The 143317-nt window shown below is 39.7% G+C and overlaps 5 protein-coding genes across 5 annotated transcripts in view; 4 read left to right on the top strand and 1 right to left on the bottom strand.

The window, feature by feature from the left end:
* AGPAT3 (1-acylglycerol-3-phosphate O-acyltransferase 3) overlaps positions 1–51404 on the top strand; it is a 56127-nt gene extending 4723 nt beyond the window's left edge. Inside the window, exons 2-10 of the mRNA XM_065741598.1 lie at positions 4705–4825; positions 36211–36437; positions 41417–41586; positions 41763–41924; positions 44565–44718; positions 45035–45137; positions 47662–47737; positions 49624–49822; positions 50303–51404. Coding sequence (XP_065597670.1) covers positions 36260–36437; positions 41417–41586; positions 41763–41924; positions 44565–44718; positions 45035–45137; positions 47662–47737; positions 49624–49822; positions 50303–50391 — 1131 coding nt within the window. The 5' untranslated portion in view covers positions 4705–4825; positions 36211–36259 and the 3' untranslated portion in view covers positions 50392–51404. The remainder of the gene's footprint in view (positions 1–4704; positions 4826–36210; positions 36438–41416; positions 41587–41762; positions 41925–44564; positions 44719–45034; positions 45138–47661; positions 47738–49623; positions 49823–50302) is intronic.
* A 20210-nt stretch (positions 51405–71614) lies between these two features.
* Positions 71615–109526, top strand: TRAPPC10 (trafficking protein particle complex subunit 10). Its single transcript, XM_065741617.1, has 23 exons — positions 71615–71932; positions 81352–81433; positions 82213–82348; positions 83771–83967; positions 85306–85501; positions 86030–86141; positions 87158–87405; positions 89082–89228; positions 91174–91288; positions 92390–92466; positions 94802–94893; positions 96020–96160; positions 97506–97618; positions 98252–98766; positions 100062–100203; positions 101273–101431; positions 102867–103096; positions 104052–104152; positions 104601–104727; positions 105084–105254; positions 106572–106749; positions 107857–108051; positions 108818–109526. The coding sequence occupies exons 1-23, from the start codon at positions 71842–71844 to the stop codon at positions 109054–109056; spliced, it is 3804 nt and encodes a 1267-aa protein (XP_065597689.1). The 5' UTR covers positions 71615–71841; the 3' UTR covers positions 109057–109526.
* Positions 109527–111296: 1770 nt separating this feature from the next.
* On the top strand, positions 111297–128271 carry PWP2 (PWP2 small subunit processome component). Its single transcript, XM_065741597.1, has 21 exons — positions 111297–111350; positions 111425–111537; positions 112288–112382; positions 112688–112787; positions 113748–113891; positions 114373–114508; positions 114828–115045; positions 116273–116416; positions 117329–117399; positions 118358–118494; positions 119599–119747; positions 120389–120536; positions 121411–121561; positions 121900–122080; positions 123005–123152; positions 124235–124343; positions 124771–124836; positions 125179–125397; positions 126636–126786; positions 127653–127727; positions 127898–128271. The coding sequence occupies exons 1-21, from the start codon at positions 111333–111335 to the stop codon at positions 128049–128051; spliced, it is 2727 nt and encodes a 908-aa protein (XP_065597669.1). The 5' UTR covers positions 111297–111332; the 3' UTR covers positions 128052–128271.
* Positions 128272–129217: 946 nt separating this feature from the next.
* On the top strand, positions 129218–135515 carry GATD3 (glutamine amidotransferase class 1 domain containing 3). Its single transcript, XM_065741629.1, has 7 exons — positions 129218–129369; positions 131633–131685; positions 132466–132579; positions 132888–133007; positions 133741–133833; positions 134158–134314; positions 134866–135515. The coding sequence occupies exons 1-7, from the start codon at positions 129256–129258 to the stop codon at positions 134992–134994; spliced, it is 780 nt and encodes a 259-aa protein (XP_065597701.1). The 5' UTR covers positions 129218–129255; the 3' UTR covers positions 134995–135515.
* A 5701-nt stretch (positions 135516–141216) lies between these two features.
* Positions 141217–143317, bottom strand: part of LOC136051925 (programmed cell death 1 ligand 1-like) — a 4158-nt gene continuing 2057 nt past the window's right edge. Inside the window, exon 3 of the mRNA XM_065741635.1 lies at positions 141217–141509. Coding sequence (XP_065597707.1) covers positions 141409–141509 — 101 coding nt within the window. The 3' untranslated portion in view covers positions 141217–141408. The remainder of the gene's footprint in view (positions 141510–143317) is intronic.

Raw genomic sequence — 143317 nt, 5'->3', positions numbered from 1 at the left:
TAGCAAGAAATCTTATAGTTCAGCTATGCTTTGGGAATGACAATATTCTAACAGTGTGTTTTAAATCCCTTGTACCTTCATTGATATTGCCTTATTTTTTTTTAATTTTTATTTTTACTATGACTGAAGACTTCCTTTCCTGAAAGCAGTTTCAGAATCTCTAATTTCCAATTGTTGCTGTTCAGCAGTTAGTTTTTTTGGGGCATTCTTTCTAAGAGCTGGCGGTCACAGTAGTAGGATGGCAGCAGGAAGTGGTTTCCTGAAGCTCTTCTGTTGATATCTGAGTAGTCATGACGTACTGCCCTTTTTAGATGATGCTGAAGACAAAACTGGATGCATTCAACTCTGTGTGCTGTATATCTTGAATGTTGAAGCGCTGAGAATATTTTCAAAGCTGAGATATCAGCGTAGCTAATGGAGACATGGTTTGGGGGGTTATCATAGTGCATTCAATGGAAGGCATGATGGAAGAGAAACTGCATAAGCGTTTAAGTGCACACACATCCATATTTAACTGAAAGAGGTTTTTCTTTAAATGGAGAAATGTATGTACTCAAATGCAACTTTTTTTGTGCTCAGTGTACTGTATAAATGTGTTTGATGACTCTTGGCAAACATCCAAGCAGTAATTTGATATATTTCCAGTTTCCAGTTCACGGTTATACTAAAAAAAAAAATTAAAAAAATTAGAATAAATTAAATAAAGAAGTGGGAGAAGATAAGGATCTTAAATTGAAAGATTCTCTTATTTTTCTCTTACTTGGGGGCTCAGGTGTTTGTGCAGGCACCAGTACAGTGGAAAGTGTCAGACCAAACTAGTTTCCAAATCCCGCTCTCTTGCATAACACTGCCTTGCTTCAATATCAAACCTGATATTTTTCTTCTACCAGCTGCAGTGTCTCATTATGGGAACTTTGACCTCAGTATTATCAGTTTTAGTAAAAAGTCTGCATGAGAGGAGCTATACACAGTGTAAAGGCAAAGATCCCTCTGAAATGCCATGAAGGTAGTGTTCGAGAATCACTTAGAAAGCAGAATATTTACTTGTTCCAAGGAGTAGCTTGGCTGGAGCAATGCAGTTTGTTGAACTTTACCATGTTTTGTTGCGTTGGTTCTGCTGATTGTTATATTGGAGGCTGCTGGGAAGCAGGACTGGAATGTTTTTATGCTGAGCTTTTATAATGCATGTTATATATCACTGTACTTAGCATGTGAAGGTTTTAGTGTAAATAATTTTGCTAAAATTATTATTTTATATGAGGAGATATTTGTTTGCCTTTTTGGCTTGCAAGGAAGATGAGTTGAGCTGTTTGCAGTCTCCCCTATAAATCAGCTTTATTTATTTATTTTTCTTCTGTAAGCCACACACTGTACTGCTTACCCCACCAGCACTGAGAACCAGCTGCTTTTGGTGATTGTTTTGTAGACCCTTCAATGAATGTTTAGATAGAGTCACCCCATAATAGTGTGAACTGTAAAGAACAGGTCCTGTATCGTAGTGCCCTTCTCACAAATATCACAAGGAACTCCTTAAGCATATGAGTTTGTTGTTATGAAAGCTTCACTCAGAGTATGCTATTCTGGTTTGGTTCCTTCTGACACTCACTCCTGGTCTGTTGATGCCTTTCTGTTCTTGTTATCGGCAGTCTCTCTGGCCCAGATATATCATTCTCCTTCCTGATTTTTATCTTTATCGTCTTACAAGGGCAAGTGCATCAATTCTAAACCATTTTGTTCAGGTTATGTGTGCAGGTCACCATGCATACTCTCAGTGTTGAAGACCTCTGTCACACTCTCCTGTTTCTAGAGCTTCCTTTTTGAACACAAGTGGTCTTTCTTGTGCACTATACCAAATGGGATTTTAGCAGAGCTTCCTATGTATTTCCATCTACTTCCTGTCTCTGTTGGAAATGTTTCTCTGGTTGTATTCTAGGATTGCATGTATATTTTGCCCAGCTGCATCTCAGTGGTGACTCGCAACCTCTTTATTTGCTAGGATCAGCTATTGCATCCCAGCCCTTCTGCTACTGGTGCTCACCAGCTTCCAACATCTGGCTGGGCTTGCTTGTTTTACATGTGAGGTTGTGCACTGTGTATTAGTCACTATCCATCTTGCTTGTGTGGTTCCAGCCTTTAAGACTGCAGTACCTGTTGTACGACAATTCAATTCACATTTCTGTTGAAACTGCTTTCCAACTTTGTCGTGTTCTGCTGTCACTTCTTATGTAAGCCATGATTTGGTGAAAATGAACCAACAAGCTAGCATCACTTCTTGTTTAGTGGTTTGTTAGTAACTCCCAGAAAGTCTGCAGTTTTTTCTCTCCGCGCTACTGTCACCATCTCTCTTGGGCAGGATCCTTACTGATGTCACAGCTCCAAGTGAAAAGTCTCCAACTTGTTTACTTCATGCAACACCACATAGAAGAGTATTATTTAATATTTTCTCAAGGTCCAGATTGCTGAGAATCAATCACAGAATGGTTTGGGTTGGAAGGGACCTCAGAGCCCACACACCCATCCCAACCCCTGCTGTGGGCAGGGCTGCCCCCCAGCAGCTCAGGCTGCCCAGGGCCCCATTCAACCTGGCCTTGAGCACCTCCAGGGATGGGGCACCACAGCTTCTCTGGGCAGCTGTGCCAGTGCTTCACTGCCCTCTGGGGAAATTCCTAAATGTACTTACCTTTATTTTCAGTGATCACCTTTCAGTAAATCTGTCATGTCCTGGTCTCTTTTTAGCTTCACGTTTTAATTTCTGTCAGTCTTACAAAAACCTTGTGTGCTGTTGATGCCACGTTCATGTGGCCCTTTCTATGTAGAAAGCCAAATTACATCATAACAGTACTGATTTTAAAATCTTAAAATTAATCTACAGTTTCCATATTTGGAGAGAATGAGATTTTTCTTGATTTGAAAATAGCTGAGTTTGAAGATTGAGCAGTTGTGTTTTGTTGGACAGCTTTCAAGAGAGAGCTGTAGGAAGTAATGTAATCCTTTAAAATGTTTGCCTGGTCATCTGTTTGCCTTGCCTCTAACAGAAATGGTAGAAGATGCCACCCTTTGCTCCAAAAAACAGCAAACACATATTGACATAAAACTGGCCTTGGGAACTGTGCCAGCCCAGCTGGACTGGCAGTGATGCCATTAACTGTGTACAAACCTAAATCCGAGGTGGAGCATTACCAGCTTGCTGAATGGCTCACTTGCAGTTGTTGTGTTTTGATGTCTAAACTGTGTTTGCATAAAGTTCTCTGAAGTAGGTCGGAGTTAAGCAGTTTTTGAATGGTGTGGGATGCAGGGTAAATACTCAAATTGGTTACTAGGAAATATTTCTTCTCAGAAAGAGTAGTATGGCACTGGAACAGACTGCCCAGGAAGTGATGGAGTCACCATCCCTTTAAATGTTCAAGCACTGATGGACATGGTTAGGGGGTATGGTAGGGATGGGCTGGTGGTTGGATCTAATGATCATAGAGGTCTTTTCCAACTTGAATGATTCTACATTTACAATATGAGCCTATGTGCCTGGTTATCATTTCTGCTTCTTTCATACAGCTGTCACAGAACTCTGCGGGTGTCTAAACAATGCAGTTCTGGTTACTTCCAGTATCGCATGTCTGTTGGGCATTCTCTTTGATACATGCATTTTTCTGGAGGGCCTACATCCTGACTAAAATCAGAACTGATTAAAATATCACCTGGTTTTTGGGTGATCCTACATGGAGCCAGGAGTTGGACTTGATGGTCATTATGGGTTCCTTGCAACTCAAAATATACTACGATTCTATGTCTTTAAACTTTGGTAAAAGTAGTGATGGGCTTGAGAAATGTTTTGTATTCAGTTTTGTGATTACCTGAATTACAGGACAGATGACTGAATGATTTTATTATTGTCATTTATTTTTGAGAAAACAGGTTCGCAATCTGTTAAATCTGATTTTATTGAGGGATATTCTTGTTTTGAAGTTTGATTTGTAGATTTCTACATAAACATTGCGTATAGTTTGTAGGGCTTGTGAAATCAGATAGCATACTTTAAACAAGCCACCTCTGGGTAAAGTGCATCTCTAATTACTGAGACTAAATTATGTGGAAAGTGAGCTTGTGTCTGAAGTAAATCTTCAGTTCAGTAAATCTAAAATTAAATAATGATTAACTTAATTGCTTCAAGATCATAAAAAAACCCTGCTCTTAATAAAATATAGGGATTAAGTGTGTGTTTTGAGAATAGATAATTGCTTCTGCTTCATTTTCAAATAACTTCTATGAAGACAGGGTTTTGTAGGTAGAAGAAATACCCTTTGTTATGCTTATTAGTAAAGCTAGGAAAAGTAGGTTAGTTCTTCAGTATGCAAGCCCCTTCTCATTTCTGAATAGAAGCTGTGATTTCACTACTAAATATAAATAGAGCACATTTGCTTTTAACTTCGTAGATATGTGCCAGCCAGACCTTCTGAAAGCAAAGGTAGTTGATACATGTGGAGCAGAGTGTAACATTAATATGTGGGAAGAGGGATGAAGTTGTTTTTGGGTTTTGTTCTTTTCTTCACCTAAAGAAAAGAAAAAGACAATTAACCTTTATAGGGAGAGTTTGAGCTAAAGAATTTGTGAGCAGGGTTAACAGCTCTGTGTTATTTGCATTGTACTTTGCTTTTAAACAAAATATTTCTACCCTCATTCATTGAAGAATATCTTTTTTGCTTATAGGCAAATGAGAAAGCAAATATCTTGAAACATAAGCAGTGGTACTTTCCTGGAGGGAGGAGATGGGAATTCTCCTGTTAATCTGAGTGTTGCCAGGTGCCAGAAGTGGTCCACAGTGGTGGTGGTAAGAAAGAAATCTTCCCCCCCGTGTCTGTATTTGTGTTTTGTCTGTAGAAGTAAGATGCTTTTAGGAAAAGGGGTGGGGGTGGGGGGGGCACATCCTGTTTTTCCTGTAGAACTCTATGGATTGCCAGGAGAGCCATTAAGCATCCCCCACTCTTTGCATTTAGTTTAGGGAAACCTGTGCTTCAGCTTGGTGCGTGCTGTGGTGTTCACTCATGTGCTTTCATGAATGCTGTACCTGTTAGTAGTAATTGCAGCAAAGACTTAATCACAGATAAACCCTTATGGAAACAACTCCTGAAATGCTAAATTATCTTCTCCCTCCTGAAATGTACCTGAAAGCGTGGCCTTAATGTGCTTTGAAGTGCTTCTTACAGAGTTCTTAGAAATCTCTTGACAGCTCATTCTGAAGTCATCTTAGATTGGGTGCCTTTAAGCCAAACAGCCTTGAAATTTTGTCTGGTAACCAGATATAAAATGTTCAGTTACAGCAACAGACTTTCTTCTTTTTGCCTTTTGGCTTGTTTTGATTTGTTTTGGTTTGATTTGTTTGCAGTCCCTTCCCCATAAAAGGTGGCAGCAAAAGTGAGAAGCTGGTGAGATCCCACTGGCACAGCAACAGGATGGAGATTTCCAGGACAAGATTTAAAAAATGGAGTGGCTACTGTCTGATGTTGACATTTTAATGATGATCTCTGTGATACTCTGCCCCCTTCATGGGCTATTAATGGCTTTTTTATATAGGAAAGTAATTTAACTCTGATGATTTTGCAAACACAGTGTTGCTTGAGTATTTTATAAACTTTCAAGGTCTATTATAGGACAACTTACCCCTCACAAAACTTTCATTTCCACGAGATTCCCTTCAGAGCTCAGTCTCACAAAGCATTGTATACTGTATTAGCCACAGTCTCTATTCAGGACACGTGTTCTGACTCCATGAGAAGATATACCCCATTTGAAGTTGCTATTTTTTTCCTTCAACAAGGAGAGCTAAAACATTTATGCTTGCTTTGGCATGGGAGTTGGACTAGATGATCTCTAGAGGTCCCTTCCAACCCCTATAACTCCATTTCTGTGTTTCTGTGACTTATGCCAGATGATACTGGGTGGGCAGATGCCTCACATGCCTTGGATCAACATTTTGCACAAACATGCACAGTCATCCATTCCACCTGAATTTGGTTAACGTTGACCATCTACAGCTTTGGTAGGTGAGGGTAGGGTCACAGATGAAAACAGCCTTGTTACACTGTGATAGTGACCAATTGCTTTCAAATCTGGTTCTGCAGAGTGTTTTTTCTTGGACTCATTGCTGTGTGAAAGGCAGTACCACAGAAATACATCAAAGCCTGTTTTATGTGTTTGCTGCTTTGTAGCTTATTTTTCAGTTTTTATGGCTGCAATTTTTGCCTTTTATTTTTTCTTTTCTTGTTTAAGGCCGTCAATGTGAATGTTTGTGAAAAGCTAAAATATGTCTGGGGGACAGGACTGTATGAACTGTGCACAGCTGGTGAATTTTTAAGCTCTATTTCTGTTTGGGGAAGAGAGAATTTGGGCTTCTCTTACTTAGCCCTGCACACTGCAAAGCCTGATGCCTCCACGGTGCATGCCTGACTCTGTTATCTCAGGTCGATAGAGTGGAAGATTCACCTGGAAATGAAATGTCCTGAGTGAGGCGAATGGCCATGCTGGAAGCTGCATGGGTTGAATAATCCCCTGAATAATTCCTTCAGCCTTCACCTTCTTGATTGTTCAGATAAATCCTGAGTGGGTCGATAGATATTAATATGGATTAGAGAAATTTTACTGAGAGCTTTTCAGTGTCCCAGTGGACACTTCTGACGCAGAACAAATCTCCATTTCAAGAGCCGGAGCACAGCCGGTACCATCGAGCACACAGTAGAGGTGAGTAGAGGAGGTGAGGGAATAAAGTGCAGGGAGACTGAATTATGTCAGCGCTTCTCCTAATGGCTGCCCTTTCTTCCTCAGGCATAAGTGGAGACCCTGTAGGTATCACCTGCTGGTTGTGTCCTTACAGCGTATCATTCTGGGGGATATATTTTTCTCAGTCTTGCCAGTGTGGTGAATTGCTGGAAGATTTGGTTTTAATAGAAACTAGTTGGGTGAATAAAACAAAACCTTTGCAAAGCAGTTGTGGACTTAAAGATCTAGCAGACTAAGACAAGAAGCGGCTCACAAAAGCAGTAATGGCAGTCACAATTACAAAAGTTTCTTTTATTTCAAGGAAGGAGGGATGTAGAATACATTGGAAGATGTTTACATTCTCTGTTTTCATATTTATTTTATCAGCATAAGAGGCAGCTTCAAAGCCTGTAAAGCAGAAGCCTCTACTCTGGCAAACTCTGAAAAGCTGCTACCAGAGACATATTCCCTACTGTTAGTCTGGTGTAGGATGATATTTAAGCCAAGAGTCTATTTTTCACAACATAAAAAAGCAGTGTTCTTTCCCATCTGTTTTTAATAGATAGCACACTGAGCTGGGACACTGTAAAAATAAGGAAGGAATAGTTTTCCTTGGTAGTCCAGAAACACTTGAGTAGGTTGGGTTGTTTTTCAATGTTGTATTTTTATTTTTTATTGTATGAGTTATTGCATGGAGCATTCTTATGCCAGGTGAGAAGTGTTGCTCTGAGCTATTTCAGTATGGAGAGAATATTGTTATCACATCTTTCACTTGAGTATGTCTACTTTAACTACTGAGTCTGCATATAGGAGAGGGATAACAGAAGATCAGCTCTATTGATTTTCATTTGAAAGAAACAAGTGTACCAGCTGTGTTTCGTGAAGCACTCGGTCCTCTTGATCTTTGAAAACAGTGGGACTACTCTACACTATGTTTTGTTCCTTTGGAGGCTGAGAAGAAGGAACAGCACTGTCAGAAGGTGCTGGCTACGCTTGGGAGCAAAACCCACCACTGTTCAGTCCTACCAGTGTGGTCAAGGACTAATGTGAGAACGGGGGAATTCAGGGGAAATCAAAGATCCGTAAGTTGTCTTTGGACAAGATAGTTTGTTAATTGCTGCTCCTAGGAGAAGGTGTTCAAATGCAACTAAAGTCCTAATTAAGGTTCTTAAAATTTAGTGAATGTGCTCCTTAGCCTATAGACTTCCTTGCAAAGGGCTTAGCATTTAATAAGTTTGCTTTAATGCCCGTTTCATTTAAAATAGATGCAGCACGGACCTGGATTATGCACAGGCAACTTTCTTTATTCAGCCATCCTCTGACTACTGAATGCCTAGTAAGGCTATTTATTTTGAGAGAAAAAATAATCCAAACTAAACATGCTTTATAGGAAGCTATAAAGGCATGTATTTTTTATAATTGCTCTGATAATGTAAACATTGCATTGGAAGCAATTGTTTTCACATGTTCTTTAAGGTGTCTCGAAGGCCACACATTTAGGACATTTTGGCAGTATTTTCCAAAGCAGCAGAGAGTACAGATGGGAATATGAATGCAGTCGGAATAGACATTATTGTTTTTCCACATAAGCAAGGCCAGTTTTGTCTCAGGGCTCTGTACCTTTGTTGTCTCCTTATGAGAGTCTCTGTTGTTGCATGGTTTTGGTGTTCATGTTCATTTGGACCAGTAGCCTGATGCACAATAGTAGCTTGGCTCAAGATTGAGAGGTTGAAGATTGTGCAACTGTATAGATTTGTGATGGAAAATGGCTGGTAAATCATAGAATTGTAGGGACCTCTGGAGATCATAGAGTCCAACTCCCTGCTAAAAGCAGGTTCCCTACAATAGGATGAGGAGGAAAGCATCCAGATGGGTCTTGAGTCTCCTTCGCTAGAGATATTCTATCACTTCTCTGGGCAGCCTGCTCCTGTGCTGTCACTCTGACAGCAAAGAATTTCTTTCATGTGTTTGTATGGAACTTCCTGTGTTCCAGTTTTTGCCCATTGCCCCTTGTCTTCCCACTGCACATCCTGAAAAGAGCCAGGCTCCATCCATACAGCTCCCACACTCTAGATATTTAGAAACACTGCTAAAGTCCCCTCTCAGTCTTCTCTTCCCAGGCTAAACAGTCCCAAGTCTCTCAGCCTTTCCTCATACAAGAGATACTCCAGGTCCCTTGTCATCTCTGTGGCCCTCCACTGGATTCTAGATGATTCCTGGGCTGCTTTAGCAATTTTCCCACCATGATGGAGAACCAATGTGTGTAGGACAGCAGCTCAGGCTGCTAAGCTGCATCACTGGGCCTGTCTGGTAATGGTTTAGCAAGTCATTTCTAGATGAGTGTCAAGGAAGATACTTGTGTTCAGGTTACTCATTCCTCTATGCCTACAGCTATCCATTCCTTGAAATGATTACAGCTTAGCTTAAGGTATGTCTTGTTTTTACAGATCTGAAATGAGTTGTTGATGTAAAATCATTTATGCTGTCATCAGAACGTCCGGAAGAAAACTCCTTAACCCCAGCGAGGTGTTGGAAAGCAGGCATTCCTTTATTCACAATACATACCGGGTGATTTGACAAATCAAGAATGTGCTCTTTTAATTCAGGTTCTACATACATACAGTAAAGGCATACGAATGTGATACATTTCCTGGAAACAGCATACATATTCATTCTTCTCCAAGAACTCATAAATATGTGTTAATATCCTGTGAACAGGCGCAATACAGGCCTTCTGTTGTCATAAGACCACCTACTTCATCCCTTTAATTTAGTCTTCAGCTTCATCACAGTGACCTTTGGCTGACCTTCGATTGTTTTTTCTCATTCTGGTAAATTTCCATTGCTTGTTATGCCACGATGAGCAACTGTTTATCTTGGTACGCTACAACTCAAAGCAATTTATATGAAGCCCAAGAAAAAGTCCTTGGCTCTGGTGGATACAGAGAAGCTCCCAGTATATACTATATAGAAAAAAAGTAGTCTGATGTGGTCTCAGTGCTTCAGTGAAGCAAGGAGTGTGGAAAACAAAATAGTTCATATACCAAGCAAAGCTAAACTGGAACATTTTAGAACTAGCACACATCAATTCCTCTTGCTAAACTCTAATATATTGGTCCTTAAACTAATATGTATTGATCTCTATTGCTCGACCAGCCTATGTCAATACAAGCAAACGTCAAGAAAGACATGCTGATGCTAAGTATGAGTGAGCCTCTAATAGTGCCTGGAGTAGGGACTCTTGAGAAATCAGTCAAAACATGCATCTAAATGAGCTCCCAGTTGCCTGAAAGTACTGATGAACTTAGTTACAGAAAAATACTTTTCTTATTAATCCAGAGAAGTTTCAATCATTAAAAATATTTCGAAAATTTAACTGCTTAAAGTAGAGGTAAGAGGAATATAAATAGAATGAATCAGAATAACTATTTCAGGTTTAATGGGCTTGAAAGTGAACAGTGCAGTCTGCAGACTTAAGAAGCAATTATACACTGCTGAGTAAATAGCACGAAGGTTCTTGTTATATATCTTGATTGGAGAAATATTGATTCTTTTAGATTAGTTTGGTAATTAGAGCAGTTTGTTTGTTTATTTAAAATGCAGCTAGCTTGGTTTGCTAGATTCATTGTCTATAAATGTGTTCTATATGAACACAAAACATTAAACTGCAGGCAGTTTTTAATATCCTTGAATATCTGATTTTTTTTGGCGTATAATTGCAGATAAGCTAAGGATTATTCTAGCGAGTAAAAATGAATCATAAGAGCATGGATGTGGCTTCTCAAACCATTATACTTTCTGACTGAGGAGCTTTTGAAGAGCAGAGCCAAGCTAGAGCAATAGCATTCCAAAATCAAATATGGCACACAGGCTCTTTTAAATGTGAGGCTTTGGTACAATCAACACCTCTGTTCACTAATTAGCTTCTAATTTTTCAGATGTTGGAGGGAAACTTCTGGTTTGGCAGTCCATCTATCCTGAAATACTGCCAGTTCCAAGAGAAATGGATGCCTGATTTCACACTACTGATTTCACCTGACACTTCTTTTTGTGCTTTGTCAGGTAACAGAAAACAGTCTCTGCTCCAATAATGTTGAACAGGAGTGGAAGTGATGGAAATGATCTAGAAATTTTCATGTACGCTGTTGCTCACCTTGCTTGAGTTAGGCTATAGAGAAACCACAGACAGCGAGATCAGAATCAGTGCTATGGCACCTGTGGGGCTGAGAAGGAACTCACGGCCTTTTAAATGATGTTTTGCAAAGATCCAGTCTGAACTAGTATGCATGACAGGATGATAAAGAGAGCAGAGAGCATCTGTGAAAACTCTGGTGCTCTTCCTGTCATTTGGGGAGTAGATGTTGTGCAAAGTATCCCTCTGGCACAACAGAGGCATTAATTTCCAGTGGGCTAGTCATTTCAAGTATCCCTACAGTCTTGGATAGAGAGATATTTAGGTTACCTCCCATTCCAGCATTGCATTAGAAGGCCACTGTTTGGAGAAAGGTAAGCAAACAAGACTGAATCATGAAAACGCTAGCAGGTCCTTGATTTTGGATCTTTGCTGGTGCTCAAAACCTGCGTGTGTTACCATAGAAGGATCCTATGCTCTGAAGAATTCATAATGGCTTGAATTAACAAGGCTTATTTATCAATAGGATGCCAAGCTACCAGGAGATGGAAGATTTTAAGACATGGGGACAGCTATAAATGTTTCTCTTTGGGTCATTCTCTCACATAGGTTTTAAAATAGATTGGCTATTATGCAGAGCAGCTTCTATTGGGTGTCCCAGCTGAATAGCCAACAATAGTCCAACCTTTTTAATAGGATACAAACTGTCCAGTTCCAAGTTAATTTTTTGAATGAGTGGAATACTGTGTGCTGGTTCTAATTCAGAAAGAATTAGATACGCAAAAACACATATTCTTGTTTATGGAGCTCAACTTTACAGCAAAATGAGGTGTTCAAGTACTTTTTTTTTCTGTCTTTTGGTGGGTGAGTTGTTCTTTGGTTGTGGTTTTGGTTCATTTTCTGTTTTCACTTACACCAAAAAGGTACTATGCTCTGTGGCTGCTGACTATTGCTATTCAAGCCAGAATGAGCTGGTGTGATCTTGTCTGAGAACACAGAACAAAAAACTTTGCCCAGTGTGTATTTGCTTTTGCTATCAGTCTTCTTGATAGTGTGCTCTATCTTTTTTGACAGATATCTGTCGTATGTATATGCAAAAAAAGTACTGACCACAGGGATCATTATGAATTCAAACTGATAACAGCATTGTGAAATATTTGTCAATAAAATCACCTGAAAGAGGTGCAGCTGTTGTGTTGGGTTGGAGCGTACTCCTGATGACAGTTGAGGTGCCAGAAAAGAGAACAAAAGTTGGATCCTGGACAAGGAAGAGTGGGGGTGATGTGGCTTCTTGCATTCTCACCACTGGGTTGTAAATGGCAGTCTGTACAAAGTAACATTGTGCTGAACATACTCTTCCATGGAATCAAACTCTGCAATATAATTTAGTGTGCCAACTCAGCTTGCATGGGCTGACAGAAAAGCTGTTTGGGTTCTCTACCTGTTGTTTTTCCAAGCCACATTGTTCACCTATTACCATTTCACCTGTTATTCCTTCATGGCTCTGAACAATAGAGTTTTATCTGAAACCACGTCAGTGACAGTCACTCAGCAGAACACCTACAGTTTCTGTGTTCAGTATTTTTACTCCTTGTCTCTCTTGCTACTTCATCTTCCCTCCCTCTCCTACATGAACCACACCTCCATCCCAGTTTGAACCCCTTAGAAGTTGTGTTACTGTGGCTACAATCATAAAATAAATCATATTGCTCATGTCTTGCAGAAGATAGTGTTCCATGCCTAAAATTTAAAGCAGATCAGCATTTCATGAAATGCACACTTCTAATTTCTTCCTAGTTAGCGTGCTTTACATCAAAGAAAATCTTTGAATGTAAGTAGGGGTGTGTAGACACACACACAGTGTTTGTTGAGATGTTAGCTGCAGTCAGAAGCTTCTTGTTCAGCAAAAGCATATTTGCATGTTGATAGTTATCTCCTGGTTGACCCTTTTTGTATCTTTTGTTTGAGGGTCGATTTTTGTGTAATTTACCATTCAGAAAACAAAGTGTATCCTCCTCTTAATACTTAAATATTGGATGGTAGTGGATGGGTCTTTTTTTGTTCGTCCTTGGTTTTAACAGGTAAAAAAGCATACCACCAAGCACTTTCCAGTTTCACATGAGATATTTATAAGACCCAAATTTATAAACATTTGCCTCTATGCCTATATTCCTTCTCCTATTCTTGTTTACTTACTCATATATTTAAAGCCACCAGCCTTTGTGACTGGAATGGGCTTTTGGATGGGCTCCTAGGTTTTACAGTGTTGTATGCTCTTGAATTTCTTTTGTACTTTAATCTTTATACAAAGGATGAATTCCCACCTGCTTTGAAAATTCAACCACTTGGAGCAGAGGGGAGCATTTTGTGAAGTCTTAAAGATGAGTAGACACTGTTGAGGTTTTTCTTAATCATCAGAGTCTAAGATTGGCAACATTTTTTAATTATATAACATTGATTATTTCACACAATATAAGAGGCTTATTACTCAGAAATCATTTTGTACTAATAGTGCTTCTATTAGATGACTCCTTTTTGTTTGTTATGTAAGGTTGGTATTACAGAAGCACTGTTTGAATACCAGCACTATAATTTTAGAATTGTTTTTATAATAGAAATAACAAGGAAGACTTGTTCCAGATACAGACAATTATTGCAAATTCCTCATCATTTTATGAAATGAAGCTTCTAGATAATTGCTACTTTGGTTTTGCTTTTTATTTACTAAATCCACAGGCTGTCCTTTGCTCAGTCATATTCCGCTATATGTACTTTCTGCAGTGAATACTGTGATCTGGAAAAGTATTGGTCGGCAATCCTGGAAGCTGGAGATTCAGCTTCACCTGCAGCAGCATTGCTAGCAGCAGTTTGCAGATTGTGAATGTTTGAAAACCTTTTCTGAACTATGTGTGTTTGTCTCCAAGGATTTTGTTTCTGTACATACTTTTGTATGTGACCGGTCTCAAAATGAGACTGGGGAATACAACCCATAGAAGTTCCTTTGGATCCCACAAAAGCTTATTATTCCTAAGCAATGGATTTAGGTTCAAGCTGCCTCCTCAACTGACAAAGAAGTGGATAGCAGTAAGACTTAGTGCCTGTGTAATCATGTCAGAAATATGGCCTCATTACAGGTGAGATTGAAGAAGTGTTTGAAATAGCCCTAAAATTTGCTGAAATTTACCTTAAAGTCATGAATGCCGGATTGTTTCTTTCCTGACAGAGAAGCTGATTTCATGCACGACCAGATCCGCAGAATCTTTCTCAACGTACTTTCTAGAATGGGGCAACCTTATCTTGTGCTTGCTTTTAAACTGGGAGGTGGCTTCTTATACCCATTGCTTTTTTCCACCCAGCTCTGCTGATCTTCATATTTAATGAAATCTCCTGTTGGTTGGTGATTTTCAAATCCAGTTTCCTTTTTGGCCATGTTTCTAAATAGTTGCAAGCACTGAGTTTCTCTGATTTGTACTACCTCCTGTTTATTTCTGCTTAAGCACTTCTGCCCTCTCTTCCTATTTCACTACAACCTCTGTGGCCAGATGTGCAGGGCAGACAGGGGTCCAGAGGGGCCAGAAGCACCCCACAGCTTGCTGCAGCACTGGTGCCTGAGTTGGGTCAGAATGCAGAAGTGCTGGGTCTACAGCGAGCGCTTCAATTTTTCTTCAGTGTTTAAGGATTGTGTTTGGATTTTCTTTCTTTTTGTTCTTCCTGGTGGTCTTACCCTTCCCTGATGAGGATCAGTTGCACCAATTGAAACAACCTTCACTGCACTGAGGACAGTGGTACAGTTGTGGGTGAGCAGCGGCCATGCTCTCCTGCCATCCCAGAACTGCATTCTGTCATGGCTGCTGCCTCAAGTCACCATTGGGACTGTTGAGACCATGGTGCAAAGTGGCCCAGTGAGCACCAGGCTCACAGCATGTGACTACAGACTTCTTGCCTCTTGTCCCTGGCCTCCCCTAGCACCTTCTTGTAAACCAGGCTGATGGAGTGGGCCTGATGCAGCTCAGGCCTCCCCAGAGCCCTGAAGTAGAAGAAAGAAAATACCATCCCCTGCAGAGTGGTGGAGCTCCTCCTCTCTTGAGCAGCGGGGAAAGCCTAAAGGCAGCGCAGTCCTAAATCCCCCTCTGCAAAAAGCACCCCGTTGGCTGCAAAACCCCTCTATTCCTATTAAGACCTTCCCTTTTTTGTAGTGCTGAAGCAAATAGCCTTCAGCCCTGGAAAGACTACACTTGCATGCAGACCAATCCATTTCTCTTTAGCCCTGCTTCCTCAAACCTTGTGTTGGCTCCTCACGTGGGAGAGACGTGCCGTGGTGAGAACTTCCTCTTGTTTACCATCTAGGGCCGTCCTTTCTCAGCATTTAAAAAAACCCAGCCTAACACAAAATGTGTCAAACAGCAGTGCTGGGCATACGTACCTCACCACATGAGTGAATCCAGTTGATTGTAGCCTGGTAATTTGCTGTAAGAAGATTATTGGATTAGAACAAAAGCCTGGTTTGTGAGCAACACCACCTGACAGTAATATTTATTGAGAAGTATTACCTATTTCAAATAGGAGTCCACTTATGCCCCCATCACATGTTTGTTCTTGGAGGTAAGAGGGGCTTGCTTAGTGCGGTGCTTTTGGAAGCCAAGCAAAGAAGAGGACACACAGATTTTTCTCCTATTGCTGAGCCAGCAGTTTTAGTAGCTGCAGTGCTTCCAGATTTACCTTGATGTGCTTTTGTCATCATAATCCCTCCTCCATGTCAAGACTGATTTGCTTTCCCAGCAAGGACTCTCATCACTCATTTTTGTCCCTGCATTTTTTTCTTCTCCTTTTTTGGTTTTATTAATCAATAACAGATTGGGAAGATGTTGGTAGGCCAGTCGGGTGCATGCTTGCTAGCTGGAGTCTGTGCTACACTCATTGCGCTGGCTTTAGCCTATTACTTGTACTGGTAAGTTGAATTTTTGTGCTGTGTCTTTGGTGATGGCTTCTTTAAAATGCTTTCTCGAGTGAGCTGAAGGGTGGTGGTCCTTTTGAAATGCTCTTGGAGGCTTACCCGCTTAATAACTTGTTGCTTGCTGTAGATAGCATCCTTCGTTCCTTGCCTACCCATGACAATGTTCATTTAGGTGCAAATGGAATCAGTTTTGTTGCTATTGTTCAAGGTTGCCATATACTCTTATTCCACTGAGAGCATAGTGGTTATTGATGCCGCAGGAAAGATTTATTAAAACTGCAATTGTCTTTCCCATTCATTGTGAAAGCCTTTTAAATTTGTATCTAATTTTCATGCTCTCAGTTTGTGTAGATGCGTCTCTTGGCACAGAACTTGAAAATCAAGCTGTTACAGGCTCACAGTTTGAGGCATGTGTTTCTGTCGTGTTATCTGTGACATCTGTGTCTTCAGCACCCCAAAAGAAATTTCAGGCAGGTGCAAATTAAGGACTCACATCGTTGGGTTATTTTTCCTTCCCATCAAGAGCGCAGGGGATTGCTGCAGCCTGGGGGCAAGCAGCCCTATCTGGGACAGGGCAGGTGGGGCACAGAGCTGCAGGGATAGAGACTGACTCTTCCTGGCTTTTCCAGCACATTGGAGCCCTCAGCAAGGTGTCTGTTTGGGCTTTGGGAAACAGAAGAGCAAGTAGAACAGAGCTACCCTAGATTTCTGGGCTGGCTTCATTTCTGGATGATTCTACATATGCCCAAGACTTCCACCCTTAAGAAATGTTGGAAGTTTGTCAAGCTATATCTGAAGTAAATAACGACTTTTTGAAGCCTGAGTGCAATCTTGATGTTTTAGTGGAAAAATTACATGCCGCTTCAGCTGCAAAATAAAGCCTGCTGGAATTGTAATTAATACGGCTACAATTGGAGGGCTTTCCAAAGGATGTGAATTTGCAGAAGACAGTTCTCCAGAGCATTGTGTGGGTTCTTTTGTTTGTTTTATTAAGCAATGAAGAGACAAATAAATTAAAATCTGTGGGGTGATCTTGTCTTTGTTTCTGCCAAGTATTTCCTCCAGGCAGTTACGCCTGTGCTGTTTACAAGCCTACAGTTCTCTCTGTGTGTGTACACACGCACTTCTAATATTGATGAGCTTATTTATATTTCAGCTTTACAGTGAATTTCTGCAGACATGTAAGCTTGCAGCCGTACAACATAGCAGCACAGATTAAAATGTACATGGTTACTAGCTTCTTCAGTCCTCAAAATATTCAAGAAAACAGGACCTACATAAGTGGTGTTACAGTTTTAATGTTAAAAACAGTGAACAAAGAGCTTACAGGTATTAACAGCTGTAGTTTTTTGGGTTTGCCTTTCTTCTTAACCAAGGAATGTTTCTATAGTAGGTGTGTATGTGAAAAAAAAATGTTGTTTTTGTTAATTCTCCGTGTCTCAACTCAATACTGAAGTGCATGATATCAGTTACGCTTTTGTACTGATAAAAATGTAAAATTGTGTGCATGGTATACACAGGCATAGTGTGTACATCTGTCACGTAATTCCTTTTTTTTTCCTACTTTGTTAACTCAAAAATTCTTGATTTGAATCCAGGTCAGATCTGGTTTGCAGGACAGATTACAATTTTGCGCGCAGTGGGTATTATCTGGTATTAGATCAGATCCTCTTCCTCAACAGCCTTAAGGTGGAAGAGAAAATTAATGACATCATCTGTTTGTGAGAAAGGTTTGAATGTGAGCTGCTTTCTTGTTAGCTATGGGTGAGACCTTAACAAGAATATTTCACTGCTTCCTTGGCTTTGTTGGTTTGAGTTTGCTTAGCTCTTCAATCTGTTGCTGCTTCATTTACTGTTTTTTTTTTTTTACCATAACTGACTCGGGTAGACATTTCTTATTATAAATTTCTAACGCGTCTGCTGTGTAGAAAATACCTAGAAAGACTTTTGGTTATTTGTTAATTACTTTGGCTGCTGCAATTCTCTAACAGTATCCTCAGACAGAGCAGGAGTGATTAGGATCAGAGATCAACAGTTCAGCAGGGAATCGACTTTGCATACTGAGAGATTAACCCGGTTTTTCTGTAATTCCATCTGTGATCTTTTGCTTCTCCTAGATTGGAGCACCCTTATTAGCTTGCTGGATAGGAGCCATTTTGTGCACCTTCTGGGCTGAATGTAGTTCAAACTCTCAAGGAATTCATCTGAGGGTGCAGAGGAAATTTGTTCCTTTACCTGGATCTGGCTCCCTTGCTGTCCACCTGTTGCTTGTTCTGATCTTGGTGTTAACACCTCACAAAACATACTGCAGCAATCCATTGTATCTCCAAGTTGTGTGACCTACTGTCCAAAATCAGAGTTTGCAAACATTTTAAGAATATGAGGCATTGGTTTTTCCTCTTTGACCTGTCATTACTTCCTCAGGGAATTTATTTGGTTAGTCTTCCCACATGAGACCTTGAAATAATTGTCATTCTTTACCAATCAGTGAATTACTTAGCACACAAATAATGGATTTATCATTCTATATGTGCTTGTAATCACTTAATATATAAAATAATTTCATACTCATCTGCTCTATTTTTTTTTTATTTAGGATTGTTTGTTTGTTTGTTTTTTAATTGAACCATTCCAAGCTGCAAAATGAACCAAATGCCTCTTCCTGTATTTATTATGGCAGCTGCTTCTGGATCTGCCCTCAAAGCTCCACCTGTCAGCCAGCAAAAGAATCTGAAATACTAATATGTATTTACTTGCAATCGTTGGTATACTCTGTGTTAGAACTTAATATAATTTAGCTCAGTGATACTTATGTTTCTGGCCCTGCCTTGTAGTTTGCTTGGAAATAAATAGGAGGCATTACTTTTGGAGGAACCTATGTATATTTGAGGTGTTTTAATGAGCAATCTAATTTCACTGGCCACTTGTTTTATTTGCTATATTGATTGTAACTGTGGTTCACTCCCTTGCTCTCAGGTATTTGAAGCAGTAGCTCAGCATGTGATCTCTCGTCTTGTCTCCAGTTTCACTCAAGTTTTATTATTATTTGCTGTTATTGTATGTTTGGATTGAATATTTACATTGTATATTGATTTTGTTGTTGTTGTTGTTGCCATCAGTCTGGTGTCTTAGGTAGAATAACTTGGAGATTTCTACTTTTAGATGTTAGAGTGGTGATTTACACACCATGGGGAAAGGCAGATCCTGCGTCAGTGCAGAATCTGGTGGAGCAGGATGGTGAACACTGGAAATAACTCCAATGTAAATGTTACACTAATCAAATATGAACTTAAAGTTCTGCTTCTGTCAAGTTGGTGTTTGATTTGTGTTTTTGTGAAGAGAATAGCTCAGTGGAGGACTGTATAGTGACTGCTTATTTAAATATTGCTTTAAAGAGGGATTGACTTCTGGGGGAATTAAATAGCCAAAATGGAATAGACAGATTTGTTGTTACTGTTTGTGCACCAGCTGGCAAGCTGTTAGTGGAGCAGCACAGCTGACGAAAATACCCTGCTCCTCTTCTGAGCCCCTGTATTTCCTGCCTGGTTAAAAAGTGGAGAATGCTATTTTCCGGGTGATGGACTTTTAGGATGGAGATTTTAATAACAGAACTCTCGTCTACACAGAGTATATTATTCATGTATGTAAACGCTAGTCTACCTCACCTGCTCTTAAAGGTCTTAAAATTGCGAAGAGTATTGGTTCCATCAAGTACTTCAGAACTTAGGCTTGCATTCCCCTACCAGCAGGTTTGTGATCACCAAAGTAGAGAAAGTGGGATGGAGTGAAATACCTGTATCTCCCAGACCTCTCTGCTCTTGCTCTGCATGTGGAGATCGAGCTGAGAGCCTGGGCTCTAAGTGGTTGCCACTTATAGGTCTCATGAAGCTAGTGACATTGCTGAGAACTTCGCATTTTTTCTCAAAACAGAGCAGTAAGGAGAAGAATTAAGATTTGTCTGGCAAACTCTCTGTTGTACCTGTAGCACACAGTGATAAGAGAAAATAGAATTGTTCAGTTGAAATGGACCAGCAAGCAGTAGCCTAGCACCTCCCTCTTCCCTTCCATAGGAAATTGCAGAGAGGAATGAGGTCATCTCTTGGCCTCTTCTTCTCCAAACTGGATAACCCAAGTGTTTTCAGTTTCTCCTCCCAGGGCATGCCTTCTGTCATTAAAGAAGGCAGAGGAAGTGTGATATGGCAGATACTGTGCCTGTAACCTATGGGCTGCTGTGCTTTAAATATCACCGCATTTGTATAAAACCACTGTATGTTCTGCTGCTTTATTTAGGCAGCTTAAACTATAAAGTACTGAGAAGATAGGTGTCCTCCATTGACTCCGTAATTGTCTATGAGATGAGTGCCTGGAGATTAAACTGCCAGCTTCTTCCTAACACACACTTAGCACCAAGGCAGTCTATTTTAAGAATGTAGACTATTCAAATAAATGGTGAGTTTGCAGAGAAGTTTAATCTTTTTGTGGGATGTGGTTCAGTGGTGAGACTCAGTAGTTCAGGTTGACAGTTGGACTTGATCGTCTGGAAGGTCTTTTGCAACCTAGGTGATTTTATGATTCTGTGACAATTATACTTAATGTAGATTTCAGGGGTTTGTTCCTGGCTGCTGTTCATAGATCTGTGAACATGGAAATCTTGAGTATCTAAAAACTCATTGTCCAAAGAATTTTGTGATTCCTCCCATGTGCACACAAGAGTTCACCCATGCTAACTTAGCATTGCTGTGCATTTAAATTTGGTGACTTGAATGGGTTGAACCTGTCAGATATTCAGCCTGCTTTGCTATGGAACAGCCTAACAGTGTTAACTTTTAATACATTTATCTTTGTCTATCTCTTCTGAAACTACTGAGAGTTCTCCAGCCACTCTTGGCTGGAAAGTGGAGGCAGGGCAAGACATCTTCAAAATATGAATTCCTATGAGATTCAAAGAGGTGATCAGGGAGAGGAAGAAGGTGATGTTGAGTCTTACCTTAGGGAAATGTTATGGCATAAGTTTGTGTTCTTTGATATCCATGTAACTACACAGATAGGAGACTGTAAAAATGTCAGTCAACATTAAAATAGGGATTTGTAGGGAACTACTTGTTAAATTCCTTTCTTTGGCAGGTTGCTTTGTAATGATTAATGGCCGGTTACTCCAGCTCTTCTCAGCAACCAGAGCAATCATTATGCATGAACAAAACGATGATCCTGACATGCTTGTTGGAGCTAAGGAAAAACATGAGATATTAAAGGCTGGAGGAAAGAGTGCAAAAGCAGTTGACAGCACTGCACAGCCTGTTCCTATTCTTGAACACAAACCAGATTGACCTCAGGGACTTGACTGATGGTGCCCATTGCATTGGCTGCTCTGCAGCAGACCTCTATTCTGGAGAGGCTGGCACTGATCGCATTTCACTAGGTATACGCAGCAGTACAGGTCCCCAGGAACTTGGTCCCCAGCAGTAGATATGGGTGCCCTTTGCAAACAAGTCATGTCAGACTGTGACATGCGACAACGCTGAAGTTTGGAAGATACAATGAGACCCATCTTCTCAGTGCTACTGAAGAGATTGAGAGTAATGAAAGAAATGCTCTAAGTAATAAATAACTTACGTCTGTCTTAAGAAAGAAAGTGGATGAATTCGCTTTAAATCAAATCTTAGATTTCAGAGCTGGTAGAGTTAAAACTGAATCTGAGGCTGATTGGGTATGTGTGTACTGGAACTGTGAAATGATTAGTTTTAAAGGTGGGGTGAAATGCTTCTGGAAGTAGCCATGGCAACACAAAGCTCACTGCAGGCTGTGAAAACCACCTGGGAAGTGGTGAAAACTCAGGCAGCTCGGACTTAATTATTATTGCTCAGTGCATTGCCTGCCTTCTTGTAGAATGCGCTTGATGACATTTCAAGGAGGGAAGGGATCTCAGAATGGTTTCCTGTGGTCAAATATGAGGTCTTAACATCTTTTTTTTTTTTTTTCCTATTGAAATGTAACGGAAGGATCATAATTTAACAAGCATTCATTTATTTATTTTAATAAAATTTTAAACATAGCAATTCTAACACCTTACGGAGGTAAAACAAATCAGATAGAATATAAGAGGAACGTGAAACTGTTTGAGCATCCACAGGAGAGCTATGAAGGTGGGGAAGGGTGTGAGGGCAAGGGGTGTGAGGAGCAGCTGAGGCCCCTGGGTGTGCTGAGCACAGAGCAGAGGAGCTGAGGGGAGGCCTGCTGGCGGCTGCAGCTCTCCCAGGGAGCGGAGGGGCAGCGCTGAGCTCTGCTCTGTGTGACAGCGACAGGGCCCGAGGGAACGGCATGGAGCTGTGTCAGGGGAGGGGCGGCTGGGGGTTAGGGACAGTGCTGCACCACAGCGCGGTGGGCATGGCACAGGATGCACAGGGCAGGGGGCACGGCCCCGAGTGCTGGAGTTCAAAGAGCATCTGGACAATGCTCTCAGACATAGGATTTGACTTTGGGTGGTCCTGCGTGGAGCCAGGCTTCCAGCTCAGGGTATACTCTTATGTTCTGTGATGCATAGTGCTGAACCAATGATTGCATATTGTTAAAGCTGTTAGAAGTACTAAGAATCAGTGTCATCATTCATGTCTGAAAAATGAGAAAGGAAATTTTGGCAAGGAGTACACTTGTCTTCAGATAAATTCCTGGGGAGGTGAAGGGATGTCAGTGGTGGGATGTTTTTGATCCCCCACATTTGTGTTTGGGCTCTCTAAGTTAAACACCAGTGAGTTATCACTGGAGTAATGTGTGCAATGGCAGAGCTTGGACCCCTGATGTAGCAGTATGTATGTTAGTGATAGCCTGTATGCACCCAGTATGGTTATGGTGGGACAGTTTGGTGCTGCCTGCCTGTTTCTCGTATTGCTCAGGTGTGCAGTCAGCCAGAAGGTGATAGGGAAAGAGAAGCTGTGTTAGTGGTTGTTCACTGTATTGTTAAGTCCCAAGATGACTCCATACTAAGACCAATAACCATTTCCAAAACTTCATGAACTGATGTGCTTTCTTATTAACATCTGGAAGTGAGCTGTAGGCAGGTGTTCTGGAGGTTGCTTCTCAGGAGTGATCAGTTCAAAATGTAAAACAAACATCTGAAGTCTGGCATTCTTAAAACCAAAGAATACTTGGAAGCAAACCATGGGTTTTTGTTGATGGCAGCCAAGACATAGGCAGGTGTCCACAGTTTGGCCTCAATTATATGAAAGCCTGCATTAGGAATCCATTAGCCAAAAGGTGCTGTCAGCAGCTGGAGTCTTTCTCCTTCTCCCACTCATCCTGTGGTCTGAAGTACACATTCACCTGTAGCTGTTCCAGGATAATTTCCCCCATGTCACTGCCATGTGTACATTCTGTTCGTCTTCGTACAGTCCAATTGATGTAGAAAACTAGAAATTGAAAATAATTGTTGAGTTATGTAGCAAAGATCATCAGGTGCTCACAGGAGCTGTCATACAGGGCAAGATTGAGAAGGCCAATTAGCTGCATATATGGGAGTAAAAAAGAAGACGAAAATGCCATCAGTGTATATATCAAGAATGTATTAACACGGGGGAGAGGAAGAATCTTTACAGAAAGGACTAAATAGAAATGACAGTATGAAAAGAAATGTCAGGAATAAAATGTTGTTCTTAAAATATAATAACCCATGTTCAAAAACTTTTTAGCTGAAAACATGGCTAAGAAAATGACTTGTAGTGACAGAAAATTGATGGGAACTTGAGTTCTTGGGAACTTTCTTTAAAAATAAGACTCAGAAAGCATTAAGGTACTATTTTGTATCTTGTGTTCAGGAATAGCATCAAATGCACTTCACTAAATTGTCTGTTTTTCTACTTAGTACAGGTATTGCTATGACGAGGGGGGAATTAAAAATGAAACCTTTGTTTTTCTCAGGAGACCAGTATTGGAAGCTGCACTCCTGAAAATAGAAGTTTGCGTGGTGAGAAGATGAGAGAAGATAGAGATATTTTAGGTTTACTATCCTCTTGATGTGTCTGAGAAATTTTTGGATTGACCAGTGATTGCTTTGCTAGCCCGTGGGGAGCAAGTGTAGTCAGAGGAAGCTTGAAGAGAGCTGCCACAACGTGAAACATGCACATGAATGGATGTGGCTTCCTTCCTGTACTCAGAGTTAGGAAATGAGTAGACAAATATAGACTTTTTTGTTTCTCTGCCAATTATTAAGTAACTCCTGCCTGATTAAATCAAAGCGTTGCGGTGGTGATATTAATGATGGCTCTGTGACATGGTAGTAGCAATCAGACTGATGTCAGAATGCCAGATTGTCATTTTACTCCACAGATTCAGCAGATAGGGAGAAAAAAATAAAGTGATGAGGATTTCTTCTGACATATAAATAACTCCTGTAGTTGCGTGTAGTGAGGGGAGGGGAATAAATTGCTAAATATATTGACTTGGAGGTGAAAAGTGATAGGCAGAAGACGTGTTCATATTGCAAATTCAGATGCAGTAATCACGGAGGGGAGCATGGTCTGATTGATGGGGTTTCTGCTTTTCTGTCCTGCTCTGTGCCCATATTCCTCTTTAGTCTTCCCTGCTCTCAGATCTAGGCTTGTCTGCATTTCAAGGCTGCTCTCTCCTCGCTCTTCTCAACAACCTGAGCTGCACTTGTGGCAGAAGGCTCAAGAATAGCGTTTGGGCATCCTCTGTGCCTTGGCTCTGAAGGAATCCAAGGAAACTGCAGTTTTGAAGGTTTGCTCTCTCTCTTTGCAGTTCTTGGACTAAACTTACTGCTGACCCCAGCAACAGCACGTATCAGGTCTTCTGTTTTGCAGTTCTATGGCTCACACTGGAAAATGTCCATCCATGTTGGGAGTGATTTCAAAGGACAGCTGGGAGCCATGTATTTTTGATGTGGAGAAAACAATGCACAGATCAGAAAACAGGACATTTATCCAAATGATGCATTTTTATATAGTAAATCCTTGTTCTGTGAGGAGTGCTCATTTGCTGGTGTTACTATTATATATATATATATATATACACACACACACACACACACACACACACACACACACACTGATTCAATGGAAGAAAAAGAATTTAAAACATTTTAAGAAATCCCATGCTGTGGCTACTTACTCTAAAAAGGGACTTGATAAGAAGTGTAAGTTGAGAGTAACATACTATAGAAAGTACAGCAGAAGTCAAGGGAGGGACAGATGTATTGTAGTGTTCTTCAAGTATTTGTCAGCATTTTCTCCATAGCATTCATTTAGTGCTTAAAAAGTGCTATTCCTGGCATGGAGACATCCATCTGACCAAATCCTGATTTTATTTCACCAATCATAATTAGTGTACTTTTTTTTGTATTCATGAGAATGCATTTACACCTGTAAAGACAAGCTATCTGGTTTTATAACGTCAGGAAGAATGAGAGGCTTTGGAATGATATTGAATTGTGTTGAAAATCTACTCTGGACTGTATTATTTCTACTAAGAAAAAGAATAGCCACAGCTCGAACATGTTCACTTGAAGAGCAGAACTCTATTGAAACAACAAAAAATAAGACTTAAGTACCATGGAAATGCACTCCCCATTTAAAACTGAGACCTCATTTTCTCCCAACTGTTTTTTATTCAGATTGTGAGAGACTCTTTACATTTTCAACTCCCAGTTGGGTTTTCAACTTTGAATGAACGAGTCAAAATGGAGAAAATAGTTTCTCTACACCTGCTATCTCTTTCAAAACCAGAAGTAATTAAGGCAAAAAAGTCCTTCTTCGCAAAAGGAATTGAAAGTGCTTGCATTTTAAGGGAAAATGTAAGTATCAGCATTTTTTCCATAAAGACTAAAAATAATAGAGCTGCTAAAAGCAGAATGTGATTTCCTGGTGCTTAAATCTTGCCTTGACCTCCAGTTACGTAGGGCAAAAGTCCTGAGCTCTTCAAAATAATAGAAATGTTGTTTTTCATCTGTTTTGAGAAGAGCTTACAGAGGCAACTTGCAACCTGAGTTATTTCTGTGGTTAATAACATGTTTGTAATACATAGTAAGTTTTGGTCTCAGTCTTCTTCCATTGTTTTCAGCACCCGGAGTGTGCTTAATTATTTTAGAAATCAGACCAAAAGCCCGAGTTTTATTTCTTTCTCACAATATGTGAGTATGTGTGTGATGCTGCTTTTGCCCACCTTCACATGAAGCAGGGCTGGAGTCTACAGCGAGGAAGTTGGAGTTGACAAGAGTACAAGTGCTGTGCTTTGGCACTGATGCTGCTGGTTGGTGTAACAGTGCTCCCCAGTATTAAAGGTATTTATGGCACAGTAACAGTGAGCGCATGGAACAAAAAACCATTACATATGCATTTTCTTTAACATTTGTGAAGTTAAATATTAAGCAAGGATCAGCTCCAAGCCACTTAAGAGTTGGAAAGAACTGCTGCTTTTTGTCAGTCCTATTGGAAAAGAGTATATGTGAAATGAATTCTATCTTTCCCATCACTGTGTTTGATAATCTGTGTCTTGACTGTGTAGGAAAAAATCAAATGGAACCAATTATTTTTTGTGGTGAGGGACGAGTTTTGGTATTCTGGCCACATTGCCTGAAAAAAGGATTTCTGCTTCTGTCAAAGTGCAAGTTTTATCACAGATACTCTAGCATTCACATAGGCATGTAAACTGCACTGTGACAGAATAAATCATGTGCTGACTTAATAAGAACATTTGTTATGGCCAGCCTTGCCTTGCAACATTACTTGTTAATTGTTGCTTCTGCGCTCTCCTGAGTTCCCTCTCTGTCCCTGATTACAATGCTAATTACGTACGGACCATTTCCTTCCAAATACAAGCATAACTCCAGGGCTGAGATGAAATTCTATGAGGCCTTAAACTGCTCTCCTGCAAGTTACTGAAACAACCTCTGCATGTTAAATGTATGTCGTAGCCAAGTGATTTTTAAAAACCCGCTCCTTACACGCCTTGCCCTCAGACCCTTCCCCATCTCTGTAACCCTCCTTTGGGCACTCACTAATAGCTTTATGGCCTTTTTGCACCATGGCACTCCAAACTGCACCCAGTGTGTGAGGTGAGACCACGCCAGTGCCTGAGGAGAAGGTGCTAAGGGGCTGTTAGAGGGGTTTTTATGGATAGCTGTTGTCCCACTCTATACATCTCCCACTTTGACCAGCTGACACCCTGAAACCTTGAAGCCCCATCACTGTGGCAACTGTGCATAAACTGGAAAGACATAGCTTGGGCAGGTTTAGCCCGGCAGCAGCAGGAAATGTGAGCAAAGCAAGCAAGTGGGCAATCAAAGGTGCCTGTGGGGACACGCTTTACATCTACAGCATCCAGCAGCTGTACGTTGGCATTAAGAAAAGGATTTCCTATGGTGTAACTGGGAGCAAGTCAGAAGCATGCAGATACAGTTGTTTTAAGAGGCTTGCTGGCTTGTTTTTCATGGCAAGCATTCAAAACTGCTGGAATGTTTTGTGATGCTTGTGACATTTTTATTTTTAATTTTTTTATCATGAAAGCAGTGGTTAAATGTGCGAGATGCTGCCGAGCTATGCAGTAAGCTCCATCTAACTGTTGGCTCTCACAAATATCTGCTGCCTCATATATAGAGAGTAAAGAGATGAGAAGAGTTTGCAGAAGATGCAGCAGAAGCCCTTCCTGGGATCTCACTGAGGAGTGAACCTGGCTGGGAAGAGAAGGGGAGCATTCAACAGCAAGATCAGGGGAAAAATAAAAGCCCAGTATCCTTGGCAGGTATTGCATCATGGTGCTGCAATTTTAACCATCTACAGTGTTAACTTTAACACCCCAATGTTGCATGTCATGTGCTGCACTTGAGGCCGGACAGAACACCTTGCTGTTGCATTGGGAATGAAATTGCAGGGAGCAGTTAGCAGGATGGAAAATATTTGGCCGTCTGTCAGGGACCTGAAGTGGAACTGTGAGACCTGCTGGAGTGTGCTAAGTTGTCCAAGAGCTTCTCCCTGCCTGCTTTTACTCTCAGAGCCAGTGCAAGCTGGAAACTTGACAACATTGTTCAACATTTGGGGTTGAAGTACCAGCTGAATACCAGATGGGCATGCAGTGCCTGTCGTGCTGGGCACAGTGGTTGAATGGCATAAATCTGCTGTGGCACGCAGCAGGGCTCCTTCACAGACCCAGGAAGCTGCTGGGATGTGTAACAGAAAGGAGAGTTCAGCATGAGAGAAGGAAGAGGAAAGCAGGGAGCAATCAAGGGTAGCACCTTGCATCTCCCTTACTAGGAACATGAGTTGCTGGGCTTTGGCTGAAGTGGCAAAGGGGAGGAATAGTCTCCCACAAACGGGGTGGCCTACAAGTTGCTGAAAGGAGTAAGTCTGGTGAAAGGTGTTTGGCAGCCATTTCTGATAGAGTCACATGCAACTGCCTGTCCGGAGCCATGACGAATATGGAACACTGCTTATAGTTCCCATTTATGTCTTACAATGCGCAGAATACAGTCAGTGCTTTAGCTCAGGCATTTCAGCATCAAATGTCTTGCTGTGTGATGGTGTTTTAACCTGTTTCTTTTTTTCCTTTTTTTTTTTTCTTTAAATTGCGGCATTGCTTTTCTTCCTCTCCCTGTGTAAGAGCTGGAAACACCCCTTCCTGCTGTGCCCTGCCATGCCAAAGGCTGCTGAGAACATGAGCCCCCCTTGCCTTGGGCTCATTTTTACATCTCTTTCTATGTAGCAGAGCCTGCCTGCTCATTTCTTCTAGAGAGGCACTATCTGAGAGGCTGACCTCTGTAGTACTGCAAAGAAAGACAGACCCCATATAGCTGACACTAATAGTTGGAGGGGAGGTGTGGGACCACTGGCACCTTTTAAATGGGAAAGGTCGTGCCTTAAAACATGTACTTGCAGTTTAGCTTCATGCTGTTGCAGTAAGGGTTGCTCAAATACAATTTCTTTTTGGTTCAGACAACTGGAATTGTACAGCTTTTAGTTTTTATCCCTAACCATTGACTTTTTCCCTTCCGTTAAAGATAAAACTAGGAGGAGTGTCTGTACGGTTTTTGAAATCAGACTGGTTGTAGGACACAGTTATAGTTTTGTTTTTCTCTTGATAGCAATCAAGTCACAGGAAGAACTTCAGCTCAAATGTCTGAAGTCCAGTAAATCTCTGTAATTAATGACATTCAAGGTTAGGTTATAGTCTGAGGCCTGCAAGGGCTCTTGCAGGTATCTCTAAGAAAGAATATACCACATGTATCTGTGAGAAATGAAAACAACTTTCAGAATTTGCAAATTATTACCTAGTCTAAATTCACTAAGCAATGAAGGCTTTTGTAATAGTATAGCTTTAGAGAAAAAATGATTGATGATGTCGACAACACTATGGCACTGATGGCCTCAAGTCGTGCCAGGTTCAGTCAGGTGCTGGAATGGGCTCCTAAGGGGGTGGTGGAGTCGCCGACCTTGGAGGTGTTCAAGGAACGTTTGGACGTTGTGTTGAGGAACATGGTTTAGTGAGAGCTGTTGGTGATAGGTGGATGGTTGGACGGGATGATCTTGTTGGTCTTTTCCAACCCTGGTGATTCCGATCCTTTGGTTAGTGGGCATAGTAGTGATAGGTCAGTGGTGTGACTAGATGAGCTTAGTTTTATTTTCCAGTCTTGATGGTCCTATAATTCTATGAACAAAACTTTCGGTACTGTTTATACGGAATTCAAAGCGCCAAACTGAAGACTGAAAGATGACAAATAGTGTTGCACATGCACAAGAGAGTACTAACAGATAAATGCCTACAAGCTGCTCTGAATGACATTGTAGTTGAAACCATCCTAAGTTGGCTAAACCTTCAGACCGTTTGTCTTCCTGAAGTAAAAACAGGATACATACATGCACAGCCAGCCTTGAAACAAGAATCCTGTAGTGTCTTGTGATTGCAGCAAAGCTGTTCTACGGAAATAATGATGTCACCGCAGTTCAGTGATATTCAGCCCAAATACTGAAGTTGCCTGGGCTTGTTTCACCCACTGAACTTGAAACACCGTTGCTCCCATTTTCACGTTGTGAGCACAAACCGCTTGTGAAAATACACATTTTCTTTGTAGGTAGAGATGCCTGCAAGGAGAAGTTCCTCAAGCAGTTCTTCCTCATGGTGGCTGCCTTGCAGTTGGTGCATTTCTAAGCAGGCCAGGATTCATTTCAATTATCTGATCCATTTGTTTAAATAGAGACTGAGCTGACTGAATACATGTGTTAGAAGAAATTGAATCTGTGCACACTTGTGCTCTTTATTGTTTTGTATGTGAAGAGTGCAGTAAAAGGAAGTGGTTGAAATGAAAATTGAAAAATAACCATTTAAATTCTGTTTGTGTTTTTATATGCAGTGTTGGAGCAACAAGTTAGAAAATTAACTATTGCACCTCTAGCAGAGGCAGAAATGCTCGCAGCTAGGCAGGAGGTTTAATCATGTCAGTTCCACTTCATTTAGGGCAGGAAAGGCAGGATAGTCTGCCCCTCCTCTGCAGGAATAGGTATTATCAAGAGCTGTTTAATCCCCTTCTGATTCCATCAAGTCACTTGAATGATTTTCTTTGCTTTGTTCATGTATTATTTCATTTGTATCTCCTAAATACAAGTTAAACAACAGGTAATCTTGTTTGTTTTTATTATTATTATTAATTTGTTTTTCTTGAGCAACTTGATAGGAAGCTGCCCCACATTTAAAAGCAGGCAGGAGTACTGGGGCTGATGTCCCAGAGGGTATAGGCCCTTCTGGACATTCCTTTTAGGGCAGTTTTGGTGTCAGGATGCTCCATAGATGGCATCCAATGCACAGAAAGGCTGCCCTGCAGTGTGGCCATTTCCTGGTGTGGAGTTTGTGGGGTGGAAAGATGGTCTTCTGTGGTCACTCCTGAGTGGCGTTCACTGATACTTGGACGTAAGCACTACTACATTTCAGTTTGTACCCTACTCTCTTCTAAAGTGTCATCAGTAAACTCTGTCTGGTAGTAGCAACATTGAAGAGTCGTAGAAAATGGAGGAGTCAGGAGCAGGGATCAGTGCTTCTGCTGAGGGCGTGTGCTCCTCACATGGCTTGCTTTCTGTTTCTTACATTTACAGAAAGCTTTGTTGCTCTGATTGTCATCATTCTGATTGACCAGCACATTCGCTCCTGCGCTTTACTTTGTGTTCTTCTGCTGCATGTAATTTCCCCAGGTGATTTGTTCAGTCTGTGTGCCTATTAGGGGATGACGAATGTCAGAGCAGTGTGCACAGCTTATTATTGTTATCGTTTTAACCTTGAAGTACCATCATCTCATTAGGACGGTGAGGCAAGCAAAAGTCTTCCTGTTTGTGGGAAATAGACTCACCAAAATCTCTAAAGATACCGAGTCAAACCTACAGAGAATAGCAGAGGTTTCTATGATTTAGTGGGTTGGAGAACCAGACCAGCATAGCGACCATATTCATCACCAGATCTTTTGCTCTTGATCTTTTCTAGAAGCTGGCTGTGGTGCTGTCAAAGTTGAAAATAATTCAAGGAATACGTTCTAATGATGATAACTCTGGGCAGTTTTTTTCCTTATTTGAAATCATGTTCTTAATTCTAACAACTAGGAAAAAATTTCAACTTTGTGACTTGAATTTGGCTTAATGTCTTCTTCCACACTCCTTAATTTTGGAAATTCATGACATGCGGGATTTTTTTTTTAATGAACTCTGAATCAGTCCTGCATTTGGCTGAGGAATGTGCAGAGAAATTAGATCTCTATTGTACTAAAAACTAAGATAATTTTCCTGTCATGCTTAGGTTTCAAAGGCTCGGTCTGTAGTAGACAGTCTGTAATGCTGTGTGGGATGTGATTGAGTAGTTGACTATTATTTTACAGCATATCTGGAGAATCCTTGGTACAGACTGTTCAAATGGATACCAGAACTGTTTTTTACACCTTATTTCCTTTCATACGTGTTTCACTGACTCACTGCTGTTGACCTATGCTATGTTTTCTAGCTGCTTACACAGCTCTTGTTGCCAGTGGTTCTTCTAAAACTGTACTTCTGAAATAACTGAGTCCTGGGGGGACACTACTTTCCCTCACGACTCTGGACTGTTGGATAGATGGTTAGTGCTCTTGGGCTTTCTAATGTTATAAAAGGAGATGAGGGCAAAGATGCTTACTGCACTGATTTTCATTGCTGGCATTAAGAGCAAGTTCATTAGAGGAAACTAGAAGGCTGGAAGTGTACCGAGGGAAGTTTTCATCAGCTCCAGGTGCTGCTGTTCATGCCTGTCCCACTCGCACTCGCAGAGCAGCTCATGGAACAAATAGTTCTCACTTTGAAAATAAGAGAGTTTTGATTTCTCCTTATGTGTTTCTGATAAGCAGAGTTTATAGAGCTTTGAAAAATGGTGGGGAAACTCTTGATGAGACATGACCACCAAAGTGGTCTTTTTTGTGCTGCATTTGACTCACAGTGTTACTGGCCTTTTTTCATAGGTGTGCCAAGTTCATACAGGCAGCAAGGAGGCTCACAAAGCTTGGCTTGAAAAGTACAGTATTTTAAAATACAAGAGCAAGTGACGGAATTCAGTCTCATAAGGCTTTTGCTTAATTTCTCAACTAGCGAAAATGTGGGGGAGGCAAAATACTACTACAAGTCAGGGTGGGGGCAACGTGTTCAGAGCAAAAGTAATTAGTTTCGTAAGTGGAAATAAACATGGTACAGTAGAGCAAAAGCAACTGGAGAACAGAAACAGAGCACGCTCAGAAAACCTGATGACAAAAGGCTAACGATGTCAGGACTGGCTGCAGCAGCTTCGGTTGTTGTTAAGCACATTCATTCTCACTGGGTTGGAATATTAGAACCAGAGGACAAGTTTCTAATTCCATGCTCTTACTCATGCATACCTTATGAGTGTCAGAGGATTGTACATATGTAGCAGCAGTAAATGAGTTAAAACACGGAGTTAGAACTGGAAATACTGTGTGCACAGAATGATTAATGGCTTCATTTTTAGTTTTGAGTTCACGAATAAATATATATTTCACAGAACGGCTGTGACGTGCTCAGTGCTCATGCTGTATCTGTTCTTTTTTAAGCTGATTTCTGAATGAAATGAGAGAGATGCAATATTGCTCTCTGCCATTCTACTTTTTAATGGCTTTTGAATTTGGTAGCAGCTTTACGCCACGTTTAACAGAAATGTAGATGTCTCAAAGCAGGTTAATCATTATGGCTGTGATGAATGCAGAAAGCTGGGTAATGGAGAAAGATGGTGAAACCGAGAGGCACGTAGTATCTTTTCGATACCAGAAAATCCCTGTGAACATGAAGCCCCAGTGCTCAGCTCTCGCCTTTTAATTGAGAATGATGTAAAACGTGGGGGAGAGCTCAGAAGGGTGTAAAGTATTTAGAGGTTTTCTAGTTAAGCATCAGTGTTGTGGAGATATAAGTTGTTCTGGGAAAGGAGGGGAGGAAAAAGAGAAATATTACTAGCGTGCCAATGGATACACTTATGTGTTCAAAATAAATGAGCCATGCTGAGACTTGTTGTCTTAAGCTGAAGCTGATGTTCACTTCCTAAGCACTTCCCTTAGTTGGCTTTCATATATGCCAGTGAGACACAGGAGTGCTGCTTTTCCTCATTCATCAGAATTTATCCACCTTCCTCCCTGCCTGTCTCTGTGATTCAGTAAAGCAGCAGTCCTTTGGCTGTTGGTCTGTCCTGAATTGCATGGCTGTCTTACATGAGCAGTAAGGCAGGAAAAAAAAGAATTCTTGTATTAAGGTGAACTTAAAAAATCAAGAGCAGTGAAGTGAAGGACTGGCAAAAGGGACACTAGCTCTTCTTGGCTGCAGTTCTCTTTACCCTTCTCACGGTCCACATAGAGATGATGCCAGAGTGCAGGGTAGGGCACTGGAGCAAAGGTGATAGATCCTATTTCCACACACAACAAAGCTGGAGAGGGAACATGCCATGTTGTCTCCAGCTTTCCACTGGGTAACATGACATGTCCTTTGATGTCTAATATGGCAATGTCCTTAGCTTAAAGGACAAATACCAGAGTGCTCCAGACTCTGCTCAAAGCAAAGAGTCTATGGAAATTCAACCAAATAATTTTATTTGAGGATAATACTTGAAAATTCGTTTTTCTTCATTCTTTTTGAATGTGCTTTATTAATAATCCTTGTCTGCATGGGGCTGAACTGTGACTTGGGAGGAAGTAAGCACTAGTCTCGTAACTGTGATAGACACAGTCATGCAACTGCCTGCATACAGCAAGTCATGATCTGAGAAATAATCAGAGCGAGTCAGAGGAGGTTTAGTATGGTTGTTAAGAGGAATATCTTCACATAGAGGTGGAGCACCATTGGAGCAGGAGGACTTCCCACCTCTGGAAGTATTTTAAGAGATGTGTGGACATGGCACTAAGGGACCCGGTAGGTCAGGTTGCTGATTGGACCTGGGGATCTTGAAGGTCTTTTCCAACCCAGATGATTCTATGAGAAGAACATGCTAGCTGAAAAGGTAAACGAACTCATTGCTGTTTTAGAGCACCAAACATTGAGTACCATCGTGGTGCTCCTGAATGATATGGTATGTGTCAACAGTTGTGCAGGGTTTGGGCTGTAGGAGATAACCACACCCTGCAGCTCTTCAGCAAGGGAGGGGAAAGGAAGGAGGGCTTTACTTGCTTCTTTTTAAACATGAGTTTCTGTTTCGCAACAGCTGTTCTTGAAATAATTTGTTATTAGAAGAAATCTTTCCTTCGTTCTTATGGGAAAACAGTGGGAAAATTTAGATTATTCATTGGAAGCTTCAATATCAGCTTATTCAACTTGCTCTGCTTTCTGTGGTAGGCACAGTAGTTGCTGCATTGAATCACATTTTTTTCCCCTCTGTAATGTGCTTCTGAAGTGGCTAGATTACTAGTGATGCAAATAGATTTTAATTGTGAAAAAGCTAGACACTCTGTGGCTTGAAAGGCAGTGGCTAAGGTGTAGGAGAGACAGTAAGAGAATAAGCATTCCCAAGTAAAAATGCTGTTGAGTTTTATAAATAGTACCATAATGTAAGCAGGTGGTAATCGGTTCCTTACAGCTGGAGGATGCTTTGTTTTCAGGCATTGGGAACTTCAGCATCACCTTTGGATGCTCATCTTGTCATATGTACTTGTTACTATCTACTGGTGGCTTTGGTTGTTTGCAACACTTGCAGAGAGAGAACATAAATACTTGCAGCAAATTTTGACAGAAATTTTGGGCAATGCTTTTATTTTTTGGGTGAGGCGTTGAATATGTGGTTTGATAACCTGGTTGGCTTCATTGGCTTCTAGTTCACAACTCATCAGAAAGGCCAGTTTTGGAATAAACTCAATCAGGTATCTTCTTTAAAACATTTTGTCGAGTTACATTTGTACTGGCAGGATTTGGGTTGGATTAGACTTGTCTAAGTGTCTATGACTTTATGCAGGTTCACACATCACCCAGCTTCCTGCAACAGGGATAAACCTTGCCCATACCCATTCTGGCTAATTCAGTAGTGGTCATGTTCTGTGGCAAAACCTTTCCCAAATCAAGTCATAACTGCTACATAGCCTAAGAATGTTTTATTATTTTACTTTTTTTCCCTACTAACTGTTTTATTTGATCATGGAACTGTGGCTTGACGAAGTGAGAAGTTATTAAACTTTCTCTAGCACGGTCTTTGAATGTGGAAATATCTAATTTCCATTTCCATGCCTTAGTTTGCCAGGCTGATGCTCTTAATGACCAGCTGTGCTCTTTCTGTCATGAAATCTACTGCAGGGGGAAGAACTTGCTCTGCAGATGGACTGCTGTACTGTTGTAGTCATAGCAAACATATAGCAAGACCTGTGTAACCCCAGTTCCGTGCTTGTTCAGAAGAACTGTGCACTGGGCTTTGAGGGCAGGCCAGAAAGGTATCACTTTGTTTACATAGTCTTGGTGGCTCAGCATGCTGTTTATTGGGGCAGGGAGACTGGAGCTCCTGTTGCAGTTTGTGGACAGCAACCCCAGAAGACACAGCAATTGCATCCCTAGTAAGCTTGCTTACTAGTGAGGGCTTGACTGGTTTGCTGTGAGTGCTTTGGTTCCGTGTTCCTCCCAGTGCTGCCTGATTATATGATCTTTGTCTGAAGAGAGAATAGTGAGGTTTATCTTCAAATCTTCTTGGTGGGCTGTAAATTGCAAATTTCTGTTTTTGGAAGTGATTTGTACCATCAGTGATTTATTGTGTGAAAGCCTGTATGAGGCAGTCAGGGTGAGCAAAGTGTATGGTCACATTACAGTTGTTGAAGTTGCATGAGCTGTTTCAGAACTCCCATATTGCCCTTTCTCAGGATTTGTGAATCCAAACTCAATTGCTTTTCTTTCTCTTTCAGGACAGTTATTCTGAGTGACGGCCCTTGCACACGCTTCTGAGTGGTTATCATGGGCTTCATTGCCTTTCTGAAGACCCAGTTCATTGTTCACCTCCTCATTGGGTTCGTCTTTGTTGTGAGTGGACTGATCATTAACTTCATTCAGCTATGCACACTAGTCCTCTGGCCCATAAACAAGCAGTTTTATCGCCGAGTAAACTGTCGCCTTGCCTATTCACTTTGGAGCCGTGAGTATGCCTGAAGGAGATGCGAGGTCTGGGGGTGGAGAGGGAAGTGGTTTTTGTTTCTTGTTGTTAATTGAAGAAAAAAATATCTATGCATGTGCCTACACACGGAAGAGAGCTGCTACATTGGAAGTAGACTCTTTGCAGAGTAGTTCAAGTCACTGACACATACTGTCCCTCGGTTCCACAAAAGAAGTGGGAAGTAAAGCTCCTCACCGCCACATACCCTTCCTTAGGGAGGAAACTGCTGGTCAGTAACATCTTCATCCTGCTTTGATGCCTCTGCTAAGCAGAGTGAGGAAGTAGAATTCACAGAGACTGCTTCAGGTGTTTAGTATAGGTACCATGTTGACCTCTTGCTTAGTAGCTGTGTAGACTGCAAAGGCAGATGTCTGTCTTAAAGTATCTAGAATAGATACCTTTATAGCTGGACAGTGAGACAACGTCAGAATTCTCACACCCCACCATATCAGTCTATGACACCTGTGTCTCTTCTTGTGAACAGTTTTCTTCTTCTGCCTCTGGGAGAACTTTACACAGTGAGTTCAGCTGCTTTGCTTTCCTCTTTCAAGACTTTGCAAAACTTCCCCCCTTGGATGGTTTCATTTGCCATCGTATAGCTCAACAGGAAATTAGATTTCTGAAATGAACATTCTGAAGGCTCCTTAGTTTGTGAAATGTCACCTCCTATTCCAGTAGTGAATCATCTAATTTACTTCTGTTCTCTATCTCCTCCCAGTAAGTGTGACCGTTCACCTTAGTGCTCAGTATCCAACTCCCACTTTGGGTAAATGAATCAGCTGAACAAGTACTTAATTACCACTCAGCAGTCCACTGACAGTCACACACATTTTTTAATCACCAATATGAGGTACTACCAACAACAATTCTCCAAACTATCTAGTTTGGTTGCATCCTTGTCCTGTGCTTCTTGTCCCACCAACTCAGACTACTGCGTCAGAGGCACAGGAGAAAGGAAATTAAGGGGTGGCAGGCAAACTGCCAGGACAAAGGCATTGTAATGGAAGAAATTATTGACACAGAAACTTCAGGATTGGCTTGGGGGTGAGATGGAGGTGCTGTACGGGATTATTTTGTTTTGCTTGTAAGAATCTCTTAATGCACTTCTTAACCTGGCTCTTCAGAGGATATGAGCTGCTGTTGTCTGTGAGGCTCATAGGTTCACATCCTTGGCCTCTGCAACATAGTGCATTATCAATGCTGTTATCTTTATTCTGTATACACTGAAAATACACTACACTATTGTTATATTGTTAGAATGATTTGGCGAAGATAGGTAAGTGCATTGCACCTAAGATAACACCTTGTGTATAGCCTATTATATATTACATGAGTGAGAAATAAAACCATGAAAATGAATGTAAATGTTACATGGGATTGCACAGTGCTGATGGCCTGCAGTGGAAGAGCTGCAGAATATGCACAGTGGTTGTGATTTATGATAATAATGCTTCATTTTGGTCACACTCTTGAAATGGTTTCATTTGAGGCTGAGATTTTTCATGTAGGATCTCTCCTTAACAGTTGCTACCTTCAGCAGAAGCTGCTCTGCCAGTCTGGTAGAAGAATGGTGTGTAAGGGTAGATATATGGTGCTTGGTGTGTGTGTATGTATTGTAGTCCACTGAAAATGAGACTGCATTGCTACAGCTCTTCTGAAATACACAAAGCATAGCTTCAAAAAGGAAAGGATGTAGACTCTATCTGATGTTCATGGCAAGCATGTTTGGGTAAGGAAGAAGTAAAGGTAGAAGAGAGAGATGGGTTAGACATGTAAGCTTTCATATGGTAAGAGCTAGTGAAATTAAATAATCCAAAGGGGCCGTGAATCAGATATTTAAGGACAAATTAGACCAGTGGGCTCAATCTTCTGTGTTTTCTCCTCACCTCAATAGCAGAGCTCTCTCTGTATCAGACACAAAACACTATCCCCACTCAGTGCTAGTCTAGGAGTAGGGCTAAGCCATACCCCACACACCCTGCTGGAGTGCAGCCCTGCAGATCATATTCCCTCCTGCAATGTCTTTGCGCCACAAACTTTGGTAAACTTGGCACTGCCTTTTTTTCAGCACCTCTCTATCATCTCCTGCCCCAGCTTTCACCTGGGCATGGTGCAGAGATGAGGAGCAGCAGGAGTCAGCTGTCTTAAAGCATTGCTTCCCCGCATCTGTGTGTAATTGTATGCTGGGGTGGATTGCCAGTTGTGAGAGCTGTTGTCTGTGATCAGTGATGGCTTAGAAATGCATTCATTTAGGGTATGGTTCAGATCACTCCTTCATTAGTGAGGTGTCATCTCCTCCTCCCCATCCTTCCTGCCAGCACCTTCTTGGAGTAACTTGGTGCTGAAAATTTCTGTCAGACACCAGGCTGAAAGTAAACACTTCACTGCATATTTAATTCCTGAAGGGTAGCCTATATTCCAAGATTTCCTGTGTCAACTCTTCTGATGACTTACGCTCTTGGAGAGCCGCATGTTTAGTTTAGTCTGATTCCAAAACCAGACTCAAATTTCAGTACGTTAAGCTGCCTCTTGTTTATTTTATTTCTTTGGAATGGTTTCTGAGGTCATAAAACCACTTACTTTAGTGTTTTGGACTCCACACCACAAGAAGGCTTTTGTTGTAGTAAAATATTACATCTCAGTGGCAGCTTCGTGGCGTATCCTAAACAGTGCAAGTTGTACGTTCTTTTGGATTAGAAATACAGGCTTGCTGTAGCACTGTCAGGATCAGTACACACAAAATAGCTGTAACGCACACACCAAAAAAAAGGAAATGAACCCACTCCCAGTTATAATTGCTTCATTTATCAGTACACTTGTAAAGGACAATCTGTTTCCTCATATGAATTCTCTGGCTCATCAACCCTCCTCTTTCAGTGTGAAATCTGGCAAATCTAAGCAAAGATCCCTCCACTGTTTCTGAATCTAGGGATTGCTTTGCAGAAAGTCATCCACACCTGCCTCTGCAGATTTTTTACCTGATGTTGAGAGATAATCTCATTTTATTTTTGGTAAGAAAATGCAGTGAATAGAGCTGTTACTAGAGTTGTTCAAAAAGGAGTGTTGCTTGGAGTGTTACACTGTGTTTGGTACCACTGCTTCATTCTCCCAAACACTGACATGGAAGGACATGGCTCTAAGCTGAGGACATTCTGGTTGCAGGTAGCAACAGGACAAGGGGAAATGGCTTTAAACTGGAAGAGGGTAGATTTAGACTAGATATTGGGAAGAAATTCTTTATTGTGAGGGTGGAGAGATACTGGCACAGGTTGCCAAACGAGGTTGTGGATGTCCCCTCCCTGGAAGTACTCAGGGCCAGGCTGGATGGGGCTGTGAGCAATATGGTCCAGAGGGCGTTGGAACTACATGATCTTAAAGGTCCCTTCCAAACCATGATTCTTGCACTGAGACAGCATAATCAGAACAAGAAAGGAAAGCGATAACATCTTTCCCAAAAGAGATAAAGCTGTAAAGAAATGATGAAAATCTCTAGTTAGGATAAAGTTTTTTTTCCTCTGCTGTAATTCCCATCAGCCAGGGTTATACTCTCTCAGTCAGCAAATTGCATACATTTGACAGGCCTCCAAATGAGTGACTCTTGAAAATTATACAGGAGAACAGCCTGGCAGATAAGCTGAAGAAGCTATGTGTCTTCAGAAGAATAAGATTATTTTTCCTTACTATTCACCCAATGATTGCCTTCTGTCTGATGTGATGCGAAATTGGACTCACTCTTATTCGGCAGCAAAGACAGAATACTGTGAATTGTGATCCCAGTAAGCCCCTGTGCAGGAAGGCACTGCTTCATTTTGCAAAACCAAGGCCTCCTGGCAGAAGGTTGAAATGTGCTGTGGCAGAGTCTGATTTAAAGAACTGAAAGGACTCCTCCTACTTTCAACCCTGCATATTTGTAATGGTAGCGTCATAAGAGTTGGAATTTTTAACTGCCATCGTTGTGCAAACAAATATTGATTGCATCTATAAGTGATTGAAATAAGAAAACACCAATGACTACAGTTTGCATGAAAGGAAATCATCATACTGGGAAAATGAACGATTCTCATACTTTTTATAGTTGTCCCATGATACCAGCAATGCTTTCCATCTGCCTCTGAAAGGACACAAATAGGCAAACCATGGCAACTACGCTAAATGTGTGCTGAATTTAAACGGAAGGTCTTTGTAAGATAAAAAGGATGGAACCTGGAAACAAGAAGAGCAGATAATGAAGGAAATGTACAGAGTGCAGGAAGAGGTTCACTGGAATACTGGAAGTTGGAGAAGACAGAAGGGAAAGGGCTCATTCATTCTTTTGCTCTACACAAAAGAAGCAGTTTACCATTCCTGGCTTTGTGGAAGTATTTTGATAAACTAGCTTGAATCTCTGTTGCTTCTGACTCTGTAGATGGTCGTAATATAGAATGTTAAGAGCCCTGTGTTCTAACATTAAAATCTCTCGCAGAAGATCTATGCACCATATCCCTTTGAAAGCTCTTCCTTGGCCTGTTTACCTCCAAAAAGCTTGTTTCATACTGAGTAAAAGCATTAGGCTGTATCTATGCATAATTTGTGCTCCACCTGGGAGAAAGTGTACTCATTTAGTGGAGCAATCAACGGCTCAGCTGTCTGTTTTCTGGTATGAAGTTTTGGATATTTTTTCTGGTGACGATAAAATTTCACATTTGTTCTACAATGCCTAAACTTTCCACTGTTAAAAATTTGCTGAAGTATCCATAGCACATATATCTAGTTCCCCAAATACTGCTTAAGGATAGCATTGTCATTTGGTCTATAGATTCACAAGCTCTCATTTAATCTCGTTTGGGTTGAATTGGAAGATGACAGGTCTTGTCAGGAGTTAGAAGAGACCAGGGACTGAATGAGGCTGCTTTTGAAACGCTGACTGTTCCCTGTAAGTGAGCATCATCGCTAACTCATATTTCTCTTCTTCATTTTGTCAGAGTTAGTAATGCTGCTGGAGTGGTGGTCAGGCACAGAGTGCACCTTGTTCTCTGATGAGGCTACAGTCAATACCTTTGGGAAAGAGCATGTCATCATAATCTTGAATCACAACTTTGAAATCGACTTCCTGTGTGGCTGGACAATGACGGAGCGCTTTGGAGTGCTGGGGGTATGTGCCATCAGCTTTCCCCTCATCTGGAGGACTAGAGGTCTATCTTGAGGTCTATCTTAAACCCATGCAGATAAAACTCCATCAGTTTTTTATCACCTTATCCTTAACGCTTTTGTTTCATACACATGAAGAAATGACATTTTTGGATTGTTGTTTTTGTTTTTTTCTCCAAGAGTTCCAAAGTTCTTGCTAAGAAAGAGTTACTGTATGTGCCCCTGATTGGATGGACGTGGTACTTCCTTGAGATTGTTTTCTGCAAGAGGAAATGGGAAGAAGACAGAGATACAGTTATTGAGGGATTAAAGCGTTTGGCTGACTATCCTGAATACATGTGGGTAAGTGTCAGTTTCCTCCTCTGCTACTGATTGCTGGAAGTGAAACAGTGGAGTGGTGCTCTTGTGGTGCAGTAGCCTTATGTATGAGGAGAAGGTTTGCTCCTAATTTCTTTGCATGCTGTCATGGAAAACATGCTCTCTTTCAGGATATCTTTTGGGATGTGCTTGCAAAGTATTGCTCTGTTTGCCTGTTCTTAATGACATTCACTTGGAAAGCACTTCAGAAAGTTACATAGATGATTTACAGATAATATATGGACAATATATAAAATCAAACTTGTGTAACCCTTAGAATAAGTTCAGACAAAATTTATACTTTCTCATTTTTTTAATTAACAGCCAATATTTGACAACTAAATCTGCATACTATTGAGTTACATTTCCTGTGGTAGGCTAAAAAAACACAAAAAAAAGTCTCTTCTGGAAAAGGGGGTGCATCTGGGTGTAGAGATGCATACACCATGGATTTTAATAGGATAGGAAGTTCATGAGTTTTGTTCTTCGGTCTGTAAAATTACATACTTCCTTAACATCTCTATGAGAACATACAGTAAGCTTACAATTGCTTTTGCAGTTACGTATTTCCTTATTATTTTGTCATGATTTGAATCCAAGGGTAAACATGTATGTTTCATTACATGCCATGCTGTTAGACTTTACCTTAGCAAAACTATGGAATAGTCAACCTATTAAACTTCTTTTGGCTCTTAACGCAAATATTGAGATAAATTTACTGTTTTGATTTCCTAGTAGTACATTAAATGTACGGTTCCTTGGCTCATAAAATATTTTAAGTGATTGTAAGCACAGTTTAACTCAGTTTTGATGTTATTTAACACAGCTTGGTAAAATGAATGGTGAAATAGTAGGCCTACCTAGTTCATAGTGAGTGCATCATTCAGGATTTTCTATCATTACAAAAATACAAGATTAAGAAAAAGAGGATTCTGGCCAGTGTAGTATTTAATAACTTGAATATGTGAGTATGAACAAAATTTAATCTATCCTTCTCATTAGTGTTTAAAAATAAAAGAAGAAAAAAATACCCATTAAAATATATCAAGACTGCATTATAGTTGCAAATCCATACATTGTAATGATTCTGTATTGAGATCCAAGGACTGGTCTCTGGAGAAAACAATTTGAAAAATATAAATGCAAAATATACATAGCACTGATTACTTAAATCAAGACTTCCTGCTTGGTAATTTAAATCATGATTAAAATTGACTTGAATAAATCAATTCCCTATTTTTTATTTTATTTTATTTTGCATTCCAGGTGTTATAATTAGCACTGCCTGTGCAGCCCTCCTTCATTAGATCTTTTTCACAGTGCAGTCTTGCTTACATACTTGGCTTAGAAAGCTTGTTTCTCTGTTGCATTACAAGAAGATGAGAGTTTGGTGTAGGGAAAAGAGAACTTCAATTCAAGACCAGAAGCTCAGCATTCAGTATTAGCCTCTATACCTTCAGCTGTCCTCAACCACTATGACTGTGGTTGATCTTGTTTTCATAATGGGTATTCCCTCAAGGGCCAAATAAAGATTGCAGGGCCAGCTCCGTGCTGTCACACACTAAGGCGCTTCCAACTACAGTGTGTGTGGCTTTGTAGTTTTAACACTGATTTAACTTACCTTTTATGATGGACATTATGTGTATACACTGCAGAGGAAAAGTTGAGCAGCTGCAGCTCTAACAAACCGCAGGTACACAGTGACTCATTCAACAAGTCTTTTGGATTGCAGTGTTACAGCATTGTATGGTACTGCTGTGAGAAAGAGCAGTAGTAACCTTTGCCTTCCCCCTGTGCCTGCTGCTCGTGTGGTGCAGAGATTTGTGTGTTTCAGTGCTGCAGTGTTTCCAAGGTAAAATGATAATGTGATGGGAATGATATCCACCTTTCAAAATGACTGGGGCAAAACAGGTCCTCATGTCAGGGTGCTCAGATGGGCTTTGATGGTTCTTGGGTTTGGCTTTGCTTTGTTTCTGGTCTCTCTCCCAAGTAGAATAGCAGTAACATAGAGGCTGGAAAAGGACAGATAGATAGTTTTGTGCTGTCTGAAGTCAGCTGGGGAGGATTTCACAGTCAGACTGATGCTTTACTGATGAACAAGGTAAAGGTTTTAGGAAAATACATCACTTTTTATGAACATGACTGGTACAAGTAATAAAAAAAATAATTAGAAAAGCTTTCAGACAAACAGGTCTGTCCTCGGATGAGTATTTCTGCTTGTACAGTACCAATTTTAAATGAGCAAGGTAATGATTAATGTTCTTTTTCCTGAAGTGGTTATGTGCTGATATCTGGATTGCTTTTTCTGATCTGTGGTTTTGTCCATCAGCAACCAGCTAAGGTTTTAAGAGTTTTGATTTTCCTTTTTTTAAAACAAAAAACATTTCAGGTAAAACCGTTTAGATTTTTGTCACCTTGAATTTGCTAGCAGTGTGGTTAAACTTAGATAGCATCTACTCTGACTGAGATGTGAGGTGGTGCTTATTCCCTATACCTGATGATCTTGAATTGAAGTGTGTACACGTGCACAGATATATGCTTACATTACAAAAAATGTTGACGTTCTGCTTGGTTTCTTGTGATCACAAGATATCCTTGTTCTTGCCTTTTGTCTTGCTGTAATAGTTTCTCCTGTATTGTGAAGGAACTCGTTTTACAGAGACCAAGCATCGCATCAGTATGGAGGTAGCTGAATCCAAGGGGCTGCCCAAACTGAAGTACCACCTGTTGCCCAGAACCAAAGGTTTCACCACTGCTGTCCAGTGTCTCAGGGGAACAGGTACTGGCAAGCTTGTTTTCCTTCGTGTTAACTGTAACGTTCATAAGTTCATAAGTTCATAAGTTCGTGTGGCATAGTGTAGCATACTCCATTCATTACATTAATTACAATTAGCAAGTTGGCAGTAATTAACATTCACCACATCAGTTGTTATTTGTTCCACATAACTCTTACCACTTCAACATAGCTGGGAACTCAGGTGGCTGACATTGAGAAATATAACATTGTATAATGTAAGCACAAAGTGGCGAAGGACTCTGCTACCTGCTTGCTAGAATCACTGATATAACAGCTGTTTTTTTCTTCTTTACAACAGTTTCAGCAGTGTATGATGTAACACTAAATTTCAGAGGAAACAAGAACCCGTCTTTATTAGGAATTCTTTATGGGAAGAAGTATGAAGCAGATATGTGTGTAAGGTGAGCATCTCATGATGGAGGTGAGCCTTAAGCTGCATGCTTTGGCATGTTGAAGCATATGCAGATTTTAGAGGGAAATGTCCTTTGCTGTAGTTTTCTTTTCTCTGCGGGCCATTGAAACCTCTGTTTCTCTCCTGTTTCATTTTGCTTTCATGTTTGAGAATCGTGCCCTGGTTTTGCACAGAGCTAGTCACAGCACAGTGGATGGGCTTTTTAAGGGTGGATATGACAGCACTGTCGGCCCAGCTGTGATTTCCCCAAGCATTGTGCAGTGAGGGCTCTTACATGCCACCTTTTTTTCTCTGCTGGAAACAGAAAGCCACTTAACTCTTCTGTCCCCTTTTCAGTCTCCTGTGAGCATACACATAGCATGAACAGCCTGTCCAAAATTAGTTGTTTCTTACAGTAAATGGCGCAAAGCTCCTTATTGTGCCAGTTTCTCTCCTTCTGTCACATGGTTTGATTAACAGATTAGAAGTTAAATAATGCTGAATTTCAAACATCGTATGAATGGGGTGGTACATTCCTCACGTTCTTCTTTAATTTTTTGCCTGAAAGAGGGACTGCTAACACTAATACCACAGCATGTACTTCACGCATGCACATGTGCTTTCTCCTTCTTGCTTTCTCCTCATTGCCTTCTTCTTCCAAGGCCTCCTTATGATCATGGAAACTACCAACACTTTCCTGTTGATTTTCTTCCTTTCTCTTTTATGTCTGGACTTGACAAACCATCTAATTGTTCTCTCCATGGTTCTTCTGAAAGCTCACTTCAACTACTGGAGGTAGCAGGTGGTCTTGCTACTTCTCTCACTCCTTTCACCTCTGCCCTTGGGTTTGTGCATGGCCAATGTGTGGCACTAGCTCTATACCATGTCTTAGTGAAAGCAGGTGTGTCGTGCCAGAGCTTCCAAGGGTGAAAGGCTCAGTAGGAATCACATTGATCATCCACTGTGTCGAGGTACCACAGCGAGGGTTTTGTGGAAGAAATGCAATCTCAGGGAAGGTTGCCAGGTGAAATAACTAATGGAACCCCATTGAAGAAGCTAGTAATGATGTCATTCACTAATTTTGATTTATAATACGGTCATTCTCAACGTGCTTTCCTGTGCTTGAAGCTTTTATTCTTTATCGGGGAGGAAACTATTTTTAAGATCTTTTAGCTGTCCTTGATGTGCCAGCAGACATGGCTTAGATAGAGAAAGAAAGCATGTAAGCTCCTGTTCTTCAGATATGCATATGCAGATACCTGTGCAAAGGTAAGAGGCTTAGCTCTGCAAATGATCCAGTCTTTGTCCTGATCGGCTCCAGAGTTAAACTGGTAAATGTTATTGCCGTGAGTACCCTCTAGTGGCGACATCGCCGCAGTGACAGTTTTGGCAGAGAGCTGTCAGCAAATGACTTTTTACTGAGCTTTTAGTGAGCATTACTTACATTATTTGAGCATCCCCTCCTGTTTGAGCTATTAGAAAGAAATCTGTAAGCCTTAGTTTTTAATTTGTTTATGGGATGCAGAAATTACTAGAAATGTCTTAGAGTATCTTCCTTCTGCTGCTGCAGGCTCGAAGGCTTTACTTTGAGCTGTGGAAACATTCACTGGCTGAACAACAGCAAATGAATTTTATATGCTATCACTGAGTCTGGAGCTCACCCAGAAATAATACTTCTCACTGCCCTGCTGATACTGTTGGAGTGGGTGGTGCCGAAATACATAACGCTTGAGCTGAGAGTAGGAGATATGTGTCCCTGGCCCCCACAAATCAAACAACTTCTTTCTGAATTGATCAAAGACATCAAGATGTGTGCCGCTGAGAAAGGAGACAATACATTTGTGAATGTGTTAACAGCGTATCTCAGAAAACAAAAGACTGCAGGAAATGGGCTGGCTCTTCACTCCTAGAAAGGATTGTAAAAGGCAGCTGTTCTCAGTGAGGTCAAGTCAGTACCCAGAGCTGGGCATAACTTTCACGTGCACCCAGAAGTGTATATTTTCATTTGTATGGCCAGAGAGACAGAGAGCAAAAAAGCAGTTGCTGTAGGAGGTGATTTCCATAGAGTGGGTCCAAAGTGAATTTGTAACCACTCCCCTTCCATACCTTCCAATTGGTTTTTTTTCTCCTTGCTAGCAGAATGTGACAGTTTTGCTGAGTTTTGTCACTTTTGCTTGTCTTCTTGTTTTTTTGTTGTTTGTTTGTTTGATTGATTGTTTCAGTTCTGAGCTCACTGGGAATCAGCAGGTGATGGCTCCAGTGAGCAAGTAACAGCATTTTAATGGGAAACACTGCTTTTACTAATGTGCTCCGAAATTGATTGGAGCTCATACAGTTTGTTTTGTCTTAAGATTCTTGAGTTTTTAGGTGGTGAATCAGAGGTTATCTAGGTCTCAGTTCTTCTCAACTTAAGAACTACACTATCAGTGCTGGTGTTATTTCTAGCCTGTGTCTGTTATTGAATAGAGGTCTAAAGTCAAACACCTGGATCTTAATTCTTTTTTGTTTATTCTTTCATCTCTCTACTAAACTAGGAGATTTCCTCTGGAAGATATCCCTCAAGATGAAAAGGAAGCTGCAAACTGGCTTCATAAGCTTTACCAAGAAAAGGTAAATAGCTTTTCTTTCTTTTCTTTCTCTCAGAATTTTTGCGGGTAGTCTATTAAAGAATTGAGAAATGCACATCATTCCACTAGAGGGAGAGAAGAGATGGAAATACATATAATTTGGTGGCTATTCCTCAGACTGTTGAATGGAGTGGAGTAATGCAGGCATGCTGTTAAGGGAACCCCTCTGCGGCCTTTGAGTAGGTCTCAAATTGATGGGAAGCACAATGGGATTCAGAGTCCCCATTGATCTGTGTTGCAGAAGACTAATAGCAGTCAACTGTCTTTTTATATTCTTCAGCTCTTGGGTCTCTGTCACATGTGTTTCTAGAAGTTCCATATTCCTTGAGAATGCTTTTATGTGCTGAAGAACAGTTATAACTGTATGCCAGGGGCAGCCAGTCCAGGCTCTTAGCAACACTTGTCTTTTGCTTTTCTATATCTTCCACTCTCACTTTCCTTCCTTTAATACCTCCGAAGCTGTATGTGGCATGGTACAGATAGGCCCTGGGATCTGCTGCCAGGGCTCATGTCACGTACATCTAGAGTGCCTTCAGAGGGCTCAAAGCTTTTTTTCACTTCTTATCTTCTCTTTCCAATCAACAGTTAATTTAATGACCAGAGGTTGAACAAGAGGGAGAAAAGAACTGTAACTTACATTGCCCAGCCCTAGTTGGTGGATAGTGGAACTTGAAATGTGTATTGTGTTACTCCTCCCTGGGGGGTGGATGGGGAATGTGGAGCACAAAAATATTAACTATCTTTGCTTTTCTTCAGCTATGTTGGCCTATGCTGCAGCATTTTCTAGCTTAAACTTAGCCTGTGTGTCTGTAATAAGGCAGCAAATTGTAAGGGTCTGGAATACTTTTAGGTGTGAGAATTTCTGCTGAAATTGCCTGGTTTCAGGAGAAAACTTCATGAGATATTTTACAGGGCTTTTCTTTCTCTGTATCTCTGTTAAACAGTCAGTGGCAGGGCTGAGCAGCTGCGGCATGGAGCATCCATTCTGCTTGGCTCCGTTCTTTGGACAGAAATGCTCTGCTCTTCTTGCAAATTGAGGGCTTGGTGTTCCTTGCTGATGCTTGCTCTTCCTCCATTAAAGTTGAGAGATGTGAGAGATGTTGTCAGGGGAGGTATTATTTATATATGTGGGTATTTCATATATTGATCTTATGATTGTAGCAGTGTGTTGTAACTGGAATCCTTAAAATGCTCTTCCTGTACAGCGGATACAGCCTCAAAAGGCTGTGTTGTTGGCAAAGAACAACTTGAGCATCTCAACCCTTCATAAGGGAAGCTAGAAGAAAAATAGCTTAAGCAGGGGAGAAAAATAAGAAATAGCCCAGTGTGAACCATCTTTGGTAGTGGCTTTGGATATTTTACAGAACATTCTTACAAACCAGAATAAGAAGTCTTGCAGTTATGGTTAGTACAGTGCTGTCTCTGCTGATCAGTTTGTGATTTGTCTTCCTCTTTTTAGCTGTATGTATAACATTTTTGTGCTGTGACTTACTCATATCACTCTGACCTTTCTGGAAGAAAAATTAGGAAGAAAAAGCATCCAGAGAAAGGGCAAGTACTGTCTGAACTGTGGCCTTACACTGCCCTAAATTCCTAAGAAATTCGGAGAGCAGATGAAAGTATTAGGTGGTGGAAAGAGTGATACTGTTCCAGTTTCTGATTGTGACCAGCATGGCCTTCAAAGGCCTATATGACTGAAGTGCCTAAACAGCAAAAATGCCACAACAGCAGATGGAAATGGATGCCATGTACTCTTGACAAGTATTTACCACAGGGAATGTCCTCAATATTGTCCTGCCATTGACTAGTATTGGATTGCTTAGTGCAAACATTATGAACGTGTTTTCACCCATCTTCTCTTTCTTCTAGGATGCTTTGCAAGAGATGTATAACCAAGAAGGCACATTTCCTGGCCAGCAGTTTAAACCACCTAGGAGACCATGGACTCTCCTAAACTTTCTTTTCTGGGCCACAATTCTTCTCTCCCCTCTCTTCACGTTTGGCTTTGGAGTTTTTGCAAGTGGGTCACCTCTCCTTATCCTTGCATTCCTGGGATTTGTTGGAGCAGGTAATAAAAGCAGAGAAGCTGCTAAGCCTGGTGATATGTAATAGGATCCATTAGCTCAAATAAGTTCTGTGCATTAGTGAACATGAATGGAACTTGCAGAAGAGCTCATGGTGTAGTCTTTTACCTTGTATAGTATTTTTATTATTTGAAAAGCATTAATCCAGGCATACTTGCCTTCCTATATTAAGCAATAGCTATAGCAATCATTACTAAGTCTTGTAGTCCATGTCTGAAGGAGAAAATACTCAGACTACAGATCTTGTCTGTAATTACGAAGAAAAGAAAACCCAAACAAAAACAGGTGGTCTGCATGCAACTTCATACAGGGCACAGTTGAAAAGCAGCAGTTTGTAGTAGATACTGACTAGAGGCTTGGAATAACTCAGATTTGTATGTTTGTTCTGCTTCTGTGTTTAATGTATCTCCTGAATCCTTGAACTGGCCTTAATATACATCCCATTTCTCTGTTATGTTTTTAAGCTTCCTTTGGAGTTCGTAGACTGATAGGAGTAACTGAAATAGAAAAAGGCTCCAGCTATGGCAACCAAGAATTCAAGAAAAAGGAATAACTGACAGCTGCAGTTCAGCACATATAACCAGACTGTGTTATCCGATTAACTTCAGTTAAAAAACAGAAACAAAACCAACAAACATTTAGAAACTATCTTTTTCTTAATAACTGATGACTAATATTAATGAATAAAACTTGAGCCAAGAATGAAGAATTTGGAGGAATCAGCTGAAGAGAACGCATCAACTGTCTGCCTGTTTAAGGATTACTGTAGTCAAACTATGGGAGAAAATCAGGGTGGGGGGAGGAAGAAACTAAATTTTCTTGCTTTGTTGGGGATTTGGGGGTAGGGGGAGAAAAGATGTCATTGGATATGGGCCATGTGCATCTTCAGATGACTGAATACACTGGTTTCTGTCAAGAGCACTACATTCACTTTTACAAGAGGAGCCACCGAACGTTTCCTCTTGCTAAAGCCAACAGCATATGTTTATATTTTCAACTTTTTTTTATTAATGATCCAGGAAAAAACAACAATTCTTCAGTTAATTGACATGTTCACTGGGTTAGTCATTTTGGAAAGGTCGTGTTGTCATGGCTACAGATTAAATCCAATTTGTATGTTACACTGATACTTTTCATTTTCAGGCAACTTCTTAAAACTTCTGTAATGTTAGAGAATGGATAGCAGGGTTTTGAAGCGTTGTGTTATTGATTGGTACATACCATAGAATAGATCCACTAGTGTAGATCCACCAGTGTAGATTTCTCATCGTATCTCCTGCCAACTGCTCAAGGCTGCTTAATCACAAAATATTATTTCAGTCTTGAGTGTTACTTGCCCTGTTTCACAACATACACATATGTAATTTTGAATTTGCTTGAGTTCCATTTGTTTTCTGAATTTTGACCACTGGGATTTGGAGTTGTGCAAAGAAGGAAATTTGTTCAATTTCCTGATGTTTTCTCCTCCTCTTTGTGTTCATGCCTGTCATCACCTAAGTCCAGTTCAATCAATATCTCTTAGTAAAAAGGGAGATAGTAGCAGAAATGAGGACAATAGTTTTCATAATGTTTCTTGAACGTCTAATGGGAGTTCTGACGTTGATACAGATGAAAGCAGGATCGTACTCTGTGTAACAGTAGAGTGTGCTGCACTTTCTACTTGGTCGTGCTATAGATATTAATGTGAAGAATATTACAAGGTGATATTGCTGTTAAGCATTAGAATGAGTATGGGGTCTCTTCAGGGATATTAAATATCTTTAGTTTTCCTTGTTGACCTTTAGATTTTTTTCACTGAAAATAGAGATCAGAATCATGGCTGAACCTGTCTTTTTTTCCCTCTAAATGTACATTCTAAGAATTCTGCAGATTGCTGCTGTATGCGCAACTACAGAATGATTTACAGATAAGATGAGAGTTATCTGCACGTTTCAGTCTGATGGCCAAAATCTGCATTTAGCTACAATCAGAAATGGGTTGCAGATCTACAGCTGAGGGCAGAAGCTGACCCTTGAGGTCTGCCAGTTTAACCCAGCTGCCACTAGAATATTTATCTCACTTCTGTAAACAACAGATCTTATCAGAGCACTGATAGTTATTTTTCATCTTTGCCCTAGTAACAAAGATAAAAGAATAATATTCTACCTTGTTTTCATATTTGTTCTGTTAGAGTGCAACCATTTCTCCTACATGTTTTTCTGTTTTCTAAAAGACTAGAAGGGGAATTTTGTAACTTGGAAGAATATTTTACTGGGGTTGTCAATCACTGTTGTCACGCACTTGATTTTTACTAGTGATTTTTCCAACAAAAGGATTTGAAGGATGACCTATGTTGTCTGTCTCTGCTTAGACTTATCCTTACTGAATCATTGTACCTATAACCTCAGCATTAGTAAGTGATCTTTCTCCCCCAGAAAATCTTCCCTAAGACAGAGGATAAAAATCTGTTGTTAGTGACATTTGGAATATACTTTAGGAATTGAGAACAGATCCTAGCCATGACTCTGTTTTCCTTACTGAATGCTTTTGTACTTAAAAATGGTTAGGATTCCAAATTCTGATAAAGATAACTCTGACTTTTCACTTTATTAACCAGAGGACTAAAACCAGTGGGCTTTTCTATTTTTTTTTCCATAAGTAATTCTTTAATGGATATATTGGATATAATTCTTGTTTCTTAGAAAGGTGTTACAAATGCAGTACAATTGCTTCCTGAAGATGATGAATATAAGTAAACTGTACTGGCAAAGTGAGGCTTGCAAAGCAGGCTGATCGTTATGTTTTATACTTACATTTTGAGCAGTATATTAATGGAGCATGACAATATTTTCACAAAATAAAACCCCTCTTAATGTTGAGAAGAGGGGAAGTGCTTAAAAGAGAAGGGAATTAATGGCCTTTCTCTTTATGGGAGACTCTTCTCCTCTCAGTGCATGCAACTTCCTACTAGGAATCATGGGACTAATGCATGTACATCAAGGGGAGAATAACCCACATTCCTTATTTTCTTATATCTTATTGGTCATACTTTCTTTTTGAAAATATAATACATGCATCATCATTTACTTAATTTGCTCTTCTAAGCACACATATCAGTAACCATTTGGAAAACTGAAATATACAGCAGTGCACAAAACAGTACAAAACCAACACAAATCTCTTCATTTTGAATTTTGCCTCTTCAAATAAAGATTTTTATATACACACGCACACATACACAGTATGTATAAAATAAAATGACTTGAAATAGCTGAAGTTAATGTCACCAATGAAGATTAGCAAGTGGCTTGGATTGGAAAAGTGAGCATAGATTTTATATCTTACACAATTTTCTTCTGGTTTAATAGAACATAGCTTGTATATTTGACTACCAAGCCCTTTAAGAGCAATAATAAACAAAAATATATCATGTTTTTTGTCTTTTGCTTTTCAACATGCTGAATTAGTTTAATAAACATAAAGCTATAGGAGCATTTTCTCTCTCCACCTTTCAAAACATTCATTTATTGGTTGATTAGATTAAATATGTCTTTCAGTATGGACTTGCAAGCTGACTGTCCTGGAGTTCAGCATTGGCTCTGAAGATGACTGAAATGGGCCACGGCAGTACTGACCACTGTCGTGAAGAACAACGGTATTGCTCTCAAATCCAAGATGGCGTCGTGTTGACCTACATCTAAGAGCCTAGTGGGAGAGTTCTGAGACTGCTGGTGTGGTGACATCTCTCAGTTAGGAAGGCACAAAAAGCTGATGCTGAAGAAGGATCGGTTGTGATATGTCTGGATAACTGGTATCCAGAGGTCTTGGCTCAATAGAGATTACAGTTCTCTGTTGCTCATTGCGGGCTGAATGTGCTCTTGCAATTGACTTAGTGTTACTGAGCAGAATATTTGTCTCTGGCACAAAGAGCATGGGTAACATTCCTTTGTTCTGCTTTAACATATCTTGAAGGGCTCTATATTTAATTGCTGACCAATGAATATGATACTACCTTTGTCCTAATTGCCTAGTATTCACAGAAAAAAAAAAAAAAGTGAATGTGTCTGCTCACTTCCATGTGATATCTACCACTTGTCACCACCTACTGATGTCTGCATATTTGCTTGTCTATATTTTCTGCAGAAGGAAAAACTTGGAGTTTTCCAGTTTGAACAATCCTACTGTAGTCACCTCACATAACTGAGGTTTTGTCTTCCTGCATTTTGTCACTGGTTGATGTGCCCAGTAGATCTGAAGGTTGTGTCTACTGAAAATGCAACTCTACTTGTTCTGAGCAAAACGTTGTTAGAGAGTGTAAGTCCTTCCCAGGCCTGTAGCACATAGGCACTCATTACCTCTACAGATCTCTTCTGGCACTGATGAAACCAGTAAAAGGGAAGTTGGCACAAGTTCTTCACTAATAGAGCAACAAGCAAGCGGGAGTCAACGTACATATGATAATTGCTAAAGGTAATATTTCTGCCTAGGACTATCCTCCAAATCTGTATTTGCTTCATGTGCATTTTGATTACAGAAATGTGAGGATGGAAGCTTTTTGTAATGCTGAGTTTATGCTGTGTGGAGTGTTTCAGATTGAAGATGGACAATGATAATATTTTGGCATCTCGGAGAAGTACGTGTAGGTGAGCCTGTGGCCAGGACTGGACAGACTTCGCCCAACCGTGTTTCATTCAGACAGCACAGACAAAGGCAGATGCAAGTGAAAAATCCATTCCCAGGTTCCTTTTTGACCACTGGATGCATGGGAGTAGCTCATACTGTCTCCTGGATGCCCACGCACTTATGTCACGTCACGTGGTATGAAGTTGTACACAGCATTCCCAGCTGCACAATCCTGGCTTTAGTCTGTGAAGAAGTCTGTCCTCTTCATGGTAATGCTGGATTTGAACTTTAACCCACTTTACTACCGCTGCTCATTTCTGAACATTTTGACCCATAATGGGCTGCTCCAGAGCTGCCAGTGCTGAACGACGGTGATGCAGGGATCTGAAGCAGCTAACAGTAGTGCTGAGCTGCCGTGTGCTCAGCTGAACAGAGGAGCATGTGCAGATACAGCCAAATTCTTGCCCCCAAGAAACGGAAAGATGGCCAGGAGCTCTGTGAAGCAGAGATGAGCGTGCATGTGGGCAGCAAATTCTGATCCCTAACAAAAAAGCAAAACCTCTCCATGACAACTTACATGGTAACCCTCACTTAATCTCATGTGACTGAAAACAGAATTGATCTTGAAGGGACTATCTCCTCATTACAGATGGCAACTTCTGTTTTGCCACACTTTGCCTTGTTAATTTTGAAGAATAGTTTTGCAAGTTCTGTCTCAAATTGCTAACCACCAGCATGAACGAATGAAGAATACTTCCCACTTTGGAGTTGGGAAGACATTGGGTTAGCATCCCTAAGCCAAACATGTCATGTTTGCTCTTATCCTTGACCCCTCTAGGTTTTCAGAAAACTGCCTGGATCTCTTAAAATGTTACAGCCACAATTAGAAGCTACTCTGTAGTTTCTGAAACTCTGAAGAAGGTTAATTTGTTCATTTTCACTTTGAAGAGTACTTGAGTGTAGTTGATCGTCTGTTTCTTCAAAGCTTTACAAACTCCATTAGCAAGAGAAGCATTCTATCTTTTTTTAAGAGGAAATGTATTTTAAAAATAGAAACCTAAACAGAATCTGGAACATAATGGTAGATTTCGAATCTAAATGGAAAGTATTCTTTAGCGAGGGGCCTGCTACTATCAGTGTTCAGTCTTATATGTGGTTTGGGGTTATTTTTGGTTTTAGCCAAGGTATATTTTTGAGGCAAACATATTTAGTTATATCACCATCTGATTAGAGAAGAGCAGCAGAGTGGGCAGCACAAGCTAATCAGGAATGCAATTTTTTCCCAAGGCATCAGATAGATCTCCTTTACTGTGTGCATTTGCATCTGTGCACAGAGACAAGCTGTACCCATTTGCATTATTTTGCTTCAGCTTTGTCAGAAATGTATGCTGCGACAATTGAATGCTGCTTGCCTGAAAGCCAGCAAGCTCTGTAAATTGGCATGTTAATCTCTTATAACGATCACCAGCAAGTACTTGAGCTTTAATGAAAATCTCTTTGAGAAAACTAACCCTCCTTAACCTTGATTGATCGTTAACAATCTCATAATTGGGAGGGAAGTGGAAGTACCGGATGATCATTATCTACCAAACCTAACGAGAAATAAAACTGTATACAGGGTACACATTTACTGTGCATGTGTATATATTTTTGTACATTTTTACAGTTATTTCTTACACTTGATTTTTTTTTTCTTTTTGGTGTTCAGAAGCATTACAACCTGGTTGAAGAACAAACAAACAAACGAACAACCCTCACTCTGTCACCCACTGTAGTTTCTAAGAAGAGCTACAAACAAATACACAGATTTACAGTGCTATGCAAATTTTGTTTCGTAAGTTGTCTCTTAAATCTTGTTTAAGGGGTTCATTTTACTGTTTTTACTGAGCTTTAAAAAAGAAAAAAAGGATTAATGCAAAAGATTCATCTTGTAAAATAAAATGGCTTTGGCTGTGTGAAAGTACTGTATATTAGAATCTCATTCATGCTTTCAGTTGCTCAACTCTTTGTATGTGATTTTGTACATAATATGCTGGCTTTAATTTTTTTTTTTATTTTTTGATTGTATTTAAGTGAAAAAGGCTGATTGCCCAAAGTGTGGTTTTCTTCACCGTTACTGAATAACTAGCCAATATATAAATTGAAGATCTGTATTCTTTCCCTGTTTGCCACACTGATTTTTGTAACTAAATATGCATTAAGGGCTGTTTCCTTTTTATTTTGTTTGGTTTTATTTCCATTTTATTTATTTATTTATTTATCTCTGCAAACTGATCCACATGAGGGCCACGTGTCTGCAGCAATAATTTGGGTGGATGGTTTTGGAGGGGGCTGGGACCCTGGGAGTAAGTAACAGGCTTAACAGAACTTCCATTGCTGCGCTAAGCCCGTCGTTAAGAACTGTGGAGAGACTGTGCATTACTGCAGTGTTCGTGTATGTGGTATATTGGAGTTTCATGTGGTTCCTTCACTTTACCAGGATGGGAAGGGATGGGATGTGCCTTCCTATATGATCTAAGGAGTGAGTCTGGCAGGTTAAGCTGGCCATACAGACAGATGCTGTAGATTAAACCAATTTTTCAAATCTGCCATCTTTCAAGTTTCCGTTCTTCAACAGAAGATAAAGACCATGCCCGTCACATCCTACTCCTCCACCTGAAGGCAACTGAAGATCCAGTGGAAGATTATTTAGCTTCCCTCTCCTTATTTCTCTTGGGGCTGCCCAGCAGAAGCAGGTCTCTGCAATTTCTATCTCAGATATATTCCTGGCCTGCTTCTGTACCTGCGAGGCGTTAATATTGTCATCTAAGGTATTAGTTCTTCTTTACAATATTTGTGCCTATAACAAATCATCATGTGATAATATCCCGTTTCTCTTGTCATCTTTTTGCTGAACTGCCATCTCTGAATTCCTAGCTTCCATTGTAAGTTTCCCCTTCCTTGATCCCTCACTCTTTGAAAATGCCAGGTTGTACTGAGCTGCCTTAAGATGTCAGCTCAGTTGCACTGTATCTCACTGTTTAGGCAGGCTTTTGAGGCAGAGGATGAGTTCTGATTCTACAAGAAAGCAGAAACTTGTTTTTGTTGCTTCACTAGCTTGCACAAAAACAGCTTTTCATCTCCTCAGATGCATAATTCATTTTTAAAAACCAATTATTTTGATGTAGAATTTTGAATGCTCTTTAAGGACTATTTTTTTTTCTGCTTAAAAATGAAAATTCTGAGTTGAGATTTCTATCAGTGCAGTGTAGTAAAGAATTCATTTGACTAAGATGTCATGATCTTTAATACATGCAAAAGCCAAGCCATGAAAATCAAAGCTTCAGCTGAAGGCTGAGCTTGGCTCCTCTGTGTGTGCTGTCTTATCACACGCTGCAGAGGAGACACAACTCTTCACTAATTCTTGTCCTCAGTGGTGCCTATGTATGGGAACTGTTGAATCCTGGCCTGAAGCACTGCTGGATCAGCTGAGGTGAGCACTGAGTCAGCCGCAGGAGCACAGGTGAAGGCAATGCACTGTGTGACCGGAAGGGGTGCAGTCTGGCTCCACCTCTCCCAGACCCCATTTAAGGGCTGACCACCACTGGGGAAGGATTTCTGGTTGGAGCTCTTTCCCTTGTAGAGTTTCCTTTGTGAGCCTCAATGTTTGAAGGCAGGTGAGCATTCCTCTAATTATTGATTGCCTCTTCACCATCTGAATAATCCTTCCAAAATATGCCATCTATTTTTGATTAACTGTACTGTTTGGTGTTATTCCTTTGTGTCTTACCCTACAGCCTGCTTACCTCATTGCCTCTTAACCTGCTCTTCTGCAAATCCTTTTTACTGAGCTGCTTGCTTTCTATTCAGCTGGTATCAGGGACTTAACTGCATGGGCTACAGAAGCAGAAACAAGGCATAATGGAGTGTGTGGACAACAGTAGGCCAACACCATAGTGCTTGTTGAGCAGCTCTCTATAGGATAGCCACAGAAATAGAAGAAATTATTTGCTACATGGATGAAGGTGCAGGGGATGTTTGGTGGGGTTTTTTTCTGTATTAAGCAGCCCAGTCACATCACAGTAACCTTTATGCTGTGGGAGCCTCTTATATGTCCTGAAGCTGATTTGCAGTAGCCCTTTTGGGGCTTGGCTCTTCTATGTTAACAGGGTTCTCATTTATTTCAATATTCTTCTTCCAATACCACGTTAATGCATTTTGGAAAACAGCTTGCAATTCCATAGAATCAGTGCACTGTCCTCAGCACCAAATGCAAAGAGCTGCTGCATTAGGAGCAAGTTTGTGCTTCAGCTATGCCAGGGCTTTGGCTGCAGATAAGTTGAGTGAAAGCCTTTTTGGGGGGAGAAGAAGGGTTCAAAGGTGGATTTTTACATTTTTCTGGAACTTGTATCTGTTCCCAAGGGGTTGACAGTCTGTGAATCAGTTTGCTGCAAGTATAGCAGACATCTGCAGGTAGATATAAGTTAATAAAGTGCTCCTCTGAATTTTGCTACTTTATGGATTCACACCCATAAACCTTCAATGGTTATATACGTATCTTATAATGCCAACCTCATGCTCCTGCTGAGATGAAGTTAAATGCCAGAGGCAGGATTGAGGTGACTTGTGTGGTGAACCTGTTGAGTCTAGAGCTACTGCTGACCTACTGCTGTTTGGGATAGGCTGGAAGCTTACTCACTGGTGATGAGTCCCTCTCACCTGAAAGGTGACGGGTAGGGAAGTTACTGATGTTGTTCCACCAGATCTATGGCTCAGGTGTTCTTTAATGCTTAACTCCTGGCAGAGTGGTGGCAGTGTGTTCTTAACCCTGGTGTGCAGGGAGCAGAAGCTTCCTAGCCACAGTGCGGGATCTAATCCAGGTACGATTTGCCCCAGCCTGCTCTTCATACGCAGATGCCCCCATGCGTGGACGTGAGGATGGAGCAGTAGGAGCTTCTGCTTGTTGCTGGGAAGGCAAAGCATGAGGTTTCCCAAGGTATTTGCTAGAAAGCAGGCCATTAAAAGCACACCTCTGCTTTTCATGTCACTATCTGTGTTGAATGTCTTGCATAGATGCAAGCCTGTAATGAGTAGGATATAACAAGCAGGCTTCCAGGGGACTGACAGCAAGGAACACAGTGAAGAGCACAGTTCATTCTGAAGACAGGTTGCTTTGCTTCTCCTCAGTGTGGCTTGTAATGTGAACTATTTTCATCTTGCTGATACTGAGCAACATTTGCATAAGTAGGTTTCAGTTGTGGCCTACTTGTCTTGTGACATCTTTTATTTACTTGCCAGTGAAGTTACAAGCACCCATGTGTTAGGATCTGCTCCATTTTTTAATAAGGAAAGCCAGTAGGCGAAAGTAGGTGGGATTTAGGAACGTGTAAATCTCCTCCTTGACTTTGTCTGCAATGAAGTACAAGCTCTACAAATATCCTCAGAAAGCACTATTTCTTGTATGCTTCTCATCCTGCTGAGGACGCTGTGGTGACTGGAGTGTGTGTAATCAACCCGTAGGGATCAGCAGCCAGGAAACAGCCCCACACAGCTGGCAGGGCTGTGGTCACCTCCCTGCATAGGAAATAAAGGGCTGCAAGCCTGACAGCTACCCAGTTTGCAGCTTGTAGAAGTGGGGTCCTCTGGGCAGTATGGGCTGTAGAGCTCAGCTGGCTCTCCAGGAGAAAATCTTTCCATTGTGGTGATGCCTCTCTTTGCACAACCTCTTCAAATGTAATGTTTGAGTAAAAAATACTAAGCCATTTTTATGCACACGTGGGTAAGGCTGTTCAGCATTACTTTGAGCAATTGCAGGAAAACGAGGTATGGGGAGAATGCAATCAGTGTTAAAGAGGTGAACTAAACCCTTTCTGTTAGGTCCCGTTCCATGTTATGCTGCTTTGTTCTTGTGCAATATCTGGCATGTAATCCTGTAACTCCTGTTGTTTACAAAGCTTTATTCTAAATGTCCGATACTGTAAAGGTATACGTTCTTTGTCCTTCCATTTCCCTTAACTCTTTAAAAAGACACTGAAGGTTTTCAGTACATTCGTTGGAATTATAATAGCGTGACCTATTTGTTATACAGTACAGAAGGTAGGGAAGCATTGCTTGTTGTCTCTGCCAGCTGTTAGCTTCAGAGCTAGACACACTGGCCACAATAAATGACTGCCTGGCAAATCCCATATTTCTAATCTGGTGAACTTAATATTAATTGCTCACAAAAGGATGGAAAAAGCTTTCTCAAAACACTGAAAGATGCTTTCACGAAAGGGATTTTGAATACCCTGAAGCTGTGAGGTGTGGATGAGATAGCACTTATACACTGGAGAGTGTGACTCTGTCATTTGACGAAAGAAATCTGCTCAGACAAGGTAGGTCCGTGTCCCATGAGAATAATCACACCACCGCCCTGAGCCCAGCAAGATAGCAAACCTGCATACTGGTAACTTCCTGAGGCTGTGCATTCTCCTGCTGGCAACCGTACAAGAAGGCAGTTGGCCTATCTAAATTAAGTACAGCATATAATGGAACGTAAATTATTCTTGTTAACTTCAAGGCTATAACATAGTTAGGGGGAACAAATTGCACTGAAGCAATATACTGTTTTTTCTTGCTCTCTAAGGGATCTCTCAATGAAGCAACCTCCAGAGCTAATATTTGATCTGGGAGTTTCACAAGCACTAATAGGATTAGGCACATGACTTCCTCCTCATTCTGATGGGAGTCAAGTGCTTAAATCTCTTGGGCTTCTTAGAGATTGATTTAGCTTGGATTCATAAGCTGCACCCACAAGTCTGTATGCTCAGATTTGCCTCTCTGACTGCCCCCCTGGACAAAGAGACCCCAACAAAAGGGTACACAGCCTTTCCAAGGTAGAGCACCTTGTGTAGCCTGTGATAAGAGCACTTGCTCCACACAGGATTTAAAACAGAACAAAATATAATACTTTAGAAGAATACATTTCAAAAAATTAAATAATAAGATTGTACTCTTTCACTCATGAGAGGAAAACTGTTTTCATTTACCAGCAACTGAGTTGCCTGGGGGTTTCTAAGCCTCATCTTGCTCAGCTTCAGTTTGGTACTTAGCATAAAGTTCACAGTGCCTGTCCATCTTTAGTATGTTGTTCAGCACAGCTGCAAAGTACTCTGCAACACAGGATGGTAACAGTAGTGAATGCTTCTTTGTGGTGCTGCTGGTGGATTCTGGATGTAACCATCAGCCCTTGGAAATATTTACAGCCCTATTTCTGGGGGACTGAAGAGTTCAGAGCAAGACTCAATGACAGACCTTGTCCTTTCTCACTCATCAATGTTATCTTCTGTTTTACAGCTACCTCAGTAGCTTTATTACCAATAGCATCAGTGTTTAAAAGGGTCAAGTCCTGAATCAAAAGCCAATAGCAGAAAAACCTTGTGTTGTCTGTATATATTTGCAATCTCAAGGTACTGTTGTGCACTTGATTGCTTAATCCACCTTCTTTGCAAAATCACATATGCTCTAAAATCATAAGTAGCAACTGCCCAGTCTAACCCCCAAGGGATGCTGCTACTGTGGTATTTTAATGCATCAGACCTTTTATTCAAGAGCAAAGGTAATACAGCATCTTACCATTTGATAGTGGTGTAAGGAGAAGTTACCTCCTGACAGAACAGATACCTGTGAATACCTGTAGTTGAGATGCTAAGTCAGGTTTTGAAATGGTGAGCACCTGGTGGGAAGGCAAGGCCAACCCAGGGGAGCTCAGGTACATACATTGCACCTGAGTGTCTGGAAGGGGTGGAGCCAGGACCCACCCCTTCCCAGTCCCCATTTGAGGGTTGGTGGGGGGAGACAAGGGGATTTTTTTTTTTGCCTGAGATCTCTGTGTACCTGAGGCTTTCTGAAGGTTAGGAGCTTTTTTTTTTGTATATTTCTGTGCCTATAGCTGTTATGTTTGAGCAAATCATCACTTTTCTGCAGCTTAGGACCTTGCTGCTCTGCTGTCATTGCTGTGCTTTCTATTGTGTTACAAATACCAAAGATCTACACAGCCTCTGGGCTGTACTGCAAAACTTCTTTATTTCACTTTTCCAATCCAGCTAGAGGTTAAACTAAACACTGCTTTTTGGGGACAGAGAAAGAGGTAGTGTTCATGTTCTCTCTGAGAAGTTACTACCCTGTTAGCAGGGGGTCAAGACAAGCACAGGGCTACCACAAGGAGATAAAGGGAGCACAGGTTCTGCACAGCTCTCATTTGGGAAATGAACAACTTATAAGACCAGAACAGAATTTAATGTAGCATAGCTGAAACCAAGCAGTTTTGTACCTGTTTTGCAATGCACTGAAGCTCTTTACCAGGTGGGAAATGTATAGGACCAGGGAAGGGGTTCACATTTGAGATCATGGGATGTAAAAATAAAAAGCCTAGTACACTTCTGAAATCTGAATGATGATCTCATTTGAAGTATTTCCACAAATTAAATCCAAGAATGTGACTGTCTCTCTCTGCTTGGTTTTTGTTTGTTACTGATTTGGGACCTTATTTTCCTTGGCAAGTGCTCCCAAAGCAAGCACTTTTGCCATCTTCAGAATTAGATTTCAGTGTATACACAAAAGCTATCTTCCCTCCATCCATCCAAACTTCACCTAAGGATGCTGTTTATCTTCCTCATGTAACTGCAGAACAAAAAAAATTAGGACTTCGAGGTGGAGTCTTACCTGTATCCACTCCTAGGCTTATTCTGATAGCTTTCTGAGCCTCTTGTTCAGATTTCAGAACTGTGGTAATACTTTCAGTTTGCCATCCAGGGAGGGCCTGTCTAGGGTAAGCTTGTAAGGGAATTGGATTTCTAATTAATACTGCATTTTAATTTAATAACTGCTAGCTGTTGACGTGCTAATTATGAGATGAGCTATCCCTTGATGAATTTAGAGAAGAGTATTTAAATAATGGGTGTAACTCACGTTAAGATTCCTTCCTTCCCTCCCTTTTCTCGTTGTTTTTTAATTATAGCTTGGATCTTGGTGAGCATCTCCCCAGGCTGGTGTGATGGACAGACAAATATTTATGGTCTAGAAAATTAAATTAGAACTCTTATCTAGTTGGTAACAACTTCACCTGAGCTTTTTAGAAGCTCATCCTAAGAAGGGAGGATGAATGAGTACAAACCCAGAACCACTGATAGGATTGTGCAAAGATGTAATTACTCAGTTAAGGTTTGCGTTATTAGTGTTTTAGTACCTTATCTAGAAGTCACTTTAGAAATGAGTACATGTCTACTTGTATAAGTTGGTTAGGTGAAAAAGCACAATCATACATGTATGCTGGAGGAAAGGGCTGTTTTTTGTCCTGTTTGTACAGACAGGGGATTTTGGGGGTGTGGGCCACAGCTGTTGACACAACCACACTAACAGTGATTTACCTTGAGTTATGTACTAGGAGTCTTCTGGCTGTGAAACAGGTTAAGTGAGTTGTGGCCTCTTGAAGCCTTTGTTGCAGGTTGCAATGCAGTTGTGCTGCTAATACTAAAGCTCCTGTACTCCAGTTGTATGGGGGAACATCTCCGAAGGCCGCCTTCAATTTTTCAGAAGTACAGCCAGTGTTCAAGTTCTTTTCCTTCTCTGCTTCTAACACCTTCCTAGCTCAACTTTCCAGACAGACAAAACGTTTTCTTCTAAAACCTACAGTCTCAAGAGAAAGTCTAAATTCTCCTTTGATTTGTCTGTTCTGAATCTTTGCCTAAAACTCTCTCCTATCCATACTCCTGTGGTTGTTGAGAAGGAAATCTCATAGAAGTATTTTCTTTCTTGGGCTAGGATAGCTGCTTTCAATTCTAATGTTAGCTTGCAATAGGTGCTACAACTTCATGCTTAGCAGGGCTGGATAATATGAAAAGGGAACTGCTAAGGGAACAGATTCAGAGGCAAGTGATACAGAGAAATAATATCCACAAAATGCTGCTAAGAGTAACAGGTGCAAATGGTTTGTATATCCGTGTTTAAGATCAGCTCATCAGCCCTAGTGCTTCCCTGATAGCAATAGAAATGTGTTTTACAACCTGGGCTCAAGAATGACATTCTGAAATCAGCCCACAGCTGTAAAAGTTGGTGGGGATTGAGGTCCTTTGTGCTGGCAGCTGACTTGATTTCTGACTGTGAAGGAAGGCTGCTGACTGAAATGTTTGGATTTCAACAGCACTGCAAGAGGCTGTAAGACCATTACAGCATTGGTAGTTAGTTTCTAAACTATAAGAGTGAAATGCAAGGTGAAGAAAAGGAGGTGATTATAATGATGGCTCAACTGCAAACGTTTGTGGGCTGAATTCCTCTGATCTTCAGAACTAGCTTAGAGCAAAAGGTGTACTGTCTCCTCTTTCCTCTAGTTTCAGCAAGAGAGGTGCAATTGTTTGTAACGTTGGACACTTGTCACTGTCGCCCTGAACATACTTTGTTTTTCTTTACAAGTTCATTTGCCCAACTCAGTAACATCCTCAGCATCTATCTGTGAACACAAATGCTGTTCTCCTTGTGCCTGTAAAGGGAAACTGCTTCTGATAGATTAAATATGCTGATTTTTTGTTTCGTTCTCCTGATGACTACATTTTTGAGAGCTATTCACTGCAGACTGCTTGGGAGAGGAGAAAGTCCTTTCATACAGAGTGCTAGAAAGATAGAAAGAGACATTGCCAGGAGAGATTCATTTATTTGTTTTTAAAGTCCCACAAGATAAGACTGATATTGGAAAGGTTATAATAATTACAGCATAGTATGCTACTAGTCCTCCTTTCCAAGGTAGGCAGCGTTTCCCTCTCCTTGCTTCAGGAGGCTTGGCTTGGCTGCCATTGCCATTGGACTGCATGCAGAGGAGTTTTACTGCTTATGATCCTGAGATGACAAAAAGTTAAGAACTAATGCTGGAAGCATCCTTAATTGACTTTATGATTAATGCTTTTGTAATATGAGTGAATCCAGCATATTTTTTTCTCTTGTGGAACAGTAATAGGAAAAAAAACTGTTGCTAAGCTAATATCAAATGGATATATCAGTAAATACTGTTTTCAGTAAGATATCAAACTCTAGGCAAGGAAATGGAAGTACATCAAGTGTAGAAGAATGACTTAAAATGCATTTGCCCTGTAAAACAGTTGTCTCATTTTTATAGTAGTAATGGTAGGCATTGTATAAAACTACATCTAAATATGCTGTCTGTTGACAGGGTTTGTGTCTGTTTGCAAGAGAGCTGTTCACAGATGGGCCACAAGCAAGAGGCACCAGACTAGGTGCTATACTGCCAGCACTTTGACAGCTGCCCACAAGCTGAAATGACAGCATAGAGCTAGATATTTGCTTCTGTGTCTGACTCTTTGACTAGCTCTTTGAGATCAGACTTCCTTTAGTGTTCATCTACAACTTATTTACATTTAATAAGTAGGTCTTTTAATCCTAAATGCTGTACAGAATGAATTAGAAGAGCAACTGCAGTCCATCTCACTGAAAGTTCTCACCTGATCACTGGAAAAAAATTCTTCAAACTTTTCTGATATGTAGAAGTGGATGCTCAACTTGAAGGAAGCTTTCTATCAAAATACCTTTTTTTTCCTACGTTATTATTTTCCAGATAATGATAAATTTAGACTTCGGGATATTCTGCCTATGAAGTTTCTTCTGTAACCAGTTTGAGGCCAGAGACAGCTTTTGATGTTTTTTGGTACGTGCCAGATGGATAAGCTATCTCCTCCTACTACATGGAAATTCAAGAACTGTGCATTTGCCTACAAGCTTGTTTTAGCAGTGATAGGTAAAAGCCAAAGTATTGTTATTATGAATATCACTGGTGTAATCCTACACAAAGGATTACAGTCCCAGGAAAACCAGTCCAACACTGTTAAATGACTGGCTGCTGTAGAAACAATAGTGGACACAGTTTAACTGGTACTAATTCTTGTGCCTACACTGAAGAGCTCTGGGGAGATACCTTCAAGACCTTCCATGCAATTCAATGGTGGCATAACAATGACCTGAACCATTGAGATACTATAAGTGGGTCTTGCTGGGATGGAGTTGACTTCATAGCAAGCTGCAGGGTTACCCATGTTTTGAATTTATGACTAAAACGGTGTTGCTAAAACTCTAATGCTTTGATTACTCCTGTATTTGTACAGCATCAAGACCACTTCTGTTTCTTACTTGTCTCCTGTGGTGAGTAGGCTGGGGGTGGGCAAGAGACTGGGGAGGGGACACAGGTGGGAAAGCATACTCAAACTGAATGAAGGGGCTATTCCATACCATACAAGATTGTGGTCAGCAGTGAAAGCTTGGGTGGAGAAAGAAGATGGCTGCCAAGGTGCTTGCTGCTCTGAGATAGGCTCAGGATTGTTCCGCCAGTAGGAGGTGGTGAGTGAATTCCTTTGCTTCATTTCTTGTCTCTTTTACCTACTAAACAGTCTTTGTTTTGATCCACAATTTTTCATTTTATTCATTTTGTTTTCTTCCCCCATCCTGCTGTGGATGGAGCTGTGAGATAGTAGCTGACTGGGTGCTTTGCTGTTGGCCAGGGTCAACCCACCACAAGAAACTGAAAGAAAGGTTGTGGTAGATATTGAGAATAAAGATATGCTTTCTCTTGAGAAATCTTTGCTCTCATTTCATCACTTCCAAGTAGTTAGATATGTGGGTTAGAAAGAACAAAAGAATTTTCATATTTATGGCTTACTGCTAGCAAATCCTGGGATCTACCATGGTAGTCCTGGACCTTCATGATCTTAAAGGTGATCAGACGTTCAGATAAATTTGGAAAACAGGAATCCAATTACTATCCTGTTTTGTCTCCATCCTGGCAAAGAAATTTGACTTCCTCTTGTCTTATCTTCATCAGCTGTGAATTATTTCCCTTTCTCAATACTGTTCTTTGTCTCCTTTTCTTTGAGTGCTCCCCCCAGATTGGAGAGGATAGCTGATGTAATCTCCTGACTCAGCAGGAAGATTATCTAATGTGATTTTACTCCTGTTATGAATTTTTTCCTGGTTTCAGGTGAGATAAAGTTGATATTTTTCCTTCACAGTGTAACACAATGTTTTGGCTATATGGCTAAAAAAAAAAGTTGATAACACTCATGTTTTAGTTGTTGCTGAGTAGTGTCATATGGAGCCAAGGACATTTCAGTTTTTCAGTTTCTTGTACCCTCCTGCCAGCAAGGAGTGCTGAGGGGGCACAAGGAACCAGGAGGGGGTGGAACCATGACAGCTGACCTAACCTGGCCAAATATTTATTCTGTACCATATGACATCATGTGGAAAGAAAACTTGAAAAACAGTGGGGAGTTGGCTGGGTGACCTGCCACTGCTTGGGGTCTAGCTGGGCATTGGTCAACAGGTGGTAAGCAATTGCTTGTGCATCACTTGTTCTGAATATATTATCATTACTATTATCTCTTTTTCCTCTTCCTTTAGTTTTTGTCTTAGTAAATAGTTTTTATCTCAACAAATGACTTTTAGAGTGTTGTGGGTTTTTTTTTTTTCCTGATACCTTCTCCCATTACACTGGGGGAGTGGAGTTTGAGTGAACAGCTGTGTGGTGCTCAGCTACCTGCTGGGTTAAACCACAACTTTACATTAGAATATAAAGTAATAAGGGATACAAAATAACTGCTTTTCTTCCTTTATTTTTTTTCCTCTTGTGTCTTAAGTATTTATAAGACTTTCAACAAGAATTGTCCCAGTAGAGACTCAAAGACTGACATCATATGTTAGGATTTAGTGTTATAACAATGAGCCAGGGCTTAATTAACCTTCTAGCCCTTTGGGAGACCTAAGATAGAGGATCCAGTTCCTCACAAAACTACTGCTGTTTCTCTTGCAGTTATTGAGCTCATTAATCTCTCTGGTATTGTACTTGGCCTAAAGCTGTATCTTATTTTGGTGTTAAAGATTTTACAGAGATAACGAAATTTTTTTGTCCTGCCTTACAGAGAAGTCACTTAAATAAGAGAAAGAGCTGATGGGAGAAAAAGGAAATGGAAATTCAGGAGCAGAAAGTGGGGGTTACATATGAGGACTTCCTGTATTTATTTGACACTTGTGCCACGTAGGTTTGCACTTTAAAACATATGGGACAAGACAGAAGGGGACAAAGAAATTTAACTCTTTAATTGTTTACATTAATCACTGTACAACAGATAATGTACAGAAAATCTTAAGCAGTTCCTTTCTCTGGTACAGTCCTCACCTTTCAAGTCAGACTTAATTCCTCCTCCTGGGGGAAGTGTTCCCAAAAGCCATAGGAGTGACCCAAAACACATCTGACTAGAAATCAGCCATATAGCATCATGAATCATGTTATACTGGTGGGACTGCCTGATGGCTGTGAATGCTGGGTGCATAAGTCTTTGACTCATCAGTAACAGCAAATGTTAACAGAACAGCAGCAATTACAGCCATATAAAATTTTTATGGAGACAACTTTAAATTGTTTGATGCTACTGCAGAGAGAAGTGAAATCAGTTACAAGTGAACTGGCTGAAAGATCAGTGTAGATATACAATGTGGAATTAGGAAGAATAAACAATCAGCTATTGCTACTGATAAAACTGTTAATGCTTGATGTGCAGTTAAAACGTTAGCAGGAAGAGCATATCCTGCATTTCCAAGTGAAAAGTGAGTTTGTGTCCCCTGTTTTCGGAGTTCCTTTTCTTTTCCAAGGTTTTCTTACTGCTAGCAGGCTCTCATGTACCCAGAGCCCTGTTCCCACAAACATCCATCTAAGAGAGCTGACAGAGCATTCCTGTTCACAACACAGCTGCTTATGTGAGGAAACCAGACCCTTCAGTAAAAGGTGCAGGAACCAGATGTCTCTCCTTGGACAGGTAGCACATATGGAGCCTATTTATTCACTCATATAGATGTCTCCTAGATTAAGCTATTCCATTACAATGCACCTCACAGTCCAGATCCATCACAGTGGTGACCTACTTGGGCACTGAGCTCATTGCTGTAATAAAAATGATAATGCTGATGCTTAGGAAAAGCACAAGTAGCAGGTGGCTGCAAACTGCCCCAAGTTGAGCTCCTTATCTCTTGAAATAATTCAATTCATTAGAATTCATTCTTTAAAGGGCAGGTATGACTCTGCTCTTAGAAAGTTTTAGGTCTGAAAAAAATGGCTAGGGCCGTTGTTTTAGTTTAATGGAAGCACCTATGCTGTGACTACAAAATCCAAAGGGATTGAAATTCTGTGCTGACTAAAACCTTAATCCCACTGAACTACTGACCTTAGCTCTAATCTCTGAGAAAAGGGGACAAGCACTGTACGCTAAGAGAGATTTGCTGGAAGAGATTCATACATATTTAACCTACATTAGCCTATTTTCATACCTGTGTTGGTTAGGTCTGTGCAGGATAGCCAATTTGATGAATGTATGCAATAAATTATGTTGGAGATGACTGGAAGGAATTCATAGTTTTCTATGCATGCATTTAACTGTTTTTTTTTTTTTTTTGTTTCACTAAAATAATGTATGTGTTGTACACTTATCTGTTCACAGTATCTCTAATATATAAATGCTGTCATTTTTAAAATGGCTGAGTTGCAGTGATGTGGTATTTGACTTTCATAGGTCTACCAATGAAATGGAGTTATAAAGTGTTTACATTCAGCTGCTCACCTAAACATACAGATCAGGCAGTTTTGGCTTTGTAAAATATTTTGTATTTGAGTGTGCCAAGGAAACAAAAAGTCAAAGAAGTTTTGAGTGAATGCTGATTAAAATGTTCAAAGAATTGGAAATGATCACCGATCCTCAGAACAACACAGTGTATGAGAGAGAAAACTAAATATTCACCTGCTGTATGGGGCAAAACATGTTACATAGACACTGTAATTATTTTTAAAAGAACACGATGAGCCAAGGAAACAGTTAACTAATTGTTTAGATTTTTCTTTTAACACAATGACTTCTGTAAATAGATACCCAAAGCACCTTAGCATAGTGTCACTGCAATAAACAGTTACGAGTAATAGATATTTTTAGCCCTACCTTAGGTTTATTCAGATTTATACGTGTATGGAGTGTTCTTCATTTTTTTTTACCCTTTATGGTAAACAACTTTATACTATGTTCTATATTCTAATTACTTCTGTTGAAGATAGTCAAGTCTATATCCTCTAAGTTTAGGGAATTACGTCTAAGTTGAAGAAATTGCATGTTTCTGGGGTGAACAGTGGCTGCAGTTAAACAAACAAACTTAAACAGGCTGCACAGAGAGGTGGTGGAGTCTCCTTCTCTAGAGATGTTCCAGACCCACCTGGACGCCTACCTGTGCAACCTGGGCTAGGGAGCTGCCAGGTCCCTTTCAAACCCTATGACCCTGTGGGGATAAAAAAAAAAGGGGGCAATACTGTATTATATCAATGAATTAAAATAATTAGATTATAAATCCTTATGCTTTAGGGGCCATATTTGCCAGTACGCTTCAGCTGCTATTCAGGGCTCTGAAACCAAGATGTACCTATGTGTGTACTAGCTTTAGTCTTATACATCACTCATCTCCCTGTGCATGCTGGCCATTGCCACACACACTGTTCCCTGCAATCATCCTGCTGGCCTCACATTCTGCAACAAGCCACCTTTCTTCAGGCTGTTATAAACCAGCCATTTGTTGCCTTACTGCAACCTGTAAAGCCATCTTCCAGATGGCCTGCAGAACCAGGCAGAACAGAACCGCCAGCCGTGCCTGAGGTGACTGAAAAGATGGTGCAGGAGCACGAGTGCCTCTAACCGCTGTGGGAATGGTTTAGGCTCTTCAGCACTAGTACGTGCTTCAGAACACTGTGGTTATTACAGAGCCGAGGATGCTTTGGGCTGGAAAGGACCTTAAAGATTATCTAGTCCCAACCTATGCCGTGGGCAGGGCTTCCCCCACCAGCTCACGCTGCCCTGGTTCCCATCCAACCTGGCCTTGAGCGCTTCCAGGGATGGGGCACCACAGCTTCTCTGGGCAGCTGTGCCAGCGCCTCCCCGCCCTCTCAGGTAAAAAAAAGCTCCCCCTGACGCCTCACCTAGAGCAGGCGGCCTCCATGGCAGCTCCCGAGCCCTCACACCGACGCCCCGCAGCGTCCAGCCCCGACCCGGCTCCCCTCAGCGCCCGCCCGGCCCCGCGCAGGCGCACCGCCCCTCCCCGCCGCCCGGCCCCGCTCCCCTTTCCCTCCGCCCGTCGGCAGCCGCGCCCGGCCCGGACGGCGTCGCCCCCTCGGCGGCCGTTCGCGGCGCTCCCCGGAAGCGGTAATGCTCCGCCGGTGATCCAGGAAGCGGATGAGCCCGCACGCCTTCCCCTGCGGAGCGGCGCGGAGCGGAGCGGGGGCTGCGAGCAGGCCCGGCGGCGGCGAGACGTTTCCATGGCGCCGGGCGGGCGGGGGAGCCGGGGCTGAGGACCCCGCCCGCTCATGGACCCCGCCGCGGCGGCGGCCGGCGAGGAGGAGGGCGGGGAGAAGCCGCCGGTGATCTACACCATGGAGAACAAGCCCATCGTCACCTGTGAGTGCGGCCCTGCGGGGCGGGGAGGGCGGAGGGGCGGCGGTCTCCCGGCGGGGACGCCCCGCAGCTTTGTGTGCGGAAAATGGCAGTGGGGAGCGGGTTGGCGGCCGCCCCTCCTCGTGGCCCCGCGTCCCTTGGGTGCGCTGCGGGATGGTGGTGAGTAGGGAACGTGGCTCGCGGGATCGCAGGTGCTCAGGGTGCAAACGTGGCAATAAAACTTACGCCCCGAACTTCTCGGTGTAGTCCTGCTGAGGGTAAGGGGGAAGGCGTGTCTGTGTGGTGGGGAAGGGTCGCTGCTGATGGCATCCCGCTGACGCTATAATTTAATCCTTGTGCTTTAGCTTCGTCTCTGAAAGGCAGACAGTGTGCTTAACGAGCCATGTCCTGTGGTTCGAGTTGTGGATTAGTTCCCTCAGGTGTAAATCACGACGTGTGGACGCTGGCCCTGGTGGAAAATAGGAGCTCCTCCTGCAGGTGTCAGGAACGTCAGAGTTAGACTCAAATAATGTTCCCAATTGGAAGGGACCTGTAAGCACCATCAAGTCTAGTTCCAGGCTGCACGTGGGGCCACTCCAAAACCGAACCCTATGTCTGAGAGCATTGTCCAGATGCTCTTTGAACTCCAGCACTCGGGGCCATGCCCCCTGCCCTGTGCATCCTGTGCCATGCCCACCGCGCTGTGGTGCAGCACTGTCCCTAACCCCCAGCCGCCCCTCCCCTGACACAGCTCCATGCCGTTCCCTCGGGCCCTGTCGCTGTCACACAGAGCAGAGCTCAGCGCTGCCCCTCCGCTCCCTGGGAGAGCTGCAGCCGCCATCAGGCCTCCCCTCAGCTCCTCTGCTCTGTGCTCAGCACACCCAGGGGCCTCAGCCACTCCTCATGCGACTGTTTGCACTTTATCAAAAAAGCCGTGGTAATGCTTTATATGCTTGCAGAATAAAAACTGTTCCACATTTGTGTGCTGTCTTAGTACAGAGTCAGAATCTCCTTCCTGACTAATGATTTCTTAGGCTGATGTTGATACCCACGTGTAATTTCCTAACCACATAATTACAGAGTTGTGTGCATAAATATATTATTTTCTCCAGACTTTTTTATGAAAGTGCTTTTCTTAAACTTTTTGGTTAATTTTGGATGTAGCTCCTAGACTGAAGTCAGGAGCTTTACTTTAGGTGAATATCTTTACTGAATATTCTATCCTCACCTACTTCAAGACGCCTTCAAAATCCGTTTCAGGTCTAAAGACAAAAAAATATACATACTAGAAACACGTGAAGGATACTGCTGACTGTGCAGTCTACTGTAGGGATTCTGCTTTTGCAGGGCTGTTATACTCAGTCTCCAAAGGTCCCTTCCAGCCCATGTGGTTCTGTGGTCCCCATTGGTGTCACAGTAACTGTTCAGGCTGAGGTGGAGTGGTCTTTAGATTTGATGATTTTACATTGTATCCAGAACTAGGAGTGTGCATGTAAGAGGGAGAGGAGATGAGGTGCATATCAGTCCTAACTGTTCCTGTATGACTGAACTGTGAAGCACGTTTCAGTTTGTTGAAGTACACACAGCACCTCTGTCTGGCCTCTTAGCACAAGGAAATCTTCAAAATCACAAACAATAAGATTAATTGGGTTTCAGTCATGCCCAGGTACCTGTTTTTAAAAATTAATTATTTCACATGGCAAATGTATTTTGTGTTTGCAAAATGTTTTAGACTCATTGCTATACAGTATGATGGCAGCATATCTATAAATGAGATACAAATGATGCACAACATTTATGTTGTGTGGCTTGCTGCTTGACTACAGGAGTCATTTCGGGAGCTGTAAGCAACCATGGCAGCAGTATGGCAACAAAACTTTTATGACGTGAATTGGAATTGATTGAGAAAACTGAATTAAAAAAATAAAGCTAATTGAGCAGAAGTGTTCAGAAATGACCTCTCTGGTGTATGTCAGAGGAGTGATTTGCTATCATTTTTAAAGAAACATTTATTTTTGGTGGTGGGAACATGTTTTGTTTTAGCAACTTTCCTTTCTTCTCTGCCCAGAAAAGTGGATTTGGAGGTGATAGAACTTCAAACAAATGCATTCAACAAAAATGACTATTGCAAGTGAAAGCTTTTCTGACCATCCATGAGCAAATGAGGCTTGGTCTTTTAGGAAAAGTTGTTGGCTTTGTATTGGGTTGTTTTTATTTTTTGGAAAGTACATTCAAAACTGCAGTATTAGAAGCTGTTCAATTACTACAACCTGTCTTCTGTTTTGTTGTCCTGATTTCAGGCACTTAAAGTTGTCTGGGGTAAATGTCCTGGCCAGCGTGTGTACATGAGGTTGATGGAGTCTCCTCCTCTGGAGACTATTCAAGACCTTTCTGGATGCTGTCCCACATGACCTACTGTAGGGGACGTGCATTAGCAGAGGACTTGGTGATCTCCACAGGTCCCTTGCAACTCCTTTGATTCAGTGATTCCGTGTCTGGGTTTTGACTATGTGAAGATTAAGTGAGGTTGCATCTCAGAACCTATTTATTTATTTCCCATTGTGACAAGATTTACATTAATCCTTGTCAGGCAAACATTTGTACTGTGAAATGCTGCTGTTGACTTTCAAAGTTTATTTTTGGTAACTGAGAGCTGAAAAGTTTGTTTCTTTTGAAATGAAACTTGTTTTCATAATGCTGTTACATACAGTGGTGTTTTGCAAACAAATGCTTTTACTTACTTGAAATAAATTTGAGCATATTTTCAAGGGAATGCTTCTGTAGAAGAAAGAGTTGATGGAGTTGTGTGTCCTAATCTCTTAAGTTTGTCTCTGCTGTAGAAGTAATTATTTGCCAGATTGCTACAATCCAGAATGTAGCACTCTGGGTATGTACGCTTTGGCCTACAGGATAAAAATGGCAGCTCCTATGTGGCTTGTATAATTGGTTCTATAGCAAAAGCAGTTTTTAACACTACTCTTTTCATTTAATGAACAACTCTGAAGAGAGTTTCTTTAGGCAAGCAGATAACCATATTTTGTAAGAGTGGCAGTATCCCATGTAGTATGAAGTCATTCTTCTTAGTTAGGGCTGAGTGCTGTGATGACTTCTTTCTAGAATAGTTTGAAGCACACTTTTGTACTGCCAGTCTTAAACCCAGTGGGGACTTTCACATATCCAGCTGTGGATATTCTCACTGTGGTACATTGCATTGCAAGCTTTCACCAGTCAGCTTCTAGCTTTCTCACTGCTGCAGAAATACTATTTTTAGCATTGTTAATTGTTTTTTATTTGAAGAGGCAGGTTGAGCCTCAGACATCTTGGACTTCGGTATCTTCCTTGCAGTGCTGACTTGGCATAATCTTTAAGCAAAGTAGATTGCTTTCTTAGCAAACCTGAACAATGTTGCTTGCATTTCCTGGGTCTATTTTAAATTTAATTTGAGAAAGTCTTTGGAACAGTAATATCGTGTTCATTCAAATCAGTGTTCTGATTAAAGATCTTGTCCTTATGTAGCTGGTTTACACTTCAGTTATTTTCTGTCATTATCCACATAAAGAGGAGTTGAAGGCTTGTAGACCATCTTGATAAATGAAGTAATGTAATAGTTTTCTCAGAGCTTTTCTGCCAAGCTATTTTGCAATTACTGTCAAGCAGTTGTTGAATATTTCTCATCAGTGTGTAGCATCTGATATATATAACAGTTTTATATATTTATATATAAAAAAATGGTGTGTATAGTTTGTTCTCACTGTCATTGCTTGTAGTAGGAAGAACTTTCCATCTCTTTGGGGAGAATAGGTTGCATCACTTTCATCTGCTTTTTGTTCAGAATGTGCTGTGATACAACAAAAGCAAGATCATCATGGGCCTGAGAATGGAAAATATCTGCAAATACCTACGAGAACAGCATCAACAGAAAAGACTAATTAAAGCAAAGGGGATCTGGGGAGAGTTTTAAATCTTTTTTTGAGTAAGAATGAGTACCTGTGGTTAAGGGTAATATCATGGGATTGAAAGAGCTTGATTCCAATGGTCTTATGTTACTAATAGGCAGAGGTTTTAAAACGTGCCAAACAAGAAGGGGAGTGTAGCCCAGTTGATTAGTAATTTGCTGTTAGTGAGACTCTTTAAACAACTGCATCCTGCAGAAGTGTGTTCTGTCTGCAAACAGGCCTGCTGTCTGCACTGTAAGGCATTACTGTTGAGGAGGTGCTCCAATATTATTCTGTACTTACGTCTGATTACCTTTGTCGTGAGAAGAGGCATTATATTCTTGTTAGTGCTAACTCCTATTTTATAAACACAGTGGTGCAGCATTAAGATGGAAAAACACTAAAAGAAATACCTTCTACAGGTTACTAGTGAATTAGGTATAGTTTTTATATAGCAATTAAGGCGTCTTGTATTTTAGCTTTCGCCCTCTTTTGAAAGTGAATCCAGGTTGGGAAGCTGGAAGACCTTTCTAAAAAAAGGAGAATAACAAAGCCCCCAAACAAACAGCTGGCAGAACCTTCCAAAACTTTAGTTGGATGTGATTGTAACAGGCTAGTGAATTATGAAAAAAATAGATAATAGCCCGACTTTTTACCAATTTAATAATAAATGAGATCAGAAGGTTTAGTGTTGAACAATGTTTGAGAATAAAAAAGCTAAACAAAATCCACTTAAGTGTAGTCCTGGCACTGAGCTCCTTTTGAGGTATTTAGAGCCTTTGTCTCACTTGACGGAGATTTTCACTGAAATAAAAGAAAAATATTTGTCTGCTTTAGTCATCTGACTTCAGAAGTGTGTGTATGTATTTTTATTTTTATTTCGTAACACTACCCTTGTTGTTAGTTAATGAGTTGTAGTGATTTCATTCAGAAGGAAGTACTGATTTGGGAATGTTCAGATAGTGCACTGACAAGCATCTAGAAAGTTTGGAATGTGTTAGGGAAAGAAAAACGTTCTTGAAGATTTTGGTGAGTTTAAGATAGGTCTCAAAATGTTTTTATAGTTCTCCTGTGTCAAACAGCTGTCACAAAAGAGTGTGTGTTCCTCTTGGGAATCCTGAACTTGATGTACCAAAGTACCAGGGAGTAAACTAAGGAGGAAGGCATGGAGAAATCAAAAACTTGGAACCAACAGCATAAAATTTTGATGAGTAGCTTGAACCTTCATGTGGTCTCTGGAGCTGTATTTTCGAGAGTGCTCAGCCACCTTAGCATTACATTATCACCTAAATAAAGGGTATTTTGCTGTTGGCTGTCCCTTCCAGTTTATGGCTAACATCACCCTTGAAATTTTTCCACAGGTTTGGGTTTATGCTTATGAACTCTTCTGTAGGGATATTACCTATCCCTGAACAACAGAGTGATACATTCTGTTATGCAGTTATGTGATGAGGTTTACAGCCATGTTTACATCAAGACTCATTTTAGTAAGTTCTGTTTCTCTTTTGCTTGACCTGGCCACGTGAATGCTTTGTTTATCAATTTAGTGGGTGTCAAGTGGTTGTTGGTCATAAAAATAATTTTAAATTACCCATTCTGACTCAGAGTTTGATCTAGGCTTATGGTAACTATGTAAATCTTTTAAATCTATTTTGATTTCTTTATTTATAGAATCTACTTATTAATTATACTTAAAGACTGTAGTAGAACTGAAGATGAACTCTTCTGGTTGTTTTAAGTGATGAGGGATGTTATTTCCTAGTTATTGTCTGTATTGGATATTTAGGTCATAATTCTGTCAATACTTTAGAAGAAGAAAGTCTTTCTCTAAAAGGCTGTTGGGTTTTACTTGTGATAAGATTCCTGAATTAGTTTTATTTCCCATTTACACACATCCATCTTTCTCCTTTTCAGCTGTGTCTGGTCATCCTTTACACTTTGGCTCTACTACTGGCAGTGCTTTGAGTAAAAGCTTAGTGTTGAGACCCGTCCACTGAGATGAACTTGCTACGATAAAATGTTACTTCAGCATCCATCCGTGTTGTTTGTATTTGTTGTGTGTGTGTGTGTTTATTTGTTTAAGAAAAGAACATATTTGAAGCCATTCTCAGACTTTTAAAAATCTTTTTTATTCTCACCCCCCACCCTGGACTTTGGAGTTTGCTGTAAATTGGAGTTCCAGGGGTACTTGTGTTCTTGGAATGTTTCATTAAAGATTCAGATAGCTGCAAGGGAAAATTCATGTGTGGGGATTTTTTGTTTGTTCATTTTTTGTCTTGTTTTTTAAATATTTTAGGAAGTAGATCATGCACGCGGCAACTGCTAATTCTTCAGGGAGGCATACAGAACAGAGTGATAGTTATACAGTATTTCCTGCCTCTTGAGTCTTGGGGATCTTGCACAACAACTCTCCCAAACAATCCTGATCTTACAGGAATTTTTGTTCTGTTACTGAGGAAGGTGATGCTCTTACTGTCTGCTTATTGTGATGTTCTCCACTTCCACTCCAGCAGTCCAGAAGCAGGCAGTTCACAAATTGACCTGCATCTCGTCAATCTTATGGTCCTTCCCTAGTTTGTACTATCGACTCAGAGTCATAGAATGGTTTGAGTTGGAAGGGACCTTTAAGACCATCTAGTTCCACCCTTGTGCTATAGGCAGGGACACCTCCCTCTAGACCAGGTAGCTCACAGCCCCATCCAGCCTGGCCTTGAGTGCTTCCAGGGAGAGGGCATACACAACTTATCTGATGTTCATCATGGGTCAGTTCTGTGCTAGTGCTGCCTGCTGGTAACTTCATTTTCAGTGTTTGATGAAATGGCTCAAACTTACTGATGACAGTAGATATAGGGTCTAGTTGATCAGAAGCTGAAATGCTGCAGTCCTTCGGGTGTTTGTAATACTCAGTGGCTGTGTTTGGTCCATGTTTAAAAGATTAAGCTGATGTAGTTTGCATTGGAGGTCTGTTCTCCTTTTTCCTCTGATCATTGAGGATAGTCTTGCATGGATCACAAATACGTTCTTAGATGTATTTTATCTTCCATCAAATCTAATGCAGGAGGAAAAGCTAATTAAAACAAATTAGTTTTAAAATTAATGTAATCTTCTTTCAGCTGATAATATGATGTGGTTTTCTGTAATAGAAGGGCACTTAAATACATATTGCCATTTAGTACCTTTTCTGTATTATGGAAATAATCATTTTCCACAAGATGTTGCATTCTCAGACATTCTGGGATACAAATTGGATTTTTAGGTGCAGTACAGAAAGAGCACTTTGCTGTGCTCCAGAGGCAAAATCTGTAGTTCTCCTTTCTTTGTGTCAGGCTCCAAGCTTCCCAGGATATCACTTTGATGTGGTCAGCATGCTGTTGCTAAATCACTGAGCCATATTTCACTTTCTATGGGCAGTAATGAGTTGCAAATCAATAAACGTTTTTTTACAACCCATCTTATGGAGATGTTGTAGCTTGGTATGAGATAGCATTAAGCAGTATAGCCACCACTTGTTTTGATATTCATTTCAGAATTTGTTTATGCTATTAAATTAAAGATTTGGTGTGCTACACTTAATTCAGACAGAGCTGGAGGAAGTGTGGAGTCAAGTGAAGTGCTTGTTCAGTAACTTTCTGGAGACTTCATGCTAAAGCAGTAATCATAGAGTGGCTATTTGTTTATTTTTAAGCAATTCTAGGAAACGGTATCACTGAAGAACAGCTGTTTTGGTCAGATGTTAGAGCACCTGGGTTTGCTTATTCTGGTGTTTAATCATACTTATTTGTTTAGTATGTGATGATTGCAATATGGTAATGACCAATAATCAAAGTGGTATATTAAATGAGAAAATTAGGAAAGGATGGGTGGACTGTAAAAAGATTCCCAACCAGAGGAGGGCCTCAAAGATGCTCAGAGGGTTGGAGCTTCCTCTACGAAGACAGGCTGAGGGAGCTGGGTTTGCTCAGCCTGGGGAAGGCTGTGAGGAGACCCCATTGTGGCCTTCCAGTATTTAAAAGGGGATTATAGAAAGGAGGGAAGTTAACTTTTTACAAGAATGGACAGTGATGTTACAAGGGAGAATGGTTTTAAGCTCAAGAAGGAAAGGTTTACATTAGATGTCAAGAGGAAGTTCTTTACAAAGAGGGAGGTGAGGTGCTGGCACAGGCTGCCCAGAGAGGCTGTGGATGCTACATCCCTGTAGGTATTTCAAGACCTGGTTGGATGGAGCCCTGGGCAACCTGATCTAGTACCAGATCTGGAGGTTGCCTATGGCAGGGTTGTTGGAACTTGATAATATTTGGGGTCCCTTCCATCCTAAGCCATTCCCTTAGTTCTCTGTTCCACAGGAAGGTAAGAAGATCCTTTGTTCAGGTTGGGCTCTACAGCAGCAAGTGATTATAAAAAGGAAACAAGTGGAAAACTGCCGGGAAACAGCTGACTTGCTGTATGCCTGTTTACCATGGTAACTAGAAAACTTAACTCTTCAGCTCCACAGATCCTGGGAAGAGTGTGGGGGAAGGAGAATGGAGAATATGGGGCTCCTGGAGGAAGGAAAAAGGATTTTTAAAATAAATCAATTTGCAATCTCAGATAGAGGCGAATGCAGCCATTCAAAGATAAAGCCATAGGGAGCAGAAGAGAAGAGAAACTACAGAGAAGAGGCCAATAGCTGGGCTGATTTCAGGGCAACATTCAGATGAGAGATAGAATAGATGATACCACAGCTAGTATGGGCCAGCTCCTTCTCCCAACATTGGAGGACTTGTGTATCAAAGTAGGTATTAGAACTCCAATCAAATACTACTTACTTATACCTTACTCATTTGTATGTGTTTGCCAGAAGTACATGCAGTATTTTCTCTTTAATCATAATGGACTACTGAGGCATTATACCTTGTCTAATATGGTTGACTGCTCAGTTTGGTTTCAAGCATGTCTTACAAAGTACCTTTTTCCAGAGTTCAGCATCTCTGCTCAAAAATCCTGGCAGGCCTCAGAAGTTGAGAGAACTCATCTTTAATCCTGTTTCCTCCTTGTATCATTCCTAGACTTGAAGGAAATTAACAGAATTATGAAACTTACATTTGTTGGGTTGCTGATAGTTTATTGTCTTGTATGGTGGACTCGGTGTTTTAGTCTTCCTTGTACATAAGCAGCTGCTCCAGTGATGTTAGCATTTAATGCAGTTGTTAAAGTGATGCAGATATAACCTCAGGCCTGGGGACTTTGCAGGGCCAGCTCCAGGGTGGGCACCCAGCTCCTGGTCTTTCTGAAGGTGGCAGTAGGCTGCTTTGTACAAGCAGGAGCAATGTGGAGGACCATAATAGGGAGCTATAAGATCATATGTATTATGTGCTTTGTTGAAGTGTTGCATTAGGTTGTGCTGGAATCCATTGTCCACACAGCAGTTAAAAACGCAACTTTTTTATTTAAGCTAACTGAAGCATAGCCTATTAATATGTATTTTTTGTAATTTGCATGTGTTGATAAATCTTTATATTTCATGTTTAGGTGCTGGAGATCAGAATTTATTTACTTCCCTGTATCCTACACTTTCTCAGCAGCTTCCAAGAGAACCCATGGAATGGAGAAGGTAAATTTGCGTTTGGTTTTCAAACTGTAGTACTTTTTCAGTATGGATGTGTCACTGAAGGACATGGTTAGCAGGCAGTATTGGTAGTAGGTGAATGGTTGGACCATGTGATCTTAGAGGTCTTTTCCAACCTTAATGAATCTATGAGTCTCTGTTACTAGATGGTAAAGTGTGCCATTGTGCTGTGGGAACTTTTGGTCACAGAGTGAGTCAGATATGGCAACTGCCTTAATTAGTCAAGGTAAATACTTAGAATGCTCACTTCTGCACTTCAGCTGCATTGAACTTTACCTGAAGGAAAAATAATAGTACTGCTGCGTTTCTTTTTTGTTGTTATTTTGTTTTGGTATGTGCCTTGATGCGCTTTCTATGTTTCGAAAGTGAAATACTGCTCTTTTTCATGAGAATATAGGTGGAATTTTCAATGAAACTTAACTGTGGAATGCTTGGTATGGCCCACTGTGTTCTGGTAGAGGAAAATATTTTGGGATTTTTCTTATTTGGAATTTCCAACTTTTAGTTGTCTTGAAGATATAGAAAACCTTTTAATGAAAGCTGAACAGCTTCTAGCTGCTGCTTTTGCAAAAAGGAACATCTGTAGCACTTCAAGTGATTCCATATTTTATAGTAACTTTATATAATAAACTACAGTAAGCATAGTTTTTGAGTTTCCAATACCAGAGCATTTCAGTTTATTCCTCTTCAAAAAAAATCCATTTTCATTTTTGAGTTCTGCTACAAATGTCTCATTTGCTAATCTCAGTTTCTGAATTTTTCAGGTCTTATGGCCGTGCTCCAAAGATGATTCATCTAGAATCAAACTTTGTTCAGTTTAAAGAGGAGCTACTACCCAAAGAGGGGAATAAGGCCCTTTTGACTTTTCCCTTTCTTCATATTTATTGGACAGAATGTTGTGTGAGTATTAGGAAAACCAAATTAAATTGTTTTTACTTTCTACTTGCTCTGTTGTTGTTTTTTTTTTACTTTTTGTGCTTGCTTGAACAATTTAGTTTGCAATGCATAAACATGCATGTCCAATATATCAGAAACTTTGTCAACTTAAGTTCTTTTTTGCTGTAAGTGTTTGCGGTGTTTCTTGATGCTAAGAGGACAGGCTTTTGAATAGTTGTTTTCAGCATTTTGTCATTTAAACAAAGCAGAAGGTCTGACAGTGTTATTGCAGTAGTACAGCACATTTGCTACATAATGCAGAAATGTGGACAGATTATTTTGGTTGTGATCTGTTCACATGGTCAAATCTTAAAAAGAATACATATTTTACTTCAACTTCTGCAAATGTTGGCTGTCAGTATGCATCAGTGGTCTAAACTGGTGTATTGGGTTCAGATAGAAAAGTTTTGGTAGCGGAAGGCTGCAGGGGTTACCTATGTACACAGAGTCCAGCAGCTGCCCTATGTCAGTGCAAAGCCAGCTCCAAAAGGGACTATTGCTGGGCAGAGCTGAGCTGTGAGTATCACTGGATGTGCTCTGGAGAGTAATCTAAGGAAGGGAAGAACTGCTGCCCAACAACAGCTGGGAGAGAGGAGTGAGAATCGTGAAAGCGGTAGCCCTGCAGACACTGAGGGCAGTGCAGAAAGAGGACGGGAGATGCTCCAGGCATGAAGCAGAAGCTCCCTACGACCCAGGAGAGACAAGCTTTCAAAGCTCCACAACTGAGTAGTCTTTGGAAGGTCTTCAATCTGTTTATCTGAAGTTCACTGCTCTGATGCGAATAAGTTATGCAATTGAAGGACAGTGGAAACATCTGATTTGTGACCAAATAAAGGCATTCCTAACAGGTTTGAGAGTTATCTGAATTAATCTGTTAGGAAACAACAGCAACAAAAAGCCAAATAACCTTCCATGGTTTTGTTTTTTCAAAACTAACAGAGAAGCTAGCCTCCCTTCCCCTCCAACTTGTAAACAGTTTAAGATTTGAGTGCATTAGAAGGCACAAATGCCATGCTTTTGTTATTATGCAAGAATACAACTGTTTAGCTTTTTGATGTCAAACATGCTCATGTTGTAAAGTTCAAGAATATAAAGAATTATACCAAAGTCTCATCAGTACGCTGATTAATACAAGGTTGCCAAGTACTAAGTCTAAAAGATTATGCCAAGTACTCTGAAAGTACTAGAAATAAATGAAATTCAGAGACCAAAGACCTTACCATGCTTTGGCTCATTTGGTTTCTCCTGATTAGTAAATTTATTGTCACTAATTCTGTTTGATAAACCTTTATATTTTTCTACTGTTGGAACAAAAGTATAAAAGTTGCCTTTTGAAATTGTTTAGAATGACTATTTGCTTTGGTGATTCACCACTTCTCACCTCAGGACACGGAAGTGTACAAAACTACGGTCAAGGATGACATCACCAAGTGGCAGAATGTTCTCAGAGCTCACAACTCAGTGGACTGGCTCATTGTGGTAGTTGAGAGTGATGCCAAGAAAAAGAACAAAACCAATATCCTTCCCCGAACCTCTATAGTAGATAAAATAAGAAATGACTTCTGTAACAAACAAAGTGACAGGTAAGGAATCCTTTACTGGCATACATTTAAACCTATAACTAGTGTGTGCTGACTTAAAACTTCAGCTTCCCTTTGTAACAGACTCCTTGCTCTTTATAGGATCTTCTCTGCTGTCCAGCATCCAAAACAATAAATGGAGGAGTTTATTTTCATTTCCTCATGGATTAGTGGTGTCTTTGAAGTGTTTCAGGATTATTTCAAGTACACTGAAATCTCATGACTAATCTTGATTGAAGGGGAAAATTGCATGCTAATATCAGTTTTCAGAACTCAGGTGCCAGAATGTTACCAGAACTACAGGCAGCAGTAGTGGGGTGAGAGGAAAATGTGAAGCTAGCATTGTCAACTTTGTTACCACTGTACTCCCTACTTTCCATTTAATAAATCACTTTTCCAGTATGAAATAATTAAATTAAAAACAGCTGAGGAAATGGAATTTATTCTAAGGGAAATAATGATGAAAAAAAGTTAGGAAACTGTTTCTGGCTTCATTAAAGCCAACAAAATACACAAATCTTAATTTGAAACTAACTTTAATAAGTACCTTCTTCTTTATTCTGCAACACTGCATGCAAAATGTAAGAATTCTCATTTTGTTTTAATATCAAGAGTTAATTTTAAATAGGAGATTTTCCCCCTAAGAATGGGTGATAGTTTAAAGGGGTAGATGAAAGCACTCAAAGCTGCCAGTGACTGACTGACAGGTCAGCATGTCCTAACATGCTGTATGTTGGCAGCAGTTTGTACCCACTCAATGTCTGGTATATTGCAGGACTACTTGGGCAAATAGTCTGGACAACAAAAAAGACAGTGAAAGTTGTAACACATGAAGTGTGTAAAACAAATTGACATCCTGCAAGAACTTATTTTTATGATCTAACAGATCTTGATTTGTGTCCTGCATAATATTTCACAAAATCACAGAATTGCAGGAGTAACTATAATGGTTTTGCTGATGTTATTTTTAGGCAGGTTTTTTTTTTTTTTTGTTTGCTACACTATTGTAATAATGTATCCATCCTTTGATTTGTATTGGAAAGAAAACATAAAAACTAAAGCGTCAAATAGTACTCATTTTGTGGAAAACTCCTAAGTCTTTTCTGTAAACTTTATCACAGCCTTTAACATACATGAGAAAGTTTAAGAAACAAATAAAAAACCAAACCGCTCTGCCCCCTTTCCTTCTCTCTTCCCAAACTTTGTTCTTTGATGAGTGTTGAATTAAAAGCTAAATTTTGTTCACTGTAAGTCTGTCAGATGTGCACGCTGTTACAGCTGTGCATTTATATGTGAGATTTTATAACTCCCTCAGAGTAATTTTTATCAATCTTTTTACAGATGCGTGGTACTCTCAGACCCTCTGAAAGACTCTTCCCGTTCTCAGGAATCTTGGAATGCCTTCCTGACCAAACTCAGGACATTGCTTCTCATGTCTTTTACCAAGAACTTAGGCAAGTTTGAAGATGACATGAGAACTTTGAGAGAAAAAAGAACTGAACCTGGATGGAGCTTCTGCGAGTATTTCATGGTCCAGGTAAGAGTCTTTTTCTTTTTCTAATGACTCATCTCTCTGGTATTTTTAATGCTCTGTTTGTTCTTTGAGGTAGGGGGGGACAGGGGAGATGAAGACTGATATAAAAGCAACATTTTCTGATTGGCAAGCCTGAAGAAGTTCTGCACACAAACCTACTGCAGACAAAGTTTTATGTAACAAACACAAATTCCATCCAGGAAATACTGTGAATTTTGAATAAATGTCTTATTAATGTGATTGTACAAAGATGTTGAAACTTTCAATAGATGTATCTTGTGAATCAGAATCTGGACGCACAATGAAATGAGCTGGTGTAGCTCTATGTTTGTAGCTTTATCTTTAGCCTCACTGTGTTAGGAGGAGGGGTTATAACCGCTTCAGTGGTAGATTTTTCTTTTGCATGTGATTGCCAGAAGAAATGTTGGTAGTAATACTTCCTGAAGCTCTGTGTGCGGGTGGAGGCAGTTTATAACACCAAACACAACTAGCATCCATAATGTGCTCGTTGTCTTGTTTGTGTGTCAAAAGGAAGAACTGGCCTTCGTCTTTGAGATGCTGCAGCAGTTTGAGGATGCACTAGTGCAATATGATGAACTGGATGCCTTGTTTTCTCAGTATGTTGTCAACTTTGGGGCTGGTGGTAAGTGTCTTAAAACCAGCAGATGTTAACCTTATTCATTTATCTGCTATGCTTCAGCCAAAAAAACAATGATGCCTTGGGTACCAAGTGTGTACATGGGAGAGAGGGATAGTACATCGCAGTGAAGGTGTGCTAGGCAGTTTGTGCTCGTGTTATAGATCATATGCAAACTTAGTATGTCCTCTTAGTTTTTGCTTTTAAGCCTCAGAAATTAAAAGTTTGTATTGAAAACCTGCATCAATTTCGTAATGAAAACCTGCATTTTGCTTTTATTCATTGATTGTTATAAACAGAGCTCTGAGCCTCTGTTATTACCTAAGTTTCGATCTGGCTGTGATGCAGTTGCTGTTCTCACAGCTCACTTCTGAGTTACTTAACGAAGAGCTTCTGGAACAAATGCATCCAGTTTTGTTTCAAATTACATGAGATATTTCCATTTGATTTTGTAGTGATACCAAATCTGTGCTTAATTTGCACTGCAGAAGTTGAAACCTTCTCTTCACAAAAAATTACTATACAAGAAATATCACATAAATTGAAACTATTTTAATGAGCTGAAGTATGTGGTGTTACATATGATCTTTCTTCAGGTACATATGATTTTAATGAAAGTACAGTACCGTGAAATATATTTATCCTGACTGAACTTGATGCTAAACTTTAAAGTGAAGAGACATGTATCAGTGGTAGCTGAGTAAGAAATACATATGCGTACTAAACTGGCTTTTCTGGAACTTCATTTAGTAAGAATTACTGAGAAATACATTACAAACTTAGTGGCACTATATTAGTAATAAGAAACATACAATTAAGACCAAATGCATGTGGCACTTGAATGTTCTGAAATTGTTCTTGGCTTAGCTATGGAATTTCTGGTTTTTGGTTTTTAAAGTTAAGGCATTACGTTTACCAAGTAACTTAAGAAAGAATAAGCAAGTTTGCAACCCAGAGGTGGGGGGCAGAAAAAGAGACTAACAACAGTGATTGATTCTTGGATATTAACTTTATTTATTTAGATGGTGCAAACTGGCTGACATTTTTTTGCCAGCCAGTGAGGAGCTGGAATGGTTTAATTCTCCGAAAACCCATAGACATGGAGAAGAGAGAGCTAATTCAGAATCAAGAAGCTACTCTACTGGACTTGCGTAGTTATTTATTTTCTCGCCAGTGCACGTTGTTAATCTTCCTACAGAGGCCGTGGGAAGTTTCCCAGCGAGCATTGGAGCTTCTTCACAACTGTGTGCAAGAACTCAAGCTATTAGAAGTGAGTTTGTGGAATATATTCAGTAATGTAACTGATTGTATCCAATAATGATTTAACAGGAATTTTGAAGTATTGGCCACCAAAAACAGTAAGCACAGTCCTTGTAATGTTAACATGATGCAGTAATACGCGATTGTAACAGTGCTACAATTGTTTCCTCATGAGATTGTCTTTGGAAAGAATTTGGAGACTTTACACATGAAAAACCTATATTTAGGTGACTTTCTAGGTAAAGAGTAGAGTATTTTAATTTGTTAAGCTTATAGGTAATTTCTCTTATTACCTCATTTTATTACTGAGCTCGTGAGGTACAGTTCCAATGGTCTGATATCCCTGAACAATATTGTGTTGAAGAAAGTAGAATGGTATGGTCAGTGTGCTGATATGCAGCCTAGTAGTTTGCAACGAAGTACAGTTCTGAACTTTAAATGTTAATCTACAGCAGAGCTTCTTATTGCTGTACTAGTGGATATTATTTTGATCATGTTTTGTGGTTCTTGTTTTGCATATCCCTGTGGCTGTCTCATCTAATGACAAAAGGAATAGACAAACATGTGACTTCACTTTTTGTCATGCTGCATGCCTCAATGTTTCCCCCCGCAACATTTATGCTATAGTTTGTACTAATGTTTTTAATCCACTAAAGAGACTGTATCTATTGTCTATCACCATAGATATTTTTAATTGACGTGTATCATTAAGAGTAGTGTAGTACACATGAGGAGACTCAACTTGAATGTAGTGCAGCAATCCCTCTTATTACTACAGCTATAGCTCTTAATATGGCTTGATGCCAGTCAACTCACAGGTGAAATCTGAGCTGATCTGCTTTTATGGTCTTTCACTTCCTGAAAATTCTTTCAGAATTCTATTTTTTTTTCCTACTGTGTTGTGCTTCTGTGTTGAACTTTCCTGTCACATTAGTCAGATATTTAGTTTATTTGTCTTGAAATCCATAATAGTCTTTCTAAAAGGAATCTTTTTGCATTGGTTATTAATAAGATTTTGAGATACCATTACTGTGACTTTTATTCCAGCTGTGCTAATCTTTATCTTGATTGTTCTGTTATCAAATTCCTCTCTCTTTCCCCATTGCATTATGACTGATAATTCTTTCCTGTACATATGAATATTTTAATTAGTTGTCCATGACAGATATATCATTTGATTAACAAACTTATTGTGGTAAAGGACACCGAGACTCACTCCTTTTTTTTTTTTTTTCTTCAGGCTTTTAGTCTACTTCTTAGTGTACTTTTAATTTTAGTATTAGTTAGATCTGATGTCTCCTTACAAAAGTAGTGGCATATCTACAGAACATTTGTCCTAACTCTGTTTTGCTTAGACTTAAATTTTCAAAAAGTTGGAAACTTCTAAGTATTAGTACCTGATATACCTCTTTTGCTTTTCTTTCATCCTGAAGAAACATTTCTACATCAAATCTAATTCATAGTATTATTATTAATTAATAATTTTGTTCATCATTATGGCTTCAGGATCTGTTTTTGTGTGTTATTTAGGAAGCAGTGAAGAACTGGCCTCTTTTTTGTGTGTTTTTAGAATTAGTTCTTCCAAGGGGCTTTGTTATATTGCATGAAGAAAGGTAATTTTCCGAAGTATTCTGACTTCCGACTGATGTTTATTTCTCTGTTAATTTTTTTCCTGTTTATCTTCAGGTCTCTGTTCCTCCTGGAGCTTTGGATTGCTGGGTATTTTTGAGTTGTTTGGAAGTCTTACAAAGAATAGAAGGCTGTTGTGATAGGGCTCAAATAGATGCAAATGTTTCCCACACAGTTGGTTTATGGAGCTATGCTACTGAGAAGGTGAGTAAATGAAGTGTTGCACTTGCAGCATTACAGTTTTGAAGTAGGCCTTTTCTTTCTGTGGAGCAGATTTTTTTTTTTATTTTCTTGTGGTTCTGTCCTTTCTGAGAGAGACATGCAGGTTTGTCACCCAGTTGCTCCACAGGTGGATGAGACCTGGGAATTGCTAGAATTATATTCACTTCTGTGGAGGAGGGATGGAAATGGTGAAACGTTTCATGTCGTAGAACTTTGTCTAAAACTAACTCCTCCACTAACCTTTCCAATCCTCCCCTGCCAATAGTTTGATAATGATTGAGTTCATTTTGGAGTTTAATAAACCAGCCTTTGTTGACTAGGAGAAGGAACATGTGTTTCAATTATAGCAGATGTTGACCAGATTTAGATGCCTTTAATATTCTTAATAGAGATTACAGCAATCTATTTACATAGTTAATTATTTCTACAGCATGCTAGTATGCTAATAATATACCTTAAACTTTACTGAGTTTGGTGGCTTGTGTAAAAGGCAAAAAATAACTTGGAATTTTTCAGCTGAGCAACTCTTGTAATAAATGGGGAGGAAGTCTGAAAGTTATAAAGTGGCTTTTTCTGTGTGGTTAAGCCCCTTCCCTAATTACAGTAATGCCTTTTCAAGTTCCACTTTTTCCATTTCTCTGAAAGAGTTAGTGTCTAAAGCTGCTGTAGATTTTTACTGTTGAAAAACAGTTTTGAAAGTTGACAGGAAACTTCAGAAGCTAATGAAATACCATACTGTAGTCTTGGTGGATGTTCTCAAAGGTCATTGCAAGCTTATCTTATTCTTTCTGTAGCCTGTAGAATATTTTCCATTTCTTGTGATCGTAGTTAGTGTATATTTCAGTAGAGTTAAGAATCTTCTGATTGGAGGCCATCCTTGTCTGAAGTATTACAGAAGCAGGGAAAGACAATATTACCTTAGAAGACTTACTGCTTAAAAATAGAAAGTGTAAGGGAAGTTCAGAATGAAGAAAACATTGAATGAAGTGCTGCTGGTTGCATCAGATGTCATATGCTGCTTATGTGTTTCTAAGGAAGCTTTGCACATGGATCAGAAATGTTCATGCCATTTGTAGTTCTTCTAACCCAAAGAGTAAAAAGGGAGAAATGATAGGATAATGAGTAGGAGTAAGGTGAAACAGAATGAATGAAATCTACCAACTGATGAGAAATGTGGAATTTAATGTGGTTTTTTTTTTGTGGATCTTTTTTTCCTTTTAATGGACACCCCATTTTATATGGTTTAGAGCAATCTAACAAGCTGAGACCTTATTTTCGTGGATGAGGGAGTTTACCCTTTGTCACTGAGTTAGTTACATTAAATGAGATACCATATGGCCAACAGTGAAATTCAAGTCAGGGTCCTCTACTGACTTCTGGATATCAAGCATGCCAGCTGCTGTCTAGATGTAATTTTTATGGTAGTGGTGTGATGCTGTTTTAATACCAATTAGCAATGCTAATAATGTGCAAGAGCATCTAATCATTGTGTCCATTTGTGTTGTTTTCAAACTTCTGTGCTGAAATACAGATGCAGATAGAAATGATCTTTTGGGAGTAACTGCAAAACATCTTCAGCTTTGTTCCTGTTTATAGGGAAAAGTAGAAGGATTTATTTTAGTTTGGTTCTCAGCATGCAGGGGTTTGTGTGTATGCATGTTGAGTCTTTAGCTTGCATTATATGCGATTCAGTTCTTGATAAAACTAATTTCTACGTGAAGTAAGAATCACTTAATTACAATTTGAAAGGTTCTTTATTCTCTTCCCATGAAACAACTTTGATAGAGATGTTAAAAGTAGTGTGATGTGGCAGCAGTGTTCTCCATAGAAGTATCTTGTGGTTTTGAAACAGTGTGGTAGAATAAAAGATTTGTTATTGTTCTTTTCTGTAGCCTGTTGAAAATGAGCATCCCTTTTTTTCTTCCAGTTAAAATCTTTGGGTTACCTGTGTGGGCTTGTGTCAGAGAAGGGACCCAATTCAGAAGACCTTAACAGAACTGTTGATCTGTTAGCAGGGCTGGGAGCAGAACGTCCTGAAACAGGTATTACCAGGAATGTACGCAAACTTTGTAAAGACTAACTTTGTCTTAAATACGTGGCATATAAATATGGCAATAAAAATAATTTCCATATATTCATATGTTTATATGACCATTTATAACTATTATATCTTAAAAGAATTTTAACTTAATCTGTCTAGTACTTGAAATGATCAGTGCATCTCCTTACTTTTGCGAGTATAAGGCTTTTCCATTGATGGCCCGTTTACAAGCATTTAGGTAAATATTTTTAAACAGTAATACTTTTGAATGAAATTTTTAATACTTTCAGATAAGTATTGAAAATAAAATTATTTGACAAGGAAATGGGAGCTCTTTGATGTCATTCAAAATGATAACCTGCAACAGGAGCTACAGATTGATAGTTGATTGACTGAGCAATCCAATTGATTTACTGATTGTGAATTTCTTGTCATTCACAATTCTGTTTCTGAAGGGAGGAAACTTTCAGATCTTACAAGTACTAGAACGATTAGTATTTGTTAAGTATTTATAACAGGCCAACAACTTACTTGCTCTTGATACTATATGATGTATGATTCTCAGCTCAGCGCAGTAGTGCCTGTTGTGTTTATTGAAAACGGGGGCCTTTTAATTCTGTCAATATTAGCACGTATTTAGTCCGACAAGAACTTTTAAAATGAGCAAGTTTTCTCAAGAAAATAATTGGTAAGCATTTTCCTCGGAAGTATCCTGTTTAAGCTGTAAAAATGTCTTTAAATAACAGTATACTTCTGATGCACTGTTTCATAAATCCAGCAGTGGAAAGTTGTGAGAAGATTGTTTTTTGCGAAAATATGGTGGTATTTAATTTAAGTACAGTTGTGCATGTTGAATAAATATGTTGAAGTGTTATATGGAGAAGTTCGTACACTAACTGTACAGCTGCTTGTCTTTACCCTACTTCAATGAATATCTTTCAGGTGTGATTGCATGCGTACAGACACATTCATTAAACAGCATTTCTTGATCTTATTTTAGAGTCTAGGAAAGAAATGTGTGATCTATTTTAAGTGTTGGAGGGGATGTATTAAAATAGGAAGTTGCATTAGCAAGCGATGTTTCCTATTCTTTTTTCTACAGCAAATGCATCACAAAGCCCTTACAAGAAACTCAAAGAGGCCTTATCATCCGTAGAAGCTTTTGAAAAACACTACTTAGTAAGTATAGTCATCATTTATTTATATTTGCTTTGAGCATTTACATTATAGATTGAATAGTGTCAAAGTCATACCTGAGAAGATGACATTAGAAACTTCAATCTGTATTTCTATATTTTGGTATTGAAAGTCATTGCTCTTATGTTGAACACACCAAGGCCACTCCCCCCCACCCCTCGCAGGGAGCCTATTCCAGTGTTTAATAACCCTTTCTGTAAAGAAGTTTTTCCTTATATCCAACCTGAACCTCCCCTGTTGCAACTTGAGGCCACTTGCCCTTGTCCTGTCACCGATGAGAAGAGACCAACCCTGCTCTCACTGCCATCTCCTTTCAGGTATTTTAAGAGAGCCGTAATGTCTCCCTTCAGCCTCCTCTTCCCCAGACTAAACTGCTCCAGCTCCTTCAGTCCCTCCTCATAGGGTGTATTCTCCAGGCCCTTCACAAGCCTTGTTGCTCTTCTTTGGACCTGCTCCAGCACCTCAGTGTCCTTTCTGAACTGAGGTGCCCAAAACTGAACATGGTACTCGAGGTGGGGCCTCACCAGTTCCAAGTACAGTGGGAGCATTACTTCCCTAGTTGTGCTCACCACACCATTCCTGGTACACGCAGGATGCCATTGGCCTTTTTGGCCACCTGGACACATTGCTGCCTCATATTCAATCAACTGTCCATGATAATTTCCTGACAGCTCCGTTACTGAGGAGCTGTTGTTATAATATTGTGGATATTTTTATAAGAAATTGATAAATAAAACCCTAAACACCTGACTGTCACAAAAATGGTTGGTTCTATTCTCGATTCTTTTCCTTTAATCATTTTCCTCTGATATTTCTTATATTTGCAGAATTGCTTTTAAAGTTTTCTGTGGAAAAAGTGTATGAAAACTGAGCTTTTTTTAAAATATGAAAACAAAATGTTTTTTTGTTTTTACAAAATTGCTATAAAAGGAAGTCTCAAAAGATTTATTATAAAGGTACCAGATTTTACTTCTATGCTTTGTTTCTTATGAGAAGAGTTGGATAGTGGGCCAGAACTAAGATTTTTATGTTCAGTTCTAAGTTGGGCCCTAAGTTCTCTGTAAAATTGAGCGATATCTTCCTAAATTTAGGAAATGAAGTGGGTTCTACAGATGTTGCCTGTGAAGGTATTGCTTATCCTGTTTGTATTTCTGACTGGTTTTATTCAGAAATTCCGGCTATTATAAATCAGATATAATATAAAAGACTGTTTTCTATGTAGTTGTTGGATAAATATTTACAGTTTATATGTAACTGTTCTGTCCATATATTCAGTGGAGAAGAACACAGAATTAGTTAAAAAATCTAGACACAACTAAGATAAGTTACTTACATTTAAAATTGTAATGTGTGGAAAGTGAAATGCAGCTCTTCAAAAATATTGAAAGAAAAATTGAGCTTCTGTTACCATAAAAGGCTTGCTTATTTATTTATAGTTCAGTGGCTAGTCTTATGTGGTGGCTCCAGAATAATTTGTAAGACTGTCAGATCTTCTACAAACACCTTGGCTGGTGCCTTAATTTTGGGGGCATATAGCTTTTCTCTTGTATGTGTAACTGGCGTCCAAGACATTGCTGTTTATACTGATTGGTTAAGGATTGAACCAGTTTTGTTTATTGTAGGGTCCTGTTTTGAGTTGTTTAATGAGAGGGGGAGAATGCCCTTTTTTTCCCCTACTCTCAATTTAAGAAACATCCAGAAGGGGCTCAGAAAACCTTTGGAACATTGCTTTAAGTTACTTTCCTGCCTGGTAGGTGTAGATGCTTTCTGATAGTCATTTGAAAGTTCTTAAACAGTCTCTTTTGAAGAATAAATTAGTACTCAATATGCTAACTGAAGGACAGTGACCTGTAGACAGCGGAAATTAAGATTAAAATTAATTGAGAAAATTCAAATCAAGATTGTGTAGCTTCAAGCAATTGCTTTAAGGCACAGTTTGAAAAGTAATTCTTCTAGCTGTATCTTCATATTTTGCATGTAATTGCATGCTTACACACTGCTTTTACTTAAAAATGAAACTTCCATATCCTTAATAGTATTACATGCAGCTTAAGTGAAAGAATCATTTACTCTGGGTTGTTAATTTTGAAGAACTAGTAGAGTCTTTGAGGCAAGCTCTAATATTTTGATAAATATGTTACACCAAAGTGTATCTTGGAATGATATACTATAAGACCTTGTAGGGCTAGCATAGATTTTGTTAAATTTGTTTTAGTAATTTAATTACTGATTACAAGAGTGTGAAATACTACTTAGTAGCAGTACTTATTGCTACTAAAAATACACAGTTTTTTAATAACTCTTTTCTTTCAAACAGGATTTGTCCCATGCCACCATTGAAATGTACACGAATATTGGGAGAATTCGCTCAGCTAAGCTTGTTGGAAAGGATTTGGCGGAGTTTTATATGTAAGCATTAAATGTGTTAAATAAATTAACTCGGTAAAGCTTGAGTGTAATACTTGAGGAAACCTGTATTTCTAAAGGAGTTGTTGAAAATATTTTTGATTGTAAATATGCTAAATTTCAGGCTGTATTTCAGGGGGAGAGAGACACAAGACAGAAGTGGCAAAGAGCTGAGAACTGGCAATTTTTTTGTACTTTTAACTATCCTATGTTTTTTTCTTTGTTTTTTTTTTTTCTTCCATTAAGGAGGAAAGGTCCAGAAAGGAGATTTAACCTTGCATATACTGTAACTTGCTTTTTGACTTATTTTTGATTTTGATTTATTTCAAAGTTTATAGTTTTCTTAACTACACACACTTTGTACATATATACTTAATAGCCAGAAGATATGTAATTTAGAGGGTAATCAGTTTTGTATTTGTGTCCAACATTTTTATTTCCACCTCTGGAAAACTTAGTGATCTTATTCCTGTGTTCATCCCTGCTGTTAAATTCTGCTTAAAGATCCTCCTGCATTAGTTTTCTATTTTTATTTTAAAGAATTTGGGAATACTAAGTGGTTGGTGTTTTGTTTTTCCTTTTGAAAAAAGGGGTGCTCTTATTTTTTAGCCTGCTTCTTGTCTACCTTCACTAAACCAATCTGAACTTCTTGTTGCAAGATTATCCTAAATGAATGTAAATTTTTGCCTGAGGGAATAACATCACGTTAAAAGACTGCCATGGAACTCTGTGCAGTGATAAAAATGATGCTTTTGTTTTCCTGCTCTGAAGTTGTTGAGGTAATGTGTTTTTAGTTAAATGTCAGGAGTCTGAGATGACTTCATCATGAAAGTGCATTTGTGGGAGGTATCTTTGCCTCACTCGCTCTGACTTAGGGTAGATCTGTACAGGAAGTCTCATTGACATGATGTATTCAAACTAATTGCAGTTCTGCCGAATTGACTTGCAGAGGGGTAGACCGATACATTGATCTGGCACCAGCACAATTAATGGCATAAAGGCTGGTTGCAGTTTGTTCTGCATTCGTATAAAGTACTCCTTTCTCATGACTGCTTTTTAAAAGCATGTAGAGGCAGTTTTCATGGCCATAAAGACTCTTGCATTGCTCTGTATTCATTTATTTTTAAAGGAGGAAGAAGGGTCCACAGAAGGCAGAAGCCTATCTTCAAGGAGCATTGAAAACTTACCTTGCTGAAGGCTGGGCCTTGCTTGTCACACATACAAGAAAACAGTTAGCAGAATGTCAGAAACAACTCGGGCAAATGGAAAAGTATCCTCTCAAAGATGGAGTCAGAAAATCAAGACTGGATAAAACAATGTTTCTACCTCTGACATAGCTCTAATTTTTTTTAACATTAAAGACCGACAAATATCAGACAGCTATTTCTTTTTTCCTTCATTGCTTTTCTTTCCAGGAGGGTTGGGTTATTTATTTATTTATGTCCTGTTCACTTAATAGCTTTTGCATAAGATGCTACTCTTTCAAGACTAAGGTTTTAAGACTATGTCTGGGCTCTAGGGATACAACATGTATAGCATGAAGTTTGTTATTAGTTCAGAGTATGTTATTATAGGGTTCCTTTATGATTCTGTTTGTACTTGATGTTGTGGTAGTTCTTTTGTAGTGTTTTTTCATTTGGTAAATACATCATTAGAACTTTTGCCTATTTTAAGAGGCTTAATTTCTTGGTTTTCTTTTCAAAACTGGAAATACCTTTTATCTGTATCTGACCTGGCGATGATTTTTTCATGTTGATACTCTGCACTATTTTCACCCACCAACTCTGTCCAATACAGTTGCATTCCGTCTGTGTTGCTGTGCTGTTGCTACTTTCAGGGTACCAGATATGTGTAAGAAAAGCAGGTGTTCAGCTTAACAGACTTATTGCTGCAGGATAGTTCTTGTGGAAGTTTCAAGGAAAGACTGGATTTGATGGTAATATCCCTCCTCTTTTTTATTGTTAGCCTGAAGGCCAACATGATAATCTTTTGACAGTACTAAGAAGCTTACTGTAACTGGTTATGGTCTTTTCTTTTTTTTTTTTTTTTTTGCCTTTGTTTTGTTCTCCCCTTCTATTTTTTAACTGCATGTGTTGAAAATTCTTAGAATCCTTTTAAGTGCTATTAATTTTTTTCTGCTTCATTGTGTACATTCTTAAAAAAGAAAAAAGCAACAGAAATATTGCAGTCATAACTAAACATTTGGATAAACATTTAAATCCTCAGCAATTGAACTATATAGAATGCCTTATAACTTAATTATATTAAATGGTGCTTTACCAACTGGCATACTATCAGCAGGGTAAATCAGAAGCTAATCAAATACTCATGTTATTTAAATCTAAATGTGCAGTGTAGGGCAGCACATCGGTGCTTTATATTGCATATTGCATTTATCTGTCATCAAGTAATGAATTTTCTATGCTCACTAATATTTTTAGATGAGAGTTGGAGGGAAGACTGCACAAATTAATAACGTATAATATTTTTGTAACTCTGGGAACGTGGTGATGTTGAAAGTAGGTCTTAAGAGATTAAGAAGGCAGTACTGAAAATGTGTCATTTTCACTGAATGTTCTGGAATGTGCTATGTCATGTTTCCTTAACTTTATTAGTTATCTTCAAATAAGCAGTCTTTTAGCTGGTGATAATCACTTAATGGAAGGTGAGCGCAAAAGCTTTTGCCAAGAAATACTAGATTTTGCCAATCAGCAAACAGAGAATCAAGGTAAGTCTGGGTTTTAAATACATAAGATGTTAGCTGCTGTAATCTTTCCTTAGAAGTAGAGTGGGAAGCTTTTTTCTGTTTGGTTTCGTTACCTTGTATATGACTTCTGAATCAACGTGACCCTTTTTCTATTCAGAACGTTTATGACACTTCTGAAATAATTGACTAATTAATGATGAAAGGGTAATTAACGTTTTCATCCTGAATTTCAGGAAGTTTTTGTTTCTCCTTGTGTATCTCTTCCTCTGCTTTTGTAGCTCATAATTTCTCCTGTGTTGTTGGGTTTTTTTCCCAATTCCTAGCATAATTCTGTTTCTTTGTTGCTGACATGCAGATGGCAGCTCTGTGATAACGCTTTTTCTAATGTTAGATTTGTTCCCATCCACTTGCACCTTATTATTTTGATTATCCCACCTTTTATCTTTATTAATTCGTCTGCTTCATTAATATATTGTCCTCAGAAATTAGTTATTTTTATGTACAAGTGTTTCATGATGAATGGCTGTATCATATGCAATTTTAGACTTATTTAAGTTTTGTTATTTTTGTTTGTTTGCTTTTGAATTCCCCCCCGCCCCCCCCCAAAAAAAAAAGAGTTTGCTGATTTTTTTTTGTTTGTTTCTACCTTTTCAGGTCAAAACATTATATTGCCTATGCACTCCTTTGCACAGTTGAAAACTCTACATTTTGACCCTCCAAATGCTGTTGTCCATGTAGGTGGGAAGTTGTCTATTGAGTTGACTTTGCTGAGCCAAATGCCCATTCCTGTCCAAGTAGATCAGATTGCTATTCATGTTCACTTCAGCATTGAGAAGAATAATTACAGAAAAACAGCAGAGTGGCTCACGAAGCACAAAATCTCCAATGGTGTTATCAGCTTTCCAAACGAGGTTGTAGGATTTCCTTGGTCGAGAAACAACTTGCCTGCACTGGAGCTATATGAAATGTATGAACGGAGTCCCTCAGATAACTCTTTGAACACAGCAGGAATTATCTGCAAAAATGTGCACATGCTACTACGAAGGCAAGAGAGCAGCAGTTCTCTGGATAAGCCCTCAGGGCTAACTTTAGAAGATGGGGCTCACGTGTTAAAATGTCACAACTTGATACTGGAACCAGGGATCAATAAAATAACGTTCAGTACTCAGGTATGTTTTTACAGTTAAGTGAACTAATGAGTGTGAAAGAACTAAAAGCACTGACTGAAGAAGAACATAGTCTGGCAAGTGATACCTGGATTGCTTCCTGTTACAGTGGTTACAGACTTGGTTACCAGTCCTGGATGTTTTTGGTAGTGTGGTGTTTTTTCTTTTGTTCTTTAAATGCTTATTTCATTTTGTGACCTTGTGCTTTTCTGGTTTGTATTTAGTTTCTTTGTTGTTATTGTTAATGAACTGGGGAAAGGCATTTCCCTCCCATCTTAGTTCTAGTAAGTAAAATGGTAAGGCTTTTCCAAAGTGAGACTTCACTATCTGGTTGGAGTTCCAGAAGTAGGAGGTTCTGGCCTCAACTAGTGTGTCATTCTGTTCTTTGGATTTTCTTCACTTAATGTCTCCCTTCTTACTTCTGTAACCCCTCATAGGAAAATATTTAGTAGAGTTAAGTGCTATAGTAATGAGCAACAGTGTAGTGAAAATTTGAGTGAGAAGACACTGACGTCTTGATGGTACAGCTTTTCTGCATAACTTTTAATATTGCTACGTAGATTAAATTCTACCCAGCATCAATATGTTTTATGAATTCCACTTGGTAACATGGCACATAGAGAAAGAATATCTCTCATATTCTGTAGTAGTAGTGGCTAAGCATAAATAGAATCCAGAATAAATATATATGATAAATATAGATGATAGTGCATTGGATTTGCTTTTATGATGTTACTTCAAAATATCTAGAATCTCATTATGCATGTCAAGGGAAGAGTTTGAATTTAAGTATGTATTACTTTCTTGTAAGCATTCACAGGAGAGAAGTGTGTGTGTGAATTGAATAGCTTGAGCTGAAGGCTGTGCCTGATGTGAATGTTGTAGGGTTTTATGAATGTTAGCCAAATAAGCACTTTGCTACTTGCTAAATATTATTTTATTAGTTAATAAAAGTATATTCTAATTTATGTGCACTTGAGGAGGAAGGGAGGAGGGAAAAAAATATTTTAGGATTTTTTTTTGTCTTAAGAGAGTAGCTACTATATTAGTTATTCTGATTGCTGGTACATTTTATTCTTTCTTGACTCAGCACATAGAGCTTATTATCATAACGAGGGAAAAGGTTCACCTTTTATGAGAATCTTGTCACTTACAAAGTATTGTTGATTTGTTTTTGCTTTGACATACAAATACAGAAGTTCTGATAAGCTAGCTTAGAAAATATTTGTCCTTAATAGAAGGTTTGTTCTAGAAGCACTTCCTACATTGAAAATGCCATTCAAATGTTTTCTTCAAAGGCCAAGGAACCTGGTACGTACACGCTCAGACAGCTGTGCACGTCAGTGGGAAAAATACAGTTTGTCCTTCTTCATATGTATCCAATTGTGCAGTATGATGTCTATTCTCAGGAGCCACAGCTTAAAGTGGAACCAACGACTGGTACGTACAACTGCTACACTGAAGTTGTTCTGATGCGTTCTGTTACGCTCTCCTTTGAACTATATTGTGTTTTCTGTCTTAGATTTTATTTAGGATGTTGTCTTACTCTTAATTTTGAGCTAGAATTCTTATCAAATGATTGATGGACTATGCTGTCACTTATGGCTTGTTTAGCAACAACTAATCTCAGAGCTTGGCTCAGATTTGTGCGTGTCCCTTAAGTATTAGTTATTATTATTTGAGTTCTCATGTGCATTGGGAAAACTGAATAGTTAAATTTTCAATTGACTGAACTGATCAGTTAGTTCACTGACGCTGTGGTCTCTTAACTGTAGCTCTAATCCTAACCCTAAGAAATACGTACTACAAACTGGGCTTCTCTGCTGAAGGTGGTATTATTAAGTTATTAGAATTAATTCTGAATGCATCCATTGATTTTATGGATGGCTGAGAACTACTTGTGGAGTTTATTTTAATTGATAAACTGAAGTTCATAGTGATTTTGTTTTCAGGTTGGGGCAGATGAGTTTATAAGCATTTGTACTGTCATCCCATTTAGAGGGATTGCAATGTAAAGGAAGGATGGGCATCCTGGGGAGGGGGGAATGTATCATATTAGCTACCCTAGGAAACTGATGGATGTGATTCAGGTATTTGAGAATCTGTGTGCATACTGGCTTTTTTCATGTCTTGTTTGTGTAAATACGGCACGTGGATATGACCAGCACCATAGGTGCAAAAATGTAAAGTGGTTTACATCCTGGAGAATTCGGTACAAAGCTTAAGATTATATCTTCCACTGAATTCTATGCTGCCCGAGCTACACAGCATGTGAGTCAGCTCATGTAAACCTAGGTCAGATACATTGCGTGGAGAAACGTTGTTTGAACTTGAGTGACCAAACCCATGATAACTTAACAGGATGTAACACCAAAAGCCCAGACTTTTAAGTTACCCTAAAATGTGTAACGAAGTATTTGGAGGAGTTGGTAGCAAATATTAGTAATGCATTATAGCCATGTACTAATGAGTACTGGAATCAGTTGACAATTTCTGCTTTCTTCTTCAGATAGCCTTTTGGCTGGCATTCCACAGAAGGTGAAGTTCACCGTGACTACTGGTCATTACAGCATGAAGAGTGGAGATGCTTTACAGCTCAGTAATGCTGATGCCATGCCTATTCTGTACAATCCAGAGAGCAAGGCGGTGATCTATTCCAACACCAGGGGTAAGCAATCAAGTTAAAATAATCTTTAGGTAGCTGAAAATTCAGTGGTTATTACTAGGCAGAACATGTCATAACTAGGCAATACAGTTTTGATGTCAAGTAGTCTGTTTTTATGTAGTGCTCTTTAGCCAGTGTTTCATTTAAACATATGAAGTCAAAAGGTTTATTTTCCTTTCCTGAACATGGATGCTTTATTGCAACCTTTGCTGCTCAAATACACTAAAGTTCTACTTAAATGAGAAGAGCAGTCCTAATGGACATAATGTAGCTGAGATTGAAATAGACCATACATATATGCATCCTACGTATTAAAGATCTGTGATGAGTCACAGAATATCTTGAGCTGCAGTGAGACCCACAAGGATTATCAGTGCTAACTCCTGGCTCCACGCAGGGCCACCCAAAGTCAAATCCTATGTCTGAGAGCAGTATCCAAATGCTTCCTGAACTCTGGCACTGGGGGCTGTGCCGCCTGCCCTGTGCATCCTGTGCCATGCCCACCGCCCTGTGGTGCAGCACTGTCCCTAACCCCCAGCCGCCCCTCCCCTGACACAGCTCCATGCCGTTCCCTCGGGCCCTGTCGCTGTCACACAGAGCAGAGCTCAGCGCTGCCCCTCCGCTCCCTGGGAGAGCTGCAGCCGCCATCAGGCCTCCCCTCAGCTCCTCTGCTCTGTGCTCAGCACACCCAGGGGCCTCAGCTGCTCCTCGCACACCTTGCCCTCACACCCTTCACCATCTTTGTAGCCCTCCTTTGGATGCTCTCACAGCTTTATGTCCTTACATCACAGCACCCAAACCCACACCCAGTGCTGGATGTGAGGCCACACAGCACAGAGCAGAGGGCACAGCCTCTTCTCTCACCCAGCAGCCCTTTGAGCTTCCAGGGCACAATGCTGACTCAGGTATAGTTTGCTGTCAACTAGAACGCCCTTTCTGCAAGGATGCTCTCCAGCATCTGAATAAGAATGTATTTTCAGAAAATTTTAAGTTACTTTGAAGTGAAAATGAACTATGAGAATAAGGAGGTGCAGGACATTGTGAAAAATTTAGTGTGCAAAGTAGCTCTTTTGCTAATTTGAAGTCTTTCCAAGGTGTCCTCTTGGTTTTTCCTTGAGCACTGGGGTAGGAACTGCTACAGTTAATGTGATGGTTACCTCCCTACACTTTGAGAAGGATAAAGCATTAATATTGATAAGTGTACAGAGCAGTGGTATTTAGGATGCGTGGATTGTAGCTAATATGAAAAAGTAAGGAACTATGAAACATAGTTTCTCATTTTTGTTTCTGAAAATATGAAGGTCTTGCTTGAGATGGTTTTGTTACCACATATTTTCTGCGACAGCTTTATAGGTTCATTTCTTAATTACAGGTAAATAAAAGCTAGAAAGGGATAAATATTTTAAAAATTGCTTTTCCCCTTTCTGCACAACCACAGAAAAGATCTCAGAGTCATCACTAAGGATACAGTCTTCTGAAAAGATTACAAGCATCAATTTGCCAGTGGCTCCTTCGTATCACGTGATTGAATTTGAACTAGAAGTCATGTATTTACCATCAGCCACAGAATCTGCAGAGGAGGGAGATAATACTACAAATAAAGAAGTTGAGAGGAAGAACAAAGAAAACCAAAAACTGGACGACTGTATGGCTACTGTTGATCAAAAAGTAAGATGACTTTTAATGCTTTAAGAAATCTGTTTGACTGTGGGATCACGGACTTCACAAAATCTTAAGAGGGGGTAATGCTGGGAAAAAACTGCTTGTATTGAGCTAACTTTCTGTTAAAGATGTAAATGCAATAAATGTTATCAATGTAAAGAATATGTAAGCAGAAATCTAGGCTGTTGTCTATGTGGTCAGGTGTTGCACTTGCTCGTACTCGAGTTTTCATGTTCTGATGCGCAGTTTTTATAGGATGAAGGATACTTGTGTCTTTGTGAAAGGTAGATTGGTGGTCTTTAAATTTGCCTTTTTGACTCAGAGGAAGGCATTTCTTCTTCTTGCAAAGCATGTATCCTTGTATGTGAATATCATGGTTAAAAAGATAGACTAGCGTTGTTAAAATGGGATTTGAGAAATTATTTATTTTTTATTTATTTTCAATTCCTCTCCCTACACATACCAGAAAATATCGTTCAATGAGTGTGCTTTAGAACAGCAAGGGAGATATATTAGTTATGTGTGCTGCTTGAAGTTAAAATAAACACGCGATATTTTAAGCTTGTATTTAATAAAGTATTACGAAGATATTTCAGTAATAGTTTTCATTGCAATGTATTTAATATTGATCTTTTATCAGATTATTGTATTAAGATGCTGTTGATAGTGACACTGTTCTTCATCTTTTTTTCCTCTATTCACCTTCCTTTGTTTCTGGTGTTCAGAAGTGGATATATGAGTTTCCGTGGGAAAAGCTTCAAGATTTCATACCTTTCTAATGAAAGGCTAATGTTTTTTCAGATTAATTTCTGACATGCTGTTTTGTTTTCATTTCCATCTGGATGCGTTAGACGTAGACAGACACTTACCAAGCAAAGGTTTGTTTGGAAATTATGAGAAAAGTAAAGACTTCAAATCAAAGCTCATTATGAGTAAGAACTTTGTTTATTTTCTCTTTTAGGTAACCATCGACTGTCCTTGGTCGATTTACTCCACTATTATTGCATTAACATTCTGCATACCTTTTAATGCCAAGCATTCCTTACTGTCAGCTGGCAAACGGTAATGTAATCGTTAAGCATTTCTTATTTCTTTCGTCTTAGAAAATAGGGATCTGGAGTTTCCTAAGTATTGTCTATAGCTGACACTTTTTAATTATTTTTTAATTGGATTTCTCTTGTCTTGCACAGTTTCCCACTGAAAGTTTTGCGTATTTTCTCTAGTGTACTTTCTTAATGATAAAATACGTGTGTTTTCAGCTTTTATGGAAACAAGACCACAAAATAAACCAAGCTGATCTATTTGGTTATAGTTATTTGTTTATATTTAATATGTAAGAGTCTGTTTTAGAGCCCTATTTCTACAGATTATTGAGAAAAGATTGAAAGAAATACACCTGCTTTCATATTTTTGCATGAGCTGTGTACTATACAGCAAATTACAGACCTGCATTCTTTAAGGGTAAAAATTGAAATTTGCTACAAACTTCAACAAACTTCGTGTTTTTCAGGAAGTATGTGCAAGTCTGCATACAGAATTTGTCAGAACTCTGCTTTCAGCTTTCAGACCACCACCTAAAAAATACTGCTGACTGTACAGACTTGCAGCTGATACCTCTGAACCCTGAATCTCAACAGGTAAAAAGATTCTCTTGATCTTTGGTGAGTCCATTGACAGGAAAGTTAGACAAATCTTCCTGCTATTAATATGTAACTTTCGTAGGAAGGCTGATAATTGATGTTGTTTCATCTTTGTGATCTTCTGAGTAACACTGATTCTAAAAGATCCTTTAGAAGGTGCTGATGATGTTAGATGAAATTCTAAAAGATGTGGAGATTATTAGGTTAAGTTTTCAGACGTGTCCATTCACTTGTAACTTTGTTTTTCGAAGCTATATTGATAACAGAGTGTACGAATATATATAAGAGCATGTGTATTTTTATTTCTTCATCAGAGGAAGGAAAGCTAATACTATAAACAATTTGTCTTTCAGGTCATATATAGTAAGCAATCAATATTCTTTGTGTGGGAATTGAAGTGGAAAAAGGAACTTCCCCTCTCCTTGCAGTGCCTGTTTTCAGTCAGCTTTTGTCCAGCTACCTCTGAAAAACAGTCTCTTACCCTGAAGCCGTTCACTTATGAGTTCCAAGTGGAAAATTTTTTTGTAAGTATTCTCAGGTATAGTATATACCAACTGAATATGGTTTCTTAAGATACGCTACACAAAGGGGAAGTCAAGAAATACATTCTAGAACTTCTCCTTACATATTGAAACTCAAGATCTTTGGGAACTGATGAATTCTACGTTGAACTGTAGAACCGAGGAAGAGGTAAATTACGTGCTTTTGCCTGGAATAGGGTAGGAGGAGAAGAATGTTTGTGTGACTTTCCTTCAACTTGATTTTTGTTTCAGTTTTGCTGTGTTTTTGCCTCTTTGGGCTCGTGCCATGGAGAATGTCAGTAGTTTACTGACTGAATTGCTTTTTTTTCTGGTGACTTCAGGCAGCCCTCTCCAAAGCAACCTGCCATTTCCAAAGGTCTTTGCTGTTGTAAGCGTTTGAATTGTTTTCTTAGTGCTTTTTTTAGTGATGAGCTCCTCTAATTAAATATTTAGGATTTGCTAGGCCATTATCTTAAGTGTTTCTTCTTTCCCCTTGTGGACAAACTTCTGTGATCAGCTGGGAAACTTAAGCTAGGTATGACTTCCCATTAAAGGAATTTTATCAGCATTACATAATCTCATCTCTAAATTCAGTTATGTTATATTGTTTGATGCTTGGGTAAAAAGTAGTAGCCCAAGAAACCCATTTGATTGGGTTAAATTCTTTTGCCCATTGTCAGTGTTGCTGTTTTCTATCTGCTTATTACAAAATAGTACTTAGCAACAAGATATCTTTTTGCCTACTGGCACATAACTAGCATTTTTTGGTACTTTTATCAGCATTTTTGCCGATATATTTTTTTAAGGAAGGTAAATATTTTCAACACTGACATCTTAAATATTTGGGGGAGTAGAAAGTTTAATTTTGTAGTAATTAAATTTGTTGTTTGATAATATGAACACCTTTATTCTGGGGACCATGATGGTACAAGCGATAAGTAAGTTCTTGGAATTTTTGTGATGTCTGGGAAAGGAGGAGTCAAAAAGCTAATAAAAGGTTTTTTTCATTATTAATAAGATAGATGTCCACTTACAAGTATTGAAAAGTTGAGGAGTTAAAAGCTTGGAAGTGGAGGGAACAACTGTATACTCTCTGCTGTTACCAAAAATAGTTTGGATCAAATTTGGTTTAATTTTAGCAATAGAATGAAGTGAACATTACTTAACTGAGTCTTGCATTACAATAAAGTATTAAGACACAAGAGTTAAACATGAGTAATTTTATAGTATATCAGTTGTCAAGTGTTGTTTAAACACAACTAAATGCCTCCCTTCTTTTTTTTTTTCCCTTGTTAACAGTACTCTTTTTCTTCCTTACAGACATTATACCATGTGAAAACTGAAATTTTTCCACCACTGGGGACAGAGTATTGTAAAACAGGCTCACTATGCTCCTTAGAGGTATCTATCACCCGACTTGTTGACCTCTCAGAGGTTGACAGAGATGAAGCGTTAACAGAATCAGATGGATATTGCACAACAAAACTTATGTATGAAGGTAAGAATATTTTTCTTACTCTTACTGACAGAATTCCCCAATATTTTAGTCTCAGTAATGTCACCTGTCAGACTTTATGTGAAATACATTCTTGTATCGTGATTATGGCTTCCCAGTGAAGTAGCTTTCATTTAATTAAAGGTGATAGTTTTGGTTTAAAACTCTCTGGCAGGCGGCTGGGCACCACAGAGCTGGTCTCTCAGTTCTCCTCAGCAGGACTGGAGAGAGAATCAGAAAGATAAAACTGAGAAAACTCACGGGTCAAGATAAAAGCAGTCTAACAGTTGAATTAGAAGGTGCATGTACAAGCAAAGAAATATATGGAATTTGTTCATTACATGGTATCCACACACAAAAGTTCATCTGCTTCCAGGAAAACAGGATTTTATCGAGTATAATGGTTACTTGGAAATAAAGGAAACATTACTGCAGATGCTCCCCTCACCCCTTTCCCCTAGATGTTACTGCTGAGCAAGGCACCATGTGGTATGGAACATCCCTTCGATCAGTCTGGGCCAGCAGTCCTGGCTGTGTCCCCTCCTAGCTACTTGTGTACCCCTGATCTCTTCACTGACAGGGCAGTGTGAGAGGCAGAAAAGCCTTTGTTTCTGTGCAAGCAGTGCTCTGCAACAACTAAAACATCAGTGTGTTACCAGTGTGTAGCAAATCCACAACTAGCTTCAGATGAGCTACTATGAAAAAAAGTAACTCTATCCCAGCAAAAAAACAAGACATTGAGAGTATTTTACTAGTTGTTTTTTTTTTCCGTTAATTTGACTTCAGGTGTAAGTGTTACTCAGACTGGTTGAATGCCTGTTTGAGGCTACGGTCCCTTTGGTGTAGGGCTCTTTCCTTACTTTGCACAGCTCTTACTGTAGAATCAGAGTGACTTGGCTCGGAAGGGACTTTAAAGCCATCCAGTTCCAAGCCTCTAATGCAACCCACTACGTCAAATTGCCCAGGGCCCCAGCCAACTTCACACACAATAACTCTATGAGTTTTTAGATACTGCAAAAAATACTGATTTTAAGGTGCTGTAAAACTGTACTGAAGGTTCTCTGTTTTTTCAAGTAAGATTTTTAAAGTGTCTTCTCTTTGTTCTTCCAGTTGTTGACAACAGCAGTAACTGGGCAGTCTGCGGAAAAAGTTCTGGAGTAATATCTATGCCTGTAGCAGCTCGAGCAACTCACAAAGTCCACATGGAAGTGATGCCACTGTTCGCTGGATATCTACCCTTTCCTGATGTCAGATTATTTAAATACCTCCCTCATCACTCTGCTCACTCCATGCAACTTGATGCTGGTAAAGCTATCTTGAATACATGACTACTTAGAGAAATGGTTCTGCTCCTTCCATGTTCTTGAGTAAGGAGAAAAGCAAGGCAAGGAAGTGTATTGACCAAGTACCTTTAGATGTTTTATCTTATCTTCATTTACAGTTCTAACTTGAAACATTTAAGGTGCTGCTCAAACAGGAACTTTGATTTCAGGTTGCAGTCTTAATCTGTGAGGAGAAATAATAAACACATTCTTTGCTCACTTTCTTTAAAGATTCCCATGCAAATCAGTTATCACTTTATTTGTAATCTAGTGAACAATGATTTGATAATGAAAACTCAGGATAGAAAATTGTCCCCTAATTAGTTTTGAAAGCTCAGTCTTTAGTAAGTAGGAAATCAAGTAGGAATTAGAAGTACTGAAAACTTGTGGCATATAAACCACACTGAGATTTTAATTACTAGTGACCTTGAATTTTTATTTGTACTGTTGAGTAGCTCCAGAGCTGTAGTGAGAATTCACTCATGCAAGCAACTTACCATTTGTCAGCAGCACTCCAGGAACTGCCAGTGTGCAGTCTTCTAGTTTGTGACAAATGTGAGGCTAACGCCACTCAAACTTTCCATGTAAACCAATATAATTCACACTGTTGAATCTGCAGACTGTTACCTCAGCAGAGATGTTCAGTAACTGTTAACATGTGGTAAGTTGACTGTGTGTCTGAGTTCTGAAATAATTTTGTTTACTTAATCACTTCATAGAATGAAATTGTGGGTTTTTGTTTTGAACAGATAGCTGGATTGAAAATGATAACCTATCTGTGGACAAGAATGTGGATGATCAAGCTGACAGCAGCAGCATAAGGAGCAGAGGTAGCTTGCATTCTGCAGCTAGTGGGGAACACAAAGGTTTGCCAATGCCCCGTCTGCAATCCTTTTCATCTGGTCAGGTCTTCAACTGCAGCGCGGGTATGCAAATACTTGTCATTCCCAGCAAGGACGACCATGTTCTCGAAGTCAATATCACGTGACAACTTGGTATAAAAACAAGGAAAAACAAACAAAAAAAAACCATTAGAAACTGGATATGAAAGCACTTTAAAGGATTATGACCTGATTAGTCTTTGTTGCAACATTTTAACGCTAAGGAAACCTATGGCACTCAACATTTACTGGCCATGGAAGCACCAGACAATTGTATCAATTTAAATGTACAGTGAAGCTTGTGTCAGCTAGTTTATATTGCCACTTTAATATGTTTTGTGTGAGCTATTGGGTTTTCTCCCTTCAGTCGCATCCTGCATCTCAACACAGGGCAACAAAAACAAACAAAAACAATCCAAATATTTGGACCAGTTTTTTTATTTTTGTTTGGCAGCTGATAGCTTAGTTTAATGCTTTCTGCATATTTTAAAGTTAAGATTTGGATCACACGATTATCCAAATCTTGGATTTTTATGTAATTCACAGGCTTTTCAACGTGTGCCACAAGTTCAGCAAAGCATACAACAACTTGTTCATTGACTTAATAGTTGCTTTCCTGTTTGGTTTTTTTTTCTTTTATCATTGTTAATTCCTGTCATTGCGATCTTATATTAAACTTCCATCGTTTGCATACTTCAGTGCATGGAAGCTCTACTGCTATAAACAATCTTAAGTGAACAAAATTCCTTAATTTTTTGAGGCTTTCTCCTTCACAGAGTATACACTGTGATGTCACATATTACATGGTTTTATTTTTTTGGGGGTGGGATGGGTGGGACATCCTCTTGCATAGTTCTTACCAAAGAAAGATACTGATAGAATTTAATAATAAATTATTTGGCTTCTTGAGTTCCCAGATGCATTTCTTTTATTAGCATTTCTAAGTGGCTTGGTTTTCTGCTCCAATTTTGAAATTGGGGCAAAAATTTCAGTATGAGATGATACTTGAACAGTCAACCTTTCATCACAAAGGCTTAGTGTAATTATTACTGATTAGAGGCCAGACTTCCACGTTCACGAGGGAAGAAAGAGATTGGTTTGATATAGGAAAGCTTGCAGTTGTAGAATAATTGTGAAGCAAAGTTAAAACATGTAACTTAAAGAATTTCATTATTTATATCTTGAAATGTAAATACAAAAAGTGTTTAAAAGAGAAAGTGTAATTTTTGTGAATGTTGCAAATTCACCTGTGACTGGAAAAATTACAACTCCCGATGTCCTGCTTCTGGTATTGAAACTTGTGCATTTAATGTGAGAATGACCTTTTCCACTTGCAGTTCTGTAATGGTGCATTGTGAACCAACTCCACAGAGGAAAACTATCCCATATCAGATATTTGTCAGTAAAGCTAAACATATTAGAAAAAAGAAAAAAAAAAGAAAGAAAGAGAGGAACTGCTCATTAGGGAAGTCTTTGTTATTGTTTTTTTGGTTTTTTTTTTTCCTTTTTCTAAACTCAGGTTCTGCTAAATTACAGAGGGGAAAGAAAAAAAACCCTCTTTCCAAAAAGGATTGCAGTTAAAGAGTAAATGAATAATACCTTCCATTGCTTTTTTTTTTTTTTTTTTTTTAAGCAATGTCTGAATAGATGTAAAAAGTAGACCTGCTAGCTGCAAATGTTACTGTTATGCATCTTCTTTCTGTGAAGGAATGCCCTTTCTCTGTGGAAACCATACCATTTTGTTCTGGATAAAACCCAAAGCATCGTTTAGTGTGAGTGAATGGCTGCTGGGATTTTTTGACTGGAAAAGGTAACGAGTTTGTGACTTTGACACTGCAGGTATTCTAATTGATTCCATTTTCATGGTTTGCTATTAAATCATTTTTCACATCGTTCTGTAATATACTGTTAGATTAAACACACTGTACTAAGATTGTTTAATGAAATTGTAAGCGTTACAGTTCTAAATATACATGTTTTAAAAAGAAATCCAAGTTCTCTGCTGGGGTGACTTTTTATTTTATCTCCCTTTAGCCCAAGCTAAAGGCAGCCCGTTGTTCAGGTGCAGGTAACGCGTGAGGCTGGGGGAGAGACAGCAGCTCTGCGCCCTGCTGCGGGTCTTGTGGGTCCCCTGGGCCCGGCTCGCCATGGGGCTCTCGGGCTCCAAGGCGACCTCAAGTCGAGCCCCCATAGAGCGGCAGAAGGGGGCAGCTGAGGCCGTATTATACCGGAAGGCGCAGAGGCGGGGCGGGGGCACTTCTGTCAGTCACCGATTCCCGCCCTCAGCAAGGAGCTGTCGCCTCTCCTGGCGCATGCGCAGTGTGCCGTCACTGCGTAGCTGGGCGCGCCGGCTGCGCTCGGTCCACGCGATCTGCACGCCGCCATGAAGTTCGCCTACCGGGTGAGTGAGCGCCCCGCGGCGGCCTCTGCCTTCTCCCCTTCCCCTCTAACCGGGTCCCCCTCCTCTTCTCGCAGTTCTCCGGCCTGCTGGGCACCGTGTACCGCCGCGGGAACCTCAGCTTCACCCGCGATGGCAACGGCCTCATCAGCCCTGTCGGGAACAGGATCTCTCTCTTCGATCTGAAGAAGTGAGCGAGACCCGGCCACTGCCCCATCATCGCCTGCACCCCTCTTTCCCCGGGGACATGAAGCAGGCGTGAGCCAGCTCTGTGCGCTGCAGCACGGGACGCCAGCGGTGTCCTGGGTTGCATTGACAGAGTGGTGGCCAGCAGGGACAGGGAGGGGATTGTGTCCCTCTGCTCTGCCCTCATGAGGCCCTACTTCATGCGTCCAGGCGTGGGGCACTCAGTATCAGGGAGCGGAGGTGTTGGTGTGGGTCCGGAGGAGGGCATGAAGATGCTCAGAGGGCTGCAGCACCTGTCCGATGGAGATAGGCTCAGCTGGGCTTGTGCAGCCTGGAGGAGAGAGGGCTCCGAGACCTCACTGTGGCTTTCCTGTACTTGAAAGGAGCCTATAAGCAGGAGGAAATCAACATATTACGCAGTCTGAGCGAAAGGATAAGGGGGAATAGTTTTAAACTGAAAGAGAGGGGTGTTTACGTTAGATATTAGGAAGAAATTCTTTCCTCAGAGGGCAGTGATGTGCTGGCACAGCTGCCTTGAGAAGCTGCGGTGCCCCATCCCTGTAGGCACTCAAGGCCAGGTTGGATGGGGCCCTGGGCAGCCTGAGCTGGTGGGGGACAGCCCTGCGCATGGCATAGATTGGGACTAGGTGATCTTCAGGGCCCATTTCTATCTAAGCCATTTTCACTGATGCCAGAGGTAACCGTCATTTCTGTATTCTTGTACTCAGTTTACTATTTTATAATTTCTTTGCAGTAATAAATGTGAAACGTTGCCACTGGCCACACGGCACAACATTGTGTGTGTGGGGCTCTCTCCAGATGGAAGCCTTGCCATCCTTGTGGATGAAGGTACTTGCACAACTGAGGCATTTGCTTTATAAAGAGATGAAGTAGAATTACCACATGAAAGCAGATGTTCAACCTTAGAACAGAGCAGAAGTGCTCTGCTTTAACAATTAATTTAGATTTTCTGGGGAAGGTGTTTTAAAAAGCAACTGGTAACTTTGATTGCTTTTTTGATCTTACATCACTGAGTATGCTTTCTTAAGAATTTCTGAGGAGATGTTTTGTTATTATTTTAATAGGGGAAAGCTAAGCTTGCTAGGGTTATGTTTTCTTTGGGCAGTGAATAATTTCCTTATTTTCCCTCACAGAGGGAGCTGCCTTGCTCGTCAGTTTGATCGGTAAATCTGTGATACATCAGTTTCATTTCCACAAGCCAGTGCACAGTGTCTCCTTTTCCCCTGATGGCAAGTAAGTGCTTTGGAGCAAAACAACAGAAGTTGCCTCGTAAAGTGGTTGTAATTATTAAAAATGTTCTGACTGACCAGGGAATTTTATTTACTAATTTTGGCTGGACCGGGACTACTTCATCAGTAAAGTTGAGAGGGAAAATAAAAGGAAAAACAGTTTGGTAACAATCTGGGAAAGTGTCTGTCATGTATATTGTCTACGGTGGAAGACAAGAAGCACAAAACACTTGCTATGAATCTTAACTGTTCTTCCGTGTTATAAGAAAGGTGGAAAAATGTGAGGGACTGTCAGTGCTGTAGAGTTACATGAAGGCATTCATAATGGTGCAGTTTTGTTGCTGGCTTGGTTTGGTTTAGGCAACTGTTACTGAGAGGGACAGTTCTCTGAAATGAGTGTTTCTTTTCATGTCCCTTTTACTTCAATTCCATGGTTGTTGAGCCAAAGTGTAGTGATATGAATAAGAGGCACAGACTTCCCTTTTAGCAGTATTACTTAGTTTAATTGATTTTGCATAATTGTAAATGAGATTTTTTACTTGGAAGTTGGAATTGCAGTTGTCTGTTAGGGAATTACATCAGCTACGGGGCAACTGTAAAGGATGTGTGTAACAGGAATGCAGATGCTTTGTGCAAGTGGCTAATATACAGGGAAGATAGATTGAAGTAGAATATCTGATTTTGGATGTTTCTAATTCCTTTACAAGAATTAGTTTCGTTATTAAACTTAATTGATTTTTCCAGAGGTTTCCTGTTGCTTAGTACCTCCATTCTTGAAGTTGAGGAATAGTGGTTTTCTACAAATAATTTTTTGGCTTTGATTCTGAAGTGTTCCTTATTTATTACTTCAGTAACACAGAAACCTTCTTAACGTTATGTTGTTGTGTTTTATTGCAGTCAGTAGTGAAAAATAGCTTAATTAAAGAGCTTTGCATGCAATTCTGCTTTTTTTCCTTTATGGCAGGAGATTTGTGATTACAAAAGACAATGTTGCTCTTCTGTACCATGCTCCTGGGAAGAAACGAGAATTTAATGCATTTGTTCTGGACAAAACTTACTATGGTCCTTATGATGAAACAACTTGTATCGACTGGACTGATGATTCCAAGTGAGTTGTTAAATTGAAACACTGCCTACCTGCTCACATTGTTTATATTTTTTATGTATTATTTTCTTTGCTGTAAAGTGATTACTAGCTTTAAAATTTTGATTATACTGTAATCAAATTCTATATTATGTATCTCATTTACATACTGCATACATATATATACTATGTAAATTCTATAGTTGGACAGACTAGAAGGTATGAAATATGCACTACAAATCCCTAATACTTGCTTTCTTGCTTGAAAATATCCACTTAATTCATAAAAGAAACATGTTTCAAGTGTAAACGTGGTTGAACTTTGGAATATATTTAACCCGATATATCTTTGCAAGAGTACTGATTACAGTTTACAACCTCACAGTGTAAAATTGCTGTTAAAATTGCTGAATTGTCTTCCTATGCAGAATGTTCTGCACCCAGTGGTGGTCTTACAAACTGGTGTTCTAACTCAAATTGCCTTTTATTTTTTTTTTTTTTGTAGGTGTTTTGCAGTTGGAAGCAAAGACACATCTACATGGGTGTTTGGAGCTGAGCGATGGGAAAACTTGATATATTACTCACTTGGAGGGCATAAGGATATAATAGTAGCCTGCTTTTTTGAAGAGAACAGTCTTGATGTATGTATATAATGATACTACATTCTTTATGAAAGGAATAATTAGCTGTAACTCCACCTGCTAATAAAATTGCTGTTTGTCTTTTCAAAAATTCTCTGAAGGTATAGAATAGGAAAGGAAGAATATAATATGGTTTCTCAGGACAGGTGAATTTTTCAGACAAAATGGTCAGGAGTGCTAGAGGACTAAGTAAAATACAATCCAAGTGTTAGAGTGTAGGCTCCCTATCCCTTCTGCAATTACATAGTTGTTAAAACAGGGCAAAAGATTTCAAAAAAGTCTGTTTTGTGATAATCATATATTCTTGTTTCTATTTTAGCTATACACAGTTAGTCAGGATGGAGCTCTGTGTGTGTGGCAGTGTGATACAGAGCTTGATGACTTGAAGCCCATGCCCCCTAAAGAAGCTAGGCAAAAGAACAGGATAAAAGAAGATGATGGATTTCTTGAAGAACCTAAGGGTGAAGAAATTCATGGGAAGGCCAATCCAAATGAGCAGGAGATTAGAGAGAAGGTTAAATATACACGTGTGGCAAAGTAAGTGATTTTCCAAAGACAGAGTTTTTGTGGAAGCTTACTGTGTTGGCTTTTTTCACCATTTATTACTCAGAGTAATGTAAAATTATGTCCAAGGTTTAGAAATTTACTGTAAATCCAATAACAGACAGTCTCAGTAGAACACCTGTTTGTCTTGACTGTATGAAGGATGGTACCTTCACATTCAGAATAGTAAGTCAGCATGAGATTGTCCGTACAGTGTCCTTCAGTTAAGTCTCGAAGCTGTGAGGTCTTGCAAGATTGCTTGACTTGAAGAGGTGATGTGATAGCAAAGATCAGCCTCTTTGGTGAGCTACTTGGAGATGCCTTTCTGAACTATCTCACTGTCTGCCCACAAGCAATGAGATATACTTTACGAAGAATAATCTGGTCTTAAGATAGCTGCTGCATTTAGCTTTGCTGAAAGAAGCACAACATTTATAAGCAAACAAGTTAGTAAGTGAGGAACAGATGGGGTTCCAGAAGGGATAACTAGGAGCACTGGACATCAGGCTTCTCTTCTCGGTTTCTCTGACTGTATAGGAAACGTACAGAAAGTGCCCTACCCCAGACTGTATTGATCTTGGCCTCTGTGGAGTGCCATTGCCAGGTGACAAAGGAATTTAAAATATATAACTGTTGAATAACATTCAAGTGCTCGTTCATTTGACCATGATGGAGTCGTTACCTTTTTCATTCCAGTAAGAGTTGTACCTGCAAAGAAACAGAGGAGAAAACCACCTTCTTCATTAGTCATACAGTGTTCATTACTATTGTCTGTGTAGGAGGCTCACATTTAAAATAACAATCAGTGAATTCATGAAAGCCACCTGTGATGATCAGGCATAAATGCAGTGCATTTCCTCTGTGCTTAACTTTAGTCCCTTTCATTATATGTGGTCAGGTGTTGCCTCTGCTGACTATAGTAATGACTATAGTATAGTATAGCAGCTGTAAACATTCAGGAAGAGAAATGGAAAGAGGAGAGAATTAGTTTTTCAGGATCTATGGGAAGTGTACGTATAAATAAATTTCCAGAACTAGTGCTTTTGAGATTTGTCACAGTATACTGTTGAAATACTTGACCTTGTCAAGGGGTTGGACTAGATCTAGAGGTCCCTTCCAGCCCCTACAGTTCTGTGATTCTGTATTAATTAATAAAGTATGCCCTCACAGCTCCATTTTCTTTTACATTCTGTTCGCTTCTCCCATTTCTTTGATGCCCAGGTATTTTTTCAACAAAGAAGGAGATTTTAATAATCTGACATCCGCAGCTTATCACAAGAAGACACACCTATTGGTCACTGGTTTTGCTTCTGGAATCTTTCACCTCCACGAGCTTCCAGATTTCAATCTGATACATTCCTTGAGGTGAGATATTGGCTAATGGTTGGTTGGTTTGGGAGGTGGGGGCTGTTAGTTTTTGTTTTGGTTTGTTTCCTTACTTGAGAAGACACCATATTTAGTAGTGATGGATTAATATTGGAGCAGAAAAGTCTTACACAGAAGCATTGATTTAGTATTGTAATTACTGGGAAGACAGAATCATAGTTAAACTTTTGTTCAATTTTGGGAAAAACAGCAAAGCTGATGAAGAGAGTAGAAAATGATGTATGAGGAGTGGCCGCAGTGAGGAAAAAGTTTCTCTCTTAGGTGACAAGTGATAGGATGTGAGAAAATGCCTACAAAATGTTCCATGGGAGATTTAGATTGGATATCAGGAAGAATTTCTTCACAGAAAAAGTGGTTAGGTGTTGGAATGAGCTGCCCAGGAATATGGTGGAGTTTCCATCCCTGAAAGTAATTGATGTGTGGACATTGTGTGCAGGACTGTGTTTTAGGTGGTGGGATTGACAGCGCTAGTTTGATCTTAAAGTTCATTTTCAGCCTAAATGATTCTGTGATAATAAAGTATACAAGAGAATTACTTAGTATTTATTACAGAAAAATGAGGAATGCATAGTTTCTCTGTAGCACAGAGAAACTATGCATTCCACTTTTTTGTGTTCTTGAATTTGGGAAGTTGTACTCTGTTACTGACAAGCATGTCTTTGTTTGGGACATGGATACTCTTGTCTTCATTGTGAATAAGGCAGTATTACCTGTTTGATGTTCCTCAGTATAGTAAAGGAAAGTTTGTATGCTGCATTTGATGTTACAATAATCAGTAAACTAATCAAAGATCTTGCTTGAACAGAGGAAATAACTCCAGTTTCTCAGAAGTTTGAAGAACACAAGGGTTGAAAATGCAGGTTTGTTTACTGAGAAATTTATTTTCTTTAGTATTTCAGACCAAAGGATAGCTTCTATTTCTATCAACTGTACTGGTGACTGGATTGCTTTTGGATGTTCAGGTTTGTGAAATTTTTGTTCTGTATTAATGGAAAAATAAAGGGATGCTGTGGCAAACAAATCAAATTCCTCCTGCCCTTTCTGACTCCAAATGTTGAAATGTTGTTAATAATGTATAGACTCATCTCCGTATTTTCTCATTTGTGTGTCTCTGATCAGTTTATCCTCACTGAATTCCTGTGATTCAGTGAACTAGAATAAACATTAAAATAAAGCCTGTATCCTTTGAATTACGACTTCTTGTTAGTAGTGTAGTTTATAGCATGCTCTTTTTTGGGGGGTTCATTATCTCATGCATAGCCACTTCTGACACACAGCATTTTACAAAGTAAGCTGAATGTTCAGGTATCTCGATTTCCACCTAGTCCATAACAGTTTGCATAGTAACTTAGTTTATACCTTCATGCAGCCCTGCTTTTCTTTCCAGTTCATCTAGTAAAAAAAATTAAAAGATAGAAAGCTACCGTCTCCTCTACAGCCCTTATGTTGAGAAGTGAAGGATTGAAATGCCCTGGGCTACCTTGGTTATTCATTGCAGTGACCAGTTTCTAAAGTCAATTGCCAGTCAGGTGACTATGGTATTAAAGGTTAAATTAAAGATGAAATTGCAAAATGAGCAAATGAATTGACATAAACACTAAAGTAAGAGTTCTTATCTAGCATATTTCTGATTCTGGCTGTTTGTCAACATCCAACCAATACAAAAAACTTAATAGCATGGTTGTAGTACTGAGAATATTAAGCCAAGTAGCAGATCCTGGTTGTTAAGGAAATCAATCTCGAACTTCTGAAATGAGAATTACTACTTGTATTAAAATGAATTTACAGACATAATACTACCTGTTTGTATCGACTTTTTTTATTCTTTGGTTGTTAGATGCAGGTTTATGTTTTTTGGCATGCATTAGCAGGTTCCCATCATTGGATTCATAATTCTGGTCAGTTCTTATGTGTTCACAGGTTTGGGTCAGCTCCTGGTGTGGGAATGGCAGAGTGAATCCTATGTGTTAAAGCAGCAGGGCCATTTCAACAGCATGGTTTCGTTGGCATATTCCCCAGACGGACAATACATAGTAACTGGAGGAGAGGATGGGAAAGTAGGTGACACAGTATTACTGAATTAAGAACTTAAGTTATAAAAATGTAGTAAACTCTTTGAATTTCCATTGTATATAGAGAACTGTGTTACTGTAATTGATACATATATGTGTTTTGTCCTTGATTTTCTTAGACATTTTGATTTGCTGCTGGTATCTTCTGCAAATTGTATCACTTAGTCGTTTTAGCAGCTCATTTTTTTCATTACACGCAGTTACCATAAGCACAAAAAGATCTAATTAGTCAAATGTTAGTTTATAGATATATATATATATGGTGGTTCCATGATATATTGAGGTGAATTAATTTGAATAATACGAATTCACAGCTCTTTTAATAATTCATTTCAATGCAGACTTTATTTCAAATTACTTACAAAAATACAATTCCTAAACAGATTTTATCCTATAATGTACCATTGCAGAAGTTTACTGTTTATAAGAAAAATTCTCATAAATGACTTGTATTGAGGTGGAAGGCTAGGTGGTCAGGTACTTCTAATAGTTTTTATTTATTTTTGAGGGGAAAAGATGCTCTGTATAGTAATCCTAAAATCTCTTGGTTCTTATATATGACAAATATAGCGTCTTCTGTCCATCAGAAGTTCTGATGGGGAAAAAGAAAAGACCTACCACTTGGTATTTTCTGCCATTCACATTTAAAATCAACCAAACCCCATAAATTTCAAACTGCAGATAGCTGAACTTCTTTATTTTTTGGGGGGGGGGGGATGTGTGAAATTTGAAATAACATTTCAGCTGTAACTTTTTGAAAGGACTCACAGTTGATTTTGAATTTGGTGTTTGAATTTGGCAGGTCAAAGTTTAGGAGTCGGAGCTGTTGATCGAGTTTTCCTTAAAATTTTATCTTTTATTTTGAAAATATTTTGTCTCCACTTAATTTCTGTGCTTATTTGCCTTTTGAGGTCTAATGACAAGTTGTCTCTGCCTCATTTGCAAAGAATTTTTTCCAACTGTAATGAAAGTTCCTTATGCTGTTGAAGAGTTTCAGAGCTAGAATTCCTTTACTCTTCTGCTTTGTCATGCTTTCCTTCTGAACTGATGGTGAAGATTCCAAGAAGGCTTTTCTAATCTCTCTTGCAGGTGAAAGTGTGGAACACTTCGAGCAGTTTTTGTTTTGTCACTTTTACAGACCATAACAGTGGCATAACTGCTGTAACTTTTACTTCCAGTGGTTATGTAATTTTGAGTGCTTCCCTGGATGGAACAGTGCGGGCCTTTGATCTACACAGGTAACTTTTTGCAAGGCTTTTGAGTATCATTTAGTCTTCTGCTTTCACCACTCAAAATGCAGCAAACTGGTGATTGATGGCTTCAGGGTTAAGTTGCAGTAATGTAAGTACTGCCTTATTGGTGTCAGTACTTTTATTGGTTCAGCCTTTGATTCAAACTTAGATAGTAGTTAGGAATCCTGTCGCTCTGTCCAGTTTCTGTAAATAAAATTGTGGAAGAACTTTGCTCAAAGAAGCTTAAAATTCAGTAAGATATTTTTGCTTCTACAATAAGAAGAGGGAACCTATATAACAGATTTTCTGCTACTTACAGTGGTTGAGTCATTACAGTACAGCTGTGTACAAAAATAAGTGTGTAAGCAAACCTGTGTTTAGAGAATGGACATATGTAATAGAAGAAAACTCTTCTGTTTGAGTATTTGGGGATATCTTTCTTTTTTACCAGAATTAGTAATATTTCTTTTTTTGAGTCTTAGCATCAGATCAAGGCATTGCATCTCATTTTATGCAAAGAGTATTTTTTCTGTAAATAGTTCATGAGACCTAAGGATGATTCATTTTACTTTTAAAAATTCATTTGTAAAATGTATTTTTAAATCTACTTGAAATGTTTTTGGAATTTATTTTCACGTTTACAACAGGTACCGCAATTTCCGTACCTTTACTTCTCCACGACCAAGTCAGTTCTCTTGTTTGGCTGTGGATTCCAGTGGTGAGATTGTGTCAGCTGGTTCCCAGGATTCCTTTGAAATATTCATCTGGTCAATGCAGAGTGGGAGGCTGCTGGATGTAAGGACCACCCATGAATTTTTGAGTAATGAGCTATTTCTAGCTGCTGAAGTATTACTATGCTGCCACATTGGGAAAATAATTTTTCGCTCAACTGGTTGTTCAAAAACATTCCTTTCTATATATTTTCTCAAGGAAATTAAGAAAGCATAAGTGCTATTGTAAAATCAAAACGGATTGCGTGAATGGTTTTGTCAGTGCAAAGTTGGGGTGTGATTTTTTTGCATGGTTATTTAATATGGAGGGTGGCAAAACTATCATTTCCGTCTCCACTGTCTTTGCTGCTGTTTGAAATTATTCTCTGCAGCATCCAGTTAATTATGGAGAGATGCTGTCATTTGCTATTTTCAGTTCTTAAACGTACATGTGATGGCAAATCAGATGAATTCAACAATTCGTATATTGAATTTGGTGTGGGTGTTGACTACATAGCACTGATAGTATCTCAGTGTATATCTGAGTGAATTCTCAAAGTTTTGTGTTTAGATCACTTCCATTATTTCTGTTGAGAGGACTAGGAGCTTCGTGCTCGAAAAGTATGTAGTATTCTTGCTCAGTTTTTCTTCAGTGTTACTCTCCTTCTGATAATAAGGCAGGGAGAGAAGACAATCCTAAGTCCTCATCTCTATACAAACTGTGTGCATGCATGAGAGTGGTTATAGAGGCCTGTACAACGGTATCTCTTAAGCAGTTTTCTTTTCAACTTTATTTAAAGAAATTTAGAATCACTGGTGTATATTATACCTCATCTACAAAAGTTACCTCAATCATGCATGGACAAGTAAGACATCATTTTATTGCTATATCAATAGTTTGAGTGCGGATCATATGAACTTCAGTTTCTCTTACCTATTTCCATGTTATCTTTTATTAGGTCTTATCAGGTCATGAGGGCCCCATCAGCAGTTTGTCCTTTAACCCGATGAAGTGTGTTCTCGCTAGTGGCTCTTGGGATAAAACTGTCAAGTTATGGGATATGTTAGATAGCTGGAGAACTAAGGAGACACTACTGTTGAACTCGGATGGTAATCTTTATTTCATATTATATCAAACATAAAAAATATTATTGGAAATGATACAGCAGCTGTCTGTCAAATACAAATGTACTTTTTTCTTAATAACGGAAACAAAAAGCTGAGTAATTCTCTGTAGTACTAAATTAGCAGTTCAAGAAATCCTTTTTATATATTACCAGCTCTAACTATATAATTAGCTACATATTTGTATGTTGTGCAGAGAAAAAGCACTGTAACAGTTGTTAATATCAGCTGTTCGTGGTAGGAATTTTTACCTACATAAACATGCAGTCTTTTCCTAGAAAAAGTTCTAGCTGCATTCTAACCATGAATTAAATTCTTTGCAGTACTTGTTGTTGCTTTCCGTCCTGATGGCAAGGAGCTTGCAGTTGCTTCTCTGAATGGACAGATAACATTTTGGGATCATGAAAATGCAGTCCAGGTTGGCTCAATTGAGGGAAGACATGACCTTCAAATGGGAAGGAAGGAGCTTGATAAAATAACTGCCAAACAGTCAGCCAAAGGAAAGTAAGTAAATAGCAGTTGAAAAGAGGTCGGTGCCGTGCATGCATTTGCTTTGGAGTTGATTGGGTGTTGGTTTTTTTCCAGTTGTTTTTTACATGAAGATTTCAGAGTGTATGTACTGTTTAACTGTTTTGATTCTGACTGGATTTTAAAAGACTTCTGGTGTTGACATCTGGATGATAGTGTTTGTTTTTACTGTGTTGACCATCTGATCAGCATCATTCTGACCATCTGTTCTCTTTCACAAGCTTATGTTTTCCATATGAAGACTGTCATGAGTTATTCATTTAACAAATGTGATGGGTCTGTTAGTGGATATGTCATTATATAAACATTATCTGACTATTGCTGTGGAATTTTTTTTTAAATAACTGTTAAGTATACTGTGGGTTTATTACAAGTTACTATGTATATAAAGTAGTTTTTAAAGGCAGCTCGAATTTATCTGCTTTCAAATACTCTAGTACAGACATCTTGGTTCATTCCTCTTTCTCCCTTGCTGCCCCCACCTCTCTTTTCCTTCTATATTGCTTTCCCTCAAAACTAAATAACATTTTTTAAAAAGGTATTGTTTTGGTGATGTCTTTATCTTTAAAACGTACCTTGATGTTTTCTTCTCTCTTCTTACCTTGATGTTTTCTTCTCTCATTCTTAGTGTTTCACAAAGTATAATTGAAAGCTCATTCACAGAGTTGCAGCAGGGCATCAGATGTGTTGACATTCTTGGAAAAAGCTTGAAGTTTTAAATTGTTTGCAATTGATTCATACATTATAAGACACCAAAAGTATTTGACTGTAGTAAAAAGTGTAGACATGTGAGTGAAGACCTCTACTGCTTTTACAATTGAATGATTTCTGTATGTTCACGCTGTATTTGTGTCTTTTGTGGCAGTGAAATTAACAGTTTTTTTTCTTTTTATTCACCAGATCTTATACCACTCTGTGTTACTCGGCAGATGGTCAGTCCATTTTGGCAGGTGGATTGTCAAAATTTGTCTGTATTTATAATGTCAAAGAACAAATTCTTATGAAAAAATTTGAGATTTCATGCAACTTTTCTTTAGATGCAATGGAGGTATGTGGCTATAGCAGTGGCTTTACTCCTTACTGTGCCAAAACTTTGATTTTGGATGTAACATGTAATTTAAATAGAATCTGTAAATATTTTGATGAATGTGGGTTTGTTTTCTTTGTTTTGTGTAGGAGAGATGTGAGGAAAAGTTATTTCTTAGAAAACAAAATTGTTTCCTAAAATTTAGCTCACTAGAATCTGCCATGTTACAATGTGTTTGTGTTAACGAGCAAAATTGTTTTAAACATAGTCAGTCATTTAAAATTAGTGAAAATTTAAATCACTAGTATTTTGTATTAAGCTGATTTTTTTTCTCTTTTTGTTGGTTTCTTGTCTTAGCAAAGAAATGAAGGAATTTAGGGTGGACAAAGGAAAATAACATTAAATTTTATACACACTGTTTCTAAATAGTGCCAAATGCAAAACTAAGTTTCTTAGAAAGTAAAGTAAATCATGAAAAATACTGAAAGGATTCCAGTAAGAGTTCTTAATATTCCCTTAACTGAATGAATAATGATTGCTCAAGTGTTTATGTCAAGCTGTATTTGACTGTGGCTCCAAGTGTGTTTCCTGACAACAGTGGTTTGTGAAGCAGTCCTAATTTCTGCATTGCCCTTTGTTGTGACGGCATAGCTTTACACGCAGCTTAAAAGAATACCAGGGAGTGGGCATCCAAAAATCTGGGGAGAGGAGCATCCTAAAGCATAACTTGAATTATCTGTTGGACTTTACATTATATTAGCAGTGTGAGATTGTGAAATGAGAGAAAAAGCAGGACTGTCTTAGAGGAAACTGCACCTTTTAGGTAGAATAACATTGTAATAATGTGAAACCGCAGTCCAAGACCATAAGAATGTTTGTTACTCTGAGACCATAAGAAAGTAACAGCTTGATTCTGATAGTGGTTGGATGCCATGGCCCAGTATTCTGAAATGTCCAGTTTTCTCCATGGTTTTGGAAGAACTTTTGGAATAAAGCACAAAGAAATAATCACTGAATTCTTGAATGTTACAGAACGTTTTCAGTTTGTACAGGTGTTGGAGAGGAGGTTCAGCGCAGTGAATAGAACTTCTGGTTTTTCCTAGGAATACTTAGATCGGAGAAAAATGACTGAATTTGGCAGCATGGCTCTGATAGATAAAGGTGCTGGAGATGAAGATGGTGTTGCCATTCCTCTTCCTGGAGTAAGAACGGGTATGACTTTTGATCTTGCTGTCTTGTCTTTGTGAGGATCAAAATTTTTGATTCCAGAGTAGATGCCAGATGTTAAGGTTTTCAACTGTCAAAAAAAAAAGTTTTGTAGTGTACTTGAATTGCTTGTGGCTTCAAAGATTCATTACATGTGTTCCACGTTCATCACTATCTGGAAATACTTGTGAGTTCCAATTTTATCTTCCAGTTCCTTGCTTTGCTTCTGATATTTTGAAGGACACAGCAAAATTCAGCCCCCACACCTTGTTTAGATTATTTTATGATCCCTTGGGCAGAGACCATGTCTTTCAACTGCCACTTTCTGACATGTTCCACGTTATTCAGCACAGTGATAAGAATGTAGTTAGAATTGATAGGTAGACTGTGAATTTTTGGAGGCTGTATTAAACTGCTTTTCAACTTCTTTTAGGTGACATGAGTGCTCGACACTTCAAACCAGAAATAAGAGTGACTTGCCTTCGATTCTCTCCTACAGGCAAGTGCTGATGAGTGTATGATTTTTTTTTCCTTCCATATGAAACAAACAGACAAGTAGTGGAGTGAAGGAGTACAAATGCCTTTGGAGATGGTCTTCCTAGATGTTATGCAGTGCTGCTAGGTTAGCAGTCCAATCTCTTACATAGTGGATAATTAGGAAGCTTTAGAATGTATTACATTCAGCTGATATTCTTCACAAGTGGTGTGGGGTCTATCAGTGGTGCACTGTTTTCTGTTGTACATGTTGCAACCAGTGGAGCATCATCTGTTTGTAATTACTGCTGTGCTTGCATCCTAGAAAACCCAGCTTTGTTTTTAAAACTCTTGCTTCCTTTTCTAGGACGAAGCTGGGCAGCTACCACCACTGAGGGTCTTCTTATCTATTCACTGGACTCTGGGCTAATTTTTGATCCTTTTGAGCTGGATATTGATGTTACACCCAGCAATATACGCAAAAAACTGCATCAGAAAGAATTCACTATGGCTATCGTCATGGCCCTTAAGCTAAATGAAAAGAAGTTAATTCAGGAGGTTATAGAAGCCGTACCTGGTAACGAACGTAAGTAGATCTCTGAATTTTGACTGAGCTAATTGTAAGCAGAGATGCTTAAGCCCACTAAAGTATAGTATAAATGGCGAAGTTTCCCCTTACAGAGAAGGAAAAGTTAGAACATTTGAAGACTTTGTTGTTGTTTTTTCTTACAGTTGCTACAGTCTAGGGAAGAAAAAAATATATTTTAAGAAAAAAAAAAGTTGACCTTCTGATGTTAATTTATGTTATAATTTTACCAGTCTACTGTGTGGTCATCTAGTGACTTTTGAACGTGGACTCTGATTAGGTCCAGATTCATGTCAAGTTTTGCATTCGTGTTAATAAAGCAATTGATGTTAGAGGGACTTAGCAAATTTAACATGACTTAGCAATGTGTCTGTGTGATGATCAACTGAATTCTGGGCTGTACTGTCAAGAGTGTAGTCAGCAGCTTGAGGCAAGTGTGAGCCTCCTCTGTTCAGCACTTGTGAGACCATATTAGGATCATTGTTTTCAGTTCTGTATTATCTAGTACAAAACAAATGTTGTTGTTCTGGAGGATCCAGGAGGAGGAATTGGAAAACTATTGAGAGGACCAGAGTGCACAACAATTGAGGAGATGCTGAGAAAGGGTGAAACATGGAAATTTTGGTTGTTGAAATCCACTGTTAATGGAAGGAATATGGGAATGTTTTTTTAACAGATAGAAAGATTGGCTTTAATATTACTTGGAACTGTTGGGGTGGCTGCAAAGAGTAAGAGTTTGTTATTTTGAGAAAGAACTGTATATAATGAGGTCCTCATTGTTTTGAACAATTATAAACTGTGTTACTTCATAGTGTCTGATTGCTAACAGCATTCAGGTGCTTCCTCTGTGAGCAGGCAGCTTGGGTACCTTTTTAAATATCCTTTATTGCCTCTTGATACTACACCTTACTAGTTCCACTGAACTCTACAAAAACTATAAAGTCAGGAGCAACAAGACTTAGATTAAGATCACTTACACTGAAGGGGAGGAAGTGGAATTTGCTTTTAAATACAGTAGTGTTTGGAAAGCTCAAAAGGAAAGTCTTGCTTCCTGAGAGGTTGTGGTACTATGCCCTAAAATATAGTATTAAACATCAAATAGTTGCCAAGATCATATTCTCTCTTCTACCTCTCCACATCCTTTCCTATGGTCTCTTTCTTGTTATTCCAAATAGTAATTCAGCACTAATGTCTGTGTGTTTTGTTTTTGTTTGTTTATTTGTTTCCTATTTACACAGTTGATGTTGTCTGCTCATCGCTCCCAGATCTGTACGTGGAAAAGGTGTTGGAGTTCCTGGCCTCTGCCTTTGAAATATCTTGGCATTTAGAGTTCTATCTTATTTGGGCTCATAAGCTGCTCATGCTGCATGGACAGAAATTAAAAACAAGGTGAGCTGTTATGAAAGTGAAAAAGCTGACAAACATTTTAAAACTCCTTTCAGTTCAGGACTTTCTATTACAGTTACTGATGTTCTGGATAGATGTATTCATAGAAATTGAAACAACTTGATTTTTGCAGCTTCTTTACTGAGGTGTGTATGCATAGTAGCATTTGTGAGGATAAAAGCATTTTTCAGATACTGCAGGTAAAACATTCCATAGCTTGCTTAGCCTGTAAATGCATAAAGAGCTCAAAAGCACTGCTTGGATTTGGGGGATTTTTTTCTTAAATGATTATGTACAAGAAATACAACTGAAATATAACAAGCTAGTACTGACTGCACTTTATAGACTTAGCTTTGAGTACAGCATGCACTGTTAGCTTATTAGTGCCTTGACTTCTTACATAGTTCTTCAAAACTACATGAGCTTGCCCTTTGAATTGTATTCTGTCTCCTCTTAGGGAGAAACGTATGCTCTTGGAATAAAATCAGGCAAACTGGGGTGTGATAGAGGGGTAGAGCCATCTGAAACCGAGTCCTGTGGGTTAAAATAATAGTGGACTGTGTAACTTATGACTTGCCTAAACGTTAGCATTAACAGTTGAGTGTCTGAAATAGCCAGACCAAACTTAATCCTTTTTGTTATTGTTAAAGTAGAAGTAGAGAGTTTAAAACAAACTATTTGTTGCTTGGAAAGTGATTTAGTACGTGGAAGAAACTGTTATCATTACAGGGAGGAGAATTAGTTCTTCATGCTGTAGCTTGACATAAAAAAAAAAATGTTTGGCAGTAAATTACTTGTATTGAATATAATCAAACTGCTTTTGTTTGTCTAATGTTAAATTAGACAATGACATGTATTTCTCCATTAAGGTCACAGAAGCTGCTCCCCATGATTCAGTTCCTTCAGAAAAGCATCCAGCGTCACTTTGAAGACGTTTCCAAGCTGTATGTATTGCTATATTTTAAAGCTTAAATCAAAACCCTTCACTGCAGTGTGAAGTAATTCTCAGGAGGATAGTGTAGCATTAAAAATGTCAAGATCCTCTCCTTTTAGAGGTGTTTATGCTTCAGGAGAAAAATGGAATCCTGTTTCTAATGTGTTCTTATTTTTACAGCTGTGAATGGAATATCTACAATATCAAATATGCATTGGCCATTTCGCAACAGCGGGGCATGAAGCGTGTGGCAGAAACATCAGATGAAGAAGACCTGGAATCTGACAGTGATTATCTTATGCAAGAAGTACATGACAACAATTCCAGTTCCTAGTTATTCTTCATGGGACAAAAGACAACGTAAATTTATGCAGTGGCATTCACTGGGACTGAGTGGCCCTCATAGTGGCATAATTTAGCTTTTTTTAACAGTGTGGGAAGGAGTTGCATGTGTGTTACTGAAGTGGAGAGGGATTTAGGATAGGCAGTGCTATCAGTGTTGTGCTTTATATAGGCTCTGTCCATAATAGTGATTGGTTGCTTCACAGCACTGATTTCTTGTAGTATGACTGGAAGAAATGTATACTATTTTAAAAACATATTGTGTATAGATTAAGGATTGAGAATTATTTCTAATGTGGTCTTGACATACTTTGTGATGGACTCTTTTTTACCTGTTTTTATGTCATTCTTAATGGGAGGGCTATGTACTGTTCTCAGATTGTTTGAAATTTTGATTTAGTTATAAAACATTCATCTTACTGGGGCACTGTTAGGAATAAGTGGACCTGGTTTTCTTGGGTGTCTAATGTTAATCATTGTTTCTTAACGTGAAAGTCTGAAGCTTCTGTTTTCCATACTCTTAGGAATTTGTATGATCATGACATGATCATGACAGTGTTTCAGGGTCTCAGGGCAGTGAAAGAGTTGCTGGGCTGAAGAGACTTTTTCAGAAACTCCTCTGTGGTACTGTGTTGGGATTTAGACTTGTTTCTCATTCTCTTCCATCCCAGTGCCTCCTTTCCCAACCATGGCAGAAAGAAAGTTATACAAAAGGAGGCACGGTGTATGTAGGGAGGAAGCAGCACAGGAAGAAGAGAAAAATTCATCCTGTGTAAATCTCTGCAGCATTTAAGCTAATGCAGAGAACGTGTTACATTTCAGATAAAATGATTATGGTTGTTACTTCTTAATCTAATTTACTGATTTTCATATGCATGTCTTACTGTCAGACTTGGTTTTTTTTAAGGACCATATCCTTCTAAACTGCATAACACATAGCTCTCATTGCTTTGGGACTGTCATGATTTGTGTTCTATAAAAGAGGAGTTCTGCCATTCATTAAACTGACTAAATTTATCCTTAATCTTTTTAATCGTCTTTTGAGTTCATGGGATTAAGAAGCACAACTTGGTCCTCCAAGCCTCTAGGGGGCGCCCCCAACACCACTGCCAGGCGCGCAGCGGCCTCCCAGGGCGGCCCGCCCCCGGCGGCCTGCTGTGCTCCGCGTTCCGCCAGCCGTCCGCTCACTTCGAGCTATGCTGCCCGCCCGCGGGACGGCCCTGTGCTCCGCGCTGCGGCGGGCGGCTCCTTGCGGCTTCGCCTCCTTCCACTGCTCCGCCCGCCGCCCCCGCGGCGCCCGCGTCGCTGTGGTGAGTGAGGCGGGGGCCGGGGCAGCGCAGCGCGGGTAGCGTTCGTGCAGGCGCGTCGCCGTGCCGCTGCGAGGGCGGCGGGGCTCGGTGCGCTGGTGGAGGTGTGAGGGCTCTGCGCGCCGTCAGGCCTGGCTGGGAGGAGCTGCGGCTGGGATGTGGAGCCGCTTGGAACAGGCAGCTCGGGGAGAGCCAGGTCAACAGTGGGAAATTAAGTAACACTGGGCTTCTGTGCAGCTTGGAGTTGAGTTCCTTATGCAGAACTTCCGTGCAATGAGGGTGATGGAGCTCTGGAACAGGCTGCCCAGAGAGGTTGCAGAGTCTCCTGTGCAGATACTCAAAACTCATCTGGATGCCTGTCTGCGTGGCCTACTGTAGGGTGCCTGCTTTAGCAAGGGGTTGGACTCGACGATCTCTTGAGGCCCCTTCCAGCCCCTGTGGTAGAGGCTGGGAAACAAACTTTATTGCTTACATTAGTGTTGTAAACTTCTGACTATAGTAGGAGGCAGTTTTTATCATTAGAATGGTACCAGCATAGCAGAAGAACAGTACTTTAGTATAGATCATAGAGTCATTTAAGTTGGAAAGATCACTTAAGACCACCGAGTGCAACCAGCAGCCCATCACACTGTGCCCACTGACCATGTCCCTCAGTGCCACATCCGCACAGTTCTTGAACACCTCCGGGGATGGTGACTCAACCAAGTCCCTGGGCAGCCTGTGCTGCTGCCTCACCACTCCTGAGAAGAAATGGTTCCTAATATCCAACCTGAACTTCTGTTTCCACTCATCGTATCACTGTTAACCAGGAGTAGAGGCCAACACCCACCTTGCCACAACCTCTTTTCAGGTGGTTATAGAGAGCAGTGAGGTCTTCACTGTGCCATCTCTTCTCCAGACTGAACAATCCCAGCTTCTCCAACTGCTCCCCCTCAGACTTGTGCTCCAGACCTTGCACAGCTTCGTTGCCCCTCTTGGCATGCACTCCAGGGCCTCAATTTCTTGTAGTGAGGGGCCCAAAATTGTACACACACAGCACTTGAGTCACAGCCTCACCAGTGCCGAATACAGAGAGATGATCACCTCCCTAGTCCTGCTGGCAACACTATTTTTGATGCAAGTTAGGATTTTAAAGAGTTTCAAGGGCATTTAGCAAGTCCTGCATACAGAAGATAAGTACAGGACAGTTGCTTTTGTGTTTGTTTATTCTACACTTGCCAAGAGATGGAATAAAAACATAAAAGGTAAAGATCACTTGTAAATATTAGAGCAATGAAACTGCAGTTAGCTGTAGTTAACATGGGCAGCAGAGCGTTCCTGGTCTGGTGTAGTGAAGTGGTGGGACATCAAGTCTGATAGCAGAGAACTGGATGTAGTGAGCTGAAAGCCCCTCCAAATCCTAAGTTTCTAAGACAGTTTCTCTTGAGTTTCTGTTCATCTGTCTATGATAAAAATCTTCCAGATTTCTTAAAAGCAGAGTTAAAACCAGGAGGTAAGAGAGGAAATGGATGCTCTTTTACTGGATTTTTTCAGAACCAAACAGAACCAAAATCCAGAAATGTTCATAAATATACTTTCAAGAACTTGATTTTTAGATTTGTTTGTTCTTATAACCTTTTTTAAATTGTTTTCCTTTTTTTTCTTTTACTTTGTAAAAGATTCCCTCCAGCCATACAAGAACAGCTCGTTACTTTGTGCTTTTTATTCTCCATTGAGTATTAGCAAACTGAAACTGTTACTACTGTAGTAATAAAGTGTAGTTAATGTTTCATAATTGGATCAAAAGTGACTTAACTATTAATCTGTGATGTGGATCCGTAGACATAATGCAGCAGCAGGTTACATAGCTTGTCATACGTGTGCTTCTAACCCACTTGGGTTTTACATGCATCTAGGTAAGGATGTGTTTTGCACCTTAATGACATTTGATAACATTGGATGTATGGCACTCAAAATAACCGACTGCATTCATGGTACTGTGCCAGCTTGTAAACACTGAGGAGCAAGTACAGAAGCAAGTAAATACACTCATTCTCTCCAGGCCCTGTCTGTCTAGGGTAGGTTGCTAAAAATAGGGAATGCCTGTTCTGCTGTATGTCAGATGGCCGTGCTGGGACTAATAGTGCGATGCTGACTGACTTGGCAAAGAGCTTTTTCCTTAGTTATTTTAATTCTTCAACTTATTTCATTTATGTTCTTAAAATCTTACAAGGACTGTGCAAGCTTTTGTATCACTTGAAGTACTTTCTTAATTTTGCTATTGCAGGTCTTGTCTGGCTGTGGTGTCTACGATGGCACAGAAATCCACGAGGCTTCTGCGTGAGTTGCTTTCTGAAACTGAGCTCAAAAGAAGTGTGCTTTACATTAGAACACCCCACTGAATTCATTTTTTCAATCTCTAGTGTTAAGCTTTCTCTGAAAGATGCTGTATAGTTGTACTTCAGAGGCTGTAATGGGCTTTTGAAGCTTTTGTCAAAGCTTCAACCAGAAGCTCACATTGTATCATTGCTGCATGATTCCAGTCCAAAGATGCAGAGCACTGCGTGTGGTGCCAGAGCAGTGAGTTTGATAAAGACTGTTTTTTTTTTTCAGAAACAGAAATTCAGGCTTCTGGAGTCAATTTCAACAGCAATAGAACTTAGTTTCAAAATCGTCTGGAGTTTTTATTTCTGGGGCTAAATTCAATGCTGTTAATTGTTAATTCTCAAGTCAAATTGTTAACTCTTAATCTAGGTGAAAGATCTCTGATTAACAAATAGCAAGTGTGCTCATAGATCTGTTAATGGTGAGGCTCTTCCTTAACACCCAGGGGCTTGCAATGGGAAAAGAAGTTCATATGGTTCCTGGTTGCCTAGAGGGGAACACTGAGCAAAGAAATTTGTCTCTAGCATTCCTGACCTGTCCTCCAGACTGACTTTCTGTTCTGAACTTTGGTGTTACATGGAGGGATTTTGCTCCCTCTTTTGCTCCTACTTTGGTAGGATGTGTTTTTCCTATTTTTTTCTTTTCAAAATCAAGTGGAATGTTTCTAGCAAGACAAACGAGCAAATGAAGCCTCTCTCCTAAGGTTTTCAGCATGTTTGGTTTCTGTTTTCATAGCATCCTGGTACACCTTAGTCGTGGGGGAGCTGAGGTTCAGATGTATGCTCCAGATGTTCCTCAGATGCATGTTGTTGACCACAGTAAAGGACAACCAGCTGAAGCTGAGTCAAGGTAAAGCTGTGTTACTGTGATTTCTGTGATAGCCTGTAGCTGAACTTGGAGCATTTCACTGGCTGGCTTTAATAGCTTGATGCTAGCTGGTGCTTTGTTGGAGATTAAGAAGTAGTAATTCTGGTGGTGATTATGTGTGGCCTTCTAATGTCAGTGTTTCCCAGTGTTGATATTTCAGAAGCATTTTATAGCTTCAGTTGCTGAGTACCACATTTCTCATTTCCTCCTTTTCTCTGCCAAACTTTCTTTATGCCCTTTTGTGTGCAAGTGTTTAATTCGTGTCATTCTTTCATTTCCTGTTCTTCAAGGAATGTTTTAGTGGAATCTGCAAGGATTGCTCGTGGCAAAATCACTAACCTGGCTAAACTTACAACAGTGGACCATGATGCTGTGATATTCCCAGGTGGATTTGGAGCTGCTAAGAACTTGTGAGTAGCAAGTAAATATTAGATTCCTTCTTTGTAGTTCACACAATAAAATCAAGGAGTAATAAATGGTCTTATTCACACATGTGCAACTGCTACTTAATAAGGAATACTCTGCTCAAAGTGTTAAAATAAGTGCCATTTGTGGTGGTTTCCAGTTATACTTCTTACTGGCACTAGCAATATTAGTGATAAATAGATAATGCACAAGATGTCCTTTTTCCCCTGCCTTTGTGGTGATTCTTTTAGAGGTTGACTGAGGCAAGTGAAGGTAAAACTTTTGTTAGTTTCCGATGCTGCTGGTATTATCCTTCTTTTCCTTTGTGGCAAAAAGTGCTCTCTTGCATTAGTAACTATGAAACAGTAGCTAGTTCAATAAATAAATTAGAAAAAAAATTATGCATTAGCCACATGGAATTCTAATTGTCTTGTTATTTTGTTGGTTTTGAGAAATTTAACTATTATTTTTCTTACTGATTTTTCTGCGTCAACATTGCTGTTCTTCTCAGTAATCCTAGAAAGCTAAATTAATAATTATTTTATCTAGGTGTTTAAATAAGTAGCTCTATGACATACTAAAACCATAGAAGTGAGTCCTTATGACTAAGACATTGCTGGTCAACTGCACCATTGTTCAACTTTTTCAACTGTCCTCAAGAGCCAAGACTTGGGGCACATAGATATCCTTATTGGTAGATTTATGCTGAGGTATGTATGAAGTTTCTTGTTGTGGCAGATCTACGTTTGCTGTTGATGGGAAAGATTGCAAGGTGAACAAAGAAGTTGAACGTGTCTTGAAAGACTTCCACAAAGCAGGCAAACCAATTGGGTATGTATGTTGCTCAGATAGGGGTGTTTGTTTGCACACAGAGACCAAGTGTGTTTGGTGGGAATGTGTGACTCTTGTGCTGGAGCTAGAAAAAAAACAGCTTTTTTTTACTAATCATAGCTTATTTTTAAAACATTTTTTTTTCAAGATGATTGCATGTGTGTAGGTGTTTGTGGAAGAAGAGACTAAGAAAACGTGGAATGGATGTTGTTTTGATATGCCTTTCCGATTTGTAAGACCACATCCATTTGAGTCTTTCCAGTCGTGACCAAGTCTTGAAAGAGTGCCATCACAGAACTGGTTTTGTAATTCTTTTTGTTGTAGTCTTTGCTGCATTTCACCAGTGTTGGCAGCAAAAGTTCTTTCTGGAGCTGAAGTAACTGTGGGCCATGAAGAAGAGGAAGGTGGCAAGTGGCCTTATGCTGGAACTGCAGGAGCCATTAAAGAGCTGGGAGGAAAGCATTATGTGAAGGAAGTAACTATATCCTTTCTTGTTAATCTCCACATATATTTAGGAATATATGGTTTATAGCAGATAGCATGTGTAATATGATACATGATTAGAAAAAATTGTCTTCTGTACCCAGCTGCTTTGTCTGAAGTTCTCAGTCACTGCCAGAGACATTTGGACACTTACTAACACAGTCAGACCGAGTGAATTTGCAAATGAAACCAGCATGAGATACAGTTTCTCAGTTACCTTTGAGATAAGTTTTTCCTTTCCTGAAGGCTGAAGCTGTGTTGAAACTGTACTCAGAGAGTGGCATTTTATTGCAATCCATTAAGTTTTCTTACGTTTCTTGGTGATGTCATTCCTACAGATTGCTCTTGCAGTGTTTGTGTTTCTGGCAGTATAGCTTCTACTATCTCATGTTATAGGTTGCAGCTGTCTTTAAAGCAGAACAATATAACATACATGGAGGTGTCCATTTATGGGATAATAGAGTTCTAAGATTATGTCAGCGATGGTGTATTTTGCAGATAGCATCTGCAGGTGAGTCACAGGCTGTGTTTTCCTTAACTACTTTTTACGAAGCTCATGTGGATACAAAAAACAAAGTGGTGACTACTCCAGCGTTTATGTGTGAAACAGAATTACATAACATCTTTGATGGCATTGGAGCCATGGTGAAGAATGTCCTAAAATTAACTGGCAAATAGACCGTCTGCTTCTGTCATGAAAACTAGAAATGTTTAAACTTAGCTTATAATAATAACAGCAGCATGGACCAATGGAAGTATTTTCATCTGCTTGTCCTTTTCACAGTGTGATAATTGCTTATATGAGGCTGATTGACTCCCAGCTGAGCTGCAGGGTTTTTCTGAAAGAGTTGCCTGCAGAAGGGCTTACAGGATGCAAACAGTCTGGCCTGAGACACTGAGCATTCTCTTGAGCTTTTTTAGATGGAGGGAGCTGTGCAGAAGTGTTGGGCAGCAGTCATCAAAGTGCACAAAAAGCAATTGAAGGTGCATTCGGAAATGGAGGGAAGATGTGTTGTAGAGACACAGTAGATGCAGTGCCAGTATATCCAGTGGACAAAGAGTGGTAGTGAGGGGAATAAGTTTGTAGTTCATTGTTGATGTGCTCAGATCTGTATCTGTGCACTATAAGCCAGGGTCAGCTGTCAAAGGAATAGATATTTTTCACATCCTACTGCTGGCTTTAATTTAATTAAAAGATTTAATTAAAGATTTAATTAAAAGTTTTCCTCTTCCACGTTAAGAATCCTATATTCACCAAGGAGCCATTCTGAGTATCAGCACCTTAGCTGTCACAGTACTAGCACTTTGAAAAATTCATCCATTGGCCCATTATAGCTGAAAAGGTCTTGAAAGGGAGGAGAAAATATCTGTTGATGTGACGCACAATTTTTAAGGATAATATCCTTATTAAAGTACTTGCACGACTAGCAAACGGATAGAAGAAAAAATCTGAACTTATTCTCACTTTCCCTCCTTCAGGGTAATAAAGCTTTCTCCGAAGGAACATTGAATGTCTAAAATTATGATGTATAAATAAATTCATATCTGCCTTTATCTTGTCCTTCATTTTTGTTTCATGACTGCCCCTGGTAATTTGTTCATATATTCTAGCAGTTTTTCTGCTTTTCAGTTCCCTTTACATATTTGAGTTGCTTTTAATGTACAGAATCCAGAATCTCCTTCCTCACCTTCCAAGCTTCTTTCCAACCTATTCATTATGAAGCAAACGTTTCTCAGATGAACACAAACAGAAATACACCTTTGTTTTTTGTTTATTTTTTAATGTGACAGACATGCTGAAGGAAACCGCTATCTTTCAGGGGTAGTTGTGTGTTTCTTAAATTAGATTTACAAGACTTAGACTGGATTGGAAATACTGTCTGTGACTGAAGAGTCACTAAGGATGTGGAATGATAGTTTTTTCTGTTGGGAAGAAAGGAGGAATGAAACTGAGAATGGACATTAAAGGCTTGCTTGGCGAGTGGTCATGGAAAATGTGCTTTTGCTTCTTGAGCCTTTTAGTGTATGATTTATTCTTTGTCACTAAAAATCACGTTAGGCTTTAGAAGAACTGAAGTTGCCCTCAAAGGCTTTGTTTCCTTGAAGGGCTGCATAGATATCCTTTGTGCAGATCACAGACTTCAGTGCAGTTACTGAGAGATCATGTGCAGTTGTCATGGTAGCAAACGTGGTTTGCAAAATGGTTTTTGGACACATTCTGAAACAGTGATTGGTGTTTGGCATTACGTTATATAGGAAATTTCAGTTGTTAGTAGATAACAGAAGAATATAAAACACTGTCAGTGTGTAATTCAGTGCAAATCAAGACTTTCTTCCATAAACTTTGTACACAAGTGGAAACCTATACTATCAGTTTTATACAGAGGGGCTTAGGAGAATATGAGAGAAGGCCTGAACAGCGTTGACAGTCTTCAGGGTTTGTCTGAATCAAAGAAATGTAGAAGTTTCTCAAATAACATGTAAAAAGATTTTACAGATGTTGTTACCTTTCCCATATCTCACTATTTTTGAGGGTGCAAGAATTGCCTGCCCTTACTTTATTTGTAAGAGGCTACGATTCCACAATGCTGTACAGAATACTGACTTCAGATACACTTTAGTTATTTATTTTTTTGTAAAGATTTTGTGTTTTTAGAACGCAGTTTGACCTTTGTGGAAGATGTAAGATCTTGTCCTCCAGCCAGTGTGAATTTGGAGGGGAATTCCACGTACGTTTAGAGATTAATAAAGTCATTTGCCAAGTTGGGTTTTTCCTTTCATCTCTAAGATGTTTGGAGCTGCTTAGGGGTTTCAACTGAGTGGACAGAAATTTGTGATTAAGACGTTTTGTTAAGTGCTGTCAGAAATGAAAGTGAAAAAATGTGCGTTCTCTGAGCCTCCACAAGGAGGCACGCAGCATCCAGCTCGCCGATCTTGTGATTTTTGATCTGCAAAAAGTGCTTTTACTGAAACAGAGTGGCAGGGTTTGAGTCACTTTGTTCTTCCCTCGCGGTTTGTGGCGACAAGAGAACATTTGTTGAGCAAATGCCCAGCAGAGGGCACTTCAGGAACAACAGTCAGTGAAGGTTTTCACCGAGCTGTCAGGCACAGTATTGCAGCTGTGGTTTTCTAATGACGTTTTTATGTTAATATTTTGGATACATGGAGGGAGTCAAACAAGTACTGATACCTACTTGTTTAATGAAAAGAAATAGGAGTCCAATTCCGTCATACTGAATGCATTTGTCCAGCTCTCAAAACCCATTTCTTTTATACCGTGACAGTGTTTGCAAGCTAGCATTATCTTACAGGAGGTTGTGGCAAGGTGGGGATCGGCTCTTCTCCTCTGTAACATATCAGTGGGACTGGGGGGAATGGCTTCAAGTTGCACCAGGGGAGATTCATGTTGGATGTTAGGAATATTTCTTCTCGGAAAGAGTGGTCAAGCACTGGAATGGACTCTCCAGGGAGATGGTGGAGTCACCATCCTTAGGAGGTCTTCAGGAACCTTCTGGACGTGGCACTGAAGGACATGGTTTAGGTGGGAATTAGTGGTGGTATGTGGATGCTTGGACTTGGATGATCTTGGAGATTTTTTCCAACCTCAATAATTCTATTAAGTGTGTGTATACATTAAAAAAAATGTTCATGTGCTTAGGTAGTCATACATCTGCAAATAATTGAAAGTTACCTTCATTCCAAGCCTGGAGTTGTTGCTTCACGCTATCTTTTTTTCCTCCTTGCCATTGTTTGCAGTGGCTGAGGAAAGGCTTTTTTTGTTGTGTGTATCAGCCTTAGCCCTCAGAAGAATTAAAAAGCTGGTAGTTGGGTATCTTTACCAAGATGATTTCATGTTGGTCACAGCCTCTGGGGGAAGAAGCAGTGAGAGAGAGGAAGAGAAGGGACTAGGTTTGGGTAACCCCAGAAACTGAAACAGAAGTTGCGAGAAGGATTGCATTGTCCATAGAAATGTAATTTCCTGCTATATATTTAGAAAATGCCTATTTTCAGTATTATTTTGTTCAACTGCTGAGTGAATGAGTACTCTCAGGCTTAGCTGAAATAACAGTGAAAATTCGACACCAAATATATCACATTGATGCCTTGCTGAGGGTCTGTACAGGCCATTTCTCTTTTATCATAAAGAGCTGAAAGGAGGTCAAAGGCAACTATTAAAGAGTAATCTCACTGTAAAATCAGATAGTCTACAAGATAAGCAAACAAACTTCTTTTTGTTTTTGCCTTACGAGAGTCACTGTCGCGCATGAAAAACTTGTTTCAACAGCCATTCTTTTGCAAGAATAATTCACAAAGATCACTGAAGAACTCCTTTAAGGTAGTAGATTGCCAGCCTGTGTTCTGTGCTTTTGTGGCCTCCGAAGTACTGCAGTTGAGAGAAGTGGAATAATGGAATGGTTTGGGTTGGAAGGGACCTCAGAGCCCACCCAACCCCAAAATCTGCCATGGACAGGGCTGCCCCCCAGCAGCTCAGGCTGCCCAGGGCCCCATCCAGTCTGGCCTTGAGTGCCTCCAGGGATGGGGCACCACAGCTTCTCTGAGCAGCTGTGCCAGTGCTTCACCACCCTCTCAGTGAAAAATTTCCCCCTGAAATCTAAATCTCCCCTTTTTTAGTTTAAAACTGTTTCCCTTGTCCAATCCAAGTAGAGATTCTGCCTTCTTAACGTATGAAATTTTTCTGCTGCTTTTGTTTTCAGAGCTATTCCTCTAGTTCACAGTGAAACTCAAGAAAACAGAATTTGTGTGTACTGCTTATGCTCTGCACAGTGAGGGAACTGTAAGACATTTGCTTGTCACATCGTCGTACAGGCAAGGAAGGACAGATCAAGGTTTGCTAGTAATTCAGATGTTTCCTTGCAGTCTTGTAGGAAAGCTGAATGCTGGTAGTGCATTACTACTAGGAATGGCACTAACTTCAGCTATGGGAAAACATAACAGGGATGTTGAAACATCTTACGTGCCAGTGCAAGTGTGAGTAATAAAAAAGTGTGGTTGCAAAGGATATCAAGAGGTCATCCAGACTTCTTCCCTCCACCCTGCATTCCTCCTGCCTTCATCTGCCCCTGTGCTTACTGTGATTCCTGACAGTTTGCAAGGAGCAGGGAGAATCACTTCTGCGGTTGAAGGAGGGCTTGAGGAATGTGGAGCTTCCTCATAAGCATCAGCCAGCCCAGTGCCAGCTCTTGAGCATACCACTGGGATGTCTGCCTCCACTGCAGTGAAGCACTGTTCCATCCCTACATGCCTACATTTGTGTAAGTAATTATTTGTCCAAGGAAGTTTTTTGCACGTGTATGGTCACACAGTGTCCACTTGTGATTGGCAGGGATCATACTGTTCACGGGCCTCAGCACCTTTTGGAAAGTAGATGGCTGCTTGACGGTCTGCTGGATTTTAGAAGTCGCACAGCCTTTGAGGTGGGAGCAAGGAACTCAGAGTCCTGGGTCTGATGGATCTCTGCAGATCCCACCTTTCCAAATGTCTGACAGTACAGGCTGCTTAGCGAACTGTAGGCATAACCGGAACACAGATAAAGAGCTTTGACATGATACCAAGCCGTCACTTTCAGTGGTGGTTTTACTTTTAGCACTTCTGTTTTTATTTTTAATCAGTTTTCATTTTGAAAAATACACAGAATCTGAGACCTTTGGTGGGTAGGACACAGAAGATCACACTATGTACAATTCTCACATTCAGATCTTTTCTTGAAGTGGGACTAGACAAAGCTGCTCTGTACCCAGGGCAGCTGAAATATCATCTGAGCTTTCCTGCAGCTGCAGGTGGGATTTTGTCTCAGTTCCTCACCCTAGATAGCCCTTTGCTTATGAAGGTTAAGCTAACAGTCTCTTTTACCTCAGTGGATACCATTTAAAGCCCTCTTTTCTTCTCTTTCTTTTCTTGCAAAAACAATCTTATCTTTCCTTTGGAAAGAGCATGAATTGTTCCAAATCCACGTGACTTGGTGTGCATTCCTCTCAGTCACTCTCCTCTGTCTGCCACGATGGCTGTGTCACTCTCCCAGCAGGACAGGCTGAGTGGTTCAGCAGGTACATCTCAGTTCTTTAATAGTGCTGTTGCTGCAGTGCTGGCCTGAACCAAAACTTAGCCATTTCCTGATAACATTCCCATGTGGATCCTCTCAACCTCAGTTTACACAGGATATCTTATACTACCTGGATTGAACATTTCAAGAACTCATTTCATTTGCAATTTGGGTAACTGTTATAATTGTTTTGACCAGATTCTAAAACTTCTTCTTCCAAAAGGTACCATTTTTAATCCAGGAATGTTGTCACAGTAAGAATTCTTTTTTGCTGTTCTAGGTTACAAATTGAGCTTTTCTATGATGACTACTTTTACTTTTCTGTGCCTCGTGGCAAAAAGAAAATGCTGAATATGGCCTTCTAAAGCCTTCAGTTTATCAAGAAGTGATTTGTTGTAGTGCATCACTTCCTTCCTCTACACTGACAAGTCTCTGAACTTTCACCATCATCTCTGTCAGCTTTGCACTTCTGATGAAGAAATAATCCATTTCTTTAGGAAAAAATACTTCCGATGACAGCATGACGCTTAGCAATAAAAGAGAAACTGAAGTTCTGCAGCTCAAGTTTCTCAAGATTTCCATCCCTGTGTTTCACAAAGCGAGCCTCTTCCTGTTTTTGTCTGACAGAGTAGCTGTCTCTTCTCCTGCTTTCAATTCTCCTGAAGGGCCGAGGAGGAGTTCTTAGGTGAAGGATCTCACAAGGGTCTGTCAGTGTGTGACCTTGTAGCTTTGTGAGCCTTTTAGCTGTTGTCGTTAAAGCAGAGTCACAACATTCAGAATTAAAACGTTGTACTAGAAGCACTAACTCTGGGCTCTAGAAACAAATGAAAAGCAAGCTATGAGTTTAGCTGCATTTGGTTTTCTGGAACATCAAAAGAGAAGGCACAGGTACCTAGTGCCGAGTTGATACTGAGATGATGGTGTTTATTTCATGTGGCCCTGGAGCAGTTGTCATGCTGACCTTACAGAGCTGTTCTCCCTAGCAAGTCTCTGTTATTGAGGACAGCTTCCACGGAGGTCAGCTTCCCCAGTTACAGGTGCCAAACCCCCAGTGCTACCAGGAGGTGAATAGACAGAAATACATCCAGATGTAGTGCATCACCAGCACTTCTCAGGGAAATCTGAGTGTGACCTGAAAAATTAAAAAACAGGAGGTCTGCATGTAACCAGTGACTTGACAAGGAATGCTTTTGGCATTAGTATAAGAGATTTTATTTAAATGCCTTCCTGGAAAATTGTCAATAAATCAAGTCCTGTGGATTTTGGCTTGTTTTCAGAATTTTACTTTTTCATGTTATCACAGAATCATCAAGGTTGTTGGAAAAAGACCTCCAAGATCATTCAGTTAACCATCTACCTCTCACCAATATTTCCCCACTAAATCATGTTCCTCAGTGCCACATCCACAAGGGTCTTGAGCACCTCCAGGTACAGTGACTGCACCGCCTCCCTGGGCAGCCTGTGCCACTGCCTCACTGCTCTTTCCGAGAAGAAATTGTTCCTAACATCCAACCTGAACCTCCCCTGGCACAATCTGAGGCCATGCGTGTTAATGTTTATACCATCCAGAAAAGCCCACTTCAAGGTACTGTGACAAGTAATGTTTTGTCTTTCCTAAAAGAGCTACATACACTCAGCCACAATCAACATAACTTCCATTTCTAGATGGCTGGGAGTACTTGTTTAGAATCCTGATAGAACAACAGCAACAAAAAGACTATTAAATAGATTATAATTCTTCACAGTGAGGGCCTGAGATAGGCATTTCAACTGAAAGTCCTTGTATAAAGGTAATAAATATTAAAAACCTCAGTCCATGGATGTGTACAGACAGCAGCAGCATCAGTGCATCTCACCGTATACGAGTGCATTAGCAATTAGTGGAGTTTGGCACATGACACAGAACAGCCCTGCCACAGCTGACACCTGCAGCCCATGCTGAAGGTAGTCCACAAGCAAAGAGGACAGATTTTGAACACCTGACTTCAGCAGTACAGAAAATTTTCCCTGTAACTGTTTAGATCGAAGCCCTTGTCTGTAAAGATGAAGCTGTGTGATGTATTCCGCACCAATTTTTAGGCTGCTCCTTTTGCTGTGGTATTTCAGCTCCTTCAAGCTTTCAGTGTGTCACTGCTGTTAACTAGATGTGATTTTCTTCATTCTTTAGGAGTATGGTGTATTAACGTGTAAAGAACAAGTCGGTGTCGGGAGCTGTCAGTAAATGTAAGGTTGATGTAAATGTAAGGTTGTAGCAAGTCTCATGGATTTTGTGATCTCTGCCAGGCTTCTGCACTTTCATTTGTTTCTGAAACAAACTTTAAGTAAGTTTTTTATTCTCACAAGAAATGGTGGCAGTGAAGTGACAGTAAAATCAGGCTCTTTAAAATAATTAGGAAAAAAAAATGAACCGAGCAAACAAGTGAACAGAAATGAAACAACGGTGAAACAGCTCATCAGTATTTCTGCTTTCTTAAAAAAAAACCCAAATAATAATTAAAAAAATCTGCTAATCTGGTTATAATGACTGCACAACGTGAGAGCTATTTCTGTATACAGCTTCTTTGCTCTCAGCAGCTCGTTGATATTAAGTCCCTTTCAAAATAGCAACTGGTACAAAACAATATTTCCCTGCCAAAGGAATTGCTGGTGATAATAATAATAATAAAATGTGAAAACTGTGTCTGACATTTTTCCCTAAAAACTTGTTGCCTAAAGGAATGATCTTTTCTTTTTCAGAATGTTATGTTTCAAAAGTTAGGCTTTTGTTCTTTCCCCAAATCCCTAAAATCTGTCAGTATAGATGTCTTCAAGTTGTTAAGGTGTGTGATTTGATTTGTCCTACAGCAATACTTTTGAAAGACCTCTAAGCCTACAGGATGAGTTATCTTAGGTCTAAAAAGAACATTTCCTTTAATTTTTAAAGTTCTTTATTGCCTAGGA

The sequence above is a fragment of the Cyrtonyx montezumae genome, unplaced genomic scaffold (assembly GCF_038088225.1).
Source record: "Cyrtonyx montezumae isolate F1298 unplaced genomic scaffold, pur_monq_1.0 scaffold_3, whole genome shotgun sequence".
Classification (NCBI taxonomy): Eukaryota; Metazoa; Chordata; class Aves; order Galliformes; family Odontophoridae; genus Cyrtonyx; species Cyrtonyx montezumae.
The sequence above is the reverse complement of the archived record's forward strand: the minus strand, read 5'-3'. Positions and strand labels throughout refer to the sequence as shown.

Bases quoted from the DNA above. Each gene is read 5' to 3' on its own strand.
- TRAPPC10 (XM_065741617.1), top strand. From the start codon at position 71,842: ATGGACCCCGCCGCGGCGGCGGCCGGCGAGGAGGAGGGCGGGGAGAAG. The intron at 87,406-89,081 runs GTGAGTTTGTGG...GTTTATCTTCAG, and splicing joins AAGAACTCAAGCTATTAGAA to GTCTCTGTTCCTCCTGGAGC. The intron at 101,432-102,866 runs GTAAGCAATCAA...GCACAACCACAG, and splicing joins GATCTATTCCAACACCAGGG to AAAAGATCTCAGAGTCATCA.
- PWP2 (XM_065741597.1), top strand. The intron at 112,383-112,687 runs GTACTTGCACAA...TTTCCCTCACAG, and splicing joins TGCCATCCTTGTGGATGAAG to AGGGAGCTGCCTTGCTCGTC. The intron at 117,400-118,357 runs GTTTGTGAAATT...ATGTGTTCACAG, and splicing joins GATTGCTTTTGGATGTTCAG to GTTTGGGTCAGCTCCTGGTG.
- GATD3 (XM_065741629.1), top strand. From the start codon at position 129,256: ATGCTGCCCGCCCGCGGGACGGCCCTGTGCTCCGCGCTGCGGCGGGCG. The intron at 133,008-133,740 runs GTGAGTAGCAAG...TTGTTGTGGCAG, and splicing joins TTTGGAGCTGCTAAGAACTT to ATCTACGTTTGCTGTTGATG. The intron at 133,834-134,157 runs GTATGTATGTTG...TTTTTGTTGTAG, and splicing joins AAAGCAGGCAAACCAATTGG to TCTTTGCTGCATTTCACCAG.